A 138,400-nucleotide genomic window follows, 5' to 3' on the forward strand; every position below is an offset into this window, starting at 1 on the left:
TTATTGCCTGGAGAATCCCATGGATGGAGGAACCTGGTAAGCTATAGTCCACGGGGTCACAGAGTCGGACACGACTGAGCAACTTTACTTTCACTTTCCCTGGTGTTGGTGGTGCTGGTGGAGGGTTTGTTGCTAAACCATGTCCGACTCTTGCGACTCCATGGACTGTAGCCTGCCAGGCTCCTCTGTCCACGGTATTTTCCATGGTATTGTCCACGGCAACCCAAGGAGGGGGTTGCCATTTCCTTCTGCAGAAGATCTTCCTTACTGGTAAAGAATCAACCTACTAACCTAGGAGGCACACATCAGATCCCTGATCCAGGAAGATCCCACATGCCATGCAGCAACTAAGCCTGTGTGCTGCAACTATTAAGTCTGTGCTCCAGAGCCTGGGAGCTGCAACTACTGAGCCCATATGCTGGAACTGCTGAAACCCATACCCACTAGAGACCATGCTCTGCAATAAGAGAAGCCACCGTGATGAAAAGCCTGCATACCACAACTAGAGAAAAGCCCAAGCACAGTAACCAAGATTTAGTGCACCCAAAAATAAATAAATAAAATAATCTAAAAAAAGAAATTAAAGGGGGAGCAGATGGAGCACTCTTCAGCACACATTGTCTTAAATGTGAAAATAGGCCGAGATTGATAAAAAGATCTTGCAATATCCTCCTGTGAGCTGCAGGGACATGGATTCGTGTGTAGACGCCTCCATGAGGCTGTGCCCCTGCTTTGTGATCTCCCCACCTTCCTCCCTCCAACACCAGAGGCTGATGGACAGGTGCTTCTCCCTTAGTTCTGAGAATGCAGAAGTAACACTTAACTACCAATCCCCTAGTGATCACTGCCATGCCCTTCCCCAGCACCACTTTGCCCACACCTCATTTTTCTATATTCTTTTAAAGGACATGAATTTCAGGAGGCAGTCCACTGTCCACTTACCAAAGACAGAAACTGACAGCTCTCTCCCCAAATTCACTCTGGCCATAGTCCTACATAGTCACCTGTAGGAACAGACTAAGAAGTGCCAACTGGGCCGCTTCTCTGTTTCCTTCTCAAACAAGCCAAAGGAAATTATTCTGATGCCTGTTCAAATGGTAAAGAAGACTTTTTTTTTTTTCATGACAATTGCAATAAGGAGCAAGAGATCAGGCCAGACTCTGAATAGAGCAAAGACAGCTGGGGGTTTACAGCCGATGAGAAGACTGTGAGGTTGGTGGACGTGAAACCACTAGGATGAAACATCCAGGATGGGGGAATTCTTGATGAAGGTATCAAGAATGAGCCATCCAGGGTAAGGGAGATGAAGAGTTTGGTTAGATATAAAGGGTGGGTGAATCTGGCTAAAGTGACACAGCAGGATCTTTTGCTAAGATAATTTTCCACAAGCCAAGGATGAGGAGCTTGTCTAAAGCCGGTCAAGCAGAAAGTCTTTGTGAACCAGCTGACTTAAATTGGGGTAGCTGGTAGACCAAGATGACTGTAAGATTCATTGCCTTCATCAAGAATGCCTGGCCCGAGGACCTGGCAGGTGGTGTCCTTCACCATCTGGGGTCTGGTTATAACTCTGCCCACAGTCAGCCCCTACACCAAGTATGCCACCATGATCAGCCAGGCTGCACCCTACACCTCCCCATTGCTCCTCCTAGGTGCTGAGAACCTAATCACAGGTTCAGCCAACCCGAAGACCCCCATGGCCCAATCTTGGAATGACTGAAGATAGTGTCAGCACCTACATTGGCAGGGAGAGGCCCCCTTCTCTGTATCCCTCAATAAATATATGAAAACTGGGGGAAAAAATGTGTAGGTACTTGTGTTTAATTATTGAACTAGGAGAGGTAGAAACAAGTACTATTTTCAGATGAGACAAGCCATGCCCTTAGTCCTAGTTACTCCAGGCTACTGGGGGATCAATTTCCCACCTCTGCCCAGAGGTTTGAAGCAGTAAAGTTTTGCTCCATCTGTTTTTTTGAGATATAACTATAATCCCAAGTGAAACCATCTGCCTCAGATTGGGACTCAAACCCATATCCTGGTACTCAAACCCAGCCAAAATGCACAGTACCTGGTTTGGGGACCTAATGAAGCACAGGTTCTTGATGTCTCATCACAGAAAGAATACGGTGAGAGACAAAGTGATAGGTAAGAAGTGAATGTATTCAGATTCAGAGAGGAACACACTCCACACACAGTGTAGGCCATCTCAGAGGGTGAGTATGGCCTAGTTTTTATAGGCTGGGTAATTTCATACCCCAATGAATGGGAGGATTATTCCAACTATTTTTGGGAAAGGGTGGGGATGCCCAGGAATTGGCCAATGCCCACTCCTTGGTCTTTTGACAGTGCCTTAGAACTGTCAAAGCACCTCTGGGTGTGTCATTTAGCTTGCTGATTGAGTATCAAGGTCTAATCAAAGTTGACTTGTCTGCCATCTTGGACCCATTTGATTCTAATTGGTTTATGTTATGTCCTTGGGCCATGTCATTCTTTCAAAAGTTGTGCCCTTCCCCTGTCTCTCCTGTTATAGAGGGACAAAAAACTATTTGTCTCAGGGACAATCCAGCCAGGGAAATTTCAAAGAAATGAGACAAGAGTTGTGGGCAATGGCCCACAGCACTGTCCCACTCATACTGCAGAATGTGTCTGACTGCCTGCACCCCCAAAATGTCTGTGCAGTCTGCATACTAAAATCTAGGGTGAGAAATCTGCCTTTAGTCCCCAAACATTTACTGAACACCTAACAGAGCTGGGCCCTGAGAAGGTGCTGAGAATCTGGTCCCTACACCTGAGAAGCTGGCAGTCTGGAAGGGGAAGTGAAGATACAAATGCTCTCGGGACACTGAGAAAAGAGTGTGGGGTACAAGGAAGATGGGGTACAGAATAAGAAGGAAGAAAGAACGAAAGGAAAGTAGAATAAGTCTGAGAAGCTTCCTTCTCTCCCTCCCTTGGTTTCTCTGTATATCATTGCCAAATCAAATCTTGGAAACAGAGTTTTGGGTAAAGTAGAAAAAGATCAAATTCTAAAAGATGATGCTGTTAACGTGTTGTACTCAATATGACAGCAAATTTGGAAAACTCAGCGGTGGCCACAGGACTGGAAAAGGTCAGTTTTCAATCCAATCCAAAACTAAGGCAATGCCAAATAATGTTTAAACTACCGCATAATTGCACTCATCTCACCTGCTAGCAAAGTAATTCTCAAAATTCTCCAAGCTAGGCTTCAACCGTATATGAACTGTGAACATCCAAATGTTCAAACTGGATTCAGAAAAGGCAGAGGAACCAGAGATCAAATTGCCAACATCTGATGGATCATAGAAAAAGCAAGAGGTTTCCAGAAAAACATCTACTTCTATTTCACTGACTATGCTAAAACCTTTGACTGTGTGTATTACAACAAACTGGAAAATTCTTCAAGAAATGGGAATACCAGACCCTTATCTGCCTCCTGAGAAATCCGTATGTTGGTCAAGAAGAATAGAACCAGGCATGGAAAAATGTACTAGTTCAAAATAGGGAAAGGGGTATATCATGGCTATATATTGTCACCCTGATTATGTAACTTTTATGCAGAGTACATCATGCTGGGCTAGATGAAGCACAAGCTGGAATCAAGATTGCCAGGAGAAATATCAATAACCTCAGATATGAAGACACCACCCTTATGGTAGAAACCAAGGAGGAACTGAAAAGTTTCTTGATGAAAGAGAAAGAGGAGAGTGGAAAAGTTGGCTTAAAACTCAACATTCAAAAAACTAAGATCATGGCATCTGAATCCATCACTTCTAGGCCAATAGACAAGGAAACAATGGAAACACTGACAGGCTTTATTTTTTTGGACTCCAAAATCACTGAAGATGGTGACTGCAGCCATGAAATTAAAAGACGCTTACTCCTTGGAAGAAAACTTTGACCAACCTAGACAGCATATTAAAAAGCAGAGACATTACTTTGCCAACAAAGGTCCATCTAGTCAAAGCTATGGTTTTTCCAGTAGTCATGTATGGATGTGAGAGTTGGGCTGTGAAGAAAGCTGAGCTCCGAAGAATTGATGGTTTTGAACTGTGGTGTTGGAGAAGAGTCTTGAGAGTCTGTTGGACAGCAAGGAGATCCAACCAGTCCATCCTAGAGGAAATCAGTCCTGAATATTCATTGGAAGGACTGATGCTGAAGCTGAAACTCCAATACTGGCCACCTGATGTGAAGAACTGACACATTTGAAAAGACCCTAATGCTGGAAAAGATTGAAGGCGGGAGGAAAAGGGGTCCACAGAGGATGAAATGGCTGAATGACATCACCAACTCAATGGACATGAGTTTGAGCAAGCTCAGGGGGTTGGTGATGGACAGGGAAGCCTGGCATGCTGCCATCCATGGGGTCACATAGAGTCAGAAAAACCAAAGGAACTGACTGAGGAAAAGATAGCTTTAGTACTTTGCCAGGCAAAGGGAGACACACTGGGTTTCTGCCTTGAAACCCTGTATGTCCAATCCAGGAGGATCTGATGAACAGTTTTATAACAATAATTCAAAGGTGGGGTCTCTGACAAGATTAAGGTGTGAGCTGGGCTGGCATACCTTTAATGTCATCTCAGGTGACCTCCTAATCTAGATTAGCTTCTTTAATCCCTTTAATCTTTAATTCTTAATCTTGCCTCAGGTACTTTCTTGGCTGCTCCTCCCTTGATTCAGTTCAGTTTACTCTGCTCAGTTGTGTCTGATTTTTAATACCTGTCTAGGTTGGTGATAACTTTTCTTCCAAGCAGCAAGTGTCTTTTAATTTCATGGCTGCAGTCACCATCTGCAGTGATTTGGAGCCCCCCCAAAATGAAGCCTCTCACTGTTTCCATTGTTTCCCTGTCTATTTGTCATGAAGACATGGGACTGCATGCCATGATCTTAGTTTCCTGAATGTTGAGTTCTAAGCCTTTTTCACTCTCTTCTTTCACTTTCATCAAGAGGCTCTTTAGTTCTTTGTTTTCTGCCATAAGGGTGGTGTCATCATCATATCTGAGGTTATTGATATTCCTCCCAGCAATCTTGATTACAGCTGTGCTTCATCCAGTCCAGCTTTTCTCATGATGTACTCTGCACAGAAGTTAAATAAGCAGGGTGACAATATACAGCCTTGATGTACTCCTTTTCCTATTTGGAACCAGTCTGTTGTTCCATGTCCAGTTCTAACTGTTGCTTCCTGACCTGCATACAGATTTTTCAAGAGGCAGGTCAGGTGGTCTGGTATTCCCATCTCTTAAAGAATTTTCCACAGTTTGTTGTGATCCACACAGTCAAAGGCTTTGGCATAGTCAATAAAGCAGAAATAGATGTTTTTCTGGAACTCTCTTGCTTTTTCAGTGATCCAGCGGACGTGGCAATTTGATCTCTGGTTCCTCTGCCTTTTCTAAAACCAGCTTGAACATCTGGAAGTTCACAGTTCACGTATTGTTGAAGCCTGGCTTGCAGAATTTTGAGCATTTCTTTGCTAGCATGTGGTAAGAGAGCAATTGTGCGGTAGTTTGAGCATTCTTTGGCATTGCCTTTCTTTGGGATTGGAATGAAACCTGACCTTTTCCAGTCCTGCGGCTACTACTGAGTTTTCCAAATTTGTTGGTGTATTGAGTGCCATATGTTAACAGCATCATCTTTTAGGATTTGAAAGAGCTCAACTGGAATGCCATCACCCATACTAGCTTTGTTTGTAGTGATGCTTCCTAAGGCCCACTTGACTTCACATTCCAGGATGTCTGGCTCTAGGTGAGTGATCACACCATCGTGATTATCTGGTCATGAAGATGTTTCTTGTAACGTTCTTCTGTGTATTCTTGCCACTTCTTCTTAATATCTTCTGCTTCTGTTATGCCTATACCATTTCTGCCCTTTATAGGGCCCATCTTTGCATGAAATGTTCCATTGATATCTCTAATTTTCTTGAAGAGATCTCCAGTCTATCCCATTCTATTGTTTTCCTCTATTTCTTTGCACTGATCACTGAGGAAGGCTTTCTTATCTCTCCTTGCTATTCTTTGGAACTCTGCATTCAAATGGGTATATCTTTCCTTTTCTCCTTTGCTTTTGGCTTCTCATCCTTTCACAGCTATTTGTAAGGCCTCCTCAGACAGCCATTTTGCCTTTTTGCATTTCCTTTCCTTGGGGATGGTCTTGATCCCTGCATCGTGTACAATGTCACAAACCTCCTTCCATAGTTCATCAGGCACTCTGTCTATCAGATCTAGTCCCTTAAATCTATTTCTCACTTCCACTGTATGGTCATTAGGGATATGATTTAGGTCATACCTGAATGGTCTAGTGGTTTTCCCCACTTTCTTTAAGTCTGAATTTGGCAATAAGGAGTTCATGATCTGATTGTTTTTGCTGACTGTATAGAGCTTCTCCATCTTTTGCTGCAAGGAATATGATCATTCTGATTTCAGTGTTGGCCATCTGGTGATGTCCATGTGTAGAGTCTTCTCTTGTGTTGCTGGAAGAGGGTATTTGTAATGACCAGTGTGTTCTTTTGGCAAAACTCTGTTACACATTCCCCTGCTTCATTCTGTACTCCAAGGCCAAATTTGCCTGTTACTCCATGTGTTTCTTGACTTCCTACTTTTGCATTCCAGTCCCCTATAATGAAAAGGACATCTTTTTGGGGTGTTAGTTCTAGAAGGTCATGTAGGTCTTCACAGAACTGTTCAACTTCAGCTTCTTCAGCATTACTGGTCAGGGCAAAGACTTGGATTACTGTGATAGTGAATGGTTTGCCTTGGAAAGAACAGAGATCTTGCTGTCATTTTTGAGATTGCATCCATGTGATCAGATTGTTTAGTTTTCTGTGATTGTAGTTTTCATTCTGTCTGCCCTCTGATGGAGAAGGCTAAGAGGCTCATGGAAGCTTCCTGATGGGAGAGATTGACTGAGGGGGAAACTGGGTCTTGTTCTGATGGGCAGGGCTAGGCTCAGTAAATCCTTAATCCAATTTTCTTTGATGGGTGGGACTGTGTTCCCTCCCTGTTATTTGATCTGAGGCCAAACTATGGTGGAGGTAATGAAGATAATCATGACCTCCCTCAAAAGGTCCCACACAGGCACTCAATGCCCCCAACCCTGCAGCAGGCCACTGGCAACCCACGCCTGTACTGGAGACTCCTGGACACTCACGGGCAAGTCTGGTTGGTCTCGTGTGGGGTCACTGCTCCTCTCTCCCAGGCCCTGGTATGCACAAGGCTTTGCTTCTGCCCTCCAAGACTCTGTTTCCCAGTCCTGTTAGAATCTGAATCTGCCCTTTGGAACTCAGGGGGAAAGTCATGGAGGCTGGAATCTCGCCTACAAGCAATAGGGGACAGAAAGGCCTCTGTGCCTGGGCACCATACAGGGTTCTGCTTGGTTTCAACTATAGGAGAACTCACTTTCCTGTTTTATTTAATCCCAGTACTTTCCTCGAGTCTAGCTGACTGCTGGCACATAATGCTCAAAAAAAAAAAAGGTTTAATTCAATGGTTGCACAAACTCCATTATTCCTCTCTGAATAGAAAAGGAAGGTGTGGAGCCCTGTGCCAAGGTCACAAGGATGGAGCCCTGTACCAAGGTCACAGGATAAAAATCTGTGGAACTCACCAAGCCCCACAGTAACTGTTGCCATGAGCCTCTGGATATAAACCAGCCAGTTCCCCAACCCCATATTAGGTAAAATACCCACCCTATTATACACCCTATTGCATCCAATGGAGCATGAACTGTAGTAGTACCTGCCTGGGATCTTTTGAGGGAGGTCACCATTATCCTCATTACCTCCAGTTTGGCCTGGAGGTAAAACTAGCAAATCTGATCACATGGACCACAGCCTTGTCTAACTCTGTGAAACTAAGGAATGCCATGTGGAGCAACCCAAGATGGATGGGTCATGTTGTACAGGTCTGACAGAATGTGGTCCACTGGAGAAGGGAATGGCAAACCATATCAGTATTCTTGCCTTGAGAACCCCATGAACAGTATGAAAAGGCAAAAAGATAGGATACTGAAAGATGAACTCCCCTGGTCGGTAGGTGCCCAATATGCTACTGGAGATCAGTGGAGAAGTAACTCCAGAAAGAATGAAGGGATGGAGCCAACGCAAAAACAACACCCAGTTGTGGATGGGACTGGTGATAGAAGCAATGTTCGATGCTGTAAAGAGCAATATTGCATTGGAACCTGGATGTTAGGTCCAAGAATCAAGGAAAATTGGAAGTGGTCAAACAAGAGATGACAAGAGTAAACATTGACATTCTAGGAATCAGTGAACTAAGATGGACTGGAATGGATGACTTTAACTCAGATGACCATTATATCTACTACTGTGGGCAAGAATCCCTTAAAAGAAATGGAGTAGCCATCATAGTCAACAAAAGAGTCTGAAATGCAGTACTTTGATACAATCTCAAAAACGACAGAATGATCTCTGTTAGTTTCCAAGGCAAACCATTCAATATGATGGTAATCCAAGCCTATGCCCCAACTAGTAATGCTGAAGAAGCTGAAGTTAAATGGTTCTATGAAGACCTACAAGACCTTCTAGAACTAACACCCAAGAAAGATGTCCTTTTCATTATAGGGGACTGGAAGGCAAAAGTAGAAAGTCAAGAAACACCTGGAGTAACAGGCAAATTTGACCTTGGAGTACGGGATGAAGCAGGGTAAAGGCTAATAGAGTTCTGCCAAGAGAATGCACTGGTCATAGCAAACACTCTCTTCCAACAACACAAGAGAAGACTCTACACAAGGACATCACCAGATGGTCGACACCAAAATCAGATTGATTATATTCTTTGCAGCCAAAGATGGAGAAGCTCTATACAGTCAGCAAAAACAAGACCAGGAGCTGACTGTGGCTCAGATCATGAACTCCTTATTGCCAAATTCAGACTGAAATTGAAGAAAGTGGGGAAAACCACTAGACCATTCAGGTATGACCTAAATCAAATCCCTTATGAATATACAGTGGAAGTGAGAAATAGATTTAAGGGACTAGATCTGATAGACAGAGTGCCTGATGAACTATGGAAGGAGGTTCGTTTCATTGTACCGGAGGCAGGGATCAAGACCATCCCCAAGGAAAAGAAATGTAAAAAAGCAAACTGATTGTCTGAGGAGGCCTTACAAGTAGCTTTGAAAAGAAGAGAAGTGAAAAGCAAAGGAGAAAAGGAAAGATATACCCATTTGAATGCAGAGTTCCAAAGAATAGCAAGGAGAGATAAGAAAGCCTTCCTCAGTGATCAGTGCAAAGAAATAGAGGAAAACAATAGAATGGGATAGACTGGAGATCTCTTCAAGAAAATTAGAGATATCAATGGAACATTTCATGCAAAGATGGGCCCTATAAAGGGCAGAAATGGTATAGGCATAACAGAAGCAGAAGATATTAAGAAGAAGTGGCAAGAATACACAGAAGAACGTTACAAGAAACATCTTCATGACCCAGATAATCATGATGGTGTGATCACTCACCTAGAGCCAGACATCCTGGAATGTGAAGTCAAGTGGGCCTTAGGAAGCATCACTACAAACAAAGCTAGTATGGGTGATGGCATTCCAGTTGAGCTCTTTCAAATCCTAAAAGATGATGCTGTTAACATATGGCACTCAATACACCAGCAAATTTGGAAAACTCAGCAGTGGCCACAGGACTGGAAAAGGTCAGGTTTCATTCCAATCCCTAAGAAACGAAATGCCAAAGAATGCTCAAACTACCACACAATTGCACTCATCTCACATGCTAGTAAAGTAATGCTCAAAATTCTGCAAGCCAGGTTTCAACAATACGTGAACTGTGAACTTCCAGATGTTCAAGCTGGTTTTAGAAAAGGCAGAGGAACCAGAGATCAAATTGCCAACATTTGCTGGATCATTGAAAAAGCAAGAGAGTTCCAGAAAAACATCTATTTCTGCTTTATTGACTATGCCAAAGCCTTTGACTGTGTGGATCACGAGAATCTGTGGAAAATTCTTTAAGAGATGGGAATACCAGACCATCTGACCTGCCTCTTGAAAAATCTGTATGCAGGTCAGGAGGCAACAGTTAGAACTGGACATGGAACAACAGACTGGTTCCAAATAGGAAAAGGAGTACATCAAGGCTGTATATTGTCACCCTGCTTATTTAACTTCTGTGCAGAGTACATCATGAGAAACGCTGTGCTGAAGGAAGCACAAGCTGGAATCAAAATTGCCAGGAGAAATATCAATAACCTCAGACATGCAGATGACACCACCCTTATGGCAGAAAGTGAAGAAGAACTAAAGAGCCTCTTGATGAAAGTGAAAGAGGAGAGTGAAAAAGTTGCCTTAAAGCTCAACATTCAGAAAACAATGGTCATGGCATCTGAATCCATCACTTTATGGCAAATAGATGGAAAAACAATGGAAACAGTGGCAGACCTCTTTTTTTGGCGCTCCAAAACTGCTGCAGGTTGTGACTGTAGCCATGAAATTAAAAGACACTTACTCCTTGGAAGGAAAGTTATGACCAACCTAGACAGCATATTAAAACGCAAAGACATTACTTTGCCAACAAAGGTCCATCTAGTCAAAACTATGGTTTTTCCAGTAGTCATGTATGGATGTGAGAGTTAGACTATAAAGAAAGTTGAGTGCCGAAGAACTGATGCTTTTGGACTGTGATGTTGGAGAAGACTCTTCAGAGTTCCTTGGACTGCATGGAGATCCAACCAGGCCATCCTAAAGGAAACCAGTCCTGAATGTTCATTGGAAGGACTGATGCTGAAGCTGAAACTCCAATACTTTGGCCACCAGATGTGAAGAAGTGACTCATTTGAAAAACCCTGAATGCTGGGAAAGATTTAAAGCAAGAGGAGAAGGGGACGACAGAGGATGAGATGGTTTGATGGTATCACCGACTCAAAGGACATAAGTTTGAGTAAATTCCAGGAGTTGGTGATGGACAGGTAAGCCTAGTGTGCTGCAGTCCATGGGGTTGCAAACAGTCAGACATGACTGAGCGACTAAATTGAGCTGAACTGATTGCATTCAAACCAATCACTTAATGCTACCATTCAAGTGGGAATCTTCTGTGACTTGAGACTATAAAAATTGGCTGTTAACCTGCGCAAGTGTTCGGCTCTACCTTTAACCATCCCGCTGTTCTAACTGTACCTCCCACTCTAATAAACTTTCTTCTCCTCTCATTCTGCCTCATGTGTGGAAATTCTTTTCCAACCCCTGCGTGGACCATGACACTTTTAGAGGCCTGTACGTACCAAGAACAGACATATGCATGAACAGATGACTCGTTGGAAAACTCCCGGATGCTGGGATAGATGGAAGGCAGAAGGGGAAGAGGCCATCAGAGGATAGGGCAGCTGTACTGCATCACTGGTGCAATGAACATGAACTTGGGCAAACTTCAGGAGATGGTGAGGGACAGGGAGGCCTGGCCTGCTATACTCCGTGGAGTTGCAAAGAGCAGAACATGACTGGGCAACTGAACAACAACAACGTACAGACCACGACAGAAGGCACCAGTTCGTATCTGTCAGGAAGCCAGACTCCCCCCTCCCCACCACCACTGAAAACTTTCCCTCTACTCTTTCTAGGTTCCCCAGCTGGTCCAGGAATCACACTGACATAAGACAAGTTAACAAGAGAAAATGAAATTTAATTACATACTGCATACATATGGGGCCTCCATAAGAATATAGACATGATACTTTGGGGCTTCCCTTGTGGCTTAGTTGATAAAGACTCCACCTGCAATGCAGGAGACCTGGGTTCAATCCCTGGGTTGGGAAGATCCCCTGAAGAAGGAAATGGCAACCCACTCCAGTATTCTTGCCTGTAGAATTCCATGGACAGAGGAGCCTGGTGGGCTACAGGAGGGGCAAGAGTTGAACACAACTTAGCACCTAAAGCACCACCACCAAAGTATGTCTCTTTGGAATGAGGATTATCTTAGACTGATTATCTGGAAGAAATAGAAGACTCAGAAAGTCTTTCCTTTTACCTCCTCAACTGCCTAAAGACTATGCTTTTTTTTTTTTTTTTTTAATATTCATTCTATTTATTTGGCTACACCAGTTCTTAGTTGTGGCATGCAGAATCTTTAGTTGCAACATGTTGTATGTGGGATCTAGTTCCCTGACCAGGGATTGAACCCGCGCAGTGTGCACTGGGAGTGCAGAGTCAGCCACTGGACCACTAGGGAAGTGTCCTATCTAAAGAATCTAGATAAACGCCCTGACACAGGAAGAGTACCATCACCAGCAATACCTACAAAGAATAGTGGCTGGATGTGGTTAGGTAACAATGAGGTGGGGGAACTCGGCAGGGCCTGAAGACCTTCTGTGCATGGCATACCAAACATCTGTTGACCAAACATTTGTTTTTCCACTTCCAAGCAAATCACCTTTCTCCCCTTTGAAATCCCAAATCCCGACTATCCTGTTCTCCTTCTCTCAGATGGCATATAGATTTCAATTGCCTAACTCATTCTTTTTCTTTGTTGTTGTTGTTTTAATGAATTCACCTTTTTTTGGCTTTTGTTTTAATGAACTCATTTTTTAATGACTCCACTTTTTTTGTTTGTTTAAATGAATCCACTTTTTAAAAAATGAATCCACCCCTTTTTTTGGTTTTAATGATTAGCACATTCTTATGGAGGCCCCACATGTATGTAGTATGTAATTAAATTTTATTTTCTCTTGTTGGCTTGTCTTATGTCAGTGTGATTCTTAGACCAGCTAGAGGAAACTAGAAAGAGTAGTGGGAAATTTTTCCTTCCCCAGCATGGCACCATGCGCTTCTTTCTGGCTGGCATGGCAATGCCTTGTTCACTTTGCTGCTGGTTTTCAGTATTCTGGAAAAACCAGCAGGTCCCCAAGGCATATAAGGGTGTCCAACCCCTCTATGAGGAAAAGTATTGGCTCTGTAGGGGAGGAAAAATCTCTCTCCCTCTCCCTTCCTAGGTTCTCCAGCTGGGGCCCTGCAAAATAGACTGATAAGAGAGACAGACTAAGAAGAGAAACTTGAGAGTTTCCCAGTGGTCCAATGGTTAAGACTCCACACAGCCAGTGCAAGGGGCCCAGGTTCAATCCCTAGTCAGGGAACTAGATCCTGCATGCTGCAACTAAGGCCTGGTGCAGTCAAATAAAAAAAAGAGAAAGAAACTCAGAGTTTGTTAATGTGGGCAGCACATAGAGACCTAGTGGAAACTCAGCGATGTGGGCGTTTAACAAAACAATACTCTAGCGAAGTGACCAGACTCAGAAAGAGACGTTCAGGATTTAAAGGCAGCAAACTTTGGAAGATAAATATATGGGGAGAACTCATGGAAAAGAAGAGTTGTTTTAATCGGCTCATCACCTAGATTCCTCTCCTGCTATTTTAGGGGCTGAGAAGAGACTCAGATCCATCCTCCTCTTCCTGGTACAGGACAGGGAAAAAGCTTTACAAATGGGAGTTTATGTCATGCTTTTAGGCAGATGAGGGAGGTGTTTGGCACCTGCTGTTTCTCAATTGTCTTCAGCTCAAAATAATCTTTATGGCCATATGGCATATTTTTGGGGTGGCCTGTTTTGACCCCCTACAGCCCTTAATAATCTAAAATCTTGATTGGTGGCCAAATACGCTGCTCACATTTGAGGACAATCAAGGTGATGCACAATTTATGTACCGATAGTACGGTAGAGTTTAAGACACCCTGGAGGGAGATGGGGCAGACTTGTCACCTTGTTCCAGAAATTTTAGGCAAACCTACCTAATGTAATGGATTGTATGTCCTTGACTCTGTCGAAGAGTTAGATTTCTTTCTGCAAGTCTTCTAGAGAGTTGCATTGAATCCCTGTGATGTGCATCGAATTCTGGTTTAACGCTTTTATTCAATCATAATAATATATATTTTCCTTTCTACTTCTGCGGAGCAGTTTTTTGGGGTGGGAAAGAATTTTGCAATTGTATTTCTGCCACACTGGTTGAGAACAAGCCTCAGCACACCTGGCCCAGAGCTCCTGCACATGGTTGCAGACAGCCCCCTGACCCAGTGAGTGCTCCTCTCCTTGCCAAACCTAAAGCACTAGGGTGCTCTGAAAAAGACCAAGGCCCTGTGGGAGTCCAGGCCTATTATCACTGATCAAAATTTCTGGGGTAAAGCTTCCCTGATGTCTAGGTGGTAAGGAACCGCCTGCCAATGCAGGAGACACCGGTTCAACCCCTGATCCAGTAAGATCTTCACGCTACAGGACAAGTAAGCCTGTGTACCACACTGCTGAGCCTGTGCTCCAGAGCCCGAGAACCGCAACGACTATGCTCACTGAACTACTGAAGCTGCAACTACCCCGCACATCAGGAGCCTATACTCTGCAACAAGAGAAGCCACTGCAATGAGACACTTTTGTACCGGATCTACGGAAAAGCCCAAGGGGCAACAAAGACCCAGCACAGCCGAAACTAAACAAGGTAACAAAAAATTTAAAAAGTAAAAATTCTGGACTGGAGCTGGGAAATCAGTTGTTGTTGTTCAGTCACTAAGTTGTGTCAAATTCTTTGAGACCACATGGACTACAGCACAGGCTCCCCTCTCCTTCACTATGACTCACTATTGAGTCGGTGATGCTATCTAACAAATCTCATCCTCTGCCACCTGCTTCTTTTGTCTTCAATCTTTCCCAGAATCAGGGTCTTTTCCAATGAGTTGGCTCTTTGTATCTGGTGACCAAGGTATTGGAGCTTCAGCATCAGTCCTTCCAAGGAGTATTCGGGGTTGATTTCCTTTAGGATTGACTGATTTGATCTTGCTGTCCAAGGGACTCTCGAGAGTCTTCTCTAGCACCACAGTTCAAAAGTATCAATTCTTCAGTGCTCAGCTTTTTTTCTGGGCCAGCTCTCAAATATATACATGACTACTAGTAAAACCATAGCTTTTAATAGATGGACCTTTGTCTCTGCTTTTTAATATGTTGTCTACATTTGTCATAGCTTTTCTTCATTTGATTTCATGCCTGCAGTCACCATCCACAGTGATTTTGGAGCCCAAGGAAATAAAGTCTGTCACTGATTCTTTTTCCCTACTATTTAATTCCAAAAAAATATCTACTTTGCTTCAATGACTATGCTAAAGCCTTTGACTGTCTGCATCACAAGAAACGAGAAAATTCTTAAAGATGTAGGAATACCAGGTCAATTTATTTGCTTCCTGAGAAACCCGTATGCAGGTTAAAAAGCAAGTTAGAACTGGTCATGGAACAACAAACTGGTTCAAAATTGGGAAAGGAGTATGTCAAGGCAGAGTATTGTCACCTTGATTATTTAACTTATATACAGAATACAACATGCAAAATGCCAGGCTGGATGAAGCTTAAGCTGGAATCAAGATTGCTGGGAGAAATATCAATAACCTCAGATATGCAGAAGACATCACCCTTATGGCAGAAAGTGAAGAGGAACAGAAGAACCTCTTGATGAGGTCAAAGAAGAGAGTGAAAAAACTGGCTTAAAATCAACATTCAAAAAACTAAGATCATGGCATTCAATCCTATCATTTCATGGCAAATAGATGGGGAAAAAAGGGAAACAGTGACATATTAAATGCAGCACTTTAACAGCATTGTCTTTTAGGATTGTAAATAGCTCAGCTGGCATTCCATCACCTCTACTAGCTTTGCTCGTAGAGATGCTTCCTAAGGCCCACTTGACTTCACACTCCAGGATGTCTGGACCTAGGTGAGTGGTCACACCATCATGGTTATCTGAGTCATTAAAACCTTTTTTGTACAGTTCTTCTCTGTATTCTTGTCACCTTTTCTTAATCTCTTTTGCTTTTGTTAGGTCCTTACTGTTTTTGTCCTTTATCATGCCCATCCTTGCATGAAGTCTTGATATCTCCAATTTTCTTGAAGAGATCTCTAGTCTTTTCCATTCTATTGTTTTCCTCTATTTTTTTGCATTGTTCATTTAAGAAAGTCTCCTTATCTCTCCTTGCTATTTACAAATATTACTACATTTAGAAAATGAATGAATGAATCATTACAATAGATACATAGTGACTTCCAAGCATTTATGTCCTGATTTGCCTTGATATTATTTTGAATTTATTAATAACATGCTTTGAGAGATGAGAGCTTTGTCTACCTACCTACATTAAAAAAAAAAGTAAACTGCCATTAGAATCTGTCGAAATAAATCTTCTATCCTACTTTTTCATTTCTAATTAATTTTATTTTCGGTTGTGCTGGGTCTTCATTGTGGCATGTGGGCTTGTCTAGAGGAAGCCCAGTAAAGAAACTAGAGGGGGCTTCTCTCCAGCTGCTGTGCTTGGCCTTCTCATTTCAGTGGCTTCACTTACTGCAGAGCATGGGCTCCAGAGTGCATGGGATTCAGTAGTTGCAGCTCCCAGGCTCTAGGGCACAGGCTCAGTAGTTCTGGCGTGGGTGCTTAGCCGCCAGGAGGCATGGGGTTTTCCTGGACCAGGGATGGAACCCATGTCCCTTGCATTGGCAGGTGAATTCTTAACCAATGGGTCACCCGGGAAGTCCTTTTCTATCCTATTTTATACCTTGGTTGGCTTGACAGCCAGATGTGAGAAACCAGGTAATGTAAAATTTTTTCTACCAAAAATGAATTGTCCTTTGGTTCAGTTAAAATTCCAAATGATTAACTTATACATGCGTCATATGTTTTCCTTTCCTGACTGTGAAGTGGGCTCCCTGGCTTCCACACTGTCTACTGAAGCTGAAATGAAAAGACATTCAAAGCTCAGTGTTTGAACACTCTAGGATTAAAAAAGCTTTACAAGTAAGCTATACAAGTAAGCATTAATATAGCTTTATATTAAAACCAAAATGAGACCCAAAAAGAGGGAGACGTTTTGCTAAATTGTATGAAAATAATATGTGATCAAGGATTCCTCTGGTAATAACTTTGTAGCAATGGTTCTAGACCAAAGGCAAGCTAAAGAATGCAGCGTTTTTCATGCCATGCATACATGGGATTGCTATTTAACTTGCATTCCATTTTTCTCGTGTTAAGCTAGCTAAACTAGAATGTGAATTTTATTGTTCTTGAGTTTGTTTCCTGAGATGGCACATAACATGTGTATGAAGTAATGGGCGAGATGGTTAAAAGGAAGAATGTGACTGAGCAGAGCTTGTGGATCTCCCAGGGGCTACTGCTGGCCAGTGATCCCCTCATTCAATAAACATGAAGGTCCTAAGGACTGACCATTCACAGCTCACAAAGGGAGGGGTTCTCCTTCCAGTAAGAGTGGAGGAAAGGAGACAGAAATTATCTTCTACCTTGCCCAACTGAGAAACAGACCAAATATAGGAAAAAACTACAGATTACTACCTCGATGGTTTGCTATCCATGGAGCATAATGGGGTTCCCAGATGTAGCTCAGCAGTGGCAAGACCCCTGGGTTAAGGAGACACAGCTCAGAGATGGAGGTGGCCAAGGCAGCTACGCTTCGCAGGTGAATGTGTCCAAAAAGAGAGATCTCCACAGAGCACTCCCCAAATCTCTTTGCAGACATGTGAAAGAGTTCTAAAAACTGTGAGTATGTGAATAGACGGCCAGAGAAACATCACCAGAGAGGAGCAGGGGCACAATCCCCACTCACACAGTCCAGGAATAATTCATGTTCCACCAGCCAGACTGGAAAGACTCCCAATAAACAGGGTATTGAAAAAAGTAGGCAATAGTGTATTGTCTTAGAAGCAAGGACAAATTAGCACTAGAGTAAAAATCAAGGCTCAGAAATACCAAACTATTTTCGAGTACTTATAGTACATATCAGAATAAAGGCTAGTAACATTTAAAGGAATGATAAAAAAAAATTCCTACACTCAAGAATATATTTAACATATCTATCATACAATTAAAAATTTACCAAATAGGCAAAGATCTAGGAAACTCATGATTAGTAGAAAAATAAATCAATACAGTTCCAGAAATGTCACCAATGATAGAATTAGTAGAAAAGAATGTTAAAATAGCTACCCTATGAATGTTTTTCAAAAGTTCAAGAAAGCAGAGAAAATTATATGTATAGAAGAGTTATTGGAACATATGAAGAAAAAAATAGACCCATATAATAGAAAGAACCTCAGGAAATGAAATATATGATGCCTGAGATGAGGGGACATCTGTATACCTATGGCTGTTTCATGTTGAAATTTGACAGAAAACAACAAAATTCTGTAAAGCAATTATCCTTCAATTAAAAAGTAAATGAATTTTTTAAATAAGAAAATTACACTGGATGGAATTAATAGCATTTTAGACAACGTCCAAGAAAGGATAAGTGAACTTGAAGACCTAGTAGTAGAAATCATCTGAAATGAAAGACTTATCAGTGAACTGTGAGACAATATAAAAGACAGGATTTTTGGAACTTGAGTCCTAGGGAGGGGATTTGATGAAAACCATAAACCCACAGCTTAAACAAACAAGAACAAAAATAAAACTCAACAACCCCAAACAGAAGGATCCTGAAGAAAATTACTCCAAGCTATATCATAATAAAACTGCTTAAAGTGATTGAGGAAGAAAAATCTCCCGGCGTCTGGAAAACAAAGGGCACTTTAACAACAGAGAGATGAGGATGGCAGGGGGGTGGGGGGGGGGGTGGCCAGTGAGCCTAGGATTCTCTGCCTGTAGTGTTGGTTTGTCCCTCATTTGTCCTCCTGGGCCCAGATCACAGGCCAGCTCCTGTGAGGAACAAGAAGGGACCCTGCAACTCTTGAGTTTTAGGGTCTGTTTTACTGATGTGGCAGGTGAGGGAAGATACCCCTCTCCACTCACTATGTATCTGTCTCTCCAAACTGTCTTTGTGTTTAGAAGGGGTAGAGGAGTAAAGACTTGCCCTGGCTGGATCGATGAAACACACTGACAACAGACACAGTAACCAGAACAAAAAGTATGTAAATTAATTTATTGTTTTTAAAAAATATTTATTTATTTGGCTGTGCCAGGTCCTAGTTGCAGGACTCGGGGTCTTTAATTTTCATGAGGTATGCAGGACTTTTAGGTCCTGCATGCCAATTCTTAGTTGTATCATGTATCTGGTTCCCTGACCCAAGATCAAACCTGGGCTCCCTGCATTGGGAACATGGAGTCTTAGCCACTGGGGCACCAAGGAAGTCCCCCAAATAATTTATTTTTAACATCACAAGATTCGAGGAGTCACAGGGGAAAAAAAAGTGAATACCCAAATGGTGATGAGATTTGAGATCTTATTACTATCTTCATGTGGAAAGGGAAGAAGGGATATGAATGTTTTAGGGGAGAGTAAATGATTTTAAAACAACAACAAATACAAAAAAAAAAAAAAAAAGAATCAAACAGATGGAAGTTATGGTCATTTGTCTGAGTGTGGTGGTGACTTCCAGCCCCTTCTCCTATGATAAGAATGAATCTTCCCTGCTGGGTGAAAAACTTCTGGGAGGGAATTAATGGCAATTGAGTTCTTTTTGGAGGATTTGTCTTTAGGCAGATAAGCACTTGCTTTGTTCAAGTGTCTTCAGATCAAAATAATCAATATACCAAAGAGGCATATTTTGGGGTGCTGTTCCTGAATTCCTTCAAAGGACCTGGGAATTTATGGGTACGGTGTTATACAGACTCCTCCAAGTAATATCACTTAAATATCTAAAGAGTCACAAAAGACAAAGATCAAGAAAAAAAAAAAAGAAAAACCTCAAAAGGATGTTAAGAACCATCTTAAGGGGGAGGCTGCCAATCTTCAGATAGGAGAATTAGATAATGTACAACTTGAGTGATCAAAACATGGGCTGGGAGATCCTTTGGCACAGAAATATGTCCCTCATTTTGAGAAGGATCATCGGGATTTTCTGGAGCTGAGAGAATAATCTTGCTTGGAATGGTTACCTCATGCCATTCAGGTGGGATCACATTCTTGTGTCTTTACTGTGTCAATGTGTGTTAGTCCAAGGGCTTCCCTGGTCGCTCAGATGGTAAAGAATCTGCCTGCAATGCAGGAGACCTCAGTTCAGTCCCTGTGTTGGGAAGGTCCCCTGGAGAAAGGAATGGCTACCCAACCCAATATTCTTCCTTGGAGAATTCCATGGACAGAGGAGCCTAGTGGGCTATACAGTCCATGGAGTTGCAAAGAGTCTGACACAGTTGAGGAAGATTTAAAAATACTACAATTTAAAATACTACATATAAAGTAAAAATAAAGTAAAATACTATATATAAAATAGATAAATAATAAGGGCATACTATTTAGCACAGGGAATTCTACTCAGTACTCTGTAATGACCCATATAGGAAAAGAATCTAATAAAGAGTGGATATATGTATATGTATAACTGACTCACTCTGCTGTACAGTAGAAAACATAACATTGTAAATCAACTATACTCTAATAAAAATCAATTTTAAAAAATGTTAATAAAAAATAAAAAAATAATAATAATTAAAAAAAAAGTTAAAAACAAATGTTAAAAGTAGGTGTAGACCTGATTCATAAATCAAGGATATAGTGTTAATATTTTTGTGCATACTTAATATTCTATGTATTTTTGAAGTTTAAGAGGTTTAGGGCCCAGCAATCTTGCAATTTCAGTTTAAAATGTGTAATTAAATAACTGATTAGACTATTTTTAATTTTCAAAGAAAACCCTCAACTTTGTAAACATTATTACCATGTAAAAGAACTTATAATTTATGAATCTATGAAGATTGATGACTACTTGGGAAAATTTTGTTAATCAAACAACTTAAGTACTTATAAAGGAAATCAAATTTTTGCTTTTCTTAAATTGATGTATAGTTGATGGAAATCAAGTATATTGTTAAATGCTTAAGGAGACTTAGGTTATATAAAAGTAGATCATTAAAAGTTATTTAAAGATTGGCTAGATTTTGGAATAAAATAATATGAATTATGTTTATTTAAAGAAGAACTAGGTTTTTACAACTGTAAAATTCACTAATATTAAATTTATAATTTTGATAAACCAAGTCAGTTCAGTTGCTCAGTCACGTCCAACTCTTTGTGACTCCATGCACTGTAGCATGCCAGCCTTCCAGCCTTCCACGGCCATCACCAACTCCCAGAGCTTGCTCAAACTCATGTCCATCAAGTTGGTGATGCCATCCAACAATCTCATCCTCTATCATCCCTTCTCTTCCTGCCCTCAATCTTTCCCAGCATCAGGGTCTTTTCCAATGACTCAATTCTTCTCATCAGGTGGCCAAAGTATTGGAACTTCAGCTTCAGCATCAGTTCTTCCAATGAATATTCAGGACTGATTTCCTTTAGGATTGACTGGTTTGTAGTCCAAGAGTCTTCTCCAACACCACCATTCAAAAGCATTAATTCTTCGGTCCTCAGCTTTCTTTATGGTCCAACTCTCACATCTATACATGACTACTGGAAAAACCAAAGCTTTGACTAGATGGATCTTTGTCAGCAAAGTAACGCCTCTCTTTTTTAATATGCTGTCTAGGTTTGTCATAGCTTTTCTTCCAAGGAGAAAACACTTTTTAATTTCATTGCTGCAGCCACCATCTACAGTGATTTTGGAGCCCAAGAAAATAAAGTCTGTCACTGTTTCCATTGTTTTCCCATCTATTTGCCATGAAGTGATGGGACCAGATTCCATGATCTTAGTTTTCTGAATGTTGAGTTTTAAGCCAGCTTTTTCACTCTCTTCTTTCACTTTCATCAAGAGGCTCTTTAGTTCCTATGTTATAGCCACGCTTTCCAGGAAACAAACTCACTCAGAAGGACAATGCAGATAGTGGAGTGCAGTTTATTACACCGGCGGGCCCAAGGCAGAGTCTCCTCTTAGCCAAGGACCCAGACCAGTATTTGTGAAAATCTTTTATACCCCATGTGTACGTGTCCAAACCCACCACCCCAATCCCTGAGGCTTACAAAGGAAGGGTAAATACAATCACAATAATCCCATCATTCACGTGTTATGTGTTCAAACAGTTAATAATCAATAAGCCCGCGGTTACATTCCAATCAGTTAATAACCGATAAACCTGTGCTTACATTCTGATAGATACTGTCCGGAGGCAGGGGTGATTAGCGTCTGTTTTCTCTTAGGCGGTGAGTAACCTGGATACGATCTTCAAGGTTCCCCTGTCCGGAGGGGGGTCTTATCCTTCCATTGTCTTCCCACAGGCACTAAGCAGAGAGTTCAGAGTCCACTGGAGAGGTGGCCGAGCACGATCAGCACGGACAGGCCTCAGATGGAGTCCAGGCCCTGTGAATTCCTTCTTCACCTAATCATTTTCTGCCATAAGTGTGGTGTCATCTGCATATCTGAGGTATTAATATTTCTCCTGGCAATCTTGATTCCAGCTTGAGCTTCAACCAGCCTGGCATTTCTCATGATGTACACTAAATAAAAGCTAAATAAGCAGGGTGACAAGATACAGCCTTGAAGTATGCCTTTCCCAATTTTGAACCAGTCCACTGTTTCATGTCCAGTTCTAACTGTCGCTTCTTGACCTGCATACAGATTTCTCAGGAGGCAGATCAGGTGGTCTGGTATTCTTATCTCTCGAAGAATTTTCCACAGTTTGTTGTGATCCACACAGTGAAAGGCTTTAGCATAGTCAATGAAGCAGAAGTGTTTCTGGGATTCTCTTACTTTCTCTATGATCCAATGAATGGTGGCAATTTGATTTCTGGTTCCTCTGCCTTTTCTAAATCCAGCTTGAACATCTGGAAGTTCTTGGTTCATGTGCTAATGAAGCCTGCCTTGGAGAATTTTGAGCATTACTTTGCTAGTGTATGAGATGAGTGCAATTGTGCAGTAGTTTGAACATTCTTTGGCATTGCCCTTTTTGGGGATTGGAATGAAAACTGACCTTTTCCAGTCCTGTGACCACTGCTGAGGTTTCCAAATTTGCTGGCATGTTGAGTGCAACACTTTCACAGCATCATCTTTTAGGATTTGCAATAGCTCAACTGGAATTCCATCACCTCCACTAGCTTTGTTCGTAGTGATGCTTCCTAAGGCCAACTTGACTTCGCATTACAGGATGTCTGGCTCAGGTGAGTGGTCACAGCATCATGGTTATCTGGTCATTAAGATATTTTCTGTATAGTTCTTCTGTGTATTCTTGCCACCTCTTCTTAATATCTTCTGCTTCTGCTAGGTTCATACCACTTCTGTCCTTTATTGTGCCCATCTTTGCATGAAATGTTCCCTTGGTAGCTATAATTTTCTTGAAGAGATCTCTAGTCTTTCCCATTCTACTGTTTTCCTCTATTTCTCTGCACTGATCACTGAGGAAAGCTTTTTTATCTCTCAGTGCTATTCTTTGGAACTCTGCATTCCAATGGGTATATCTTTCTTTCTCTCCTTTGCCTTTTGTTTCTCTTCTTTCCTCAGCTATTTGTAAGGCCTCCTCAGACAAACTTTTGGCCTTTTTGCGTTTCTTTTTCTTGGGGATGGTTTTGATCACTGCCTCCTGTACAATGTGCCGGTTTTCTCCTGGCCACAGGCAACACCTCCTGGATGTTTGTTATCTACTAGGATGCTGAAACAATGGAAACAGTGACAGACTTTATTTTCTTGGGTTCCAAAATCATTGTGGATTTCAGTTGATCATCTGGTGATGTCCATGTGTAGAGTCTTCTCTTGTGTTGTTGGAAGAGGGTGTTTGCTATGACCAGTGCATTCTTTGGGCAAAACTGTCAGCCTTTGCCCTGCTTCATTTTGTACTCCAAGGCCAAACTTGCCTGTTACTCCAGGTATCTCTTGACTTCTTACTGTTGTATTCTAGTCACTATGATGAAAAGGATATCTTTTTTTTTTTTTGGTGTTAATTTCAGATGGTCTCGTAGGTCTTCATAGAACTGCTCAACTTCAGCTTCTTTGGCATTAGTGGTTGGGACTTAAACTCGGAGTACTGTGATACAGAATGGTTTGCCTTGGAAACCAACAGAGATCATCCTGTCATTTTTGAGACTGCACCCAAGTACTGCATTTTGGACTGTTTTTGTTGACTATGAGGGTTACTCCATTTCTTCTAAGGTATTCTTGCCCACAGTAGTAGATATAATGGTCATCTGAATTAAATTCACCCATTCCTGTCCATTTTAATTCACTGATTCCTAAAATGTCGATGTTCACTCTTGCCGTCTCCTGTTTGACCACTTCTAATTTACCTTGATTCATGGACCTAACATTCCAGGTTCCTATGCAATATTGCTCTATACAGCATTGAACTTTACTTCCATCACCAGTCACATCCACAACTGGGCGTTGTTTTTGCTTTGGCTCCATCTCTTCATTCTTTTTGGAGTTATTTCTCCACTGATCTCCAGTAGCATATTGGGCACCTACCAACCTGGGGAGCGCATCTTTCAGGGTCATCTTTTTGCCTTTTCATACTGATAAAGCAAATATTGACTTAAAAAACAAAGTTTGCTACACAAAGTAGGTGAAATGTGTATGAAGAGCTATTCTCAAGGATATCTAAAAGGGGCTTTGAAAAGAAAGAACTTTTCCAGTAAGAGAGGTGCTCTGTAGGTCAGTAAGTACCTTCCCTGAACAGTAGAGGGGCAGGAGGAGCTCATTTTATACATTTCAGGCATTCTTTGTATCTTTTACAACCTGTATGCATCAACTTTCTGATAAGAAAGTGTTTCAACTAGAAAAAACATTCTTTATCTTTCCTTTGTGCCCAAGGATGACCTATATCACTCATGTTGACTAACAAAAATCACATACAATGTGAGATCTGTGAGTTGAGTATATTCAGGGTCTTACTGAAGATTATAGCCTGGAGACAGCCTCTCAGCTTTGAGAAACTGTTCCGAAGCAGTAGGGAGAAGCCAGGATATAGATGAACTTTTTGCTGGAAAACAAAACCAAGCCAAAAATGAATAATCATGGAGTTGAACATCAGATTACTGCTAATCCTGAAGAAGAAACATCTCAAGTTAATGATTTTAGTGCTTTTCTGTATATGAAAAGAAGCAAGAATCTGGGGTCATTGAAAGTTTTCCTTAGATATGCATCTTAGCTATTTAGGGATGGGTACCCAAAGCACAGAATGCTTCCAGTTTTTCTCCATTCTGAATTCCCCTCAGGTGCACTGTCATTGAGTAGCTGCAGTGACTAATGGCTTGATCTTTGTAGAACTGGAATAGCAGGTAACATTTTATTTTCTTTACACTCAGAAGTCTAACTCTTCATCTGCAGTGATGGAGGAGAGGTCTGGAGCCTGATGAGGAGCCTGCTCACTGCTTGGAACATAAGAGATGAACAAGGGTAATAATGGAGTGATTTGTCGGTTACTACTCCAAGAAGAGCTTCCAGGGGCCAGTTGACATTTTTCCTTGAGAACCAGAAATCATCTCTCCTGGAATTAAAAATTCTTCACCTCCTATTAGCACAAGCAGGCAGATTCTTTACTGTCTGAGCCTTCAGGGAAGCCCACCTATTATTTCAGCATTATCATTAGCACAGAGTCACTGCAAGTACTCTAGCTGGGTGAACTTATACTGAATTTAATTGACATCCAAGACAGAGAAGAAAAAGCTATGCTTTGCCAATTTTTTGTATATAGATTAGCAGTAGTATATATGGACACACATTAAGAGCACATTCACTCATGGGGTACTTGCTCAAAAGGTTTTCAACTTTGAGATCAAACATGTTTGGCATTCATGTATTTAGAACTTTCCAACTATCCTGCTTCACAGGAGAGCTGATTGTGAAAAGACTGGAGATAACAAAATTATTGGCTTTTGATTTACAAAGTAGGATTCTGAGGTCTCAAGTCAGACATTCTAGTTTGAGACAAAAAACTTGAAAAGTATGCAAACTGGGTTTGAGACTCAAATGCCAAATCACTAGGGACTCACAGATTTGGGGGATAACAAAAGAATAGATGAAAACAGTTTTTCCCCATCCTCCTGAAATGAAGACACCCTTTTCCTTCCAGAAAGCTGGTGTTGCTATGAAAGATAGAGGGCATTGGGGTCAGGGCTTGGGAGAAATTTTTCCTGGTGGGAGCCTCTCTGCCTCGGGGCTGTCAAGGCCTGGAAGCTAATGTTTTAGCTACTTTCTCCATTGTGTTGGTTTCCTCCTGGCCAGGGGCAGCACCTCCTGGATATTTATTATCTGCTAGGATGCCAAAGCAATGGAAACAGTGACAGACTTTATTTTCTTGGGTTCCAAAATCACTGTGGATGGTGACTGCAGCCATGAAATTAAAAGATGCAATGACAAACCTAGACAGTGTATAAAAAAGCAGAGACATTACTTTGCCTGCAAAGGTCTGTATAGTCAAAGCTATGCTTTTTCCAGTAGTCATGCATGGATATGAGAGGTGGACAATAAAAGGGTGAGCACCGAAGAACTGATGCCTTCAAACTGTGGTGCTGGGGAAGACTCTTGAGAATCCCTTGGACTACAAGGAGATCAAGCCAGTCAATCTTAAAGGAAATCAACCCTGAATATTCATTGGTTGGACTGATGCTGAAGCTGAAGCTCCAATACTTTGGCCACCTGATGGGAAGAGATGACTCATTGGAAAAGACCTTGATGCTGGGAAAGACTGAAGGCAGGAGTGAAGATGAAAAGTTAAAATTTTACATAACCTCCTGCTCCTTCTGCCTCTGTAGCTCAACTTGCTCCTTACAAAGTCTGGATCACGTAGCTCACATAGTCTCAGAAAGTGGGGACTCACAATACTAGGAACTGGAGCTTATCTCCCTCACCCTTGTCCTGCTCTTTGCAATTGCCCAGTCCCTGCAAACCTGCTTAATCATGCCTGTCCATGTATAAAAACTCTGCAACCCCTTTGTTCAGGGCTCAGAGCTTAGAGCGTTAACTCCTCTGGGCCTGCTGGCGTAATAAACCTGAGTTCTCCAACTCTCCAAGTGTGGTACTTGGTTTCTCAAGTACTGGTTTCTGCAACATTTCTGGAGGCCTCAGAGAGATTCCAACCAGGCTGGTCCCTTGAGCCAACAGACTGGTGGCTCGGCCAGGCTGGAGTGAAGGAACCCCGAGACGAATGAGGAGGTGTGCCACCTGATGGTATTACAGGTTCTCTTTTGGACTGGTGTTCCGACTCTCCTAATGGCCGAGCCCCAACCATACCCATTGGAGGGAGGGACCACCTCACCAGGATTGGCCACAGGATCAGGTAAGGCCCTGGGGCCAGTCCCCAGTTAGGTCTTATCCCAATGGGTAGAAGAGGAGAGTGATCATCTTCTTGGAGCTCCCAGGACAGGAGCAACAGTTAAGGAAACTGGGGACTTGGAAGAAGGGAGGCATTGTGATAGCCTCTGAATGATTGTGAGTGTGTGATTGCTGATTGAATGGAGTGAAAGAAATTTTTCTTTTGGAAACTGCAAAACCAATTCTTTTTGCATATGCAATTAAAAACAACTAGCTTGTTAAAAATCCTGCCTAGGGAAAAGCTTGAAGTTAACCCTTTCCATGTCCTTGAAATACACAGACCACTTTGCCTGAGACCTCAGCCTTGGGCAAATTAGAACTTCAAGCAAAGAAAAAACAAGGGGATCAAAGAGATATTTTAAATCTCAAACAGAAAACTATAAGATCTCTCTCTGTCTGTCTGGATTTATGTATGTCTCAGTGTATGTCTTTTTTTCTGATAATATTGTTAAAGTTGTAAATGAGTTCTAATTTAATTGGCCCAAAAATGTAAGCACTTAGAAAGCAAACAATTTTAAATACAAGAAAAGTTAACCTAAATGAATTTCAGATTCACATGAACTGGGAAATATTCAATATTAAATATCTAGTCTTAAAGTTTGTTTGCTAATCTAATAAGGAAAATAGGATGTATGTTTTTAATAAAAAAAGGTATAAAAAATAAAATTACATTTTATGAAGGGAAAAGAAAGTAGGTCTGACTTACAGGTGGCTGTTACAAAAAGTGATTAGAAGGTTTGCGGAAAGTGAACCCTGAAAAAAAAGTATTGTGTATGGTTAAGATTGACTAAGTTTAAAATATGTTTAATTAAGTTTACCTAAATGAGTTTAAAGTAAGCTGGTGCAAAAACTTGAATTTGGCCTTTCTCTCTGTTAAGAGGACATACTTTCTTCAGATGCTGAACTGCTTTTAATAATAGATTTAAGTTTCTTTACCTGTTAATTAATCTGTTCTATATTTACCTTTGAAATCTTTGTTAACTTTGGCTAAGTGAATAACTATTATTTCACAGTAACTTATATGATCCTACCTGACTGAGTGTTATAAACCTTTTTGACATTTATTGACAAAACTTCCTAAATAGCTTGACTTCTAGCTAACTTTGGGATGCTTCAGAGAGCCCCAGAGACGTTCCAAAAAGCTATTAAGCTACCTTGGTTCATTGGACATATTAAATTACATGAGAATTACTCTTAAAGGGGTGATAAATCTTGATGTTATTAATACAGATATCCTAAAATTATGTAAAATTCATATAGATCTGATATGCCCAGATAAAATATGGTTAATTATAATTCTAGTTATCATATTAAAGTATTACATATCACAACAATGACCAGGTTTCTTTGTCAGTTGCAATAGAATCAGATTTTAAACATGCCTTCTATGGTTTTACTCTCATGCCTTTAGAAGAATATTGCTAGTTCAAGCTTTATGGAAAAGACTTTCTAAGATTAAACAGATAAACAAATTTTGTTATTAACAGTAAACTGGCACCAGACTGGAATTTGGTCTTCTCTCTGTTTAGAGAACAAAGTTTTCTTAGAATGCAGCTTTCAATAACAGATTATGAATTTCTTTGCCTTTAAGCAATTTATATTTGTTTTTAAAATCTTTTTGCTACTTTGGTAAAGTAAATAAACATTATTTAAGATTATGGTACATGTAGATAAAGCTCATTCTGCTTCTACAAAAAATAACCCCTCATGGTTAGACTTTTGCTATCCTGATGTCCTTTTAAAACATGCCAATAGTCTGCTCCTAAATCAGGAAATTAAAAATGGATAAACAACAGCTAAAAATCAAAGAGCCAGGGCTATGGGAAATCCAAGACGGCTGCTTGGCTTTTCCCGGCTCCCTGACAGACCTCATTTTTATTTGATAGGTTAAAGCCTCCCCTGGCTACAGTGTTAATACCCTCACAGTGAGTTTTCCAAAAAAGAAAAAATTATGTTTCATTGAATATTAAGTACTAGTTTTGTTAATTAAGGTCTGTGCTTACTAAGACTCACTTCTGAGAAAATTCCTTGTTATGTTATATTACTAAAAGATTTAATTAAGTTATTAAAAGGATACTCTAAGATTGTTTCTAAAGCTTATTGCAGTAGCCAATCTTTGGATAAGGGTCAGATGCTCCATGATGTACAACCAGGAGATGAACATTTAGCTATAATCATTCAACTGAGTCAGATGACCTGGGGTATACCAGGCTATACCCGATGAAAGTTCTTGACTTAAATTCTTGCTCGTGAGCTTACTAATATCTGCTGGCTATATTATTTTCTATGTAGTGCCAGGGTCCAGCCCCAGCAGGATCCAGGGGAACCCTCAGGATGAACGGCGTCGGCAAGAGAAGACAGACACACACACACACAGACGATGAGTAGAAGAGGTAGCTTCTTTTTTTATTTTTAGGATAGCTCAGTTTTTATAGAATGAATGTTACCTCCCCCTTAAGTCACCACATATTACATCAGATATTGGTTTATGTTTCCGTCAATATTTTTTTCCCCATGTTTTTCCCCTAAGCATTCATCTAGAACGTTTCTGATTACAGGTTTTGTACTTAAATATCCTGTACATAATCTTCTTGCCTCAATGGCCTAACATTCTCACTCTAACAAAAACAATGTTTCATAAATCTCAGGTACAGTGTAAATTCTTTGGACAATAAAACAATACATGGGAAGGGTTACAGTAACATGTTTGACATTTCTGAAAATAGTACCATGAGAAAAACCTGATATTTTTCTTTACCTGGAACCACAAAATCTCAATTTACAACGATTAACTATTAAACAGCAAAAACACCTCTAAAGCAGCAAAACACCTCTGTTAATAGTAAAATAATGGCAGTAAAGCTGGTTAATATAAATCTTCTATTAAAATCTTATATACCCCATTTTCTAATTTTACAGAAATACCCATAATGTCCCATATTGTTTAAAGAAAGGGAAACAATGAACAAATAGCAGCAAGGAAATAGCAATAGTGAAAACCCTTTCAACCAAGGAGAAAGTAAATTAAAGCAGTATATCTACTTCTAAATCTAAACACCTCTACTCTTTTCTATTCTAGAACATTATAATCTTTTAAGCAAGCAGCCAGACTATACCTGTGGCCTTTTCTTTTATGACTTGATGTTTATGGTCGTGTCCTGAGCCAGAGCAATCTTAAGCATTTCCAAAAAGACTTGGAATTTTCCAGCGAGGCTTTATTACTATATATTATAATTTCCAAAAATTAATAGAAAGCCCAACAACAGTAAGACAGAAGGAAGAAAGGGACATACCAGGCCCCTGGGACAACCTCGAGGGGAAGAGCTGCCTTGCAGGTTCCTTTCTTATCCCGGCGGCTCCCAACAGTGTAACTTGCTTTGGAAGATTATTTCTTACGTTACCAAATGTGTGACTAAGCCTGTAATAAAATGCTAATATGCAGTTTCTTTTGAGATCAATAATTGTAATAATGTAACACTAGATATGAAAAGAAGGAACAAGAGGAAATATTTTCCTGGACCAAGAGGCTAGTAAGACAGGTATGCTCCAGAGACGTTTGCTACTTACAAGGCCTGGTCTAGTGACAACACATTGAGTGGCCTGTCAATGGAATCTTTGTTAGACCTGGGAATGAGCCTTCCCAACACCGTGGGACACAATGACCGTGAAATACCCCCAAAACATGGTCAAATATGTGGCTATGAAGGAGCCCTACTGTCTGGAATTTGGCCCTTGCCAGGTGCCTCTACAAAGATTAAATCAAGATCACTACAACATGCTGACTTTCAACACCCTCTTGAAAGGAGTTCAGGGTGGAGACAAAAAAATAAGGCACTCTGTGCTCTAGGAAAAACCTGGAAAAACAAACCTTCGGATAGTCAGAAGTTTTCAGGTAAAGATTTTATAAGTCCAAATTCTTGCATCTTCTCATACTTAGAGAAACACTAATGTCATGAACCAATGTCTGGACCTGGTTTTCCTGGCTAGCTCCACAACAGCTTTCCTACTTCTATTAATCTATCTTTAACTTTCTGGTTAAGTTTTTTTCTCCAAGTAGTAGTACGACAAGAATATCCCCCAGCCCACACCCAGACAGTGCTGAAACAAGCTGCCTCATCATTCTGTGGACTGTCATCTCCTCCATAAATGTACGCCGAGGTCCTCAGGCTATTCTCCTTTAGAGATCCTATAAGGGAGACCTTTCCCAGTGATAGAAAAGCTCAAGGGAGACCACCAACAACTAGCTGACCTGGAAATGTCCCAACACCTCCAGGCCCTGGAAAAAGTCTTCTGTCATAGCACCCAATAAACCTTAGAAAGGACATCCATTCCTTTGGGAAATTAGGTTCATCCCTATCAGCCAGGAGATGTAGTATGGGTTAAAGATTAGGGGAAAAAAACCAAAACCACTTCAGCTAGTTTGGACAAGCCCTCACACAGTTGTCCTGGCAATCCCTACTGCTATTAAGAGTTATGGGTGTCATCCCTTGTATCCACCACTCCAGAGTCAAGAAGGCAGCATCTTCCTGTGATGAGGACACCTGGAAAGCAGTTTGGGACCCCAAAAACCTCCTCAAGGTCCAGTTCCAAAGACAACGGCCCTCACCCACAAAGGATGCTGAGCCCTGCTGTAGTCACTCCAGAAGCTGACTAGTCAATGCACAGCAGAAGCTTGAGGATTCTTCAGCTTTACTGCAGACAGACTCCGGCAGCTGGCTGGTCAACGTACGGCAGAAGCTTGAGGATCTGGCTATCAAAATGTCCATGGATTTTCACTGTCAAGCCTGGCCTCTATCCCTAATTGATATTACTGCTATACTCTTCATTACAGGATCAGCTAGAGTCCCTGGCTGAGGTGGTTTTACAGAATAGGAGAGGGCTAGACCTAGTGACAGCTGAAAAGGGAGAACTCTGCCTCTTCTTTAATGGAGATTGCTGCTTTTATGTAAACCAATCAGCAATAGCCAGAGACATAGCCCAACAGCTAAGGGAACAAATCATAAAAAAGAGAGAGAAACTAGCTAATTCCTGGGTAACTGGAACAGTATCTGGAGCTGGGCATCATGGCTTCTCCCTTTAACTGGTCCTCTCTTCATTTTCTTTGGGGCGCTCTTGTTTGGCCATTGTATTCTCAATGCTATTATCCAGTTCATAACCTCTCGAATTGAATCCATAATATTACAAATGATAACAGCTCCGTATAGCCCCCTAAATGACAGGGAGCTCTGAATGTCCTACCAAAACATGAGACGATGCTTTCTACAATGAGTGATAAAAGCATCAAGATGGGGGAATGAAGAGGAAAAGTTAAAATTTTACATAACCTCCTGCTCCTTCTGCCTCTGTAACTCAGCTTGCTCCTTGCAAAGTCTGGATCACATAGGTCACATAGTGTCAGAAAGTGGGGACTCACAATACTAGGAACTGGAGCTTATCTCCCTCACCCTTGTCCTGATCTTTGCAATTGCCCAGCCCCTGCAAACCCACTTAATCATGCCTGTCCATGTATAAAAGCTCTGCAAGCCCTTTGCTCAGGGCTCAGAGATTAGGGTGTTAACTCCTCTGGGCCCGCTGGCATAATAAACCTGAGTTCTCCAACTCTCCGAGTATGGTGCTTGGTCTCTCGAGTACTGGTTTCTGCAACAGGAAGAGAAGTGGACAACAGAGGATGAGATGGTTGGATGGCATCACCAACTCATGGACATGAGTTTTGGCAAACTCTGGGGGATGATGAAGGACAGGGAAGCCTGCCATGGTGTAGTCCATGGGGTCACAAAGAGTCAGACACAGCTGAGCATCTGAAAACAGGGTGCCAATGCCCACTGTATGTGCTCCAGACTTTGCTCAGTCCTCTGAATCATCCTCACACCCAGAAGAGGTGCGGAGGGACCCAGCACTTATACCAAGGCTGAAGTTGGTAGAAGACTCAGTCCTGAAGGGAAATTGTGAAAAGTCCTCAGGGTCATTGTTCACAAGCATGGTGGCTTCACAGATTAAATTGCTTCCATTTTATGCTTTTTTTTTTTTTTTTTTGTAATTTACAAAGCAAAGAAGTGAGCTTTTATGCTTTTAAGGCAAATTTGGACCGGGGAAGAGGGGGTTGGGCTCTTTATTATAGCCTCCTAAGCAAGAACATCCGGTCCCATTACTTCATAGCAAATAGAGGGAGAAAAGGTGGAAGTGGTGACAGATTTCCTATTCTTGAGCTCTAAAATCACTGAGGGTGGTGATGGCAACCATGAAATCAGAAGACGTTTGTTTCTTGGCAGGAAAGCTATGACAAACGTAGATAGTGTGTTGAAAAGCAGAGACATCACTCTGCTGACAAATGTCTGTATAGTCAAGGCTATGGCCTTCCCAGTGGCCACGTATAGCTGTGAGAGCCGGACAGTAAAGAAGGGGAGTGCTGAAGAATTAAGGCCTTCAAACTGGTGTTGGAGAAGAGTCCTGAGAATCCCTTGCTGTCCTGAGACAGCAAGGAGATCTAACCTGTCGATCTTAAGGGAAATCAACTCTGAATACTCATGGGAAGGACTGATGCTGAAGCTGAAACTCCAGTATTCGGGTCATCTGATGCAAACAGTTGACCCATTGGAAAAGTCCCTGATGCTGGGAAAGTTTGAGGGCAGAAGGAGAAGAGGGTGTCAGAGGATGAGAGGGTTGGATGGCATCACCAATGCAATGGACATGAACTTGGGCAAACTTCGGGAGATGGTGAGGGACAGAGAGGGCTGGCATACTGCAGTCCATGGGGTCTCAAAGAGTCAGACACGACTGAAATGACTTATCATGCATGCACACAAGCAAGGTGTGCACCCTCGGAACAAGGAAAACCACACACAACACACACACAGCCGAAAGTGGACATTCATAAACACATTTAGACCCAGAACAAGTGACCCCCGGGAAAGTTCATCTTTGATTTCTAGGGAAGTCATCTGTGGAGAATAGAATATTTAAACATGATAGAGGATGAAAGTGGAAGATTTTGACTATTTGACAATATCAGCCACTTCAAAAATATAGAAAAATGTTTAAAGACAAAATAAAAATTTTCTTTTCCAGTGCTTAAAGTTATATCAATAATTTTAAGTTTTTAAAGAACAAAAAATGTTTCTGAACATGAAAGGGGAAAGAATGCATTGTTTCAGTATAGGGAAGACCTTTCTAAACACGTTAAAATAAAGAAGCAATATAAGAAAAGAGTGATAAATTCATTTACATAATTTTTTTTTTTTTTTTTTTGGTCGTACCCTATGGCATGTGGGATAATTGTTCCTGGATTAGAAGTTCTAACTACTGAACTGCCAGAGAAGTCCTCTACATAACATTTTTAAACTATGAAAAATTTTTTGACTGAAAAAATGTACAACCTAAAAGTTAACAATTGCATTGTATTTGGTGACTTCCTGAGGACTTATCCTGGGAAGCAGCCTCTCAGATAGCTCTGAAGTATTGTTTGAAAGATGTAAGGCAGCAGCGAGGATACATAGGAGTTTTTGCAACAAAAACCAGGTAGTAGAAATAAAGAAAACTAATTAAAGAAAACCAGACATCTCAAGTTAGTAATTTTCTATGTACGTGAATATGCAAGAGTCTAGGCTCATTGAAAGTATTCCTTTTATGCACACCTTAATTTCTAGCACTGGTATCCTGCTTTTCTCCATCCTGAATTTCTTCATGGTGAACAATCCTGGGCAGCTGCAGCGGCTGAGGCCTTGACGGCTACAACATCCATCATTTACTGATATATTCTTCATTCCCTTAATGAAGGGTTGTTGTTCAGTCACTAAGTTGTGTCTGACTTTGCATCCCCATGGACTGCAGCATGCCAGGCTTCCCTGTCCTTTACTATCTCTCAGAGTTTGCTCAAATGCATGTTCATTGAGTCGGTGATGCCATCCAATCATTTCATCCTCTGTTGCCCCCTTCTCCTCTTGCCCTCAATCTTTCCCAGCATCAGGGTCTTTTCCTGTAAGTCAGCTCTTGGCATCAGGTGGCCAAAGTATTGGAGTTTAGCTTCAGCATCAGTCCTTTCAATGAATATTCAGGATTGATTTTCTTTAGGATTGATTTGTTTGATCTCCTTTCTGTCCAAGGGACTCTCTGTCCAAGAGTCTTCTGCAGCACCACAGTTCAAAAGCATCAATTTTTCAGCACTTTCTTTAAGGTCCAACTCTCACATTCCTGTGTAACTACTGGAAAAACCATATCTTTACTTATATGGACCTCTGGGCTTCCCTGGTAGCTTAGACGGTAAAGCGTCTGCCTACAATGTGGGAGACCTGGGTTCGATCCCTGGGTCGGGAAGATCCCCTGGAGAAGAAAATGGCAACCCACTCCAGTATTCTTGCTTGGAAAATCCCATGGACTGAGGATCCTGGTAGTCTACAGTCCATGGGGTCGCAAAGAGTCAGACACGACTGAGCGAATTCACTTTGTCAGCGAAGTAGTGTCTCTGCTTTTTAATGAAGGGAAAACTTACTAAAATAGAATTGGGAAGGCAGAAAGGGGAGCTCTCATACATGTACCCTTTGAAGTCCCACTGGAAGAGAAGTACTTTCCATCTCCTACAGGAGTGACCCTACTTTATTGCCACCAGCAGGAGGAAGAGAGATTTTCTTTTTGCCTGGCCATAGCTCAGACAATGAGAGCCTGTTGCAACTTAGCCAATGAAAAGTTACTATACTTTGAACTCCCAATTTCCTCTAGTGGACTTTTTATTTACAACAGCCCCTCCAAACTTTTCCTTCTCCTCAACAAAAACTTTCCTTTCTTTGCTGGACTTGCATGTGGTTTGTCATAGTTGTATGTCTCAAATTGCACTTGTTTTCTAGTCCCAGATAGATTTGCTTCACTGGTAAAATAACTGGCTGTTTTATTGCCTTGGGCTAACAAAGCCTTTGCAGAAAACAAAAAACAAAAAACAAAAAAACTACACACAAAATAAAAACCCAAATAAAAAATTAGGTAAAATTAAAAAAAAATTGGGTAAAATTTTTGCTACACATATGACAAAAGACTAATATTCTTCAATGTGCAGAGTTCCTACAAATAAGGAGAAAAATAAAACAAAAATCCAGTTAGAAGAATTCACCAAGGATATAGACAATTCACAAGAAATAAATATTAAATGATCTTTTTTTTCATTTTTGAACACCTTTTCCTGAAATTAAATCCATTTACCAGATAATTCGATCATATCAAGTGTAAAATTTCATAGTTTTTTAGTATATTCCCAAAGTTATGATTCTATTATCATAATTAATTTTAGAACATTTTCATTACCCCCAAAAGAAACTCTGCACCCCTTAGTCATCACCCCTCAATCTTCCTATCCCCCAGCTCCAGGCAATAACTAATCTACTTTCTGTCTTTACAGATTTGCCTCTTTGGGACATTTCATATGTAGCACTGCTGCTAATTGCTTTAGTCATGTCCAACTCTTCGTTACCCTATGTACTGTAGCCCACCAGGCTCCTGTCAATGAGAAGCTTGCACATTTCAATTAGAGAGTAGCGTCTGTTCACTGTTACTAGAAAAGGTTTGTACTGCTCACTGCTACCTACAACAATGAAGACCCAGTGCAGAGAGAAAAAAAAAAAAATTGAGAGAGATAGTTCCTCAAGCTTTATTCTTCTTTTTCAGTATTGTCTTGGCTATTTTGGATCCCTTCAATTTGTAGGCAAATTTTATTTTATTATTTTTTTCCCCCCGAATTTTTGGGAAGATTTCTTGTGAACAGAGGGGAAGGGCTCAGTCCTTCTTGGCTGCTGCGTTCCTCATGGCGGCCAAGACGTTGCTCAGCTCCTCTCTCTTCCTCTTCGCGCGGATGTGTGTTCCCACCCTTTTCTTGATGAGCTTAGGGTCCGCTTGTCCTTGGAGACCTTGAGCAGCTCCATGGCTCGCCGCTGGTAAGGGGCGAAGCCACACACCTCCCGGATCATGTCCCGCACGAACTTGCTGTGTCTGGGGAGACGCCGGCGGCGGCGGCTGTGCCTCGGCTTGTTCTTGGTCACCTTGTGACCCTTGTTGAGGCCCACCGCCATGGGGTAGCGCAGAGCCATGGCTATTCTACAATGGCTGCCGCGGGGGAAGCTGTACGCAAATTTTAGAATCAGCTTGTCAAATTATGCAAAAAAAGTCATCGGGATTTTGATAAGGGTTGCATTGAATCTGTATATCAATTTGGAGAGTACTGTCGTCTGTTGACTCATTGGAAAAGACCCTGATGCTTGGAGGGATTGGGGGCAGGAAGAGAAGGGGACGACAGAGGATGAGATGGCTGGATGGCATCACCGACTCGATGGGCATGAGTTTGAGTAAACTCGGGGAGTTTGTGATGGACAGAGAGGTCTGGCGTGCTGCGATTCATGGGGTCGCAAAGAGTCTGACACGACTGAACTGAACTGAACTGAACTGCCCTCTGTAAATAGTCTTCCAGTTTGTGAACATGAGATACTTGCAAACTTATCTAGTTCTTTAATTTCTTTCATTGTTGTTTGGTAATTTTCGGAGTATAAATTTTGTGCTTCTGTTAAATTTATTCTTAACTTATTCTTTTGAAATCTATATAAAAGGGAATTGTTTTCTAAATTCCACTTTTGGTTTGCCCACTGTTATTGTATAGAAATGGGCTTCCCTGGTGGCTCAGAGGTTAAAGCATCTGCCTCCAATACGAGAGACCTGGGTTCGATCCCTGGGTCGGGAAGATCCCCTGGAGAAGGAAATGGCAACCCACTCCAGTATTCTTGCCTGGAGAATCCCATGGACGGAGAAGCCTAGTAGGCTACAATCCATGGGGTCACTAAGAGTTGGACACGACCGAGCGACTTCACTTCATTGTATAGAATTACGATTGACTTTTGCATAGTGATTTTATATCCTACAACCTTGCGGAACTCGTTTATTACTTCCAATAGTTTTTAGTGCATTTCATAGGCTCAAATGACTTTTAAATATATGAAAAGCGAACTATCTCTCTTAAAATGAGATAAATGCAAACAAAAACTATCATGGGATATGGTTTTGTTCACCTACTGCACTGGTAAAGATCTAAGGTGTTCACATCATTGTATGAATGTGGTACCTACTAATATTCATATTCTTTATTCAGCAATTTCTCTTCTAGGAGTATATCTGTTGTAGCCACGCGTTCTGGGAAACAAACTCACTCAGAAGGACAATGCAGATAGTGGAGTGCAGTTTATTACACCTGCGGGCCCAAGGCAGAGTCTCCTCCTAGCCAAGGACTCCGACCAGCATTTGTGAAAAATCTTTTATACCCCATGTGTACATGTCCGAACCCACCACCCCAAATTCTTTGAGATTTACATAAACAAAGGAAGGGTAAATACAATCCCAATAACCCCATCATTCATGTGCCAGGTGCTTAGACAGTTAAACAATTAGCCAACAATCAATAAGCCCAAGGTTACACTCTGATAGGTACAGAAAACATATGGCCTGTCTGGAGGAAGGGGTGGTTAGTGTATGTGTTCTCTTAGGCGAGGAGTAACCTGGATATGATCTTCAAGGTTCCCCTGTCTGGAGGGGGTCTTATCCTTCTGTTGTCGTTTCCATAGGCACTAAACACAGAATTCAGAGTCCATTGGAGAGGTGGCCGAGCATGATCAGCATGAACAGGCCTAAGATGGAGTCCAGGCCCTGTGAATTCCTTCTTCATATCCAAGAGCAACTATCTTCCAATTCACGTGCAGTATCCCTAGGGATGCAAAAACAGTATTCAAGTATCATGTGATATGTAGGTATGTCACTGTTTGATTCAATTTATATAAAGTTCAAAACCAGGCAAAACTAATCTGTTGAGAGAAATCAGCATGACTATATCATCATATCATTTAATTAAAACTTTTCAGGATATTTCTTTAAATCATAAGGAGTTCTTCCTTCTCAGCCTAACCAAAATGCCACCATCATCCCCCTCTTCAGTAAAATAACTCCCCTCTATCATGGAGTTGAATGCTTGCTCTTTAAAAGTTATTATATTATCCTTTTCATAAGCACTTTATCCAGTTCAAATTCTGTCCCCCAAAGTTATTACAGTAGCCTCCTACATAGTCTCCTTTATGTCATAACTCCCACTGTAAATTCTCTTCTACATAGCACCTGATTGATTTCAAAAAGTCACCCCCCCAAAAAAAAATGTCACCCCATAAACCTAACTGAACATCTTCAATTGTTTCCCATGGGATGGAGAAACTCCCTCACATGTGCATAGGTCTATATAGCGTTTCTGTTGAACCTTGATATAACTCTATGAGTAGGTAAGAAGAGTTTAAATTCCCCGGTATCTTGTCACTTGAGGCTCTTCCTAAACCCTATGTTAACAAAACCACATGACCCAGTATTCAGACAAGTCATCTATTCATTTCCCTGGCAGTAAAATAGTAGTAGTAAAGCATCAGATAGTAAAGCATCTGCGTACAATGTGGGAGACCCGGGTTCAATCCCTGGGTTGGGAAGATCCCCTGGAGAAGGAAATGGCAACCCACTCCAGTATTCTTGCCTGGAAAATCCCATGGACTGAGGCTCTTGGTAGGCTACAGTCCATGGGGTCGCAGAGTCAGACACAGCTGAGCGACTTCACGTCACTTCTACAGTCCTCTGCAAGGTATAAAGGAAAACAGATATTGTCTCTGGCCTTTGGACTTTATAATGGGGTGGGTGGTGACTTAACAATTCTGTGCTGTATGTAATTACAAAAGAGAATCAGTGCTACAAAGAAAAATAAACAAGGATGACAGTTAAAGAGAATAGAGGGCAATCTACTTGTGCAGGTGGTCAGAAGAGGCTTCTCTGAGAAGGTATCATTTAGAAGCATATATTTGGCTGCTGTGTAGAGAATGACCTGGAAAAAGGTGGGAATGAGCCAGGGGAGGAAGCTGTATAGTTGATCAGATGGCTGAACTCTGCTCCTGCTGTTTCTTTCTTGGAGTCATCCATTCAGCACCGTGTGATGTTCCCTTCATGAAGTGTAAACATTCTTGTGTGTGTAGACATAGTGTCCCCTCCAGAGGCAAATGCAGTGCCCTGTGCCTGGTAGGGTCCAGCTGATATATGTTGAGCCAGGGAGTGTGAAAGACTCTTCTGGTTCTCTTTTTCATCCAGCAGTGCTGTGATGGTGATAGTTTCAAACTTTTGGGAGAGAAGCCTGGAAGGGGCATAGTACTCCAACTGATGATTTTCCTGTGGTTTCAGGAGCAAGTTAAGCCAAGAATGAGCATGGAAAGAGAGTACCTTTTGAGAAACAGGATTCTTGAGACGAAAGTGGTCCTCTTTGGTTCTTCAAGTCCCACTTCCAAAGAAAGAGTATTGCAACAATCCGGCTCCCTCCCCACTAATAGGAAGACACTTTAGTGTGGGGTCTACTGAAGCTTCCTGAGAAGCAAGAAGGCCAGACCTCTCCATTCAGAATGGGCAAGGAAGGGACTCACAGCCTTCTGGTTGAGGTTGTTGGGGCACCCAGTGGACTGCCTCCAAATGTGCCTCAACAGAACATTAATTATATTGTATTAAAGTTACTTACAGGCTTCCCAGGTGGCATGAGTGGTAAAGAACCCACCTGACAATGAAGGAGACATAAGAGACTGTGGTTTTATCTCTGGGTTGGGAAGATCCCTTGGAGGAGGGCACAGCAACCCAGACCAGTATTCTTGGCTGGAGAATCCCATGGACAGAGGAGCCTAGCAGGCTACAGTCCATAGGGTCACAAAGAGTCAGACCTGACTGAAGTGACTTAGCATGCATGCACAGTTACTTAAGAAAGGGTCAATGCAAGAGGGACACTCTGACCTTCCCCTCTGTCTCCTTAAAAATGAAAAAATCTCCCATGTGAAAATCGCTGAAACCATGCAACTCAGATTGGGACTTGAAATCAGTTTTAACTGAGATCACACACATGGTCTCAGGACTTAATGAAACTCAGGTTCTTGATGTCTCATCACAGAAAGAATTTAAGTGAGAGACAAAGTGATGGGTAGGAAGTTGATTTATTTAGAGAGAAACATTCCACTGACTTGTCAATTTTTACAGGGGTGGGTAATTTCATAAGCTAATGAGTGGGAGGAGTATTTTAGCTATTTTGGGGAAGGAGTGGGGATTTCCAGGAATTGGACCACCACCCACTTTTTGACCTTTATGGTTCGCCCTTGAACTGTCATGGCACCTGTGGGTGTGTCATTTAGCTTGCTGACATGTTACAGTGAGCATATACTGAGGCTCAAGGTCTAGTGGAAGTCAACTCATCTGCCATCTTGGACCTATTAGGTTGTGTCCTCGGGCTATGTCATTCCTTCGAAGGTTTTGATACCTTTCTCAGGGTGGCTCAGCAGTAAAGAATTTGCCTCTGGAGAAGGAAATGGCAACCCATTCCAGTATTCTTGCTTGGGACATCCCTTGGACAGAGGAGTCTGGGGAGCAACAGTCCATGGAAAATCGAAAAAGAGTCAGGCAGGACTGAGCCACTGAACAACAAATACCTTTCTTGTACCAGAGGGTACAGAGATCCTTATCACCAGAAACAGGGAAATCAGGCTGAAAAGCCTGTATAAACAAACCTTGTTAATTTTAAACTTACTATCCCAAGCCCAAATTCTGTTTAGATTCTTCACTAATTGAGCATCCCAACCCGATCTTGTCAACTCCTCACAAATTTAGTTTTTGTCTAAAAAGTATAAAATCTGCCCGCTTTGGCCACCTCATAGATCCAATTTCTATGAGACCTTTATGTGCATGCATTCAAATTTGTTTTTCTCCTGCTATTCTGTCTGGTGTCAATTTTGTCATTAGAACTCGAGGGAAATTTCTCCCTCTCCACTACTGTCTGGGTCATAAACATTGAACATTATGGAAAGTTAATTTCCCAACGCTTTCTCATTGGTAAGTACAGTGACACATTTTTGTGTATCTGTATCTAAATTGGTCCTCTAGTTGGCCTGTGAACTTGCAATTCTTGCCAAGTGTGTCATCTGAGATGAGCACTTTGTTTCAACAGGCACGTATCAATCTTACTTGGAAGAAAAAGGTGCCAGCAAAATCCCACAGAGCAATGCTAAGCGACAATTGGGCTGCAGGTTACGGTGAACAGAGCGCTTTCCAATAATACGTCTGTCATTTGACCCGCCAACATTCGGGCAGAAGGTTTATTAGGAAGCTTTTCGCATTCTAGGAATCACGTCCGCTCAGTGACTCTCTGGAGGACGCCAGGTGGTCGTGGGGTTGGGGGAGGGGAGGGCACCGGGCAAGTGGGGGAGGGAAGTGTTGGGTGAGAGTTGAGGGGGTATGAGGACGAAGGGAGAGGAGAGCGCCAGTCTTGGGATTGAATCAGGTAGAGCTCCAGGCTGGGGTGCGGGGTAGGGAGTCAGACCCCGGGTACAGCCTGCGGGCATTGCACTCCGAAGGAGTCAAACCTGTTCCGGACTCGTCCTTCCTCTCCCCCTCTTCCTGCAAACAACCAATCTGACACTCAAAGGGCGTCTTGGGTGAAACAGAAGGCAAACAAGTTCGCGAGTGACCGTGAGAATGCCTAGGTCCTGACTTCTGCGGAAAGCCAGAGCCGAGCGAATTGGCCAGTTTGTGGGGGAGGCGGAGTACGGACAAGGAGGGAGTGCGTTGTCAAGCGCTGCAAAACTCGTCCTACCCCCTCCAGGTAGGGCAGGTGAGTGGGCGAGACCCGAATTTCGGCCGCGGTGGCGCAGTGCGGCGGTGGGGCCCGATCGGGAAGCCCTCTGCACTGGGTGCTGCATTTCCTCGGCCACCACAGCTCTGTCAGCGGATAGCTTTGTCACTGTATTCCGTTTCTTCCGAAGGGGCGGCGTGTGCGACGCAGGTCGACTTGCTGCTTAAATTCCAGGACAGGGAGGATCAGTCTGTCGGTAAAAGCCCTCCCACCGCGCGAAAACGAAACTTCTAAGGATGTCAGACTTCCGGTGCGATCGGCGCCGTCCCCGGCCCCCCGGCCTCTGGGCCATTAATGCCGCCTCTCTGCGCGCAGCTGGGACCCGGCCAGGCCCCGCCCCCAGGTGAGAGCCGCGCCCGGCCCCTCCCCGCTGCCAGGCCCCACCCCGGCGCCAGGCCCTGGTCCGCTGTGCTTGGCTGCCAGGTGAGTGGCGCCAGGCCCCGCCCTGCTGCAGCATCAGGCCCCGCCCCACCTCCAGGCCTTCCTTTATTCGGTCCCGCCCCGCCGCCAGGTGAGCATCCTCAAGCCGAGTCCTGCCGCCAGGCCCCGCCCTCTGTCCTCTCGGCCCCGCCCTCCAGCTGGAGCGCCTGCGTAATGCGGCCCGTCGGGCCGGGGCCGGGCGGCGCTGCCGGTGCAGTCGGTGGCCGCAGTGCGCGTGCGCCGTGCGGTCGGGGGCGGGCGGCGGCGGCCGCGGAGCGGAGCGGGGGCGGGGCGGCGCCGTCTGGCTCGGTCGGGCCGGGGCGGGAGCGCGGCGCGGGACGGCAGGGCCCAAGGGCTGCAGACGGCGGCCTAAGAGGCCAGCAGGTGAGGCCTGTGCACCGCCGGGGAGCGGGCGCCGCAGCGGTGCCGCGGGCGGGGCGCGTTGAGGGGCGGTGGCGCCCGGGGAGCAGCGGGCCGCGGCGCATTGTCCGGGCGGCGGGCGGCGCCTGTACAGCGCCCCCTGCCGGCCGGGCTTCGGGCGGGGGCCTCGGGCTCGGGCCGCGCGCCTTTGTTCGCCGCCCCCGCCAACATGGCCGCCGCCCCCGGCCCGGCCGGCCAGCCCCGCGCGCTTTGTTCGGGAGGCCTCGGCACTCGAGCGGGCGGGGGGCGCGGGGTGGCTGGGCCCGGGGAGGGGGGGGCAATGCGGCGGGCGCTGGCGGGGGGGCGGGGCGGATGAGTGTTGCATAACCCGGGTTGGGCGGGGGAGGAAGGAATGAGACCCTCGGGGCCTGAGGGGGCGGTGTAGGAGTCCCCTAGGGCGGGGGTGGGGGCTGGACCCCCGGGTGGTGGGAGGGGATGTAAGGGGGGAGGGGAACAGGCCCTCGCGGCGTGGGGAGGGGCTGGGGTGGAGGGTGGAAGGAGGTGGGGGTGGGAAGGAGGACTGGTCTCCGTAGCTAGAGGGGCGCTGGAACCGGACCACAGAAAGGGGAGGGGGTTCTCCGAGATCGGGACCCTCCGGAGGCCTGGCGTTGCTCTCCTACCCAGGGCTGCGTACCTACGACGGCGTAATCTCCCGGGTGGCTGCCCGGGGTTCTGCAGCAGTGGGCTTGGCGGAGAAGGTGGTTTTTCGGGTCTCTCGGTAACCCCCCCCTTGTTTCCCCCGCCCCCTTGGCTGCCTGTCCACGCGCCATGGGCAGCTCTGCGCGGGACTGGCCGACGGCGGGCGTTTCTGCACACGCACACTCACACATACACACACACACACTTTTCTTTTTCATCACGAGTGACCTTGAGCGCATTCCGCAAGCATTTGCTGAGATTAATCGCACGGCGCGGAAACTGCGCAGTGCCTACGGTTTGGCTCTGTTCATCTTTACTGTTGGGGATGCGTTGTCGACTTTATCCGGATTGAATTTTAGTGATGGCCTCAACCATAAATGCCACGAAATAGGCACCCCAAATCTGTTTACGCAGTTGCTTCACGCTTATCTGCTTTTTATGATTTGTGGGTTGGGATTCCTGGTTTTGGAGAGGGTTTTCCATGCATGTTGAAGTAGCAAATACAGATCTGTACGTCAGAAAGCAACCCTCAATACATTTAAGTGTTAAGGGATTGCGCTGTATAACATGACTTCTGCCAAAGACGACATACCTCCCCAAATGCAAATTCCTATATAACTTCTGTTGGAATTTTCTGGAAGGACCTCTGCGGTCTGAAGGGATTGATGGAGAGTACAGTAATTGCTTTCTACATAGCTTTTGTTAGGAAATGAAAACTAAACCTGTACTTGAGGGTGTATATACCAGGACAGATTGAGTCTGTTAACGTTCTTAGAGGTGAACTTTTAAGAGGCTGTGAAATTTCAGATGAGGGGCAAGTGAGATGAGGAACCTTCTGCCCTTCCCCCAATCCTTGGGTAAGAGGCGAATACCAAAAAATTGTAGCTAGCAATTTACAGAACCTTTATTATCAGACTTGATTTGTTGTTCAGTAGCTAAGTCGTGTCCGACTCTTGTGACCTCATGGACTAACCTACCAGGCCCCTGTGTTCATGGGATTTAACTTGATAATTACATGTAAAGGTCGTTAAATGTTTGTCAGAATCGTCGATAGTAGGTGTGTGTTTCTTGTGAGAGAATAGAATTTCTTTGAGTAGCAAAATGGTTACTTCAGAATGCTGTGAAATGAGTTAAGGAAAGAGACCTTCAGTTATCTCTATGATTAACTTAGAATTTTTTTTTTTAAGATTTTCGATGATCCCCAGAGTTTTGATAGTACTGTTTCTTTATTTACTAGTGCAGAATCCAGTAGTAATATTTACTTTGTTTCGGGTGTATATATGAAGCAGCGTTTAAGGGGGTATCCTTTGTGACACTCATGCTAAGAAATGCTGCAGGAAAATCAAAGGAGTCCTCGGTCACCTTAGTTTGGGAAACTGTGCTGTGTTCTGTTCCTTTTCCCCCAGGGTCACAGTTCACAGTATCCGATTAATGGTGCTGAGAAATAGTACCAGCATTGTTTTCCATATTGACCTTAGATACTTTCTTGTTTTTGGTGTAATATTTAGTAGCACTCATGAAATCTAGGTAACGGTGAAATGTTGGTCATTGGTGTCCTTACAGGTAATGGTACCACTCTCGTAAATCGTGGAGTGGAAGGTTGATGTGACTTTTGCTTGCCTGTGCATCCTGTGGGAAAGAGTACCTCAGATTTGACTCTTACGTGTTGATATGATACAATTATGAGCCATTAATTTGAAGTCTTAACTAGAAGAAATCTAATTATGCAGTGTTCTCGCTTCCCAATGACTTACCTGATTGTATACAGTTAAACTCCATTGGCTGTACTCCTTGTTAGCATTTTTTTCCTCTGGTATGTTAGAAACATGTAAAAAGGATACTGCTGTTCCGAAAGAATTATGGTGGATTATTGCAGAGATTAAAAATAACAGTGTTGTTGGATATTTCTTTTGAATTAGCAGAATTCTAATTTGTTAAAAATATATATCATGGAAATACTTCCTTATAATTATTAGATGCTTAATTATGTTTTCTTTCTTTCCTTTGAACAAAAAGAAATTGGAAATGGGGAATCCATTGTGAAAAAGATGTGAGCTCTGGAGTTGGACGTGGAGATCGAATGGCCTTCAACTCTGAAGAGTCTGGGTTGAAATCCAACCCCACTCCTTACTGGTCCAAAGCCACATACCTGATTCATCACATAGCCCTTCTAAGCGCTATTCCTCAACTGTAAACTGGGATGAAACCTATCATGTAAGGCTATTACAATAGTTAAATGAAATGGATGTGTAGAGTTCCCAGTACAGTTCCTGAAATGCAGCAGCTGGTGCCAATCATTGTTGATTCAATCATTGTTGATTTCCTTCTTCTCCATGCTTTTAAACTTTGCTATAGTTGTTAGCATTTTTTTTTTTCAGCAATAGGTTGCTTAGTTGTGCTTGTGTTCTATTAAATTTTTAATTAAATTTTTATTGGGTGCTTATTTTTTGGCTTTTAAATTGCCATAAGTCAGCTATGGGCATGGTACATGAAGATACGCCCTTAGAGACCTTACAGGTTAGTAGGGAAGATACCCAGGCATATGGTGAGACATCTGGGGAGAGAAGGTGATGTTCGAGCAGGGTTAAGACTATAGGTTAGAGGAAAGCAGTTTAGATGAAGGAACAACAGGAGCGGAGTCATGATGAGTGTTAGACCATTCTGGATTTGAATTACAATCAAAGGTTTTGCTGTGTTATCTGTTACTCCCATGTGAGTGATTCCTAGGGCTTCTGGGTATCATAAGTTCCCTGTGGTTATTGATCTATAGCTGCTGACACCACTTAAGTTTGACATGATCAGTCTGTCTAGGAATGAATTTGGGGCCAGATTTTAAATAATTGAACATATGACATTAAGGTGGTTGCTGTTTTATCCGAAGGGTGGTGGTGGTAGTTGGCGGGGGGTGGGGGGGCGGTGCAGGGAGCCATTCATTGAAGGGCATTAAACCTCTGAAAGATGGATTGAAGGAATCTACCAGTGTTCCAGCTCAAGTTTACAAGAGTCTAGCCTGTTGAATACGGAGAAGGCAATGGCAACCCACTCCAGTACTCTTGCCTGGAAAATCCCATGGGTGGAGGAGCCTGGTAGGCTGCAGTCCATGGGGTCCTGAAGAGTTGGACACGACTGAGCGACTTCACTTTCACTTTTCACTTTCATGCATTGGAGAAGGAAATGGCAACCCATTCCAGTGTTCTTGCCTGGAGAATCCCAGGGATGGCGGAGCCTGGTGGGCTGTCGTCTATGGGGTCGCACAGAGTCAGACACGACTGAAGTGACTTAGCAGCAGCAGCAGCCTGTTGAATAAGGATAAAGTAATTTGAAGCAAAGGCAATTTGTCTGGAGACATTAAAATGTTAAATGTGTTGACTTTTTTGGGGGTGGGGTGGGTGATAGAGAAAGGATCAATTCATCATGGATATTGTTTTATCCAAATGTTGAGAGAGTAAATAAAGAGACTAATGAAGTATTTAAATACCACTTGAAATGTTTTTAGATTGTAGTAATAAAAGGCAGGACAACTTTCAAACTTAGATTATATTTGTTTGCTTATGTCTGTTGTTCAGCTTGCTTACAGTTACATCCTTATAACTTAGGTTTAATAGTTGGACTTGTCTGCAAATGATCTACATATTTATTTATAGATGGTCTATATAGTTATAGGCATGTATGTCTATATGACCTACTTAACCATATATTAACTAATCATATCTAAATTAATATTCCTAGCATGAGTTTTAGGTCTTGACACAAGGGTAAGAATGTTATTTTCCCTGTGTACAGGGTTGATTTGTTACTGTGTATTCCCTCTTGCTTTCTCTTGTTTAGGATCACTGTGGACCTGTGGAATTTTATGTATTTGCAGTGTGTCTTAATCAAGTAGTCATAATTTTTTTCCCTCAACTTGTCCTAGTTTGGTCATGGCTTGGTCATTTCAAACTAGTTTTCTTCCCTTGGATGTGGCCCTGTTAACCTTTGAATTGTTTCTTGCTCATGTTACAAGATGTCTGAGACTCACTTTGTGCTTTTTCTTCCCAATATCTATCAACCAGTTCTTTTAGCTCTTTTTATCAGGCAGTGGAGTTTAGATACCAAAATCTGGTGCTGTGTGTCCTTATTGCCGCTGAGATGCCCTTGCTGTCATTGGACAGACTTGGGAAATACTAGTTTTGATTTTGTGCTGCTAGTTCCAGTTCACATTTAACTTCATAGGGTTTTTACTTTGAATTTATCTTCTTTAATGTTAAAAATTTGCATTCTTATCAACTTTAATTACTTTTCCTTTATCCTAGAATATAAACATGGTAGTTCAAAAACGTTTTAACATTAGAATGATTGTAGGTTTCTATTCCCTTTGTTTTAAAAATGTTTACATTCTGAATTATAGAATTATTTGAAATAACATTTTGTCTGATTTTTATAATCAATTTGATTATTAGTTTGGCTTATTTGAATGAAATCCCTAACATTTAAGGATTGCTTCAATGATTTTCTAAACGTATTTTGTTTCAGTGTGTGAAACATTTATATAGTTCCAGAGTCAAAGCTGCATTGTAAAGGTGTGTTCACATTCTCCTTTCTTTTCCTATCTCTAAACTGTTTTCCTCCTGCTCCACTTTTATTTCTGGTTTATTTTTCTACTTATTTTTGCAACATAAGGAAACATTTTTTTACCTGCTTTTCTTAAAAAGAAGTTTGTGTCTGCTTTTGTTTCCAAAAAGCTTGTATCCACAGTTGTTTCTTCCTTTTTACTTAATATATTCTGGAGATTACTTCATATACACTTCTGTATTCTTGGTATGTACTCTTTTGTGCTGGTAGTTCATTTCCTAAGTAGATATATAGTGTTTATATTCTGCTGCTGTTAAAAAATTATTGCAATGAATAACCTTGTTCGATACATTGTTTTGTATTTGATCAGATACAGTTTCAAGATAGTGAGATTGTTGGGTAAGAGGTAAATATGTCTGTATTATAATTTGTTAGTGTCAGAAATTACCTGTTTTTTTTTTTAGAAATTACCTTTTTTTTTTTTTTTTTTTAAAGGCAAATCTAAGTGTATCACCGTTTACATAAAACTCTAAGTGGCTTCCCCTTTAAGGACAGAGCTCCATAGCAGGCCTTAGGGTGTGCATGATTTTTATCCTCTGGGGCCTTGTGCTCACCTGCGCTGTCTCTCCCTTTGCTGCAGACATGCAGGTGCTTCTCCTATCTCCAGTGCCCATCATCATCTCCGCCACTAGGAAGCATGGCACTTGTTCTTTCCCACTTCCTGGAATGCTTTTCTGTCCAAATTTCAGTTCTTAGTCTGCCTTTCTTGTCTCAAGCATCACTTTTTGATGAAAGCTGTTTTGATGAAAGTGTTTGTAAAGTTTCTAATAAAGGTAGAGTAGAGAATCTCCATATAGCCATCACTCAGCTTACAGTAACCATCAATTTTCTGAAGGTTTTGAAGTTTTTTCTTGATTTTCTTCAAGTCAAGTCCTTATATTAGAGACATTGCTGTCCTTCCAAGTGCTTATCAAAATTACAGGGTTACTTTTATTCACATGATTTAAGGAGTTTTTGTTTTCTCAAAAAGGCACTTCATGAGAGCAGAGATTCTTAATTGTTTTTGTCCATAAATACTTTTCTGGTCCTTAGCTCAGTTCTTGGATTCTGAGGGCTCACATCCCCTGGGCCCTAGCTAGCATGATCCAAAGGCAGATTGAGGCTGTGTGGTTAAATGTGTGGTTTTCTGTCCAGGGGTCTGTCAGACAGTCGTATTCAGAGATCTCAGTTAACACAGTGTGGAGCTGGCAATGCAGCTTGTTGACAAGGCTGCCTGTGTGCCTCATGCTAGAGTTGTAGTCAGTAGGACGGGAATTTGAGAAAGAAAGGTGGAAGTGCCTTGGGGGAGAAAACAGACTGGAAGCCACAGCGAGACAGGTGGAGAGCTGTCTCAGTGGTGTTGCCTCTGACCTTGGTTGAGTGGGCATCCAGAAAGAGCTGGGCCTTTGTCTTGGAGCTGACCGCACACACTTGGCCCAGGAGACAGAGACTCAGGGAGCCTGGGGGAAGGTAGAGTAGCTGTTGCAGCCTCGCACCAGTGAGGCAGATGGGGAGTTAGCGACCGCAGGTGTCCCGCCAGATGTGCCCTCCGCCTGCCGCACGGTAGTCTCTCTGTGGCCCGCCCAGTCCTGAAAGAAATACAAGGGAAATCCTGGGAGTGCAGTTTAGCCTAGCCAAGTTAAAACGTTACACAGCAAAATGATGAGCTCAAGGTTTTAAATTTCCAGCGAGGGTTCCACATAAGGGACCTGAAAGTTTCTGTGCCTGCCCTAAAACTGCAAATTGAATTCCCTGTTAGTAGGTGAGAACTTTGGTTAGGAGTGGCATCCTGAAAATTGGATTAGAGACATATGGTCAGTTTCTGATTTAGCTGGAGATCTTGAACACCTAAATTCTGTTGGGCTACCTTTGCCAGTAGAAACAGCCTTTCCATCCTCTGTCTGAACTTAATCTTTGTTTGCCTGAAAAACCTGCATTTGGCTTCCCCTAGGATCCTCCCAGAAGGCCCCAAAGGATGAGGTGCAGAGTGTGATTCATGAAGAGGTAGACTACCCTCCAAAAGAGTTTGCCTCGGGAGTAATTGTGGGAATGGATGTTAAGGGTGTGAGATGATGATGGAGGGAATATAAACTTGGGTTAGGCCAAGTTTATTGATGTGGACAGGACACTGAACTGGGATCTGTAAATGCTGTGGTGACAGTTGCATCCTGGGCTGGAAGGTCTGTTAAATGGTTTTTTTTTTAATTTAGAATTAATCATTGAGTTATAATTGGTAATTTTTGGTTACTCTGGTATTTCTATATAATCTTAAGAAGTTTTTCTTTAAATGGACTCAGTTCAATTCTGTTGCTCAGTTGTGTCTGACTCTTTGCGACTTCATGGACTGCAGCATGCCAGGTCTCCTTGTCCATCACTAACTCCCGGAGTTTACTCAAAACTCATGTCCATTGAGTTGGTGATGCCATCCAGCCATCTCACCCTCTGTCGTCCCCTTCTCTCGCCTTCAAGCTTTCCCAGCATCAGGGTCTTTTCAAATGAGTCAGTTCTTCACATCAGGTGGCCAAAGTATCGGAGTTTCAGCTTCAACATCAGTCCTTCCAGTGAGCACCCAGGACTGATCTCCTTTAGGATGGACTGGTTGGATCTCCTTGCAGTCCAAGGGATTCTCAAGAGTCTTCTCCAACACCACAGTTTAAAAGCATCAATTCTTCGGCACTTAGCTTTCTTTATAGTCCAACTCTCACATCCATACATGACTACTGGAAAAAACCATAGCTTTGACTAGATGGACCTTTGTTGGTAAAGTAATGTCTCTGCTTTTTAATATGCTATCTAGGTTGGTCATAACTTTTCTTCCAAGGAGTAAGCGTCTTTTAATTTCATGGCTGCAATCACCAACTGCAGTGATTTTGGAGCCCAGAAAAATAAACTCTGACACTGTTTCTCTATCCGTTGGCCATGAAGTGATGGGCCTGGATGCCATGATCTTTGTTTTCTCAATGTTGAGCTTTAAGCCAACTTTTTCACTCTCTTCTTTCACTTTCATCAAGAGGCTCTTTAGTTCTTCTTCACTTTCTGCCATAAGGGTGGTGTCATCTGCATATCTGAGGTTATTGTTACTTCTTCCGGCAATCTTGATTCCAGCTTGTGCTTCCTCCAGCCCAGCGTTTCTCATGATGTACTCTGCATAGAAGTTAAATAAGCAGGGTGACAATATACAGCCTTGATGTACTCCTTTTCCTATGTGGAACCAGTCTGTTGTTCCATGTCCAGTTCTAACTGTTGCTTCCTGACCTGCATACAGATTTTTCAAGAGGCAGGTCAGGTGGTCTGGTATTTCCATCTCTTTAAGAATTTTCCAGTTTGTTGTGATCCACACAGTCAAAGGCTTTGGCATAGTCAGTAAAGCAGAAATAGATGTTTTTCTGGAACTCTCTTGCTTTTTCGATGATCCGGCGGATGTTGGCATTTGATCTCTGGTTCCTCTGCCTTTTTTAAAACCAGCTTGAACATCTGGAAGTTCACGGTTCACGCCCTACTGTTGAAGTCTGGCTTGGAGAATTTTGAGCATTACTTTACTCGTGTGTGAGATGAGTGCAATTGTGTGGTAGTTTGAGCATTCCTTGGGATTGCCTTTGTTAAGGATTGGAATGAAAACTGACCTTTTCCAGTCCTGTGACCACTGCTGAGTTTTCCAAATTTGCTGGCATGTTGAGTGCAGCACTTTAACTACATCATTTTTTAGGATTTGAAATAGGTCAACTGGAATTCCATCACCTACACTAGCTTTGTTTGTAGTGATGCTTTCTAAGGCCCACTTGACTTCACATTCCAGGATGTCTGTCTCTAGGTGAGTGATCACACACACCATCCTGATTATCTGGGTCGTGAAGATCTTTTTTGTATAGTTCTTCTGTGTATTCTTGCCACCTCTTAATATCTTCTGCCTCTGTCAGGTCCATACCATTTCTGTCCTTTATTGAGTCCATCTTTGCATGAAATGTTCCCTTGGTATCTCTAATTTTCTTGAAGAGATCTCTAGTCTTTCCCATTCTATTGTTTTCCTCTATTTCTTTGCACTGATCAGTGAGGAAGGCTTTCTTATATCTCCTTGCTATTCTTTGGAACTCTGCATTCAAATGGATGTATCTTTCCTTTTCTTCTTTGGTTTTTACTTCTCTTCTTTTCACAGCTACTTGTAAGCCCTCCTGAGACAACCATTTTGCTTTTTTGCATTTCTGTTTCTTGGGGATGGTCTTGATCCCTGCCTCCTGTACAATGTCACAAATCTCGGTCCATAGTTCATCAGGCACTCTATCAGATCTAATATCTTGAATCTGTTAAATGGACTCAGTAAAAGATAAAAGCAATCTTATGTGCTTTCTCTTCATAATTACTCTTCACCACAAGTTTTAGTCCATAAAATAGTGTTCACCTAAAATGCATAGCCTTTAAATAAATAATTTACATAACTGTGGGACGATAATTTGGTAGAATCTTTTTGGAAAGTGGCTTCACTGAAGAAATATAAATTGCCTATACTCTGTGTTTATTTTATTTTTTAATTGGAGTATAGTTGCTTTACAATTGTGTTTCTGCTATACAAAAGCACGCATCAGCTGTAAGTATGCATATATCCCCTCTCTCTCGAGCCTCCCTCCCATCCCCTGTGTCCCACGCCTAGGTCCTCCCAGGGCACCAAGCTTCCTGTGCTCTCCGCCAGCCTCTCAGTAGCTAGCTGTTTCACAGATGGCAGTGTGTACACGCCAGCGCTGCTCTCTCAGTTCGCCCCCCGGCCCGAAGGCCATCCTCCACATCTGCATCCTTGTTCCTGTTGTGCAGTTTGGTTCCTCAGTACCGTTTTTCTAGATTCCATATATTCCATGTATACACGGTATTTGTTTTTCTCTTTCTGACTTCCCTCTACTGTATGACAGATTCTAGGTTCATCCACGTCATTACAAATGACCTAATTTTGTTCCTTTTTATGGCTGCTGAGCAATATTCCATTGTATATATGCACCACATCTTTGTCCATTCATCTGTCAACGGACATCTCAATTGCTCCCATATCCTGGCTGTTGTAAATATCGCTGCTCTGAGCACTGGGGTACATGTGTCCTTTTGAATTAGGGTTTTCTCAGGGGGTGTGCCCAGTAGGGGGCTTGCTGAGTCACATATGGTAGTTTTGAGAGTAGCATTGATGTCTTTGCTCAAATGAATGCTAAGGTGAAGGTAAGAAGAGGGAGAGAGGGAGGGAGAAAAAGAGGAAGAAGTTATTTTTTCCTTTGACTCTCATCACCCTCAGCATCACCTTTGGGCTTCCCAGGTGGCTCTGTGATAAAAGAATCTGCCTACTAATGTGGGAGACTCAGGAAAAACTGGTTCGATCCCTGGGTCAGGAAGATCCTCTGGAGGAGGAAATGGCAACCCCTTCTCTGATACTCTTGCCTGGAAAATTTCATGGACAGAGGAGCCTGGTGGACTGCATGCAGTCCATGGGGTCGCAAGGAGGCGGACGTGACTGAGCACACACGGATGGTACTTTTATTCTTAGTTATTTAAGGAACCTCCACACTGTTCTCCGTAGTGGTTGTATCTGATTGATGGTAAGTAGCCAATTCCCCTTTTGGTTTAAGGACAGTTGACTCCTCAGAGTCTTGCTTTTCTTTTTCTTTTTCAGTGAAATATATGGAAAGTACAGAAGTCATTACAAATCTGTGGTTTGTGACACTACCTGGGCAACTGCTACTCATTTTTGTCATTCATTTCATTCACAAGGTCGCGTATAGTTGTACTTTGTTTATGCATGTAATGATTTACTCATGTATTATCCATGGCTGTTCATTCTCCTGCTGATAAATATTAGGTTGTTCCCACTTTGAGACTGTTCAGTTCCCTCCAAGGACAAGACAAGGATTAGGTTTTGCAGTATTGGGAGAAATACTGGGGAGAGAGTGAACAGCCCCTTGCAGGTCTGATGCATGTGGAGGAGGAAGAAATTGAAGAGAATGTCTGGTAACTTAGGACTTAAGTGATGTTCTAAGAAAGTTTTGGAAGGCCAGTGACATGTCCTCTAGCCAAAGTTGGGACCAGAGGATTCCCTTGTCCTGCTGAAATGGGCCTCCTTTAGCATCCTGCCTATGGCCAGTCATTGGCTAGAACAACCTGTGGGAAGTACTGGTCTGGGGGAAGGGCCATGATGGATTTAGACCTGAGCAGCTCCCCATATGAGGTGATCCAGGAGGCTTATTTCACGAGTGTCACGGGGCTTGTGTAACATTCAGGTTCATGTTTCTTGGTTGCTTTTCTGTTGGGTAGACTGAGGAGTAGAATTGTTGGGTCTTTCATGCCTATGTTCAGTATTAGATAATGCCACATCCAGTATGGGTATACCTATCAGTTTCTTTTCTGGTGAGTGCATTCTTCTGACTCCACATCCTCACCAGTATTAAGTTTAAATCATTTCCGAGAGCGTGTGGCAGTGTTTTTGCTTTTAGTTTCTGCCTCCACAGTTAAGTAGTCATGTGATTTGTCTTGGCCAGTGAAGTGTGAGCTGAAGAGACTTGTCACACGGGCTTTAAGAGCAGTGGTGAGATTTGCCATATTCCCTTCCTGTTGCCAGTGCTCATGTTTACAGGTGGAGCGTCTTGCGGTTCAGGTCTTCATGTGTCTAGAGCAAATGGAGAGCTGAGGGTGGGGTGGGGAGGGCAAGAGTGGAGAAAAGAGGGGGAAGGCAGGAAGTGGGAATATCTTTGGTCTTAAGCAACTAAGATTTTGAGAGTTGTTTGTAATCATAGCATACTCATTAACCTAGTCTGCCAGATAAACTTTTTTTTTCTTATTTCCAAATACACCTTTATTTTTAAGGGCAGCTTTATGTTCACAGCAATACTGAGTAGAAAGTACAGAGTTCCCTGTGCCCCCTGATCACACACAAGCTCAGCCTCTTCTATTAGCAACATCCTGTACCAGATTGTACATTTGTAAGAGTGGATGAACCTATGTTGACATCATTGTCATCCAAGGTCACATAGGGTTCACTCTTCTTTTTAAAAAAATATTTGTTTATGGGGCTGTACGAGGTTTTAGTTGTGGCATGCAGGATCTTCCATTTTCAGTGATGCGTGCGTGATCTTTAGTTGTGTCATGGTAACTCTTAGTTGTGGCCTGTGGGATCTATTACTAGTTCCCTGACTAGGAACCAAACCTGGGCCGCGTGTGTTGGGAATATGGAGTCACTGGCCCACCAGGGTTCACTCTTTTATATAGTCTGTGAGCCTTTACATTTGTAATGTGTATCCACCATTATAGTTACATACAGAATAGTTTCTTTGGTCTAAGAATCTTCTGTATCCTATGTGCTTTTCTCTGGTTTCTGTTTTGATTCCTTTGTGGTCAGAATACTATATAATTAAAAGCTTATGACATTTTTTGGAGCTTGCTTTATGGCCTAACAGACAATCTGATCAGGTTCTTTTTTTTTTTTTTTTCCATATGATTGGGCTAAGTGGCTTTATTAGAGAAAGCCAAGATTACAGAGGACTTGAGAGTCAGCATTGGGGCCCTTCTTGCCCAGCGTGGGCACAGCACTGACAAAGTGCTGGTTCCGCTGCATAGGCTTCTTGGCCCAGTCTGTCTTCTTTTTCTCTTGTTCGGCCACCTTGGGAGTCTGACCCTTCCTTTCCCAGCAGGGGCCAGGAAACCATGGACCAAGGGTGAGGCTGGCTGCTTCCAGAGTGCTCAGAACCTCTAACCCACACTGGCCCAGGGTAGCCTCATCCTCTCGGGGTGTGCCTGCCAGGAGCAGGACTTGATCCTTTGGAGCAGTGCTCTCCAGCGAGACTACAGGAGCCTTGATCTCGGCGACTGTCTCCTGGCTGCTCACCTGGAGTGTGTAGCTCCTGCACGCTGACAAAGAGCTGCTTGTTGGTGACTAGATCGTGGACACTGCTGCTGCCACAAATACAGAGTAGAGAAAGAGGAAGGAGGAGTGAGGGCAAGCACGCCCTCTCTGCCTGCTGTGTGCCACGTCACTGCTCTGATCAGTGTTTGTAAATGACCTTTGTGTGCTTGGAAAGAATGTGCTTGTACATTTGTTGGATGAAGTGTTTTATATTTGTTAGTTCAGCTTTGCTAATTGTGTTAAATTCTTGTTGTCCTTTTTTCCCTTCGGTTTGCTGGTTGTATTGGTTACCAAGAGAAATGTATTGGTATGCTTATTTTGCATTTGTCTGTTTCTCCTTAATGATAATTTTTGCTTTATCTATTTTGTGGTTATGTTACTAGGTGCAGACAGGTTTAGCATTTTATATTTTCCTCACCATTGAGTCTTAAAATAATGTGTCCTTTAAGGCAAAAGTAGTATTAGAAGTAAAGTTCGATTAGCTTAATATTAATGTAACTGCGTTATCTTTTCTCTGATTAGTAGGTATAGTGTGTGCCTTTTAATTTTTTTAACTTGTTTTTGCAGTCTTTCTGCATACTTTCTATGGATTTTTTCTGTTGTCAGCATTACATAGCTGGGATTTAAAAAATCTCGTCTGACAGTATTTCATGTAACTGGAGTGTGTGGTCTATTGATATTTAACAAAATGACTGACATAGTTGGGTTTAAATATGTTCTTGTGTTTTCTGCTTTTTGTATCTGTTTTATGTGTCTTTTCCTCATTTCTTTGGTTGTCTTTTTTTTTTTTTTTTAACTCTGCTAACCTCAAGGTTACTTAAAACATGCATCTTTGACTTGTCAAAATCTAACATTTGGTTATTTTCCCCTCTTTGTGGGTGCCTAAACTCCTCTTATTTTCACTTAATGTAGCTCAGTTGGTGCTATTTTAACTCTGTATATTTTATCTTATACATTATTATTATTTTTAAAGCATGCTTACTTGACCATGTCAGATCTCGGTTGCGGCACATGGGTCTGCTGTAGCAGGTGGGCTCTTGGTATCTGCGTGTGGACTTTCCTCCCGTTGTGGCGTGCAGCCTCACTAGTTTCAGCGAGTGGTCTTTCTTGTCCCATGGCACGTGGGATCTTAGTTCAGTGACCAGGGATCAACACATGTCCCCTGCGTTGGAGGGCAAAGTCCTAACCGCTGGACCTCCAGGGAGTCCCCTGCTGCTGCTGCTAAGTCACGTCAGTCGTGTCCAACTCTGTGTGACCCCATAGATGGCAGCCCACCAGGCTCCAGTCCCTGGGATTCTCCAGGCAAGAACACTGGAGTGGGTTGCCATTTCCGTCTCCACTGCATGAAAGTGAAAAGTGAAAGTGAAGTTGCTCAGTCCTGTCCGACTCTTCGCGACCCCATGGACTGCAGCCTACCAGGCTCCTCCGTCCATGGGATTTTCCAGGCAAGAGTACTGGAGTGGGGTGCCACTGCCTTCTCTGAGGGAGTCCCCTCGTACTAGCCATTTAACTTCACCCTTTTCATTGCTCTTCATTCCTTGCTGTAGTTCCAGTCAGTCCAGTTCCAGTTTCATTTTCCTTCTGCCTGAAGAACACTCTGTTTCTCCCCTGTTGTATGACTCCTAATAGTGAATTCTGAGAGTTTGTGTTAGTCTAAAAATATCTGAAATTGATTTTTCCTTTTGAAGGATATTTTTTATGTGTAGAGTTTTAACTTGTCGGTTTTCTTCTAAGGTGTTGAAAGAAGTTACTGAATTACATATCCAGCTTTCATTTTTTTTCTTGAGTAAACTGTCAGTTTCGTATTTGCTCTCATGGATAGAATCTTTTTTATTTCATGCTTTTTATCTATTTGGTCTTTCGTTTTGAACAGTTTTTATGATTTTTTAATTTATATTTTGTGTGTTTATATTTTGTATTTTTTATATTTATATTTTGTATTTTATATATTTTTTAATTTATATTTTGTGTTTACAGGTCTTAATCTACGGTAATGCTTTTTATTATTTTGCTAAGTTTGCAGTCATTGTCTTTTTTTTTTTTTTTTTTAGTCATTGTCTTTTAATGTATTTCTGTTGCCCTGTCTCCCAACCCTCCACGCCATTAAAACACTTGTGAGAATTTCCTGGTGTTTTACCCTTTGCATGCTTCATTCTTGGTACTTCTTCTGATCTCCCTTTGTTCACTAATCTTTAACAAGACTAGCTTACTGATAATCTGTCCATTGAGTTTATCGTGTTTTTTCACTTCTGGAAAATCTGGTTCTGTGGTAGTTTTCTACCAGAGTTTTATATCTTATTTTTAATAACTTTGAATGTGATAGTTGCAGATGTTTTTTCATTTAGTTATTTATTCCTGTAGCCTTCTTCCCATAACCCCAACTTTAAAGGATAATTTTGTAACTGCAATAGCCAGCAGCCCGGTGGGTCTTGCTCTTTTTGGTTGTTGTTATTTGATGTTTCTGCTGGTTTTTATTTTGTCTCTTTGTGGGCTAACTTACATGGTTGCACATGTAGTAGATTATATTTTTTAAACTGTTTGAGATAATTTGGGCTCTGGGATGGTATTCCTGGAGAGGATCTATGCTTGCTCTGACAGACATATGAGGGATCAGGTGGCTTAGGAGCATCTCAGCTAAGTGTTAAGGTAGAAATGAGTTGCAGCTGGGTCTCTTACCGGTCCCTCAGACCCCTAGAGCAATCAGGATTCCATCTGACCAGGAGATGGATTTACTAGCCCCTCCTTCTTTAGGTGGTCCCTGGATTCTGGCCTTTGGCCCCTCACCTTGCACAGTTGTTAGCCTTTAGCTGCCCCAAACACTTGGCCGTTACCCTCAGGGATAAAAGTGGTTGCAAATTTGGGGTTTACCTTTCAAGGCCCTACCTCTGGAAGCATCATCTTCGAATTCTTTGAGACCTGCAAGCATGTGATTCGGGTATGTGTCTGTGTGTGTTCAAGTTTTGGTCGGTGGACATTTTCAGTCATACACAGTTCCTCATTATCTGCGGGGGATTGGTTCTAGTATCCCCTGAAGAAAGCCATGGATGCTCAAGTCTCTTCCATAAAATGACATAGTTTTTCCATGTAACCAATGCACATCCTCCCATATACTTTGTCATTTCTAAATTATTTACAGTACCTAATGCAACATAAGTACTGCATAACTGGTTGCAAATGCACCATAAATGCTGTGTAAGTGGTTACCAGTGCTATGGGGGAACTTTCTGGAATTTTTTTCCCCTTGAATATTTTTGATCTAAGGTAGGTTGAATCTGTGGATGTGGAACTTACAGATACAGAGGGTGAACGGTATAACAGTCAAGAAAATAGTGTAAAAGAATCCCCTTTGTCTGTGTGACACCACTCCAGTGATACCTTCTTAAGTTGGATAACTTCTTGGCTTCTGGTATGCACAAGATGTTCCAGGCTTTTCATGTATTTCTTCCTCCTTACCTGGAATTAACCATTCCTATAGGAAACCCTGGTTCCCAATAGTTTTTGTTAAGGTTGTTCTTTCAGATTTTATCTTATTCTAGCTTTCAGGTGAGTGGTCTAAATTACTAGTCCATCACCAGTGATGGTAGTCCATCATTACCAGGATTGTCTGTTCTTTATAGTGATTGCTGTGTGTATCCTTCTAAAGACACACCAAAGATTTGGAGTTGTTTTCTTGCCAGTGGTTTTAGGCAGGAATGGTTTTGTCATGGGTCTTTTGGCAGTCTGGCGAAACCTATGGATGTCTTCTCAGAATGTTTCTGAATACAGTAAGTTATACAAGGGAGCAAAGGAGAAATAAGTTATATTTAAATAGTTAACTAAAATATGAAAACTTTAGTAATAGTGCTTTTTTGTTAATATATTATGTGGCAGATAAGACCTACAGATAAACAATGTTTATATTTTAAGGTACTGCAATGGTAGTTCTTTTTTTTTTATTATTTTTTATTTTTTATTGGTTGGAGGCTAATTACTTCACAGCATTTCAGTGGGTTTTGTCATACATTGATATGAATCAGCCATAGATTTACATGTATTCCCCATCCCGATCCCCCCTCCCACCTCCCTCTCCACCCGATTCCTCTGGGTCTTCCCAGTGCACCAGGCCCGAGCACTTGTCTCATGCATCCCACCTGGGCTGGTGATCTGTTTCACCATAGATAATATACATGCTGTTCTTTCAAAATATCCCACCCTCACCTTCTCCCACAGAGTTCAAAAGTCTGTTCTGTATTTCTGTGTCTCTTTTTCTGCTTTGCATATAGGGTTATCGTTACCATCTTTCTAAATTCCATATATATGTGTTAGTATGCTGTAATGTTCTTTATCTTTCTGGCTTACTTCACTCTGTATAAGGGGCTCCAGTTTCATCCATCTCATTAGGACTGATTCAAATGAATTCTTTTTAATGGCTGAGTAATATTCCATGGTGTATATGTACCACAGCTTCCTTATCCATTCATCTGCTGATGGGCATCTAGGTTGCTTCCATGTCCTGGCTATTATAAACAGTGCCACGATGAACACTGGGGTGCACATGTCTCTTTCAGATCTGGTTTCCTCAGTGTGTATGCCCAGAAGTGGGATTGCTGGGTCATATGGCAGTTCTAGTTCCAGTTTTTTAAGGAATCTCCACACTGTTCTCCATAGCGGCTGTACTAGTTTGCATTCCCACCAACAGTGTAAGAGGGTTCCCTTTTCTCCACACCCTCTCCAGCATTTATTGCTTGTAGACTTTTGGATAGCAGCCATCCTGACTGGCGTGTAATGGTACCTCATTGTGGTTTTGATTGCAATGGTAGTTCTTGATGTTTATCAGAGAGTGAATTGAGGTGGTCTTTGACCTTTCACATTTATTGTTGGTTGTTCAGTCATTCAGTCGTGTCTGACTCTGCGACCCCATGGACTGTAGCATGTTGATCCATAAATAATTGATGATAGGGAATACAGGAGAGCATTATAGATCTGTGGATCAGTGCATATAATCCTAACACGCTCGCTACTCCGAGTAAGGCTAAACTTTACAGGCTGAAGCATTGTCGTCCATAAAACTGGCCTCACTGCAGACACCAGCAATAAACTTGGGGTCCACAAGCCATCCACATTTCTGACCACCTGGCTACAAATTCAGGGGTTCCCATAACCACCTCAGATTTGAGAATTTACTAGAAGAACTCATAGAACTCAGGAAAATGCTATCCTTATGATACAGTTTCATTATAGCAGAAAAAGATCCAAATCCATGACCATCCAAAAGAAGAAACATGCAGGACGAGGTCTGTAATAATCTGAGTGGGAATCATCCAGTTTTCTTTGGTGGAGTCAGGAGTATCACTGTCCTGCACATGGATATGTAACGATGTGTAGAGCTGGAGTATTGTTGACCAGGGAAGCTTGGCTGTCCAGAGTGTTTATTGGGGCTTTGTTGTGTAAGCGTGGCTGATTGAATCATTTACCGTAAGGTTGAGCTCAGTCTTCAGCTTCTCTCCTTGAGAACTGACTGCTGTCAGCGGACTCAGAATCCCAGTTCTGTAATCCCCTGGGTGATCTTCTTGGTGGGTCATCTGTTAGCACAGACTATCTAGGGGAGCATAACTCAAAAGCACTCCTGTTCCTAAGTACATTCCCAGGGTTTAGAAGGTACTTCCTAGGAACTGGGATGAAGGCCAGCCAAACTCTTTGTTTTACAACAGTCACCGATTCTGTTTTCATAGTTTGGTGACTAACACCCTGATGGCTCTGGTCATGTCTGTTCTGTGGCAGGCCATGTAACTTAATTTAGAGGTAGTAGATGAGCTTTAAAGCTATTTTGAGATCTGTAACACATGCAGTGGGGGTTGGAAAGATCTGTGATTTCTATTGTTTGAGAAAGTCAGGGATACTCATAATATTGTGGTTTCGTACACATGATGGAAGTAAAAGGAAAATGAAGATAGAATTTTTCCCTTGTCCAAGTTCATGGTACTTGTGAATTTTGCCCACGCTTAAGAGCTCCTATATTAGAACTTGGTGTTTAGATGTCTGGTGATTTAGACTGTTTAATGGTTTTGTTTATATTGATAGTTTGGGGCTCTGAAGGCCTTCCAAGTGAACTCTTGGTATATACTGTAGCCAAACACTGAGTAGTTAATGCTGTTGTGTTCAAATTGAGCCCTTCATTTTATGTATTTATTCTTTTTTTTTCTTTTTAATTTTGAGCCCTTCATTTTAATCTTAAAGTTATGGCCAAAGGGATATCAGCACCGGAGACCTAGAGTGCTGGTTTTACCTGCCATCCATTGAAACATTTGTGACTGGACTTTCTAGTAAATTCTTTTAGGTGCTTGGGAAGGTTCTAAGTTGTAAACCAGTGCTTTTTCTTTCCAGATTTATAAAATCTGAAACCACTGATTCTCACCATTTTATTGTGAAAAATTTCAAACATATAGAAAAGTTGAAACAGGCATTTGAACATCTGATATTTGCCATCCAGATTCAGGAGTTGCAAATATTTTGCTGCCTTTTCTTAATTTTTTAAAAAAATTCTCATTTTAGGAAATAAGCTACAGACTGTTGAGTACGTGTAGTAAATCTGTGCTGTTGCCACTAGTTCCAAACTTTGCTATTCTCCTCTCTCTGCTGTTCCCCACCCCACAAGCGTTTAAAATGAAATTTCTTCTACATTGAAAGGTTAAAACTATAGCTTAGTTATACCTGTATGTTCTCCATTGAGATTTCATTTGCTAACATTTTGCTCTACTAACATTTTTTGTTGAGCCATTTGAAAGTTGCAGTAAATTGCAGGCATCATAACACTTAAGATTTGGGTGCTTTTCTTTGTATCTACAATATCTTAATTAAAATTATTTCTTGTTTAATGTTTAGGTCCTATTCTGATTTTAGCCATATGTCATTTTTCATATAAATATTTGTGTTAACATAAATCCCCCCCCCCCCGCCCCACACACACACTCTGAACCTTCTATGATGACAACTTTAAGACCATTGTTGGCAGCCCAAACTTCAGCTTACACGTGATGTGTTTGGCCTTTAGTGTTCCTGTGTACTTTTGCATTGGTGTTGAGACTTCTTTGGAACATGGCACTTCTGCTTAAGCAGCTTTAGGAATTTATAAATAGCACTGTTTGGTGATAGCAGCTGGCAGCAAATATTTTGATATGTAACTTCTGCTTTGTGTTTATTACTTAATTTTACATCTGAAAATTTGAATCATTCATTTCTTAACCTTTTTGGAGACAGCAGCACTGTGTCACTGATTTTTTTTGTGGTGTCCTTTTTCTTTATGGGCACAATCTATGTTTTTAATTTTTGTTTGGTTGGGGGGGGGCACACGCCTTGTGGCATGTGGGATGTTAGTTCACCTACCAGAGATTGAACTCGTGCCCCCTGCAGTGGAAGTGCAGAATTTTAACCACTGGACCACCAGGGAAGTCCCTGTGTTTATTTTTAAAATAAGAACTATATCTCAGTAGTACTTCTTGCAGCCTCCTTGCGAGCTGTTTTAATTTCAGCGCCGTAGGTTTTTAATTTCCAAAATGGGACAGCTCTAGTGTGTGCCTCATGGTGGCGGTGTAGAGTCTGAGTCGTTACATGTATACAGTGTGTGAGACACAGCATGTGCTTGGGGCAAACAACCTTTGAGATGGTTATAGAATTTTGAGTTTCAAAACTAAATTCATGACATTTTAAAAGTTATCTAGCAAAATTGCATACCTGGATAGCTAGCTATATTTAATACAGATGGATTTAGCAAAGGGAAATCCAAGATCATTTTTTCTCCAAATTTTATTATGAAAAATTTTATTTTTTAAAAAATTTAAATTGAAGTAGGAATTTGGAGAATAACATTAATATGTTCTTTGTTTAGATTGAGAAATTAATATTTTGTCATTTTCACTTGATTGACTGTTGTATGTGTTGCTTTCTTCCCCTGAACTGTTTGAAATTCACTTGGAGACATTATGTCATCCTACCTGTAGAAATTTGTGTATCCTAAAAATAAGTGTATTCTTACGCATAACTATAATGTCATTGTGCTTTTAAAGTTTAATGGTAATGTCATAATGTGTTATCTATTATATAGTTCCTATTTAGATTTCCCCGTTTGTCTTCAGTGTCTTCTACAGCTTTTCCCTCCAAACCATTCGTTTAGGATTTACTTGTCTGCTTTTAGTCTCTTAATCTAGATCAGTGTCTACCTTTTTTTCTTATGACATTGCACCTGTATAGAATATGACCCGTTTGTCTTGTAGAAGCTTCTTACCTGCTCTTGTGTGTGGTGTGCTTTGCATTACATCATGTCTGGAAGACTCCAGAGCGTGGTTGGCTCATAATTAGTGCTGTTGGATGGTTTGGTCCCTCCAGTGTCAAGCACCGTTGGTAATCAGTGGGTCATTTGGGGGTGATTCTTTGGTACTATGCAACATTATTCTCTGGAAGCTTTTCGCCTCATGGGGTTAGCAGTCTGCTGGGCTTAATCCTAAATAGAGGGCTATCTTTTTTATGGCCATCAAATTAAGCTTCACTTTTTCTGTGATATTTGAAAAAAAATTGTGATTCCTGATATCTTAGAAATGAGATTTTGCTGTATCATTTCTAAGATAAAATCAGGCAGTTCGGAATAGTAATTGCAACTGAAAAATGGGGAAGGACTTTTGTGTTCTTAGAAAAGCTCCTGTATCCTTTCCTGCTGCAACTCTTCAATCTGTGTGTTATACTTTCTGTGAAAGTATTATAACAAGATTAACCTGAAAATTTTAATGCAGTGATAAGCAATAGAAAATCATACAAAGACAATCTTATATCTGCTAGTGACAAGGGTGCCTTTAGATCATCAGTAAGCCAAATTTTTTATGTTATAGAACCAAGTTGATTTATTAAGTTAGGGAACATTGATACTTGTGTGGGTTAAAATATTCTTCAGTCTTTGAAGTAGCTTTGTAAAGAATGTCAGAAAAGGAACAGAATCGTGAGATGTCTTTAAAATTGGAAAATACTACATCCTTTGTTAGGTGCCGATGAGAATATGTTAGTGGTAAGGGAAATTGATACAGAAGATGGGATTTGCAAAACGTATGAAAGGGTTGAATTGAAACAGTTCATCTGTTACTATAGTAGGAAAAGGTACCAGTCAACTAATAAATTTGGTAGTGGGAAAATGAGTAGTTCTTTTTTGTTTGCTCCCATCTGACTAGCAAAAAGGAAGCTTACCTGTTGAGGGTGGGCATGGAATTGTCAAAAGCCCACTTGAGATGTAAGATTCTAAGTTTGAAGTTTTTCAGCCATGCTTCATGGCTCAGATTGTGGCTGTAGTAAGCAAGAAGTTGGTTTTGGCAGAAAGTGCTAGAGACAAGCAAGGGACTCACAATGTAGTTGACCATCTGTGGAATCTAAGCTGAGTAATGCGGGCGGTTAGTACCCAAGGAGATAAAAATCAAGCCGTAGTTTGGAGGTAGTGGTTGCATAAAGTAATGGTTGGGAGTAGGATGGCTGGTGTAAGAAAAGTGGAGTGACTAGAGGTTGTTTTGAGTGTGAGTTGCTTAAAGATTCCACAGGTATATTGGATTGATTGGTAATGAGAAGGTTGAGGTTGTGACTGTGAAGACAGTTGGCTAGATTTGGGTAGATTGAAGTAAAGATGTTTTAGAACCAAGGGGGCATGTTGTTCAAAGGATCTTTTGTTGCCAAAAATGTAATGGAAAACAAGCAAACCAGGAACCAAATTTTCAAAAATGTGTGCCGATGACTAGAGGGTTAATAGGTAGATAGAGGTCTGCAGCAAAAAGTTCCGTCTAGTCGCTGTTTTGTCTCCGACTCTTTGCGACCCCATGGACTGCAGCACACTAGGCTTCCCTGTCCATCGCTAACCCCTGGAACTTGTTCAGACTCATATACATCGAGATGGTGATGCCATCCAACCATCTCATTCTCTGTTGTCCCCTTCTCCTGCCTTCAATCTTTCCCAGCATCAGCGTCTTTTCTAATGAGTGGACCCTTGGCATCAGGTGGCAAAGTATTGGAGTTTTCAGCTTCAGCATCAGTCCTTCCAGTGAATATTCAGGACTGATTTCCTTTAGGATTGACTGGTTTGATCTCCTTGCAGTCCACAGGACTCTGAAGGGCCTTCTCCAGCACCGCAGTTCAAAAGCATCAGTTCTTTTGAAGAAAAAGGGAAGCCTGTTGCATTAGGGTGTGGGGGGAGGAGAGATCCTGTGAGTAAAGACAGTGGGGAACACAAACAGCCACTTTGGAGGGAGCTACTGGATGGAGGGGACTGCCTTTCAGAAGGCAGTGGAGAGGTTTGGATAGTTAGAGGATAAGGGCTGTAGGGTTCCAGTAGGGAAAGCTACAGCAGCATGAGAAGAGTTGAATGTGGAAGCTGAGATTTCTGATATGAAAGGTAGAGCTGTGCGAGGCTTGCACGGCTGTTGGGTGGACTCTTGGGAAAGGTGGATGTCGGTCTTTGTTGTCATGACACCTAGACTGATTTCCTCAGCTCAATGTGGGAGAGCCCTTAGGAACAGCTTGGGAACCTTGCGTGGGGGAAAAGTCAGCTTTACAGAAGGTGCTGCTGCTTCTACAGAGACCAACCAATTCTGACTCCATGTTGGACCTGTTTCTTCAACTTGCTGTTTGTTGCTGTTATTGTGATCTTACTTAATCAGTTCAGTTCAGTCTTCAGTTCAGTTCTGTCGCTCAGTTGTGTCCGACTCTTTGCAACCCTATGGACTACAGCACACCAGGCCTCCCTGTTCATCACCAACTCCCGGAGTCTACTCAGACTCATGTCCCATTGAGTCAGTGATGCCATCCAAGCATCTCATCCTCTGTAGTCCCCTTCTCCTCCTGCCTTCAGTCTTTCTCAGCATCAGGGTCTTTTCAAATGAGGCAGCTCTTTGCATCAGGTGGCCAAAGTATTAGAGTTTCAGCTTCAACATCAGTCCTTCCAATGAACACCCAGGACTGATCTCCAAGGATGGACTGGTTGGATCTCATTGCAGTCCAAGGGACTCTCAAGACATCATCTCCAACACCACATTTCAAGAGCATCAATTCTTTGGTGCTCAGCTTTCTTTTCTAGTCCAACTCTCACATCAATACATGACTACTGGGAAAACCATAGTTTTGACTAGACGGACCATTGTTGGCAAAGCAATGTCTCTGCCATTTAACATGCTGTCTAGGTTGGTTATAACTTATCTTCCAAGGAGCAAGCATCTTTTAATTTCATGGATGCAGTCATCATCTGCAGTGATTTTGGAGCCCCCCAAAATAAAGGCTTTCACTGTTTCCATTGTTTCCCCATCTATTTGCCATGAAGCGATGGGACCGGATCTTTGTTTTCTGAATGTTGAGCTTTAAGCCAACTTTCTCACTCCACTGTTTCACTTTCATCAAGAGGCTCTTTAGTTCTTCTTCACTTTCTGCCATAAGGGTGGTGTCATCTGCATATCTGAGGTTATTGATATTTCTCCCAGCAATCTTGATTCCAGCTTGTGCTTCATCCAGCCCAGATGAAGTCTGGATGAACTCTTTTCATGATGTACTCTGCATATAAGTTAATTAAGCTGGGTGACAAAATACAGCCTTGATGTACTCCTTTCCTGATTTGGAACCAGTCTGTTGTTCCATGTCCAGTTCTAACCATTGCTGCTTGGCCTGCATACAGATTTCTCAGGAGACAGGTCAGGTGGTTTGGTATTCCCATCTCTTGAAGAATTTTCCAGTTTGTTGTGATCCATACAGTCAAAGGCTTTGGCATAGTCAATTAGGCAGAAATAGATGTTTTTCTGGAACTCTCTTGCTCTTTCGATGACCCAACGGATGTTGGCAGTTTGATCTCTGGTTCCTCTGCCTTTTCTAAATCCAACTTGAACATCTGGAAGTTCACGGTTCACGTACTATTGAAGCCTGACTTGGAGAATTTTGAGCATTACTTTGCTACTGTGTGAGATGAGTGCAATTGTGCGGTAGTTTGAGCATTCTTTGGCATTGCCTTTCTTTGGGATTGGAATGAAACCTGACCTTTCCCAGTCCTGTGACCACTGCTGAGTTTTCCAAATTTGCTAGTATATTGAGTGCAGTACTTTCACAGCATCATCTTTTAGGATTTAAAATAGCTCAACTGAAGTTCCTTCACCTCCACTAGCTTTGTTCATAGTGATGCTTACTAAGGCCCACTTGACTTCATTTTCCAGGATGTATGGCTCTAGGTGAGTGAGTGATCACACCATAGTGATTATCTTGGTCATGAAGATCTTTTTTGTACAGTTCTTCTGTATATTCTTGCTACCTCTTCTTAATATCTTCTGCTTCTGTTAGGTCCATGCCATTTCTGTCCTTTATTGAGTCCATCTTTGCATGAAATGTTCCCTTGGTATCTCTAATATTCTTGAAGAGATCTCTAGTCTTTCCCATTCTATTGTTTTCCTCTATTTCTTTGCACTGATCACTGCTGAAGGCTTTCTTATCTCTCCTTGCTGTTCTTTGGAACTCTGCATTCAAATGGGTATATCTTTCCTTTTCTCCTTTGCTTTTGGCTTCTCTTCTCTTCACAGCTATTTGTAAGGCCTTCTCAGACAACCATTTTGCCTTTCAAATCTTATTTAATGGCCTGCCTCAAAGGACCCTGCCTCTCTGCCTTTGTTCAGTCGCCAAGTACTCTTCGTGACCCCACGGACTGCAGCACACCAGGCTTCCCTGTTTCTCATCATCTCCCAGAGTTTGCCAAAGTTCATGCCCATTGAATCGGTGATGCCGTCCAGCCATCTTATCCTTTGTTTCCCTCTTCTCCTCCTTCCTTCAATCTTTCCCAGCGTGAGGGTCTTTGCCAATGAGTTAGCTGTTTGCATTGTGTGTGCGTGTGCAAAGTCGCTTCATTTGTGTCCAACTCTGTGACCCCATGGACTGTAGCCTGCCAGGCTCCTCTGTCCATGGGTTCTCCAGCAAGAATACTGGAGTGGGTTGCCATGCCCTCCTCCAGGGGATCATCCCAACCCAGTGATTGAACCCATGTCACCTGTAGTCCTTGTATTGCAGGCAGAATCTTTATCACCGAGCCACCCGGGAAGAAGCCCAGCTCTTCACATTAGGTGGCCAAAGTATTGGAGCTTCAGCTTCATTCCTTCCAAGGAGTATTCAGAGTTGATTTTTTTTAAGACTGACTGGTTTGATCTTGCTTTCCAAGATACTCTCAAGGGTCTCCTTCAGCATCACATTTCAAAAGCATCAGTTCTTCCTTGCTCTGCTTCTTCAATGTCCAGCTCTAACATCCATACATGACTACTGGAAAGACCATAGCCTTGATTATATAGACCTCTGTTGGCAAAATGAAGTCCTTGCTTAAGTTTGTCATAGCTTTCCTGCTTAGAAGCAGTGGTCTTCTAATTTCATGGCTGCAGTCACCATCTGTGATTTTAGAGCTGAAGAAGAAGAAATCTGTCCCTGTTTACACCTTTTCCGCTTCTATTTGCCATGAAGTGATGGGACCGAATGCATGATCTTAGTTCTTTTAATACTGAGTTTTAAGCTGACTTTTTTACTCTCCTGCCTTCACCCTCATCAAGAATCTCTTTAGTTTCTCTTCACTTTCTCTCATTAGAGTGGGATCGTCTGCATATCTGAAGTTTTGATATTTCTCCTGGCAATCTTCTAGTGTTTGAGTCATCCAGCCCAGCATTTCTCATCATGTGCTTTGCGTATAAGTTAAATAAACAGAGTGACAATAACAGCCTTGTACTCCTTTCTCAATCCTGAACCAGTCAGTTGTTCCATACAGGGTTCTAACTGTTGCTTCTTGACCTGCATACAGATTTCTCGGGAGACAGGTAATAGTCTGGTATTCCCATCTCTTAAGAGTTTTCCGCAGATTGTTGTGATCTACACAGTCAAAGGCTTTAGTGTAGTCAGTGAAACAGAGGCAGATTTTTTTGGAATTCCCTTGCTTTCTCTATGATCCAGCAAATGTTGGCAATTTGATCTCTGGTTCCTCTTCTTTTTCTAAACCCAGGTTGAACATCTGGAAGTTCTTGGGTTCACATAATGCTGAAGCTTAGCTTGGAGGATTTGAACATAACCTTGCTAGAATGGGAGATGAGTGCAATTGTCTAGTTTAACCATTCTTTAGAACTGCCCTTCTTGGTAATTTGGGTGGGGATTGACCTTTTCCAGTCCTGTGGCCACTGCTGGGTTTTCCAGATTTGCTGACATATTGAGTGCAGCACTTCACTAGCATCATCTTTTAGGATTTTAAATAGCTCTGCTGGAATTCCATCATTTCCACAAACTGTATTGTTTGCCTGTTAAACTAAAATGCCTTGTTCATCTCATAGATAATCTGACCCTGCCCACCTGTGAATGGCTGCAAAAAAAAGATTTACACATTCTTTCCAGAGGCTGGCTCTTCCTGGAGATATTTGCAAGACTGAAAACTCTTTTTACTTTACTTCCTCACTGCCTCCCTCTCTATTCTGCCTTTTGACTATGGATCCTCATTGCTTCTTTCTTGGGTTGTATAAAAGAACCTGGCATCCAGACCCAGACAGGATGGTTATTTTGAGACGTTAGTCTGCCATCTCCTTGGTCAGCCAGCTTGCCTCTACACCTTGTATCTTGGCTTCATTGCCCTGTTGTGCGGCAAGCAGGATGAGCATGGGCTTGGTAATACTGCTTCCATTTTTTTTTTCATTACAAGCATACCTCATTTTATTGAAGGCTTGTGGCAACCTGGCATTGGCAGATGATAGCTTTTTTAGCAATAGAATCTTTTAAAATCAAGATATGTGCATAGTTTTCTTTCTTTCTTTTTTTTTATGTACGTAGTTTTCTTCGGGTATAATGCTACTGCATACTTACTAGACAGCAGTATAATGTGAACGTAACTTTTATATGCATTGGAAACCAAAAAATTCATGTGACTCACTTTATTGTGTCGACTTAAAAACAACATGAGAGCTGTGAGTTAAGTTTTATTTGGGACAAAATGAGGACTGCAGCCAGGGAGACAGCACCTCCTATAGCTCTGAGAGACTGCTCCAAAGAGGTAGTGAGGGAAAGGGAATATAAAGATTGTGGTGAAGGGGGAGTTCACCGTGCAATCAAGCTCTTAACCTAGTAAGAGGTTTTCTGCTAGTCATGAGGAGCTGAAGTCTTCATGAAGGGATTTAGTGCTTTTCTAGATATGAGGAGATGCAAAGATTGGGGTCATGAAATCAGTTCGTGAACATATCCAACTATCTAAAGACCCGTTCCACCAGATTCTGTGGCGCACAGAGAGCCTTATTCTCGACACTGAGCTCCCTCGGGGTGTTGAAGGTCAACAGCTGCAGCCGCAGCGTTCGGTCTGCACAGAGGCAGATGGCAAACGCCCTTGGCAAGCACCAGTTTATAGTTGACAATTGACAATAATTGCTTTATTGTGGTGGTCTGGAACTGAACCCGCCATATCTCTGAGGGATGCCCTATAACTTACTGCCACTTGAGATAGTATCGCCTTTGCTTGCTTACTTTTGTAGTGTCTCTCCCCTCCTACCTTAGCTTCAAACAATAGTCGTTCTGAATATTCATCGAATAAAGTCCATTTGATTTTAAATTTCCCTTGAGGTTTTTATAAAGTCTTATTTATGTAGTTAAGGTTTTTTTCACCAGTAAAAATAATTCCTTTTTCCCTTGTTATTTAGAGACTTTTTAAATTATTTTAACTATTTTGTTACATGTTAGTCTCTAGAAAATGCATCCCCTTTAGTTTTTAAACCTGTGAACACATGGCTGTACGTTGTAGATATGGTAACTAATACATGAGAACTGAATGTAGTCAGGTGGTTCAGTTTGTGAACTGAAATTTGTGGTAGATATTTTTGTGGTTTATGAGAATATGTTTTCATAGATGTTTTACTACATGGACTGTAAACTGGACCCAAATTTGGTTTAAAGGATAAATCATTTTTATAAGATGATTTAACTTTATGCATGGGAATGAATGTAAATTTCTTTAAGGGTCCTCCAGAATTACTGGATCTTTCCCTCTGGTTTCTGGAATCTTGGGAGCAGAAAGGGAACTGCTAAGTCTTATTGACTGTAATCCCTTATCTTACCCAAGTCTTCTGGTTTACCGACCTTCCACCTAGAGTGGCTCAGGCTTGAAGTGCTTTCCAGTGTTGAGTCATCCTCCAGCAGTTGTTCCACCGCGTACCTGCTGCACCTGTTTCTCTCTCCTGTGTCTTGCTGGGTCTTTTTGTGTCCTGTCAAGAAGATGGGCTATGCCAGTCTAAATCTTTGTTGACTCACCAGTGTCTACCCTTTTCTGACTTCTGCCAGCAAAATGGATTGGGATACAGCGTGGGAAGCCCAAGGCTGTATTATGTTCAATTGACTGCCAAGGAACTGCCCTTTTCTTTGTTGAAGGGTCTAGTACTTCCTTTTCTCTTGTTTCTCTGTGCAGTCCTTGGCATTGAAAACTGAGGAATTAAAGTTAATTGCTTCTGGGCAAAGTGCGTTTTCACTGATGTTACATTTAAAATAATGTCACGTTTGATGGCTTACTTGGAGAAGTTTGCTCTTGTGTGATGCTCTAGTAATGAACTGTTATTTCACTGTTTTACAGAGTACTTAAGATTTCACGTATTTTTGCTGAACTTGTTTAAAAAAAAAAAGCGCTTGGGATGATGGATTAACAAGAACATTGAAATTCTGAAAAGTTTCAAATTGGAGCATATTGAATTTTCACCCTAGTCCAGCAGCTGTGCTGCTCACTTAAATACAGATGAATGAAGACCCCATTCGGAAAGACACCTGGCCAGCGGTCCAGAGCTGATGCAGGTAGGCAGTGCAGTTCTACACTTACTTTAGTACAATAAATTTGAAACAGTTGTAAAAATGGGGAGTGCTCTCATGTAATTCCCAGTGGTTTGCTATTCTTAAAGCTTTGTGATTTCTAGTATTTTATACATGTGAAAAACACAGGTTTAGGTTTTTGAAACATAGGGATCATATTTATTTTTTCTGTGGTCTTTTGCAGTGAGTTATGGATGTCCAGTAAATTTAGCAAGTGAATTGTAAACACATAAGAGGTTTATAGTAAGTAAAAGTTTTATCATTGGTTTTTGAAAGAAGTGAAAGTGAGATGACTAGATGAGTTATTAGATTTAGTGAGGTTTAGAGTATTTAATAGGAAAAAAGGTAAACTTAGTTTTTTGTATAATTACTTGAAAGAACTTTACTGGAATGTACTGTATGGAAATGAATATTTAATAGAAATTCTTATTTTTGTGGCATACAGCTGATACTAGAAGTTTAGATTTTGCATGGTTTTTGTCTACCCTAGAAAACTAAAAGGTAAAAATCTTATAGGCTACAAAATAAAATAGGTAAGTAATATATTCTTTTGTTGTTGTTTAGTCACTAAGTTGTGTCTGATTCCTTTTCAACCCCATGGACTGTAGCCCCCCAGGCTTCTCTGTCCATGGGATTTCCCAGGCAAGAATACTGGAGTGGGTTGCCATTTTTTTTCTCTAGGGATCTTCACTGAGTCATCAGGGAAGCCCAGTATTCTCTTTTGGACTTAGATTTTTCTCCATTCCAGAAATACATTTGAATATTGAAAACGTCTGTCAAATACAAGTGAATCTGAGAATTCAGCTAGCAGAATTACTATTAATCTTACAAATAGTTGCTGTGTGGTTTAGAATTTATTTATTCACTATGGTGTTTGTAATTCCTTTGTAGAGGAGCCACAGGGATTAAGATTTTAAATTCCTTTTGTCTCTTTGATTTTAGTTCCTCTTGTACACATTGATTCAACTGTTACATTTGTCCGTAAGATTAACTTGCAGTCCTGGTGGCAGACTGGAGTGTAAGTCAGCTGAGAGTTTACTATTCTGATGCCAACTCTCATCAGTTCTATCCTGCTCTTTATTTCGTTACTTCTTAAAACTTTTTAGATAATTTATTTATTTTTGTTTACACTAGGTCTCTGTTGCTGCGTTCAGTTTCTCTAGTTTCTACTAGCAGGGGCTGCTCTTTGCGGTGCATTGCCGTGACTTCTTGATGCAGAGCACAAGCTCTAGACACACTGGCTTCAGTAGTTGCCGCATGCTGGCTCTTGAGCACAGGTTCAGTTGCCACATGCGGGCTCTAGAGCACAGGTTCAAGTTGCACACAGGCTTAAATTGCTCTGCAACATGTGGAATCTTCTCAGACCAGGGGTCAAGCTTGTGTCCCCTGCATTGGCAGGCGGATTCTTAATCACTGCACCACCAGGGAAGTCCTGTCCTGCTCTTTTACTAGCTGTGTAAACATTTGTACATTTTGTATCTTCTTAAGCCTTGTTTTTCCTCATCTAAACAATAGTTTAGTGTGTATCTGTTATGTGTCTGTTATGTATCTACTGGAGTTATTATGAAGAAATAAATGTGTTTTTGTGTGTTAGGTAGGTGTTACATGCCTACCACATTGTAGCTGCAATGTTTTAAAAAAACAGTTTTGTTGATCATACTATTTTAACAAAATGTTTATTTCATCTCATTTGTTGCAAAAATTGCCGTCAGCAAAGGTTTTTGTTGATCAGTGAACCCCCCATGTTTCTGTAGCTTGAAATAGTAATTGTACCCCAAGTTTTTTTATGCACACCATTCTGAATTCATCACTCCTGTTTTCTTCATTGATTTAAAGTCATATTCTTAGTTAGAAGAGAGAATTGATTAAAGGGATGTGTAGTATGGTATAAGTAGTTGAAGGAGCTAAACCAGGAGATGTTACTGCTAAGGGAGAGATTGTCTAATCCTAGCCAGTACTTTGATCTTATATTTTCTTATCCTTTGATAATTTCTTAGAGCACATGGCGTAGCACTAAAGACAGAGTAGATACTCTGTAAATTCCAGTTGGCCTGTTGTTTAATATTTTAACGTGTAAGACCCTGGGGTCATTTATTTTTCACTGTTATGTATTATACTCTTAGATTACTGATCCCTTGATCAGTATTATTTATAAAATTATCTTAATCATTTTTCCTGTTAACGTAAATGGAGGCTCTGTTACTTTTAAATCCTTATACCAGTAACAAATGTGCCCATTAAGAAATAAAATTCACCTAGAAAGGGGGTTTCTTATTTTCATGCATCAAGAAACCTAGATAGACATTCCAGAGTTGCTCTGGTGGCTCAGATATGCCCTTAGTCTGGTACCATCTTGAAACTGAAGCGGGGAGCCTTCAGTGTGTAGGGCTCCTAGGGTATTTCTCTTCCACTGTGGGCCATTGGATATCTGGACTTATTACTTAAGGCTCCCAGAGCAGGTCCCTGAAGAGAAGCAGGCACAGATGCATGGTGTTTTCTGTTGGGAGTCTTGAAAGTTATATGGGTTCACTTTTGTTGCATTCTGTTCATTGATGTAGTCTCAAAGGTCTGCTCAGGTTCAAGGGAGTGGGCATGTACTCCACTCTGTGGGAGAAGTGTCAGAGAATTGTGGTCATGTTTTAAAACCACCACAGTGGGCAAATCCTAATACCTGACAGTGTTTGTCATTAGGGCATGTGTGATCAATAAAAATTTGAAAATTGAATATTTGCATTATCTCTATATACATAGTTCACTATAATAGCGATTTCTATTTTTTAAATAATTTAGATTTATTTATATAATTATGTTGGAATTTAATTGGTTCTAAAGTGGTAGTTTATATATACCTACTGATGTTGAACTGCAAGTCCTTTTACCTGATAAAACTTTTTTTCATGTTTTCCTCCCATAGAGTTAGCCTCCATTTTTACCTAGTTTATGAAATATAAATTTTCTCCCTTTATGACATATTTTAATCATACTGATAAGTACAGGGAATGGTAATAATAATGGATGTGCCTAATACTCAGATTAACAACTATTTTTACTGTATTCAGATGTTTTTAAAACCTCGATTTTTATATTTATCAATCAATAGAAATTCATGAGTGAAGTGTCAAATAGTGCCAAAGACTTTCATCAAAAAGTAGGCATTCTCTTTATTTTGATTTTTTGCCTGCAGTATTTGTAAATAATGAGTATACAAATTTCTCTTTATTAGATATTGAAATCTGTTGAGGATTCTTTTTCACATAACATCTTTTTCTCTCATTAGCCTTTTTGTTTTTTAAAAAAAATGAGGTCTATTTAATTTTTTAATTGAAATAATAGCTGATTTGCAATGTTGAGTTAGTTTCAGGTATACAGTGAAGTGACTCAGTTGAATATGTGCTGCTGCTGCTGCGAAGTTGCTTGTCGTGTCCGACTCTTTGCAGCTCTATAGACTGTAGCCCACCAGGTTCCTCTGTCCGTGGGATTTTCCAGGCAAGAGTACTGGAGCGGGTTGCCATTTTCTTCTCTAAGGGATTTTCCTGACCCAGAGATTGAACCTGTGTCTCTGATGTCTCCTGCATTGGCAGGCAGGTTCTTTACCACTAGCGCCACCTGCATATACATATCTGTTTTTCAGATTCTTTTCCATGATAGGTTATTACAAGATATTGTGTATTGTTTTCTCCGCTGTATGGTCAGTCCTTGTTTACCTGTTCTATATGTGATGGTGTGTTTATGTTAATCAGAAACTCCTAATCTGTCCCCTCCCCTGATTATATCTCCTTTGGTAACCATAAGTTTGTCTTCTATGTCTGTGAGTCTGTTTCCGTTTTGTAAATAAGTTCATTTGTATTATTTTTTAAATTTCGCATGTAGGTGATAGCATGTGATATTTTTCCTTGACTTCAGTTAATATGATAATCTTTTAGGTCTATACATGTAGCTGCAATGCCATTATTTCATCTATTTTTATGGCTGAGTAATAGTCTATTGTATATGTGTACACATCTTTATCCATTAATCTGTTGACGGTTACTTCTAGGTCTTGGCTGTTGTAATTGGTGCTGTTATGATCATTGAGATGCATGGATTGCAGTATCACATGGTAGCTCTGTTTTTAGTTTTTTTAAGGTACTGTTCTCCATAATAACCATACCAATTTACGTTCTCCAACCGTGTAGAAGAGTACCACACTCTGTAGCATTTATTGTTTGTTGACTTTTTAAAGACAGCCATTCTGACTGGTGTCTATCAGTCAGATATCTCATTGTTTGTACTTTTGATTTGCATTTCTTTAATAATTAGCAGTGTTGAGCTTATTTTCATATGCCTTTTAGCCATCTTTATGTCATCTTTGGAGAAATGTTTGTTTAGATCTTCTGTCCTTTTTTGATTGGGCTGTTTTTGATACTAAGCTGTATGAAGTTTGTATATTTTGAAAATTAATCCCTGTTGGTAGCATCATTTGCAGATATTTTCTCCCAGTCTGTAGATTGACTTTTTGCTTTGTTATGGTTTTCTTTGCTGTACAAAAACTTTTTAAGTTTAATTAGATCCCATTTGTAAAATTTTTGCTTTTATTTCCATTACCGTAAGAGACAGAGCCACCTGCCCCCCCCCCCCCCCCCCCGCCTGCTTCCCCCACCTCCCCAAATATTGCTTCGATTTATGTCAGAGTGTTCTGTTTTCCTCTAGGATTTTTATAGTACCCAGTCTTACATTTAGGTCTAATTCCTTTTGAGTTTATTTTTGTATATGGTGTTAAGGGAATGTTCTAATTTCATCCTCTTACATGTAGCTGTCCAGTTTTCCCAGCACTACTAACTGAAGAGACTGTCTTTTCTCTATTGTTTGTTCTTGCCTCCTCACAAACCCTCAGCTGTATATTCTTGCCACTCACAAACTCAAAAGTGTGTGAGTTTATTTCTAGGCTTTCTTTCCTGTCCATTGATCTCTGTGTCTGTTTTTGTGCCAGTATCATATTGTTTGATTACTGGATCTTTGTAGTATAATCTGAAGTTAGGGAGCATGATTCCTCAGGTGTGTTCTTCTTTCTCAAGATTGTTCTGGCTATTTGGATTCTTTTGTGCTTCCATACAAATAAAATTTTTTGTTCTAGTTCTATGAAAAATACCATTGGTAATTTGAAAGGATTGCTTTGGGTTAGTGTGGCCATTTTAACATTATTGGTTCTTCCATTCCAAGAACACAGTATATCTTCAATTTCCTTTCATCAGTGTTTTATAGTTTTTGAAGTACTGGTATTTTCCTTCTTTAGGCTTTATTTCTAGATAAATTCTCTTTTTAATGTCTTATTATTTTTTTATATTTATTTATTTATTTGGCTCCTGTTAATGGATCACAGCCTTGTCGTGGTGAAGAGGCTTGTGTAACTAGAGATCTCTTCAAGAAAACTGGAGATATCAAGGGAATATTTCATGTAAGGAGGGGCATGATAAAGGACAGAAATGGTAAGGACCTATCAGAACCAGATTAAGAAGGGTGGCAAGAATACACAGAAGAACTACACAGAGAAGGTCTTAATGACTTGAATAACGACGATTTTGTGGTCACTCACCTAGAGTCGGAAATCCTGGAGTGTGAAGTCAAGTGGGCCTTAGCATTTACTACCAACAAAGCTAGTGGAGAGGTGGTAGAATTCCAGCTGAGCTATTTACAATCCTAGAAGATGATGCTGTTAAAGTGCTGCACTTAATACATCAGCAAATTTGAAAAACTCAGCAATGGTCACAGTACTGGAAAAGGTCAGTTTTCATTCCAATTTCAAAGAAAGGCAATGCCAAAGAGTGTTCAAATTAATGTAGAATTGTACTCATTTCACTTGCTAGCAAGGTTATGCCCCAAATCCTTCAAGTGAGACTTTAGGAGTTTGTGAACCAAGAACTTATGGATGTACAGACTGGTTTAAAAAAAGGCAGAGGAACTAGAGATCAGATTGCCAACATTTGTTGGATCATAGAGAAAACCAGGGAATTCCAGAAAATCGTTTACTTCTGCTTCAATGACTATGCTAAAGCCTTTGACTTTGTGGATCACAACAAACTGTGGAAAATTCTTAAAGAGATAAGAATACCAGACCACCTTACTTGTCTCCTGAGAAACGTGTATGCAGGTCAAGAAGCAACAATTAGAGTGGGACGTGGAACAACTGACTGGTTCCAAATTGGGAAAGGAATATGACAAGCTGTATATTGTCACCCTGTTTATTTAACTTCTATGCAGAGTACATCATGTGAAATGCTGGGCTGGATGACTCAAGCTGGAGTCAAGATTGCTGAGAGAAATATCAACAACCTCAGGTATGTAGATGATACCACTCTAAAGGCAGAAAGTGAAGAGCAATTAAAGAGCTTCTTCGTGAGGGTGAAAGAGAAGAGTGACAAAGCTGGCTTAGAACTCAGTATTCAAGAAACTAAGGTGGCATCCGGTCCCCTCACTTCATGGCAGATAGATGGGGGAAAGTGGAAGCAGTGACAAACTTTATTTTCTTGGGTTCCAAAATCAATGCGGACAGTGACTGCAGCCACAAAATTAAGACACTTACTCCTTGGAAGAAAAGCTATGATAACCCTAGACAATGTATTAAAAAGCAGACTGACAAAGGTCTGTCTAGTTAAGCTACGGTTTTTCAAGTAGTTACATATGGATGTGAGAGTTGGACCATAAAGAAGGCTGAGTGACGAAGAATTGATGTTTTTTAATTATGGTGCTGGAGAAGACTCTTGAGAGTCCTTTGGGCTGCACGGAAGTGAAAGTGGTCTATCCTAAAGGAAATCAACCCTGAATATTCATTGGAAGGCTTGATGCTGAAGCTCTAGTACTTCGCCTACCTGTTGTGAAGAACAGACTCATTGGAAAAGACCCTGATGCTGGGGAAGGTTGAGGGCGAGAGGAGAAAGGGGCGACAGAGGTGAGATGGTTAGATAGCGTCACCAACTCAGCAGACATAAATCTGAGCAAACTCCAGGAGACGGTGAACGATTGGGGAGCCTGGTGTGCTGCCGTCCATGGGGTCACAAAGAGTCGGACACGACTTAGCGACTGAACAGAAACAACAATACATTTATTTGGCCTCACCAGGTCTTAGATGTGGCCCACAGGATCTTCGATCTTCATTGCAGCATAGCAGATTTTTTTTTTTTTTATAGCAGATCTTTTAATTGTGGCATGTGATCCCTTATTTGCAGCATATGGATCTAGTTCCATGAGCAGGGATTGAATGCAGGCCCTCTGCATTGGGAGCATGGAATCTTAACCACTGAACCCCAGTAAAGTCCTTAGAGTCTTTTTGGATGCAGTGGTAAATGAACTTGTTTCCTTAATCTCTCTTTCTGATACTTCATTGTTAGTATACAGAAATACAAATGATTTCTGTATATTAATTTTGTATCCAGCAACTTTATCAAATTCAGTTGATGAGCTTTAGGAGTTTTCTGATAGCATCTTTTAGGATTTTCTATGCATAGCATTAAAAGTGACAGTTTTACTACTTCTTTAAACTTCTAAAAAAGCTTTGGCTAAAAATGTATTCATTGTTTCTGTTATGATTACTACATAATATTGAACATTTGAGCCAACTAATGCAGTATGGTTACCTTTTTTTGGTACATTATGTTTTTCTTGGAGTTCTGTGATTGCTTTATTTTTTTTTCTATTTGTTTAAGTTTCTTTGCAAGTTGAAGTATCCTAGAACCTCTAGCAGCTTTGTGAAACTCTCAATATAATTTCCTGCCTGCCGAATGTAATAGATAATCCATCTGTCCTTGTTTTTCTTAAGAGAGTTTTTTCTAGCACCTTCTGTCATTTTCTATTCTGTTGATTATTCTCTTGATCTGATACAACATTGTCATCCTTGGAGTTTCTTTTTCCTCTTTTATATGTTAGATTCTCCTTGGTTGCTGTGCGTTTGTTTCTTAGTGTATACTCTTGCCTAGCTAAAGCGTGTACATCTTTAAAAGTTTCATGAATAGGCAGTCGATGAGTTGGTTGTTAGAAAGCTACAGGTGTAATGTATAGTGATTCATTCATATTCTTTACTTTTCAGTTCTCAGATTTACTGAAATTGTCTCTAAAAACAGTTTTCAAAAATGCATATAAAAAGGGCTTCCTTGGTGGCTCAGTGACAAAGACTCCCGCCTGCCAATGCAGGAGACAAGGGAAGATCCCACATGCTAAGGGGCGATCAAACCTGTGCTCCACCACTGTTGGGCCTGTGCTTCACAACAAGAAAAGCCGCTGCAGTGAGAAGTCTGCACTGCAGCTAGAGAAAGCCTGCGCGGCCAAAAATAAATAAATAATAAATTAAAAGTAAATTTTAAAAAAATGCTGATTATTTTGGAACTTGTGTCTGGATGAGCTTGTTAAAACAGTTTGAGTGTATATAGTTTTTCTTGCCTGTCATTGTTTAGGACAGTTCAAGTGACTACTGTTAGGTGAATCATAGAACAGTTTATTTTGTAAATTACGCTAGTGTTTCCTCACTTCAATCAACAAATAGATGTAGCGGAGGCTACCTAGTGAAGGGTCTTGTTCTGTTTTCCGCTGGAAAATCTGTGATCCTCAAATGGGTGATGTGAAGCCACTGTTGATAACAAACTAATCTTGGTGCCCAGTTAATATATACATACCTACCTATTCTTCTGTTACTTGCCTTTTCCACTGAACAGTATGTAGTGGTGACTTTTTCTTAGCAATATATAGAGAAATGGCTCATGGTTCTTTACAATTGAATAGTATTCCATTGTGTAGAAGTACGAAGTTAGTTTGTAGAGTAATCATTTATTTGCACATTTGTGTTGTTTCTACTCTCCTGCTATTGGAAATAATAACTGCAATGAATAGCCTTGCCCATTTGTCTTACTGCTGTCATTGGGATAGATTTCTTGAGGTAGCACTGAGTCAGATCTTAAATGTATATGTAATTCTGCAAGATACCATCACCTTCCCCTGTATGGGCTTTGTACCACTTTGCATTCCCACCAGCAAGTAATTTGCCAGTGCTTCTTACACAGTCTTGCCAGTGATGGATGTCATCAGCAGTGTAGATTTTTTTCCATCTAATGGTCAAGGGATGGTATCACTGTAGTTTCAAAGGCCTCTTTGGCCTTTTTCTGTTCTTGTCTCACCCATTTTTTCTTCTCTGCTTTCTGAAAGTCTTTAATGTCAGGGATAGTAACTTTTGTCTGCATTATGACTAATCTATCTTAAACGCCGTTGTGTGGCTTCAGCCTCTTAGGGAAAACCTTTCTGAGCCCCTTGTCTCGCTCCCATCTGTGTAGGCCTCTTAGCCAACTTCTCAGGAGTGGTGCTGGACTTCGGACGTGGTTTCTTGAGCCCTGTGTGTCTGCAGTGCTTTTCTCTCAATTTCTGGACTATGTTCCAATAATTTTGAGAGATTTGTTTAAGCTGTAAATTTTTGAGCCCATACGTGAATGTAAATGCCAGTTGGTAGTTTATCTGATGACAGAATTCAGGCTTTGAAGTAATTTTACCTCAGTTTTGAAGGCATCCCTTACCTCTTGTTAATCTAGCCCAGTGTTGATGGTCAAAGAATAAGTCTAGTGCCTCTTTATTTTTTGTAAAGAATTTTAAAGAATAGACTGTTTTGTAGCAGTTTCAAGTCACAGCAAAACTGAGCCACAGGTACAGTGGTTCCTCATGCATCCCCTGTCTCTTCAGTGTTTCCCGGCAACAGCGTCCCACACCCAACTGTGCTTCTGTTAAATAAATGCATTTGTTACAACGGTACATTGTCATCCTAAGTGTTTAATTCACTGTAAACCAGTGTTCACTTGGTGATGTATGCTCTGTGGGTCTTGACAAATAAGTAATGGCACAAATCCACCCTTAGAGTATCATAAAGAGTGGCTTCACAGCCCTAAAATTCCTCTTTGCTGCAGCTATTCATCCTTGCCTCCCCTTTAACCTTTTATTGTCTGACATTTCATTGTCTCCATAGTTTTTGACTTTTCCAGAATATCACAATAGTTGGAGTCATAAAATATGTAAACTTATCAGGTTAGTATTACGGATTTAAGTTTCTTCCATGTCTTTTCATGGCTTGATGGCTCTTTTTTCTTTCAGTACTGAATAATCTGTTGTCTGGATATAGTACCAAGTGTTTATCCATTCACCTACTGAAGGATGTCTTGTTGATTGCTTCCAAGGTTTGGCAGTTATGAATAAAACTCCTGTGAACATCCATGTGTAGGCTTTTATATGGATATAAATTTTCACCTCCTTTGGGTAAGTGTCAGGGAGCATAATTTCTGGATCATATGGTAAAGAGTTTTGTTAGAAACTGCCAAATTTGCATTTCTATCAGCTTTAAATGAGAATTCCAGTTGCTTCACATCCTCTCCAGCATTTGGTGTTGTCAGTTTCACCATTCTAATGGGTATATTAGTGGTGTCTCATTGTTTTGAGCCTGTATTTCTCATATAACCTATGGTATAAAAGCATCTTTTCATATGTTTATTTGCCATCTCTGTCTTCTTTGATGAGGTGTATATTAAGGTTTTTGGTTCATTTTTTAAAGGTTGTTATAATCAGTTTGTTTTCTTGTTGCTGAATTTTAAAAGTTCTGTGTGTATTATAGATAACAGTACTTTATCAGATATGTCTTTCACAAATGTTTTCTTAGCATCTTGACATTGTCTTTCATAGAGCAGAAGTTTTAAATTTTAATTAAGTCCGACTTATCAGTTATTTCTTCCATGGATTGTGCCTTTGGCATTGTATTGGGTTGGTCAAAATGTTCCTTTGGTTTTAAAGTAAAAATAAAAGACACTTTTTTCATTTTTGCCAAGAACTTCATTGGATGACATATTCATTGTTTTTTGTTCCACTACCTTCTGCGACTTTTTTAGGCAACTTTGTAATTCCTTCTTTCCAAAACTTTGTATCTTCTTGAGCAAAGAACTGTTCCAGGTGCTTTTTACGTCTTCCAGGGATTTGAAATTGTTTCCATTAAGAGAATTTTGTAAAGACTGAAATAAATGGAATTTTGAAGGTGCAGTGTCTGGTGAAACAGTAGATGAACCAGAAGTTCCCAGCCAAGCTGTTACAGTTTTTGCCTGATTATCAAAGAAACATGTTATCGTGATGAAAGATTATGTGTTTTCTGTTGACTGATTCTGGATATTTTTTGTCAAGTGGTCTAATTGGGAGCAGTACTTGTTGGAATTGTTTGATTTTCCAGAAGGAGCTCATAATAGAGGACTCCCTTCCAAATCCCATCATATATACTATATAATCTTTGGATGAAGACCAGCCTTTGGTGTGGTGGTTCCTTTTGCTTGCCCCACAGTCTCTTCCAATTATTATTCAGTGTCTATTTTTCATCGCCCGTCACAGTTTGTTTTAAAAATGGAATGTTTTCATTACGTTTAAGTAGACTTGCTTGCAGAAATACCATTTCTTCATGTGGCTTCCCTGCTGGTCCAGTGATCAGGAATCCACCTGCTGTAGCAGTGAACACGGGTGTGGTCCCTGGTTTGGAAAGATCCCACACGTTGTAGGACACCTAAGCCCGTTGTGCTGCGACTACTGAAGCCCACCCGCCTAGAGCCTGTGCTCTGCATTAAGAGAAGCCGCCACAATGAGAAGCCCTTACACTCAACTAGAGAGTAGCCTCCATTTTTTGCAACTAGAGAAAGCCGACGTGCAACAGCAAAATACAACCCGCCACAGCCAAAAATACATTTTTTTTTAATAAAAGAAGGTTTTTCCCACTTAACTTATGTGAAACCCAAATACCAAAGTGATTAACATAACCAAGCTGGTGCAAATGATTTTCAGCACTTGATTTGGATGTTTTGAGTATGTTGGCTGTCTCCCACATTGTGTAACATTGATCTTTCTCGGTTAATGTCTAGGTTTAATGTCTGTCAACTTCAACTGGTCTACCTGATAAGTCACAGCAACCTCCTCCATACACTGCACAAATCAGTTGTGTTTTCTTGAAATAATAAAGTTTTCTTCTGTCTTCAGTATTAAAATGACTGGAAATGGCTACACAAAATTTCACCAATTTTGATAAGCTTGTTTTTTTTTTTTTCTTAAATGCACACTGAGATGACAACTGTCACAATACAGTCTACCAGAATTGTTTCAAATGAAGTTAAAGACAGCTCAGCACTACTACAGCCATCTTACAGGAAAACTGAATGAACTCTTTGGCAGACTCAGTATCTAAAATGTGTTCAACATAACCGGGGTTATCTAGATTTTCTCCTATTACTACCTTTTAGGGATTTTATATTTTATTTTTAATTTTTTAATTTAGTTTTTAATTTTACATTTAGGTATATGGTCTGTTACGAGTTCATTTTTGTGATGGATATAAGGTCTGTGTCTAGATTCACTTCTGCATGTAGAAGTCCAGTTGTTCCAGCACCATTTGTTGAAAACACTGTCTTCATTTGTATTACCTTTGTTCATTTGTCAAAGGACAGTTGACTGTATTTATTGAGGATCTCTTACGGGCTCTCTATTCTGTTTTTTTGGGGGGATCTATTTGTTCATTCTTTCACACTGTCATGATTTATGTAGCTATATAACGGGTCATGAAGTCCGGTAATGTCCTCGTTTTGTTTTTCAACTTCAATATCCTGTTGGCTATTGTGTCTTTTTGCCTCTCCATATAAACTCTAGAATCAGTTTGTTGATATCCTCAAAGTAACATGCTAGGAATTTGATTGCGATTGCATTTAAAATCTATGGATCAAGTGGGGAAGAGCTGACATCTTGATGATATTGAGTCTTCCTGTCCATGAACATGGAATATTTATCCATTTAAATGGTTCTTTAATTTCTTTGATCACAGTTTTGTAGTTTACCTCATGTATATATTTTGTATGTAGTGATGTCTTCTTTCATACTAGTGATTTGTATCTTTTATTCTTAGCTAGCACAGCTAGAGATTTATCAGTTTGGATCTTTTTGAAGAACCAGGTTTTGATTTTGTTGATTATTCTCTGTTGACTTGCGAATTTAAATTTTGTTGATTTCTAAGTTTTATAATATCTGCTTACTTTGCATTTAATTTGCTCTTCTTTTTCTGGTTTCCTAAATTGGAAGAGTAGATTTTTGGTTTTAAATCTTTCCTCTTTTCTGATATATGCATTTAGTCCTATAAATTTTCCTTTAATTAATATCAGTCGCTCAGTCATGTCCAACTCTTTGCAACCTCATGAACTGTAACCCGCCAGGCTCCTCTGTCTATGGAATTCTCCAGGCAAGAATACTGTAGTGGATTGCCATTCCCTTTTCCAGGGGATCATCCCAACCCAGGGATCATCTTCTGCATTGCAGCCAGATATTTTACCATCTGAGCCACCTGGGAAGCCCAAATACCCCTTTAAGCACTGCTTTATCTGATGATACAGATTTTAGTAAATTTTACTTTCATTTTCATTTAGTTGAAAATATTTTTATGTTAAAATTTCATCTTCAAACCATGTATTTAGAAGTGTGTTATTTAATCTCCGAGTATTTGGGGATTTTCCAGCTGTCTTTCTGAGTGTAGATCTCATGGTGATCTGAGGATATTTCTTTTATCATCTTTTAAATTTGTTAAAGTGTGTTTGATGGTTCACAATATAGGCCCTCTTGATGAATACTGCAAGGGATCTTGAGAAGAAGGTATATTCTTCTGTTGTTGGGTAAAGTGCTATATATATGTCAGTTTTATCCATGTGGTTAATGGTAGTACTGGGTTTAGCTATGTCTTTTTCCGATTTTCTTAAGGCTGAAGCTGTCCATTCCTGATATAGTGAAGTGTTTTTAACTGTGATAGTGAATCCGTGTTTCTCCTTGTAGTTCCTATCGGTCTTTGCTTCAACTAGTTTGATGCTCTTTTGTTAGGTACATACACATTAAGGATTGTTATGTTTTCTTGGAGAATTGAGACCATAATCATTATGTAATGCTTTTCTGTATCTCCAGTGAATTTCTTTGCTCTTAAATCTCTGAGATTGGCAGCTCAGCTGGTAAAGAATCCACCTGCAATGCAGGAAACCTGGGTTCGATCCCTGGGTTGGGAAGATTCCCTGGAGAAGGGAAAGGCTACCCACTACAGTATCCTGGGCTGGAGATTCCATGGACTCCGTATAGTCCATGGGATCACAGAGAGTCGGATATGACTGAGTGACTTTCACTTTTACTGGGAAGCCCAAATACCCCTTTACGGGCTTTCTTTTGATCTTCATTACCTTGGTACCTCTTTCTCCATCTGTTTACTTTCACTCTGAATATATCTTTGTTTTTAAAGTGAATTTCTTATAGAAAATCTACAGTATGGTATTGCTTTTTCATTCAGTATGACAATCTCTTTATTGGAGTGCCTACGTAGACCATTGGCATTTAAAGAGATTATTGGATTAACATCTGCTGTAATTATTGCTGTTTTCTATTCATTGCCCTTGTCCTTTGTTCATATTTGTGTCTTCTACTCTTTTTTCTGCCTTTTAAGGTTTTTTCTTGCTTATTTGCTTATGGCTGCACTGTGTTGTCATTACTGCGCACAGCCGTCCTTCTAGTTTCTGTGAGTGGGTACTATCTAGCTGCAGTCCTCAGGCTTCTCATCGTGGTGACTTCTAGTTTCTGTGAGTGGGTACTGCTTTCTAGCTGCAGTCCTCAGGCTTCTCATCGTGGGGACTTCTCTTGTTGCAGAGCACAGGCTCTCACGGCTTCAGTAGTTGCTGTGGGCTTCAGTAGTTGTGGCACCTGGGCTCTGGAGCAAGCAGGCTTCAGTGGTTTTGGTAGGTTGGCTCAGTAGTTGTGGCTCACAGGCTTAGTTGCCCTATGGTACATGTGATCTTCCCAGACAAGGGATAGAACCCATGTCCCCTCTGTTGGTAAGGCAGATTCTTAACCACTGGACTACAAGACAAGTCCCCTTTTATGGTTTTAATTGAGCATTGTGCTTGATTCCCTTTACTCTCTTACCTTGTCAATTATACTTTATTTTAAAAAGACTTTTTTAGCTCTAGAGTTTGCAATATACAACTAATTCTGGTACACTGTCAAATAATGTGATAGAGCTTCCCTGGTAGTGAGAATATCTTGTAGCAGCAAAGTATTCTAATTCTTCCACTCCAGTCCTTTGTGTTATTGTCTTTCACTTACATATAAGCTCCATAATCATCTAGTACATTGTTGCTAATATTACTATAAACAAAATGTTATCAGTTCAATTAAAAATCAGAAAAATAAAAGTTTTTATATTACTTTCACATATTCTATTTCTAATGTTCTTTTTTTATGTAGATCTGAGTTTCAGAGCTATCTTGTTTTTCTTCTCTTTGAGTAATTTCTTCTAACATTTTTTGGAGGGCAGATCTGCTGGCAACAGATCCCCTCATCTGTGTTTGAGCAAGTCTGTTTCTCTCACTTTTGATGGATACTTTTGCAAAATACAAAATTTTAGGTTTTTTCTTAATTTTCACTATAAATATTTCACTCCAGCCTCTCTTTGCTTCCATGCTTTCTGAGGAGAAGTAGGATCTGATTCTTAATTTTGCTTTTTTTTTTCTTTATTCTGGCTTCTTAAGAGGTTTTTTTCTTTATCTTTGATTTTTTTCCCTCACATTTGAATATGAAAAGCCTATTTAGGTTTTGTTTTTGTTTCCTTGGCACTTTTCCTGGTTGGTGTTCTCTGCGCTTCCTTGTCTGTGCTTTGGTATCTGACATTAATTTGGGGCAAATTGTTACTACTTTACATATTTTTTTCCTGTTTCTTTCTTGTCTTTCTGATATTCTCATTATGCACATATTATACTTATGTTGTTGTTTAACAGTTCTTGGATATTCTGTTTTTCCCTGCATTTTTATCTTCTTTTTCTCTTTACTTTTCAGTATTGGAAGTTTCTGTTGACATATCTTCAAGCTCAGAAGTTGTTTCCTTAGCTGAGTGTACTCAGTCTACTAATGAGTCTATCAAAGTATTCTTCATTTCTGTTTTGGTGTTTTTGATTTCTGCTGTGTCTTTTTTTAAAATCTCTTTGATTTTTAAAAAATATTATTTTGGTTATGCTGGATCTTCTTTAGGACTTCCCTGGTGGCTCAGACGGTAAAGCGTCTGCCTACAATGCGGGAGACCCAGGTTCAATCCCTGGGTTGGGAGGATCCTCTGGAGAAGGAAATGGCAACCCACTCCAGTACTCTTGCCTGGAAAATCCCATGGACGGAGGAGCCTACCAGGCTCCTCCGTCCATGGGGTTGCAAAGGGTCTTCTTTGCTGTGCAGGCTTTTCATTGCAGTGGCTTCTCTTGTTGTGGAGCGCTGGCTGTAGGCCAGCGGGCTCAGTAGTTGCTCTTCCTGGGGTCTATCTAGAACACAGGCTCAATAGTAGTGACATAGGGGCTTAGTTCTGCGGTATGTAGGATCTTCCCCGACCAGGGATCAAACCCACATTTCCTGCATTGGCAGCGGATTCTTTACCACTGAACCATCAGGGGAGCCCATCTGCCATGTCCTTCTGTTTTTTTCTTAGACATTCCATTTTTCTGCTTATATTACTCATTTGTTCTTGTTTATTGTCTGCTTTTTTCACTACAGCCTCTTTGAGGGTGGAGATATTGATTAATATCCTCTGTACTAAGGAGGAACTTTGAGACCAAAAGTGAAGTGGGCATAAAGTGGATTATGGAATTTAGTGTGGGTTGACAGGATCAAGTGGACGACCATCCATAGGTGTTTGCAGCTGCACCTCATACTGCTGAGAGGGCTCTTGTAGAGATGCTTTGGGCAGATTTGATCTCTTTTCAGTCTGTGTCTTCATGTATGACCTGCCCACTTCATTCAGTGTATGTAAACATGCCAGGTGAAATTAAGGGGGAATGGCTCGCTTAGCATTTGGGATCATGTTTGGCAGTTTTTATCTGTGAAGTAGAATGGACAGTCTTGCACAGACCAGCTGACCATATGTATCCTTTTTCATTTATCTTTTTAGAATTGTTATGTAATTGCAGAAATTTATGTTTAAAAACCGCATGTCTTGATATAATGCCAAGGAGAGAACTTTGCAGATAACCCAGAAGCCTTCTTCCACCCAGGTGGATTATATTACTTAGTGTGAATTTTGATCAATATGGTATACACTGCTTTTGAAGCACTCTGTAGATATTGATAAGTTGTTGTTTTCTTATTCAAAATATTTGAATTTTCATTGTGACTTTGTGTTCGAAACATGAAGTTTTAGAAGATTGTTTAATTTTCAGATATTGGGGTATTTACAGATATTTATTTCTAATTCTGATGTAGTCAGAGGACATCCTTTGTTTGGCTTCACGTTAAGTGCATTGAGAGTTTGTATTCTGAGTAGTAGCATATGGTGTATCTGGGTTAATGTCCCATGTGAACTTGGAAAAAAGGTTTATTTTGGCATTACTGGATTGACATTCTGTAAATGTCATCTAAGCCTAGTTGGCTGTTGGTGATGTTTAGGTCTTCTATATCCTTTTCTTACATTCTTACCCACTTGTTATATCAATTACTGAGAAGTGTTTATATTTTTAAATATGAGTATGTCAATTTTTCTTATATCAGTTTTTGCTTTATATATTTCCGTATACTATAATTAGGTTTATATACTTTTTTTTTTTAGGTTTATATACTTTTAAGATTGTTATAGCTTCCTTTTTTTTGTTTAGTTTGTTTATTTTTGACTGTGCTACATGACTGTGGGATCTCAGTTCCCTGACCAGATACTGAACTCAGGCCCTCAGTAATGAGAACTGGAAGCCCTAACCACAGGACCACCAGCCCTGTTGTGGCTTCTTTTTTTTTTTTGTCTTTTAAAAATATTTTATTAAAGATCTTTATAGAGCAACATCCAGGCTCCAGACCCAGGGCCAAGGAAATCTGTCTTGCCTTGGTTACCGGCTAGGGCATGGCAGGCAGCTCTGGCTTCCCACTTCTCGGTTCATGGGGTCGGTAGGCAGCATTTTCATCTCTGGGTTCCACAGTGTTCCCGTGATCAAGCAAAGGCTTCTTAGGGCCAGTCTTACCGGTTGGGTCCCAAGGCAGCGTGATCTTTACCTTGATGCCCAGCACACCCTGTCTGTGCAGCGCGTGGCGTGTGGAGGTGTCAGCATAGTAGTTAACAGGGTCCCCGCTGTGGATCATGAGGCCATCCACAAACATGGATTTTGTCCTCTATCCTTGGAGTTTTCCAGACACCATGACCTCACAGCCTTTGGCCCCGTGATGAACCTCAGCACACCATAGTAGGCCCTTCGCGCAGCAAGGCCTCCTAGGAGTCTGTAATGCAGAGACTCTGCCTGGACAGTGGCACACAGACTTCTGTGGCTGCCTTTTCAGCACACAGCCCTACACTGTCCTCAGGGAAGCCACATCTTTTCTGAACCACAACAGTCAATTCCCAGATCTGCTAGCCCTCCTCACCAAGAGCGTTCTCTGTCCTTGTGACCATGATAATGATTTCTCTCCTGGTCGGTGTAACTCGGGCCTCAACTCCAGAGTACCCATCTTCAGCCATCTCCTGAGTGAGAAACTTCTTCAGTTCAGCTTTGAAGATGCCATCTTCTTCAAAGACAAACTTTCTCTTCTTGGAAATCTGCACTGCCATCTTGCCTCCCACACCCTGGAAAGGAAAGAGTGTTGCGGCTTCTTAATTGACCCTGTTATCATTTTGGAATATCCTTTTTGATGCCTGATACCTTTGATTTTAATAATTGTTTCTTCTTTCTATGGTCTCTTAATTGATGTATTTAAACTATATTTAGTGAAATAATATTGTTGGGGTTGGAAAGATTTTTGCTGTATATAGTACTCACAAGTAGATTGTTTTCTTTATCTGAGCAGCACCTTAAAGATTTATTGCACTGTTTTTTCTGGCCAACATTGTTTCTGACAACAAATCTGGAGCCACTATTTTGTTTCCCTAAATTTAAGATGTCTTTTATTGTTTGGCTGTGTATTTTCTGTGTCACTGGTTTTCAGAAATTGGTTAGGATGTGCCTTATTGTTTTTCCCTTTGTTTTTATCTTATTTTGACTTCATTGACCTTGTTGGATCTGTGTTTATGTACTTATCACATCTGAAAAACTTTCTGCCATTATTTTTGTCAGACTTTTTCTTCACCCCTCTGTCCTCTTTTGTGGAGTCCATTTCATTTATGCTGGGCCAGTTGATCTTGTCCTAGAAGTCACTGAGGCTGTTTGTGTTCTATTTTGGATATGTTGTGTTACAATGTCTCACATTCACTGCTTTTTTTATTTGTGAGGTCTGATCTGCTACTAACCACATCCAGTGGATTTTTTTTTTCTTCTTCATTTTGGATCATGTATTTTTCATCAGTTTTATTTCTTTCTTCTCCTTCCCCCATTCATCTGTTTTAAGTGTTTATGTTTTCCTTTAACTGTTTGAGCATAGTTGTTAATCGTTCTTTTAGCATCTTTGCCTGCTAATTACATTGTTTTGGTTATAACCTGTTTGCTTATGGGGTTACAGTCTGCTGCTTTCCCACAGACCTAGTACATGTAGTTGGGATGTTGGACGTCTGAAGTATCCAACCCAATTGTGGAGCATTGGGTTTTACTGGTGTCCTTTACTGAATATTGGAGTTTTGTTTTGGCAAGCATGTTCTGGGATGTGTCTGTAGCAGCTTTTCTTCTTAGGGCTGCTTCATCCTCCTGCCAAGGGATTATCTTTATGGTTTCTCCTGATTGTCCTGTGTGTTCAGAGAGGTGGCGAGATGGAGTCTGAACAGCTCTCATGCCTTTGCAAGTTAGTATCTCGCCACAGACTGAAGACCACCATGCCTTTTCCAGATGTTTGGAGCCCCGTGAGACCTCTCCCCTTGCCGGCACTCTGACCCACGACTCCCAGCCCCCCGCTTCCTTAGCTTCCGTCTGGCTGTCCGTGTGGCTCAACCTCCGTGTTCTTGGTTACTCTTCGTGCACCACTGTCCTCAGGTGGTTCTTGGGGTGCACTTGGTTGGTGTAGGGGTCCTTGTGTGGGTTTTCTGCTCCCTGGTTCCGTAGCCCTGTGCTGCCTATTGTCCTGATGTCTGGATCCAGCTGTTTCACGTTTCTTGTTCTATTTTCTAGTTGTTTGTGGCAGGAAGACGAGTTCTATACCTTTTAGTACTTTGACTAGGATTGTCACTTTTTTTGGCTGTAGTTTTTATCCATGTGATTTTGCTTTTTTTGTGTTTCATGGCCAATTTAGGCCGATAAGCTGGTCTTCCTGTCATTTTATCTTCCCAGAACCCCTTATATCTTCCGTTTAAAAGATAAGTAAGCAAATGGTTCTCTTACATTTTGCCGTTTTGGGTTTTTTTTGTTTTTTGGCCGTGTCTTGTGGCTCGTGGGATTCTGCAGAGTCCCCTAACCAGGAATGGAACCTGGACCTTTGGCAGTGAAAGCACAGAGCAGTGCAGAGTCCTGACCACGGGGCTGCCAGGGAATTCCCTTGTGGTTTATTTTAATTTCATACTTTATATGGCAGTTTTTCGTAAGTTAACTTTTTCCTGAGTTTGAACTATTTTTTAATCCAGTTTTCATTGACGTATACTCACTTCTCTTTTAGGCCATGCTGGTGTATCTGCAAGCATGATGAAGAAAAGGACATCCCACAAGTAAGCGGTTCTGAAACTTGCCTTTTTATTTATTTATTTTCTAATTAATTAATTTTAATTGGAGGATAATTACTTTACAACATTATGATAGTTTTTGCTGTACACTGACATGAATTGGCCACGGGTGCACATGTGTCCCCCATCCTGAAGCCCACTCCCTCGTCCCTTCCCACCCCATCCCTCTGGGTTGTCCCAGAGCACTGGCTTTGAGTGCCCTGCTTCATGCATTGAACTTGCACTGGTTATGTATTTTACAGAAGCCTGCCTTTTCAGAGAGCGCGTTGTGGCCTTTGGTTCCACGGGCCGTGAGGTCACCTCTGTGAGGCCCGCTCTTGAACCCTCAGAGCAGCCAGCCTCACGTGGAGCCTCGCCGCATGCTGAGCTGCGTCCCTGTCCCTCGGGACCTGGCTAGCACTCTGCCAGGCACACGCACCTCTTCGTAACATTTTCAAGTGAATGAGGACATTGTAATGTACAGAAAGCATATTCATGTTGAAAGATCATTTTAAGTGACAAATGTGGTATGAATCTTAAATTCTGTAGGTACTAGAGAGTAAAAGCAACTTCCTTCCTGCAGTTTTTTTTTTTTTTTTTTGGTGTGTGTATAGTTATGTCCAAAAAGAAAATTGAGTTACTATCTTAAACAACAATATCCACTGGTACTGTGGTTCTAAACATCCACCAGTGCTAGTGATGGCTGCTGCACCATGAAATCCTCCTTAATAAATCAACTACGATTGTATGAGTGTTCATCATAAGATTGTTAAATATGGGAGACCCTCATTGACCCTAGCACCTCCCAAGACTGATGATACAATTATTTTCAAATTATTCATATTGAAATCTTGTGCCTCTTGGTCACCACTCTGTAATAATCGAAGAGTGTGAGAGTCCTCTGGGCTGTTATAGAGGGTCTGGATGAATAAAGGTGCCTTTCATTAATTGTTGGTAGTTAAACCAAAACATGTCTCTATTTGAAGGAAAACTTGGAAATGTAATGTAAGTATATCTGATACTCAGTTTAAGAAATGACTTGAAAATAAAAATATGAAGATAGAGCAAGTTCTGAGGTTTGATAAAACGTTTCTCAAATTTCACTTATTTGCCCATCATCTTCACAGTTCTGTCATATCTAGTGATCTAATAATTTATGTAATGTATCTCCCTCCACTCATTATCTTTACCATAAGTAGTAAACCATCTCTTGGCGTAAATAGAAGATATTGAAAAAAAAACTTAGATACAATGGGAGATGAAAGCAAATTACACATTAACTTTGCAAAACTAGCATTGTTCATCTTTTTTCCCCTAAAAAGGAATAAATACCTATGCATTTGATTCTTGAAGTTTATATGTGTACAGCTAAAGAATCTCTCATTCTATCTGTTACATGATGCAGGAAATGTGATCTAGGGCTTTAATATGAGGTGTGCTTGTCTCACTTAAAAGAGTAGCAAAAAGGAGAAGTTGAAAAGTCATCAGTCATTTTCCTATTTTTTTTTTTGATGTCAGTGCAAATTTGAGGATGGGTGGGGTGGAAAAACACTGAAACAGAAGTTTCCACATATGACAAATGAAAGCTGTTAACTGTTGTCCTTGAATGGGTAAGTGGGGATGATGGGTGGTGGAGAGACTGGCCTTGGAGTGGGAAGCCCCACTGGCCCAGCTGTGGGCTTTACCAAATCCCTCGTATGCCTAACGCTCAGCTTAACTTGTATTAAGTCATGGTGTTGGACTGGAATAGTGAGGTTTTCGGGTTTTCATTACGGATGAAGTGTTTATAGCAAACAAGTACAGGAAAGCAGAGCTTGGAGCCTTGCTCTCCTTGCCTGCCCCCACTGTGGCCCTCCAGAGAGTAAGGCAGTCAGACTCGCTGTGTGCAGCCAGTGACCGGTGGTCACGCCTCCTCCTGCTTTCCATGTTGGTACAGGGGGACTGTGCAATAATGACTCCATGTGCAGATGCCTCTGCTTGCTTGCGAGAGTCACAGGAACACCCAGGAGACAAGGGCTGGCGGAGCCCATGTCCTGCAGATGGCACCTCCTCTCTCCGTGGGTGTGAGGGGATTCTGGTAATCAGGTCCAAAGTGCTTGGAGCAGTGTTTCTGCGCCCAGAAATGTTGCATAGGTGAGCCTTTTTCTCATTTTTTGAAGTAAATAGAAACAAACTTTTGTATTTCTTGTGAGCCAGGGTACTTGGTGTCTTTTGGGGACAAGCTGGTGGACGTTTCTTTTCTGGCTTCCCACGAAGTTGTTTGGGAATTATGTCTTCACTGAAGGTACATCTTGAAGGCAAGTGTAGTTGGGGGACAAATAAGGTGCATGTAGCTGTAGTGATTCTTTGTTTTAGTTTTCGAATGTGGGTCTGGGGGTCTGGCTTCCTTAATTTGGACAATCGATTTACATCTCAGGGAGGTGTGACTGGGCTTTGGTATCTTTTCCACTAATGTACATTTGGAAAATGAATCAGAAGCTCTTAACACACTGAATTGAGGATTTCCAGGGAATGTTTTCCTTTTTCTAAGACACCAGTACTAGTCACTGACCAAGGCTGTCACTGTGCTCCTTCCCCTCCTCTCATTCATGACATCCCTTGTCAAGTAGGGACCTTGAACCCTTCTGTGCGAAGAGAGTTTGAGTCTGTAGTCATCACATCTGAGAAATAGCTAGGATTCAGAAACAGGACAGTATGATTCTGGAACTTATAGTAACTGTTGATACCACATCCTGTTTCCTGAACTGTATGTTTTGTTGTCTCATATATGAAGAATATTTCTGTCACAAGCACACAGACCTAGATCACAGTTGGAGCAAGCGTCTAGATGAACCATGGTATTGACAATCTTAAATTGGTCAAATGTGGAATGCTTTTTAATCAATTTGCCAGTAGCTCTGTTATTCACACCAGTGAAAGTGAATAGTGCTTTGGAAAACCCTTGAGGCATTTGGATGCTTGCCGTGGACATCTCTGAATACACTCAGTGTGCGCAGTGTGTAGACAGAGTAATAAAAAAACCAGAGTGATTTGGATAGAAAACTTGACTTTCTCCATCCTGTTTTTTATTGTTGGTTTAAGCTGGGAATGCCAGTTTCAGCTGTAGAACTCTTAACAAGCAACAAGTACTAGAGAAGCAGTTTGTTTTTTTTCTCTATTTGCTGCTGTGCATCTTGCAAAAAGACCGTTATTTTGACTTAGTTTCTTTGGAAATCTGCTGGAACACAGTAAGGAAGCTGCTTTTATCTCACAATATTAAAAACACTAAAAAAATAAGGAAAGAGGTCAGTTAATTCATACACCAAAGTATGTAGTATGTGGCAGTCATTACTGGTTTATTATAGGAGAATTATAATAGTTGAAAGAAGTACGGTGCCTTTAAATATTGACTATAAAAGTAAGATATTTACTGATGAGAAATGGTAGTCAACTTAAGTCATTAAGGGAGTCTAGCTAAAGGGTGAAAGGTCTTTCAGCACAGATTTTATTTCTTAAATCGACATATAATTGAGTTATACAGTGTTCTAGGTGTACAAGATAGTGTTTCACAATTTTTAAAGATTATACTCCATTTACAGTTATTATAAAATATTGGCTAGATTCCTTATATTGTACAGTATATCCTTGTTTGTTTTATACACAGGAGTTTATACTTTCCTGTTTCTGTTTTGCCCCTCCACCTTCCCTTTCCTTCCTGGTAACCACTAGTTTGTTCTCAGGAATTCTTTTCTTGATGACAGAATAATTGGAGTGGTACTTTCGGTACCATTATTTAAAGTATTGAGCAAAGTACAGAAATGTTTTCTACAGTCTTGGTTTTCCTTTTTGGGAACATGGATGTATAGAAGTAACTGTTTATTCTGGATCAGTTCTACTACCAAAGGTGTGGTACCTAGGTCAGCAGCGCACTTGGAAGCTTGTTAGAAAGTATTTGGTTCTTCTTCAGACCTGCAGAATAGAATGGAACCCAGAGTTTATGGAACAGGGCTTGGGTGACTGTTTTCAGAAGCTGTAGGTGATTTGATGCATGCCTAAGTTTGAGAAGCACTGACCTAAACAGTTATCAGAACTGATATTTTAAAGCACATCAGATAACAAAGTCAAGTTGTTTGGAAATGAATATACACAATTACAGCAATGAAAGGTGACTGGATGCTGTATACTTGGTCACCATTTACTCCCATTGAAACTACAGGAAAAGCTGTTTATAGCTTATGGAGATGACAAGGAAAGTGATTATAGATATTTAATTCTGGTTTCTCTACTTTTATCCTTGAATTGTGTGGATCCTGACATAGTACAGCCTTTTATTTCCCCTTGGCTCTATAATTCCATATGTCCTCAGTTGAAAGAGATGTTTTCGTATTTGTTTATAATGTTGCTGTTTATTGACTACCTGGTAAGTGATAGTTAAGAACACTTTAGACTTTTTTCCCCAAGAAAATGCAAGACACTAAGGGTATTAAAAATAACATATCCAAGGGAAACATATAAAGCAAAATCACCATATTCCAGAAACTCATTTTAAATTAGAAAAAGTTAGTTGCCTTAAATTGTTAATCTTACATCCCTTTTTGTACTGGCTTGTGGGATCTTAGTTCTCCAACCAGAGATTGAAACTTGGTCTTCAGTTGTGAAAGTTTGAAGTCCTAACCACTGGACCACCAGGGAACTCCGTGTACTGTTCTTTTTTAAAATGTTTATTTTCTGTTCTGTTTTGTTTATTTTTGGCTGCACTGGATCTTTGTTGCTGCAAAATGAACTTTCTCTAGCAGAGAGCGGGGGCTACTCTCTAGTTGTGGTACACAGGCTTCTCATTGCAGTGGCTTCTCTTGTAGATCATGGACTCTAGAGCACGAAGGGTTCAGTAGTTGCAGCACATGGGCTCAGTAGTTACAACTTCCAGGCTCTAGAGTGGGGGGCTCAGTAGTTGTGATGCATGGACATAATTGCTTCTTGGCATGTGGGATCTTCCCAGACCAGGGATCAAGCCAGTGTCCCCTGAATTAAAAGGCAGGTTCTTAACCACAGTGGGACCATCATGAGAGCCCTATACTGCTGTTAGATTGAACTACCTAGAGGTATGACCATCTAAGTGTGTTTTTTGATCTTTTTGTATCTTCTGCCAGTTATCTGACATGTTCTTACTGTTTACTTTTATATATACTATTTCAACTCATGTAAGTAAGCTTTAATTTTTATTATAATCTTTCTTACTGATTTTTGAATCTGAATTAGTTATTAGAATTTAAAAAACATAAAAATTTGTTTACTATGTAGTTTTTAATTTCTCTAGTTTGGAAAATTTCAAATACACACAAAAATAAAGTAGTATATATTTCTTCACTTTAACATTAAATAATAATTACTATTTTAACATATTTAAAAATATTTTAAAGCAATCCTTGTAAACTTTGGCTGTAAGGGTATTTGAACAGTTTGGACATTCAAGGAGCAGTCATTGGAAAGCTTGGCTTACGATTTTTAAAAGTATTGTATTATTCTAATTATTGTTTTTGTCTTTAGTATTCATTGAGACATCCATTCATTCCGTTCTTTTTTCTTTTTCTTTTTTTGGGGGCTGCACTTTGCTGTGTAGCTCCTAGTTCCTCAAACCCGTGCCCCCTGCAGTGGAAGCTCAGAGTCCCGACCCCTGGACCTCCAGGAAGTCCCGTCTGTTCATTCTTTCCTGCCTCTACCTTTTCGATCAAATTAGATTGTTCATTAAATAAATTTGGCAAAAATGGTATCTACATTAGACCTTTAATTCTTAATTTAGAATTAGTGAAATGGTATTCTAAAAGTGGAATTACTCTTGACTAAAAAGACAAAAGAAATAAAATTTGGAATTTATAATGCTAATATGTATAAATCTATTTTTATATGTAGTTTCTTGCAGAATTAGGAATCCATTGCATTAATTTAAGCATAATTACAAATTGTATTTTATCTGCCTATAAAAGTAAAGTATTTAAGTCATAGAAAAATTTGAAAATAACAGGTGAATGCAGAGAAATGCAACTTAATTATTTTTGATCCACTGTCATCCAGAGATTATGCCTGTTAATAGTTTAATGTATGTTTTAAAAGTTTTTTCCTACATACCTGTTTGGATGATTGTGTATATTTTAAAAATGTCTTTATATTTTTTCTGTGATTTTAATAGCTATGTAGTTATTCATCATATGGATATAGTATTACTTACTAAATCAGTGAGACCTACTGAACTTTATATCCAGTTTCCCGTGGTACAGACACTGCTCAGAACATACTGTTTGCTGTGGTTTTCTGCTTGTCCATTGTTTTCTTTTGATCAATTCCTAGACATGAAATCACTGAGGCAATGAATGCCAGATTGTTTGTTCATTAGGAGGGTTGTATTTATTCTATAAGCAGATAGAAAATAGTACTTCACTGTAATTTGCATTAAGTTTGCAGTTTTTGTTATTGATATAGAAAGATCATCCCACCAACAGATCAGAACACTGAGAAATCTCTGCAAGATACACAGCAGACAGGAATAGATTTATATCAATATAAAAACCAAGCTAAGCTAAGGAACTCTCAACAACTTTGAGCTGAAAAAGAAGACCTCCAAAAAGTTGACTGTTAAAACTAGACCCCTAGCAGCTCTTCAGGTCAGGGACAGCACAGGCTGGCTGCAGTTACTTTTGTCATCACGGGTGAGAAACCAGCTGCATTAGGCAGTAGGTGTTCGCCTTACCTCCCCTGGCTTGACGTTGCCACACAGTCTCAGCTGCTCTGAAATTACCTGGGTCCTGGCTGCTTTATCAGGGCCTATATATCATACTCAGACATCAGAGACCCTGACTTGGCTTGAAGAAATACATCTCAGCTACTGATACCACTTTATATCTTTGCTTGCATCTGAAAATATGGACACCAAGAATCATCAGGCACGTGAGGAACTCTGACAGCACCAAAGAAAGTCATATAGAACAGGAGAGTTAACCTTGCTCTCCTGCAGGTGTGAAGAATGCTGCCACTCAGATGGCGGCAGATGCAACAAAGACAAGGCTGAACCCAGAAGCTCATAAGGAATCCAGAAAAGTGAAAATTATCCTCATATCAGGTGTTGCACTCATTACAAAGAAAAATCACTTAAGATAAAGAAATGATCAGTTCATAGAAATAAAAAATTTTAGGTAAGATATTCAATAGATAGGCTGAAATTCAAGCCTATTTTACCTAATTCAAGAAATTGACCGAGTCCTAGTGAGGGATGCTTTGAAACATGTCACGAATCCTTGTGACATTTCAGAATCTAGTAACAAACAAAATTCTAAAAGCAGCTTGAAGAGGAAGATGGGATACCCTCAAAGGAGCAAGGATCAGATTGGCATCTGGTATCTGTGACTCTGGAAGAGAAAAGACAATGAAAACTTTTTTGCAGTAAAGGTACTGAGGGCAAAGGGCATTCGAGCCTGCCTTGCATACCTAGGCAAGTCAAGGATGAGAACAAAATAACGGTATTTTGAGGCTTGCAAGAATTTGTAGTTTGCATTTGTGAACCCTGTCTGACTACCAGAGAATATATCTATAGAGACCAAATATACATGAGAAAAAAATAAATGCTGCAAAAATTTGTTGCAAAAAGCAACAAAAATCCTATTTTTTTTTTTTTTTAACTACTAAACAAGGGAATGTTTTTAAAAAATTATTTTTAAGATAGTATTAACCTGTAGGCAGGTCGGGAAGCAACAGTTAGAACTGGACAGGGAAAAACAGACTGGTTCCAAATAGGAAAAGGAGTATGTCAAGGCTGTATATTGTCACCCTGCTTATTTAACTTCTATGCAGAGTACATCATGAGAAACGCTGGGCTGGAAGAAGCACAAGCTGTAATCAAGATTGCCAGGAGAAATATCAATAACCTCAGATATGCAGATGACACCACCCTTATGGCAGAAAGCGAAGAGGAACTAAAGAGCCTCTTGATGAAAGTGAAAGAGGAGAGTGAAAAGGTTGGCTCTTAAAGCTCAACATTCAGAAAATGAAGATTATGGCATCCGGTCCCATCACTTCATGGCAAATAGATGGGGAAACAGCGGCTGACTTTGGTTTTTTTTGGACTCCAAAATCACTGCAGATGGTGATTGCAGCCATGAAATTAAAAGACTCTTACTCCTTGGAAGGAAAGTTATGACCAACCTAGACAGCATATTGAAAAGCAGAGACATCACTTTGACAACAAAGGTCCGTCTAGTCAAGGCTATGGTTTTTCCAGTAGTCATGTATGCATGTGAGACTTGGACTATAAAGAAAGCTGAGCACTGAAGAATAGATGCTTTTGAACTGTGGTGTTGGAGAAGAGTCTTGAGAATCCCTTGGACTGCTAGGAGATCCAACCAGTCCATCCTAAAGGAGATCAGTCCTGGGTGTTCTTTGGAAGGACTGATGTTGAAGCTGAAACTCCAATACTTTGGCCATCTGATGCGAAGGGCTGACTCATTTGAAAAGACCCTGATACTGGGAAAGATTGAGGGCAGGAGGAGAAGGGGACGACAAAGGATGAGATGATTGGATGGCGTCACTGACTCAATGGACATGGGTTTGGGTGGACTCCGGGAGGTGGTGATGGAAAGGGAGGCCTGGCATGCTGCGGTTCATGGGGTCGCAAAGAGTCGGATACGACTGAGCCACTGAACTGAATTGAGCAAGATTAATAATAGTTTGGAACAAAAGACTAAATTTCTGGTGGTGTGGTGAACGTGGCCAGGAAAGGGTTACTAAGGTGTTCGTTTTTTAATTTTTTTCCTTTTTTTTTTTCCTGTTTTTTTTTTGGTTATTTTTTGTCTTGCTTGGATTTTAATTGTGTACCTTAGTAGAAAATTGTAAGCTTAATAAGAAGATTATTTGTATTTTTTTGACCGTGCCATACGGCTTTCAGGAAGTTCCACTAACCAGGGAGTAACCCAGGCATATTATTACCACATATTATGTAACAAAAGCTGATTAAAATTCCCTTAAAGAAATTGAGAAAATAAAATCCATGCAAAAAAGGAAGGGTCATGTTTCTTCAGAACTAAAGGATATAGCAACCACTCTGAATAGTGCTGCTTGCTAGCTAGATTTGAGTCCCTCGTGTTGTTCCGAAGAGGGAAGAGAGTCTTGTGTACTTCCACTGGAGGTGACCAGGATGAAAACTGCTTGTTCTGAAATGTGAGTAAAAAGAGCCTCATGCAGCTCCCTCTTCAGAAGCAACTGCACGTTACAGAAGAATGCCACTCGTGAGTGAGGAAGGATGAATGACTGAACTGCTCTGAGTCTTCCGGTTGCCCTTTTCTGCTATCAGTTGCTAAGTGTATATTGGTTTTTTTTTTTGCGAATCATGGTAGTAGAAAATTTCATGCCTCTGAATCTAGGATAGACTCTTCTGTTTGTAGTCAGTGTTTTCCAAAGAAACAGCACCAATGGTGTGTGCACAGAGAGATTGGAGATCCAGGGAAGAGCTGATACTAATACCTTCAGCTCATTGGATGAGACTCACCTATGTTATGGATGGCAGTCTATCTGCTGATTTACATGTTAGTTTCATGTAGAAAAATACCTTCACAGAAAACATTTAGAGTAATGTTTGACTAGGTGTCTTAGTACTGTGGCCCAGACAACTTGACACATTAAGATTAATCATCACACTGGTGAAGATGCTACATTTGCTTATAATTTTGGTAGTAATAATAGAATGTCTATGAATTATAAAATGGTGCATATGACTGAATTCTTTCTTCAGTGAGTTCTGGGGACCAACCTCTGCCTTTGCTTTGAAGAAAACCTGATCTTGTACACAGGATGAATCACAAGGACTTTTTCCTAAAGATCAAAAGAAGATAGGTAATTGTCTATTTGAAGAAAAATGTAATGCTTGAAAAGATACCTGTATTCTAAAGAAGAAATATAGTCTTCACAGCCATATATCCCTACAGAGGGCCAGTTGGATGTAGTGGCCCATTTTCAGGGATTATGAAGAGGTCTTGAGTTCATTTTTAGCTTTGAGTATTAGTAGTAGTTACAAGTTACTGACTGATAGTATGTTAGTAAGGCTTTTCTCTCCACTAAGTTTTATACTGCAGTCTTTTAAAGTTAACCAGTCTTTACTTATTTTAGGTTATATAGATCGGTTCCTTACCATGAACAGTATTGAATTTAGCTCCCGCTTCTCTGCTTCCTCTCCCTTTAATATAAGGTGCTCTGTTCCAAGTCACACTCTTTTGTTTAGCGAACTCCTCTTTACAGGTATTCTTCTTCCCTTCCCCTTGGCAGAGTGGTGTTAACTCTATTGTCAAAGCAGACAATAGTTACATATTGCTGTATTTCTCTTTTCCCTGTGTTTGTTCTGCAGTAAGAGATGCTCACTGCTTACTGTCAGCTCTGTGCTGAAAGCTTTCTTAGCATTCTTGATTATCTGAAACTGTCCTATACAGTGGTCCCTTGGTATCTGGGGTGGATTGATTCTAGGACCCTTGACACCATACCAAAATCCACGGATGCTCAAGTCCATTATATAAAATGGCCTAGTATTTGCACATAACATCCACACACATCCTCCTGTATACTTCAAATCATCTCTAGATTACTCATAATACCTAATACAGAGTAAATACTGTGTAAATGGTTGTAAATACAATGTAGATGATATGTAAATTGTTGCCTGCATGTGGCAAATTCAAGCTTCGCTTTTTGGAACTTTGTTTTTCTGTCCACATTTGGTTGAATCTGAGGATGTGGAACCCATGGATAATGGATAGCCAACTGTTAACTTCTTCAGGAAGCATCTGTAAGAACAATATTTCTCAAGTTCTTATTTGTTCACAGTTTTATCTGTATACTTTTACTTGGATGATAGTATAGAATTCTTGGCTGACTTGGAAATCATCGCCTCACATTTTCTTTCCTGAGAACTTGAAAGTTCATCACTCTGTTACCTGGTGGCACACAGGGTCACTGTCATATTGTGATTTGCTTTTCCTTACAAGTGATGCAGTTCTTTTGCTTGGATGCCCAGGAGGTATTATTTTCCTTAAAGTTTGTTTTACTGGATGTCTTAGCATCAGTAGTTCTGTGTCAGTTTCACCAGGGATGTGTTTGTACATTTCAGTCTTTCATTTCAGGATATTTTTCTTGAATTATTTAGCATTTTTTTCTGCTCCTTTGATTTTAGCTATTTGGTGATTCTGTTATATAGAAGTTGGAATTTCATATCTGTTCCCATCTGTCTCTTTTTTTTTTATTATCTATTTTCCTTAAATGGACATGAATTTGATCAAACTCTGGGAGATAGTGGAGGACAGAGGAGTCTGATGTGCTGCAGTCTGTGGGATTGCAGAGTTGGACACGACTTAATGACCGAAAGACAACAGTTTTCCTTAAATGCCCCTTGGTGTCAATTTCTTCCATGTTGCTCTAGTCTAGTCTTCATTTCTGAAAAGATTTCAAATTGCTGCTTGTTTCTTGACTGTGTCTGATTTTTCTTGCATCTTCTCTCGTGTGGCTGCCTCTCATCTGGGCTCTTCTGTTTCTGATGTAAGTTCCTCTTTCATGGCCTTTGTGTGTGCACAATGTTAGGTGATAGTTTCCCTCTACCCTGTGGACATACTCTTGGGTTTGCTTCCATTGTCCGTTGTTGCCACCATGGTCCTCTCCTGAGACTTGTCCGTGGGAAGGGGTGACACTGTACCAGGAGAGCTGTCCGTGCTGCAGAGCGCTTCAGTATTCCCACAGCACACTAGTACACTTCTGTGTGGTCCTCTCTGTGTTACCTGTTGAGGTCTGCCCAGCACCTGAACCTCCTCTTTCCTCTATCCCTGGGCCTCGTCCTATTCAGGGTGTTATTCTCAGCTTGTGACCTCAGTGCCTGGTTCTGCCTTTCCTGGAAGGCCTTTTGGCTGGCTGTGTGCAAAGCCTTAAGTGCTGGGGCAGACACAGTGTCTTCTGGTCTCATGGTCTCGTAATCCTGTGAATCCTTTTACAGTCCAACTGGAGAAGTTTTCCTTCTGAGATGTTCCCCAAATGGTGTTCCCTGTCTTGCTTAGGTAAAGGATTGTGTCAACTGATTATAGACCTCATTAAGGCAGTTTTAATGGTTTGCTGTAACCTGTTTTCTCTGTTTCACAAACCCAGTAAGTTTACCAAGCTGGTCTACTTCAAATATATACAACTGTAATTTTAAATATTACATCCTATAATAAATTGCTTGTTTTTTTAAGGTACGTTTGTATCTATGCCATTTAGCAGAAAAGCAATTCTCATCTGCTCTCTAAATTTTTTTCATTCTTGGCATATAGCAGCATCCATGTGCCAGCATGGCTTCGGCCTTCAGCTTACATTCAAGCCAAGTCTTGTCCCTTGTCTTTGGATTGCTCCGTGAAATGAAGGTTTTTTTTTCCCCTGACATCAAGAGCCAGGTGTATTATTTGTAAACATTGTATGTGGGTTTTTCAGTTGCTTGTAACCGATGAATGTCACTTGAATAATTTTCAGTATTACATTATTTGCTGCAGATTTAAGGGTTGAAGGTTGTGTGCTTTCTAGAGAAGTAATGATGGTAAAAATGCATGAACATAAGCCAGCCTGGACGTAGTTTAAGAAAAAGCTAAATGTCTAGTTTATTCCTATTGTTTAAGCCAGTGGGAATAAAGTTGTGTGGGCATAAGAATGGGTGAAATTGAATAGTTATTTCATTTTGACAAGAAATGGATTTCTGTTTCATAAAGCCATATGCACATGCAGTTATATCATGTAGTCAGCCCTTGTCTTTCTTTGACTAATTTGGATAACTGTACATTGATTGAATTAAAAGAAACTCAGAAAGCTGAAAACTGATGCTTAATTTTAGGGCTAGTCCTGTGTTTTTCTGCCTCCACACTCAAGGCGCACAGGAAGCTCCTATTGCCTGAAGTGGGCCCCTGTGAGGCGCCGCTGCACGGCTGCGGGACTGGGGCATGGCTGGCTGGAGCCACCTGAGCCCTGGGTGTGGCAGCGTTAGCCTGCACAGGCCCGGGACCATTTCTGATGAGAGCATGCTGGCTAGCAGTAGTTGTGTTGGTAGGAGTGCATACTTTGAGAAGATACCTTACGTGTGTGTATGTGTGAATACAGAAAACATCGGAGCAGTGTGGGACCAAGCAAGCCTGTTTCCCAGCCTCGGCGGAACATCGTAGGCTGCAGGATTCAGCATGGGTGGAAGGAGGGGAATGGCCCTGTCACCCAGTGGAAAGGAACCGTTCTGGACCAGGTGCCTGTAAACCCTTCTTTGTATCTTATAAAATACGATGGATTTGACTGTGTTTATGGACTAGAACTTAATAAAGATGAAAGAGTTTCTGCGCTTGAAGTCCTCCCTGATAGAGTTGGTAAGTTCTCTTTACTATTTGTGCATTATATGCTTTAAAAAGGATTTCTGAAATGGATGCTTTTTGATTATTTGCATTACTGATATTTGTCTTTTTATTGGCGTATAAGCACTTCTGATACATATTTAAATCAGTCACCTAAGACCATAAAAACTGCTGAGCAGATGTCCTGAGACCACAGTTCAAAGGAACTATGAGGGATATAAAGATGTATAAAATTGTTCCCTAAGAAGTTGACAATCTAATAATTTCTAATATGATTATTTCCCACGTTTTGCTCACAGTTTATCTGGACTCTGATGGGTAAGAGTATTTCTCATTAGCTCAAATATTCAGTGTACTTATTTCATCATATAATAGCTAAGAAAAATTTCATGTGTTTATTTTAGAATCTTTTAGGTGAAGTGTATCTTTCATTGTGTATTTTTACAAAAGTGATCATTGTAAAATTTAAGCAACCAATGCATGTGAATTTTATTATATTTTTAAGGGTTTGTTTTGCAAGGTTTGTGGGAAATGAATGGCTTTTTTTCTTTTTTTTAAATGACAGCCTCAGTTTATTTTTTATATATACAAATGGTCATAGGAGCTATGAATGACTTTAAATGTCATATGAATCAGTTTTGCCTTGCATACCTTAAGCATAATGACTGGTTTTATTTTTAAGAATAAAATAAACTAGGTTTTATTTTTAAGATCAATAGAATACTCCCAAATTAATGTTCCTTTCTTCGGAGTATTTGCATTTTCACAGTGATGCTGCCTGAATCTGGTTTATGTTTTTGTAACTGTCCTTTGAAAGCCTGTATTTTTACAAATATAGCTTCAGCAGCTCTGTACTTGGAGGATAGAATTTTGGAATCAGATTGTCAAGCGAAGACGCTTACCAGTCCCCGTCCCTTTGTTTTTACCCTTGTGTTCCTGGAACAGTGCTTCCCCATCAGGTTAAGTTTGGCAGAGCAGCAAGTTACTTTTTAATCTTCACTTTAGATAGCATATATTGTCTTTACTCATCCTGTATAAATACAGTTCAGCTTTCACAGAAGTCTTTCTTAAAATTTGTGTTTTTAACTATAAGTAACTAATTGTGCAATAGTAAATCTTTGGCATTTTAAACTTTATCTCTTTTCAGTGTGACTGAACACACTGTTCCTTATGAGGCATGTCCTCTTTCCTCTTGATCTTGAGAGCAGTCCATTTCCCACATTAGAAACTAACATAGAAGAATCTTCCCTTCAGGGCTTAAAAAGTATCCTCACCTTTATATCAATTATTTTTGCTCATTAATTATCATAATTCTTTTTCTGACTCCTTCAAGGGCAAGACTGCTAGCTTATTTGAGATTTTACTGTATTCTGCCACATGACCTGTATTAGTTCTTTAGTCATCATAGAGCAGAAAAAACTTAGCTTGTTTTACCAAACCAAGATACCCAGAAATATATGAGTGTCTCTGGTGATGAGATTTAGGGTCTCTTAATGTTTTTCTTTCTAGTTATGGGCCATTTCAGTTTCCATCAATAGACATGGATTGCTTTTGTAAGCAGAAAAAGGAAATCCAAAGGCCTATGTGCAAAACCAGCAGTATGTTATATGAGTAACATAATTATCAGTTAATTATAGTATTCCCTGTGATACTTAATTCTGAAAAGTTATTTGGACTTCATCTATATTCCCTGTAGAAAGAAAATGGTTTTTCCTAATTTGCTTTAGGCAGTACATGTAAGTTAGTTTTGTTTTCCTTAACCTTAAGCTAAAGGTGAGAGAAAGTGACATCACAGAGTACTGATTCCCAAAGCATGGTCTGGGGACTGTTAAGGTTCCCTGAAGCATATTCATGTGCCTTATGAGATCAAAATTCATAATAATATTAAGGTATAATTTGCCTTTATCACTCTCATCCTTTCACAGTTATTTACTGAGGTTTCCCACTATTTGGAAGATCTGCATAGCTCAGTGAATATATTTTTGATACGAACAGTGTATGATGTTACCAAATCATGTATTGATGAAAGATCCATTCAAAGACAACAGGGTTTTTTTTTGTTGTGGTAAAAACACAAAACATTAAATTTACTACCATAACTGTTTTCAAGTGTACAGTTCGGAGGTGTTAAGTATATTCACACTGTTATGGAATAGATTTCCAAATTCTTTTATTTTGCAATTCTTTCCCCATTAAGCAACTCATTTTCCCCCTCCCACCAGCCCCCCTGTACCCACCATCCTGTTTCTGTGAATTTGATAACTTTAGGTACATCATAAGTAGAATCATGTGGTATTGCTTTTTGTGACTAGATTCTTTCCCTTAGCATAGCATCCTCAAGGTTCGTTCATGTTGTGGTATGTGACAGGATTTCCTTCCTTTCTAAGGCTGAGTAATATTCCATTGTATGTGTATACCATATTTTTCCCCATTCGTCCCTGATTGGACTCTTGGTGGGTTCCTTCTACCGTGGCTATTGTGGATAGTGCTGCTATGACATGCGTGTACAAATATCTCTTCAAGCCCTGCTTTCAGTTCTTTTGGGCATTTACCCTGAAGTGGAATCATATGGTAATTTTGTTTAAATTTTTGAGGTGCTTGTATACATGCTGTTTTTCCATAGTGTTCATTAACATTTTACAGTCCCACCAACAGTGCATAAGGATTTCAGTTTCTTCACCAACATTTGTTATTTTCTGTTGGTTTTGATTTGAATTTTTTTTTTTGATGATTAGTGATGCTAAGCATCTTTTTATATGCTTTTTGACCATTCATATGTCGTCTTTGCAGAAATACCTATTCCTTTGCCCACATTTTTGATTAGGTTATTTCAATTTGTTTTGTTCATTGCAGAGTTATAGGAATTCTTTATGTATTATGCAGATGAATTTTAATTTAATAGTTTGACAGAAGTTTATTGATGATTTCAGGTTCTACAGTGCAATTAACCTTTAAGGAAAGCCAAGACTTGATGAGTTTTGATGTGATATCAGAGAAGAATATCTAGAATTATTTGAAAGACTAATAAAATACTTTTTCAACAGCATATCTTTGTGATTTTACACGTCAACTAAAAGTACATGCAAAAAAGATTGAATATTGAAACAGATACGAGTCTAGCTGCCTGTTTCTAAAGCTAGATATGTATTAAAATTTTGTTAGAAAATAGTTATTTTTCCTTAAAAATGTATTTCTGTGGGTATCTTAAAATATCTTAAATGCATCATTTATAATTTTTAAAATATTTATCATCCATATAAACAAATACTCAGAAATTTTAGGATTCCTGAGATCAGAAAGTTAGATACCTTCTGATTTGAAGAAATTGGTGGGATTTTGCTTTAGTGTTGTGCAGCAGAGAATCTGTTACTTTTGGTAATTATTGCACATGTAAATGAAACTACCATTTGTGTTTAGAGTGTCTTTCTGATAAAATTAAATAGTGCAATATCTTTAAACAAAAATAGCCCTCATGAATGAGATAGAAGTGCCTTTTTTTTCTTAAAGAATTATCTGAAATATGAAGAACGGAGAAATCTTAACATCAATAGGCTCCTTCATAATTTTCCCAGTACTAAAAAAGAAAAGCTTGTTATTTTTCACCTGTGTTCCTAATGTCAATCTAGAACAACCTACTTTTCCTCTGAAATAATTAATTCACACAGCAGTGTTGAACCCCTGTGATCACATTATTGAAAATAAGGTGGGAAAGGTCTTTGCTGTCATCACTGTGTAGTGTAAAAGCAAGTAAACAAACGTGTAAAACAAGATGATTATAGATAGTGGTGAATGTCTTTAAGAAATAAAACTCAGGTGCTGGAGCAGTGAGGCGCTTTTCATAACATGGTCCTGGGGAGCCTCAGGGTGGACACCTGCTCAGGAAGAGCCATCCCCTGAGGATGTGAGTGCCATGGTCAGCCCAAGGGCATCCCAGAAAAAGATGCCCATGCTGCTGAGGTATAGGTAGTAGGAGGAAGGTGACAGAGTAGGACGGCAGAGGACCAGCAGGGAATGATGGCTTTGGAATGATGGGTGGAATGAGGGGCTTTGGCTCTGGAGAAACAGTTTGTTATTCAGATTATTAAAGGAAAATGCTGGAGTATTTTAAGCAAATGATTGACATAATCTGGTATAACTGCCACAAATACCACTCTGATTACTGTAAAAAATAGATTGTAGGGGCAAGAGTGAAAACCTATGCCTTGAAGGTTAATATCTTGATTTTAATAAATGATCATTTTGTAAATGTAAAGGGAAGGTGGGTAAAAGTTATATAGGGACAATACTAATTTTGGAACTCTTCTGTAAGTCTATAATTATTAATAATTTTAAAATAATTATTAAATTGTAACCAAAATACTTTATACCTTGAAATAAACAACTAAAATTTTTAATTAAATACAGTACCAAGAGCAGATGAATTCAGAGAAAGAAAAACAGATGCTCTCAGTAACATGACTTTGGGGCATAGTAATTCCATGGAATCCATCCTAGGCTGCATCAGTAATGTGAATTTGGTGATTGTCCTTCGTACAGCCCTCCACGTGATTCTGAAGCCTGATGGTGTATTTCAGAATCACTTCTTTGAATAAGTTCAGTCTTGACAGTGCATACTTTGTAAACCGTTGTTTGCTTTTTTTGTCCCTAGCAACATCTCGAATCAGTGATGCGCACCTAGCTGACACAATGATTGGCAAAGCAGTGGAGCACATGTTTGAGACAGAGGACGGCTCTAAAGACGAGTGGAGGGGAATGGTCTTAGCACGCGCCCCTATCATGAACACATGGTTTTACATCACTTATGAAAAAGATCCTGTCTTATACATGTACCAGCTCTTAGATGATTATAAAGAAGGCGACCTTCGCATTATGCCCGATTCTAGTAAGTATAAATTGACAGCTTTTACTTTTGATACTTCAGAAGGAATTTGAATTTCAAAACAAGGTCTTTGATTAATTTTTATGGAGATACATTTAAAATTTTTAATTATTAGGGATAAGTGATCATTTTAGTTAGGCTGTAAAATTATTCACACTCTTGCCAAGAATATTTTCCTTTCTCTGTTCTGAACTTTGGATTTTTATATGAACAGAATATATAATATGGGGTCCTTTGTGACTGGCTTCTCTCACTCAGCTTAGAGTTTTTAAGACTCATCCATGTTGTAGTGTGTGTCCATACTTCATTTCTTTTAATGCCCAAGTACAACTCCATTGAATAGATACACTATATTTTGTTTGTTCATTCATCTCTGGACTTGCCTTTTTGAATCTAGCCATCCTGGTGGTAGTAAAATGATACCTCATTGTGGTTTTGGTTTTCATTTTTTTGATGACTAAAGTTGTCAAGTATCTTTTCATGTGTTACTGGGCTTTTGTGTGTCTTGTTTGGAGAAATCTATTCATGGCCTTGGCCTGTAGTTTCAGTTATGCTGTCTTTCTGTTACTGAGTTAAGAGTCAGTAGTCTAGGTACAAGTCTCTTGTCAGATACATGATTTGCAGATACTTTATTTTATTCTCAGAGTTGTCTTTTTACTTTCTTGATAGCCTTCTTTGAAGTACAAAAGTTTTAAATTTTATGACATCCAATTTGTCTATTTTCCTTACTGTTGCTTATGCTTTTGGAGTCATATCTAATAATCCCTTGCCAAGTCCAGGGTTATAAAGATTTACTTCATGTCTTTTAGAAGCCTTGTATATGTTGGTCTTTAATTCTTACTTGGATCTTTGATACATTTTGAGTTACTTTTTGTTTATGATGTGATGTCAGGTCCAACTTCATTCTTTAAGTTTTAAAATCAAGAAGTGAGAATGTTCCTCCCTTTCTTTCAGAATTTTTTTGGCTGTTCTTTGCAATTTCATACAAATTTTAGAATCAGCTTGTTGGTTTCTGCAAAGAAGTCAGCCGACTTTGTGTCAGGTATCTCCTGGTCAGTTTGGCATGAGGGTATTGCCATCTTAACAATGTTAAGCTATTGACCCATGAGCGTGGGATGTTTTTTCATTCATTGAGGGATTTTTTTTTTTCCTGTGAATAATGTTTTGTAGTTTTCTAAATTTTGCACTTTTTAAATGTATTTCTAAGTATTTCATTCTTTTTGATGCTGTTGTGACTAGACTTATTTTCTTAATTTCACTTTTAGGTGAGTCTTTTTTTTAACTACTCAATAGCTTTTCCTCAAACACATGAAGTCTTGGCCTTAGACATATGTGGCTGATAGACAGTGGGTATATTAGCAGTGTGATATCTTCTCTTCGTTTTTGTGTCTTTTTTTTTTTTTTGAGCTCTCCCTGTGAACATGCTGCTCAGTGAACCCACTCATGGTCATCTGGCCCTGATTTCAGCCTTCTTAGAGTTTTTCTTTTTAGTTTTTGTGTATTTGTTATAAATGTATAATGCAAAGTGTTTATATAGGCAAGAATTTACTAATGAGAGCATTCCTTAAAAGCTTTTCTCCAACCTATATGAAATTTTTAACATTTTTGTAGAGAAATGTCTAAAGCAGGTACTATTGACTTGATAATAGAAAGTATGGGGTCGTTTGCACTTTACCCATTGCCTGTACCGACCATGTCTTTATCCTCTCACTCCTTTCTTTTGAGTGGTATGAAAGTTTATTTGCTGTTAGAATCCGTGATGATGTTCTGATACAAAGAGCTCTATGGTGGTCTTTGTTTGAGTCTCTTGCTTCTTCATCATGTTTACTATAAAACGTATAGCAGTCATGTATATGGGATTTCTTCATCCACATGAGGTGCCATGAAAGTGTGGTGTGGTATGATGCTGCTACTTGATGGAAGAGCGCTATTAAAGAAGAATTCAGTTTAGATTTCCTCTTTATTCCTCCAGGACTGATAACATGCTCATGTGGATTATTTGTATTATGTGAGATCAGAATTGCAGGTTTCGGATTATATCATTCAGTGAGAGAATTTATTATAATCAAAGAGCAAACTGCTGTTAATGTAAATAAAAGATATGGTCCAGACCAAGATACATGTGGAAGTTAAAAGGCACACTGCTAACTAGTGTGTCAAGATGACTGGCATAAGCATGGACAACCAGGATACCTGGTCTTACTACTTGAAGGCTCTCTGTTGCTCCGAAGGAAAGAGTTTGAGTTACTTGGGACCTGTAAGGGGTTTCTTAAAATAGAAAAATATATCTACCTAAAGAAACAAAAGACCTATATATAGAAAACTGTAAAACACTGGTGAAAGAAATCAAAGAGGACACAAATAGATGGAGAAATATACCGTGTTCATGGATCGGAAGAATCAATATAGTGAAAATGAGTATACTACCCAAAACAATATATAGATTCAATGCAATCCCTATCAGGCGACCAACGGTATTTTTCAGAGAACTAGAACAAATAATTTCACAATTTGTATGGAAATACAAAAAACCTTGAATAGCCAAAGCAACTTGAGAAAGAAGAATGGAACTAGAGGAATCAACCTGCCTGACTTCAGACTCTACTACAAAGCCATAGTCATCAAGACAGTATGGTACTGGCACAAAGACAGAAATATAGATCAGTGGAACAAAATAGAAAGCCCAGAGATAAATCCACGCACCTGGGGACACCTTATCTTTGACAAAGGAGGCAAGAATATACAATGGAGAAGAGACAATCTCTTTAACAAGTGGTGCTGGGAAAACTGGTCAACCACTTGGTGCTGGGAAAACTGGTCAACCACTTGTAAAAGAATGAAACTAGAATACTTTCTAACACCATACACAAAAATAAACTCAAAATGGATTAAAGATCTAAATGTAAGACCAGAAGTTCTTTAAACTCCTAGAGGAGAACATAGGCAAAACACTCTCTGACGTAAACCACAGCAGGATCCTCTATGACCCACCTCCCAGAATATTGGAAATAAAAGCAAAAATAAACAAATGGGACCTAATGAAACTTAAAAGCTTTTGCACAACAAAGGAAACTATAAGCAAGGTGAAAAGACAGCCTTCAGAATGGGAGAAAATAATAGCAAATGAAGCAACAAAGAATTAATCTCAGAAATATACGAGCAACTCCTGCAGCTCAATTCCAGAAAAATAAAAGACCAAATCAAAGAGTAGGCCAAAGAACTAAACAGACATTTCTTCAAAGAAGACATACAGATGGCTAACAAACACATCTAAAGATGCTCAACATCACTCATTATTAGAGAAATGCAAATCAAAACAACAATGAGGTACCACTTCACGCCAGTCAGGATGGCTGCTATCCAAAAGTCTACAAGCAATAAATGCTGGAGAGGGTGTGGAGAAAAGGGAACCCTCTTACACTGTTGGTGGGAATGCAAACTAGTACAGCCACTATGGAAAACAGTGTGGAGATTCCTTAAAAAACTGGAAATAGAACTACCATATGACCCAGCAATCCCACTCCTGGGCATACACACCGAGGAAACCAGATCTGAAAGAGACACGTGTACCCCGGTGTTCATTGCAGCACGGTTCATAATAGCCTGGACATGGAAGCAACCTAGATGTCCATCAGCAGATGAATGGATAAGAAAGCTGTGGTACATATACACCATGGAATATTACTCAGCCATTAAAAAGAATACATTTGAATCAGTTCTAATGAGGTGGATGAAACTAGAGCCTATCATACAGAGTGAAGTAAGCCAGAAAGAAAAACACCAATACAGTATACTAACGCATATATATGGAATTTAGAAAGATGGTAACAGTAATGCTATATGCAAGACAGAAAAAGAGACACAGATGTATTGAACAGTCTTTTGGACTCTGGGAGAGGGTGAGGGTGGGATAATATGGGAGAATGGCATTGAAACTTGTATATTATCATATGTGAAACGAATCGCCAGTCCAGGTTTGATGCATGACACAGGGTGCTTGGGGCTGGGGCACTGGGATGACCCAGAGGGATGGGATGGGGAGGAAAGTGGGAGGGGGGAACACATGTACACCTCTGGTGGATTCATGTCAGTGTATGGTAAAGCCAACAAAATATTGTAAAGTAAAATAAATAAATAAATTAAAAAAAAAAGAAATGTAACTGCCTAGCACCATCCATCCTCTTGCCAATCTCTTCTCCCCTTTGTACATTATTTCTTCGTTGTTGACAGTGATAATATGCTCTGATTTTTACATGTTTTCCTAGAATTTACAGAGTTATTGTTAGGTCATAGGGTGAGCAATGTTTTCCAACACTCAGATTTTCTTAGGGACTTTTAAAAAAAGTTCAGGTGCCCCATCTATCCTCCGAGATTCAGTTGAGTTCACCTAGCACCTATTTTTATAGCATGAGAAATCTCTTATTTTGAAACTGGGTTAGGAGGACCATGTGTAATGAGATGAAGTTGAGGGAAAAAAGCTTTAAGGAATCTCAAGATAAGGTAGGGATTCTTAGGCATTTTAAGTGTGTAGTACATTCTCAGTAATCCCAATAGGCATTGTCTCCTTTAAAATCATTTCAAAGTAAAGCAAGGCTTTTCTTTTACTGAAAAGAATTAGATTTATTATTTATTTTTGGCTGCATCAGGCCTTAGTTGTGGCATGCGAGATATTCCTTGTGAAATGTGCAGGCCTCTCTCTGGTTGTGGTGTGCAAGCTCCAGAGCCCATGTCTCTAGTTGCAGCACCCATGGGCTTTAGTTGTCTTCTGACTTGTGGATCTTTGTTGCCTGACCAGAGATCAAACCCACATCCCCTGCATTGGAAGATGGATTCTCAACCACTAGACCACGAGGGAAATCACCAATGCAGACTTATTTTTTAAGAAGTTATAAAATACAACATTATAAATCAACTATATGTCAATACATTTTTTTTTTTTTTTAAAGAAAGGTGTTATTATAGTTGGCAACTAAACAACTTGGGAGTTGAGGCGGGGAACTGATCCCTCTGAGCAGTTGAAAATTTGCATATAACTTATGGGCAGCCCTTCCATTTCTGTGGTTCCTCTGTATCCATGGATTGAACCAATTGCAGATCTCTTTACTGTTGGAAAAAATCCCGGTATAAGTAAACCCATACCAAACTCCTGTTGTTCAAGGGTGAACTGTATTTCGTTTTTTCTTGACCTTTTCCTTCTTTTAGTCCTTATTACTTCATTAGGTAATTATAGCTATAATTAAATATGAGCCAGAGGAATTTCTATTTATGATTTTTGGAATTGTTTACATATCTAGATTTTTGTAAATGAAGTTTTATTGGCATGTAGTCACACCATTCATTTATGTATCATCTGTGGTTATTTTCACACAGAGAGATACAGCTGAGTAGTTGGTACAGAGACCATATGGCTTCAAGCCTGAAATATTTATTGTTTGGCCATTGAAGAAAAAGTTTGCTGACTCTTGGTCTAGAAAATCAGATGAATGCAGGATATTAAAAACATTTTTAAAAAATATTAAAATATGTGAGTTGGTGTGTATCTAAAAACTAACTTTAAATTCTTTTTTTTTCTCCCCCCTTTTAATATAGATGATTCACCTCCAGCAGAAAGGGAACCGGGAGAAGTTGTGGACAGCCTGGTGGGCAAACAAGTGGAATATGCCAAAGAAGATGGCTCTAAAAGGACTGGCATGGTCATTCATCAAGTAGAAGCCAAACCGTCTGTCTATTTCATCAAGTTTGATGATGATTTCCATATTTATGTCTACGATTTGGTGAAAACATCCTAGATGTCATCACGAACTTTACCAAATTTGTGGAACTATTAAATGTATAATTTGTAGACATAAAGACTTGATTGCTTTCCAGTTTAATGAAAGCTTAAATGTCCCTGCGAACCCACAATCTCTGCCAGCAGAACTGGTTTTGTTCTGAATCGTACAGATTTATGTGAACACAAAGCATTTTGTGTAAGGAACTCCTTCCTCTTAAAAGAAGTCTGTCTGTTTGGAAGGGAGTTACAGGCAAGTCTGGTAAAAGTTAAGCTAGTATCATAGTCATTTAAAACTGTAATAGATCTTATCCATTTTCCCCTTCACTCTTAACACACTCTGCTGCCACAATGCAAGCATAGTTTGGTTGCATTTTTGTTACTGCCTTTTTTTTTTTTTTTTAAGATATATATGTATGTATATCTATCTACCTATCTATATCTGTGTGTATACATATATAATATATATATACACACACACAGATCTGTGTACACACACACACACACACATACACACACTTCATTGGCAGTTCTTTCTTTGTGGATTGAGGTAGGAGTTAAATAATTGTCTCCAGTTTAACAGGAGTGCTTGACTTTATATCACTGCTGTTTATTTAAAAATTAAAACTGGGCACAGGAAGAACATGGGGACATTCAGCTTGTGTTGAAAGTCAGAAGTTCAGAGCACCATTTCAATCCAGAGGCTTTAAATTGTAAATTCAAACATGAATCACTTGTGGATGTTTAATGACCCACATTAGAATTTACAAAGCAATTAGAAATCTAGGTAAAAGGCTGCCTTTAATTTTAAGCTTTGTACATTTTTTGTTTACATATTTTTTTTTTTTAATCTTAAATACTTTTTTAAAGCAAAGCCCAGGTACTTGGTCCACATTGTGTAATACAGGTGTATTTTGGATGATGCATTTGGTCCACTATTTGTACAAATTAGTAGTCTGGGTTTTAGTACATGGATTTAAAAGGCAACAGTATATCAGTGGTTTATGTGTATTTGGTAAGTTCCTGGAAGAACATAGTACTTTTATATTAGAAATGTAAGACTGGCATTATTGTCTTTTACCAAGTTCTCTCGGATCCCTTTGTTATTATTACCATTATTACTGGTGTATGATTATGGTCAGAAGTCTTCTCCCCCTTGACTTTCCCTCTCAAAGAATGTCTAGACAATTAACAGCTTAAATTCCTGACACCTTTTTTGGTGCTGTATGTTCTTGCTCATGGTGTGCTGATACTGTGGATTCATTCCGTTTGGTGGGTCCTGCCGCATCAGGGTCGGTCGCCTGCACTGGCTTGTGGGTGTGACTGATCGCAGCCCTTAGCCGTTGAAACCTTCCCTGCAAGGCTGTTTGAACTAAAATAGAACCACAAAAGTGGTTCGTTTAGCAGCAAAACGTCAGCCTCTCACTTTGTTTTGGATGATCCCTGGCAGTTTGAAAGCTGACGGGGAGAAAGATGGTTTGTGAAACCAGTCTTGTAGAAGTTGAAAATCTTACCCAAGATTTGGGCAGAAAGCTTAAATACATAGACTGGCAATCAGACACCAGGTCTGTGGGACCCCTCTCATAGCTGCTCTTGATGATAAAGAGGTTATTTAGTTTCAAGGCCCCACTGTACGTGGTTTGACGCCCGTTCTCGCTTTCAGGAAGGCTTTGCCTTGTTGTGCTGGTGTACGGTAACCTTGTGCGCCATGTAAATCCAGCACCCTGCTTCTCTGCAGTGTGCCCTCACCCTGGGTGGTCGGGGGTGAGCTTCTCCATGCAGTGAGTACCTAGGTCTTAGGTGTTCCTTCTGTGGTTGAAACAAGCGTCACGCTACAGATCTGTTGTCTGTTCTGCTGGTGGCTCTTGTAAGAGTTTTCCTGCATGTGAATCTCAAGGCTGAGCGCAGCTCCCCGAGTCCAAGTGGAACCGAATGGCCAAGAGAGGGAGTTGTCCAGTGTGCACTGCAGGAACAGGACACAGTGACTGTAGGCTGAAAAATGAAGTCCTTTGGTGGGATCCTGAGGGTTGGGTCAGTTGAAACATTCTTTGCATTACTTAATGACTTGCATTGTGGTTTTTCTGCAAGTACCTTTAGCAACTTTTAATATACCACATGATCTGCCACTCTCTAGATAAATGTGACATGTGATTTGTTTTCATTATTATTTTAATCATTGTTCCATTTATTGCCTTTAGGGTTGAAGGAAGGGGAAGGGGTTTTATGTTGATGTTTTCCCTTTTTTTTTTTTTTTTCATTCTTTTTCTTTTGGTGGCTTAAACCACACTTCCTGATGCCGTGACTAACTCTGCTTCCCAGCTGAGTATTTCAGGCTTCATTTAGGCTCATGTTTCAGATCTGCATGCATTGCTTGCATTTTCCTGGTATCGGAATGTTGGTTCCTTGTTCTAGGAATACAACATTAATTTCCAAAATTATCATGGGACTTGTGACAACACAAGACATGAATCTCTGTATAAAATGTATTGGCCTTTCTCATTGACCTGCTATAGTATTATTGTGTCGTGTGTGTGCGTGTGTGATGTCTGGCTGCCACGTAAAGCTTCAAAGGAAGACCTTAAAAGCAGACCATCCTTTTTTGCATGCTCTATTCTAAGTAGAATGTTCAATGTAACTAACTAAAATTGCATGTTAAATATATTTAGGTTTTTTGTTTTCTTTGTTTTTATTTGTTTTCAGTTTCTGTATATTTGCTTAACTGTGCTGTTTTAGTGGTTGTAGGATATAAATGCACTGGTGAAGCAAATGTAGTGCCAACAGAAGGTGATTTTCCTGTTGTGTATGTCTTGCAGCATTTGAAGGGACTGTGCATTCTTAAAACAATCACAGTTGCTTCTAAACCAGATTTCATTTCTATTATTGTTTTACGTGCCAAACCCCGAAGTGCATTGGGCTTGAATCTCTGAACGCCGTGGACCCATTAGAAGACTGTTTTGATTGTCACAAATTGTAGTGCCTGAAAACATTATTAAGCTGATTGTCTTAAAAAAAGAAAGTTCTCCAAAGACAAAACAGGAATAATTATTATAACAGAAAACAATTATGGTTGAAATGTCTGTGGTTCCTTGGAAATGCTGCGCTTTTTGTATTTTCCATCATTAGTGCAGTTGAACGAATGTGTATAGTTCAGAGGTCTTCGTGTTCGCATTTTAAAATTAGGTAAATGACCTCATCTTTCAAGCTTGAATTCATTTTTAATTTTAATTTTATTTTATACAATGTGTAGACAGTTCCCTGTTCTCTGCATTTAGAAGTATAAACAATATAAAGCTGTTAATTCTGTAAGTAATTTTTATAATTATGATGTAACTCTATCCTATCCTTAAAACATTTAAAATAAACCCTTTATGTGCAACTTTTGACTGTAAATTTTGTGCTTATGAGCAGACTGTGATGTGTTAAACCTGCTTCTGTGAAAAGATTTTTTGAAGTTTTACTTGAAGATTTTAACTAACCTTTTCCCCTCTTTTCCCCAATGTAAATGTCAGGTATACATATAGGAACAAAAAGAAGTAGAATTTTTATTTGAATGATAATTAATACTACCTGAAAAGAAAAGGGGCAATAATAATCAGTAGCCCCAATATATTATATAATCCAAAGTATTAAACTTTGTGATTAGCAATTAATATGAAATTTCAATTTATCATAAAATTTTAACTTAAAAAGAATTGTTTTAAATAGGATTAAATAATGTGTTTTATATTTTCATATCTTTTCTTGCTGTAATTGCATATTGCTTTTATTAATACTTAAGTACCAATTAGATTCTGCAGTGAAAAGTCTTCATTTTAAGCACCAAGGCATATAAGTAATACTGAAACTGGATGTACTCTGTTTTATCTTCCTGGATAATTTTATCAGAGGAAAAAGTAGAATTTATGGTATTTCTACACTTAATTAGATTTATTTATTTACTTAATGTTACCCATTTGGCCCAAGGATCTCTGGTTAAAGCTGGGACGGGACAGGTCACCTTTCCTGCTGGCAGAGCGGCTGGGGCGGCTTGGCGTGGCAGCCACAGTGGCCACTGCCAAGGCCATGGACAGGGGGAGGCAGGATCACCTCTGAGGCTCTGGTGGGAGGAGCCACAGACAGATGCAGGGAGGAGATGGACCAGGAAGCACAGGTGTTCACCCTGAGTGAGAGCTTACAGTCATCTTCCTGAAGGTAAATCACTCATTGCAATAACTGAAGGTACACCTCCGGAAATATTTTTTCCCCAAAATAACAAGGCAGGCTTAGCCTAAAGGTGGGCGCTTGCTGACTGCTGCTTGTAAACTGAAGAACTGAGTCTAAAGCAGTCACCACTGGAGGAGAATTGCAGGGTGGGCTTACTTTCCATTGTTTCTTCATTTGGTACTGTCAGCTCTGTGATAATAAAAGCGTTTGACACTAATAAGGCACTAGCAAAAGTGCTTAATAAGTACCTTACCAAGCGCTTTCCACCCATTTCATTTAATTCTTTCTGTTTTGGTTGTATATTTTGTTTTGCTGTTGGCTTTTGTGTGTGTGTGGTGGTGTTTTTTTTGCCATGCCACACAGCAGGTGGGATCTTAGTTTCCCAGCTAGAGACTGAACCTATGCCCCCTGAAATGGAAGCACTGAGTCTGAATTGCTCAACTGCCAGGGAATTCTCTTCATTTCATTCTTAATCCTGTGAAGAAGGCATGATGTTTTTTCATGTTGTGCTGATGTGAGAGGAGAGTGGGGTCCCTTGTCCAGGATTACAGAAGCGAACGAAACTCAGACCCCCAATGCTGTGCCAAGGCTGCAAGCTGCTGCATTCTGCATCAGAATTAAATTACTTCAGTGGAGTGTTTGTCACTAGAAGGTAGAAAGCTATGTCTCTTTGTAGTGAGAATTATAACCCAAAATGATAGCTAATAAAAGATACAAAAATATCTATTATTTGGAGAGAAATTATACTGGAAATATTTTTAAAATCTCTAGTACAAGAACGTAGGTACTATTTTATATTTTAAAGACAACTTCAAACATCATTAAATTAATACTCCTGTTAAACCTGGACTTGTATCTAATTAGAGTAATTAGTTTGTCATTCATATATATATATAGTTCTTAGGTTGCTGAATTTATATGTAGTTCTCAAGTTCTTAAGCTGCTGAATAAGTGAGTCTGTAAACTGCTTCTCCAGACGTTCTTAGATGGTCTCTGTCCTTACATTGGCCATAAAGCTCCTAGGTTCAGGTAACTCAGTGGCAGATGGTTTTGGGATACTGCCTTGGCACATTATTTTGCTTAAAATGATGCTGCATTCTTTCTGCTAAATTTTTATGTGAAGGGCACTGGACCAGGCGGTGTGTTGACAGCAGTCAGCTCTGGTGATAGCGGCCCGGAAGTTTGGGTCCTTGCCATGTATTTCTTTTTTACGTTGGCTGTCAACAGTAGGTGAGTAGGCTGCTATGTGTACTGTAGGCACGTTCCTGCTTCTGTTTTTATCTCCATCCTCCTCCGTTACTTTGAGCTTACGCCTTGAAAAATTCATCCTCTGGGAAAACATAAGAGCTTGAAGTACCATGTGAACTACCTGGAAATCCTTTATAGGGTTGGCATATTACGTAGAGCTTTTGAATTCTGTGTCTTCATGTTGGAACCATGATGTGAAAAGTAGAGGAGGAAGACCGTTTAAAACCATTGACATTAACGTAAAGAGTTAACAACTCAAGATTGAAATTCAGCATTCTAAATTATCTTCACATATTGATGGTGAAAGGAGCTTTAAAGCTTTTGCCTTGAATTTGTCTCCTAAAGGATCTATCTGTAAGAAATCTGGACATGACTGCGTGTGCCCTGCACTTTCCCACTAGAAAAACAAGGAAAGTAGTCCCTGGTGACCCTGGCTTTCCCCACAAGAGTTAGACTTTGTGGTGGACTCTCTGTGTGTCTTAATTTATGGGGGACCTATTCTGAGCAAAGTACTGCTTCACGTCCTGTAGTACCATGGCCAAGTAGTTTTAACCACTGATTTTGTCTTTATTCCAAATCTGATCTGTCACACTAGAAGGACAAAGTTGTGGTCCTTTTCAGACCAGTCCAGCAGAGGAGAGCAGTGAAAAACATGTCTGAAGGGATGGAGTCCACGGTCTGCATTGTCTTAGAACCAGAATCACTGCTTCTGAGCAGTTTGTAAGGGGGAGATCACACAGAGCATAGGAATCTTAACACCCATTGCCGGATGTCTCTAATTCACAGGCATTTGTTTTTTTTTTTTTTAAAAAGCTGTTGTCACTGGCTCTTTTTAAAAATTTGATAATTGCAGTTTTTTAAAAACGGCCATGCTCTGATCAAATTACATGTGGTAGACCAGTGGAGGATTTTTTTTCTCCTGCTCTGCATATTATATGTATCAGCTCAGGCTGCTGTAACAAACACAGACCCAGGGGCTTAATAAACAATAGACTTTTTTGTTCTCTCTCAGTTCTGGAAGCTGAAAGTCCACGGTTGAGACGTCAGCAGGCTGGTTTCTCCTGAGGCCTTTCTTTTTGGGTTGCAGACGTGTTCTCTCCCTCCATCTCCATCTTCACATGGTGTTCCTTGTGTCCCTGTCCTGATCTCTTCTGGTAAAAACATCAGTCACATTGGGTTAGGGTCCACTGTAACCACCTCATTTAACCCTAACTGCTTATTTAAAGGGTTTCCCTGGTGACTCAGACTGTAAAGAATCTGCCTGTAATGCAGGAGACCCAGGTTTGATCCCTGGGTCAGAAAGTTCCCCTGAGAGGGCAGTGGCAACCTACTCCAGTATTCTTGCCTGGAAAATTCCATGGCCTGTTTAAAGGCCCTGTCTCCAAATACAGTCACATTTTGAGGGAATGCAGTTCAATCCGTAGCACCATGCTGGATTTTCTTATTGTGAAGCTTACAATGGAAAAGAAATCTTATTGGGAGGGCATTATTTTTGACAGTCTTAATTATTTAAAAATTAATACTAGTTCTGGTTTTATATAATAGAGGTGGATAAATTTAGTGTACTAAAAAGAGCATTAAAAAAAGAACCAAATCTCTTAGTTCTAGTCTCTCACTTTCTACTGGTATGAACTTAGGCAGATTACTTAACCTTTGTACCTTCTTCTCATCTCATTAGGGAGAATCCTGCCCTCCACACTGAAGATGCCTGTAAGTTTCCAATGATGCAAACCTGAGCCTGATGCAGGAAGGACGAGTCCCTTTTGTGCTGGGAGTTCATTGAGTGGCGGAGCCTTACACAGGCAGTGGCTCTGTCATTTCAGGCATTACCATGTTTTGCTTTGATTTTATAATCTTTGAGATCCTAAGTTTAGTTTCACTTATATAACATCAGTCGGGAAGATTTCCGTTTTTATGTTTTTTCAGAACACTGGCATCTCCCAGCATATGTAAAAATTGTTATAAAAAGCACTGCTGAAGGGTTAGTGGCTGTTCCACGTTTTTCATTTAACTGTGACTGAGAAGTAGACTAAAGGTAATCTTGATGGATAGAGCTTTGCTTATGTTCTCACATTGTCATAGGGTTCATGAACAATGAACTGCCTCCTCAGTGCTTTTGTTAAACGTGGTGCTAGAGGTTTGTGGTGTCAGTCGGGAGCCCGATTCAAGAGTAATTTAAACAGCGCCCACTTTCAGAATGATTTGCCGCCTATGAGGAGATATGTATCTTTAAACCAGCATAGTAATGCCCCTTGAAATGTAACTGTTACGTACAATAGAGTAACGACCACTGTCCTCCCTCCCACCCCAGGCGAGGCCTTGGTTCACCGTGTCTTTTAATCACCACCGTTGCTTTTTCTCTAATATGGTCTGAAGTCAGTCCCTCTTTGGAGAGGTTTTAAAAGTTAATTATGTTTCTGCATGGTCACGGGGGTGGTGTGGAAATTTATGGGTATTAAAATTCACCTTAGTATTTGACATCCCCTCATTAATTTCTGGTATGGATATTTAACATTGGGTCCTACACTCTTAAGTAATGCCAACAGCGTTATTTAAACTGCAACAGAATTTCATTTTATTTTCATGGGTGCTAAAAAAAATAACCCTCAAGATTGTGAGAGAATGGTAGCTGGCAGCTGGTACGTAACTGTGCCGCTGCTTGTGTTCTTCTGTGGGGCGCCTGGGAAGTGGCTGAGGGTGTTTTGTCCTTCTGAGAAAGTGAAGACAGCAGGCTGCCTTCCTTTAAAGGGTTAACGTTTAGGGACCATTGTAGACCTTTGGTCTAGAAGTTATAACTGGAGGTGAGGGTTTATACAGACTTCTTAAGAGTGAAATTTCAAATGTTGCTATATTGTAAATGTTTATTATAACCTGTACATAAGTCAGTTCTAACCTAATTCAGCTTTAATACTCTTCAGATAGTAGTAGAAATGTACATTTGCCTGTAGTATATTTTGTAAATATGGATAATATACAAATAGTTTTATAAGATACCTAAAATACTGTATAGGACAAAACAGGTATACATTGTTACTTTGCCCTTGAAAATTCTCCACCCTTCAGTGAATTTTTAAGTCTCCTGTGGAAGATTGCTCTTTCTTTTTTTAAAAAGAATTGTTATTTTTTAAATTAATTGATTTTGATTGGAGGATAATTGCTTTACAATATTGTGATGGTTTTCGCCATACATCAGCATGCATCGGCCACAGGAGTACGTGTTTCCACCCCCCCACCCCCGTCCTGAACCTACCTCTTTTCCCACCCTATCCCTCTGGGTTGTCTTCTCTTCAGATGATATAAATCGATACAGTGTACTGCCACCTCAGAGAGACACTTCATTGAGATGGCTCCCAAAACTTGTGGTCACTGTTCTGTGGTTAAACTCAGCAGTCCATGAGTTTTATGGTGGTTATAAGTGGAGATATTGGGGAACACTGTGGTTCAGCAGCTGGACATTACAGGGTAACTTCGCAAGGCCTAGCAGAATTAGCCTTGGGCAGATAGCCTGCACTCTGCTCTCTGCTCTCTATTTGAAAATATCTCTGTGCTCAGGTTCTTTCTTTGCATGATTTTTTTTTTTTTTTTTTTTTAACATCTGTGAACTCATTTGTTTATCCAGAATGTTATGATTTCCTGTTCATTAGGAAAGGGTAACTTTTTTTTTTTTTGCAAAACTTCCTCAGAATAAGTGACCTTATTTAAACCAGGACATTTAAACTAGTAGCAGAGTAATTTGGATAGCAGTTAGCTTGTATCTGTTCTAAGTATTACTATATCTCAGGCCTCCCACTGCTCACCTGCTTCAGCAAGTTGCCTTATGTCAACAATTACTTTGGCCGATGAACATGGAAGTTTATGAAGGTGTTTGTTCCTAACCAGTGTCATCCCTAATAGGCTGTGCCCCATGGAGTAGATTCCAACTGCCATATAAGCATTTTAGTTCTCTGTGACACTGAAGAAGGGTGTGGTGTAACTTTTAGAATGAGAAAACAAAATGTAAATTGCAGCATGTTCTCAGTCAAAATTCTCCCAGCCAACCACCATTGACCAACAGACTGCTAATACATGGGAATCCACTAGGGCTGTCACTGCCCATCCTCCTCCAGCCAAGGGCTTTCTTTGAGGCAGCAGGACAAACTCGTGTTCCTTGTTCTAGCAGGATTTGCTGGGCTGCGGTCAGGACTTGCCTGGTTGGGTTGTCATACCTGTGCTTCTCAGGTTTTACGCACACTTTATGGTTTTATCATGAGGTGCGAAGTTACATTTCAAGTTACTTACCATTACTATCAGAAAAATCCAAAATCTTTTCCTCAGTTTCTGTGTCTTTATAATTTAAAATACTCTAAAATCGTTTGTCATTTGTTTCCAAAGTGCTTAAAACCATTCTGATTTCACACAGAATAAGGGTGAAAGGCATGATTTTTGTCTAGATGCCATTTTACTACAGTAGCTCTGTTTTCTTATCTCTATCTCCTTTGGAGAAAAGACCAACTTTACTTGCTTTATCTTTCTGATATGGGAGAATTTACTGGATTTCAAAATATTTTAAATATTTTGAGAAGAGGAACTGTTAAAATGGGACCTTTGTGTACCAGCTTTTAAAAATACTTTCATCATACTGTGGAAAGCATCCTAGGTTTGGCGTGGTAGTTTTTATGCTCCTTCAGCACTAAACTGAATTAGAAATTTTTCAAAATTTATTTGAGGCTTTTACTCTGAGGCTGATTGTTAGTTTTTCCAAGAAAATTAAGTTTGTTTTGTAGCTAACCGTACTAACAAAATTCCTTTGCACTTTGTTGAAACCATAATTTCCATAAATTAGACTTCCTTTTTTTTTTTCAGGGTCATGTTAATCTAATTTTGTGCTTGATTTATTTCCTTTTTATGATCTTTAAAGGCGAAATTTTAAGATTCTTGTGCCACAGATTTTTTGAGATAGTAAAGTCCTATCTAGTCCCCTGGGAAGTACTACCCAGAGTATCCTTTTGAAAGAGTTCTGGTGTGAGTTATTTTGAGCAGAAAATCCCCCCACAAGGGAAGTATATGAAAGTATGTTACTGAAAGAAGGAGTAAGCTAATACAGTGCCTACCGTGTGTTAGAAGAAACACTCTGAGCAGATCCATCTCAGATTCACCCGAGAGTCCCATCTTTAAATGGCTCTCCATCTCAGGCTGTCTGCCAGCTCCCGAGTGCCTGACAGATGTGTGTGAAGCTGAGTGCTTGGGCAGAGGCCCACAGTGGAGTCAGGAGGGCCTCAGTTAGGGCCTCTCACTGCCTGCAGAGCATGTCCGTAACATTGTGACTGGTGTCACTAAGAGCTGGCGCTGTCATCCCTCACGGCATCTGTAAAGTCGAGGGAGCAGCCCAGGCCTCAAGGGCCAGTGGTGAGTGTAGTCCCTGGTAAAGAGATTGTGTCCTGTCTGCAGGACATTGAGATGGCACTCAAATCTCAGGTCACCATATCCACCTACCCCCAACTTCTTCCTGGAAGGAGGAGTAGTGAGATAACTGCTCTCTTTGCACAAAGATCAGTTGTGTAACCACTGTCTCAGTTACACTCCTATTGTGAATGGTCAGGAGGCCTCAGAAGAAAATGGTAATACATAAGAAGTGTCAAGTGCAAATCCCAAGTGACCATAGTGGATTTACAGCTTTGAGAGATGGTCCTCCCTGACTGTTAATAGAGAATGTGTTTGATGGTGGGTTTGCTGTGGCAGCTAGGCACACTTCTCATTTTTCAACGTGGGAATTCTTTCTCTGAGTGGTGCCTGTGAAGGCCAGTGAGGATCTAATAGCTCCCTTTCAACTTAGTACCACACATTGGTGACCAGGATTGCAGAGAAAAGAGCAGCTACCCAGCCCCAGGTTGCCTGTTGGAGCTGATAGCTAAGCAGGTGCATTTACTATGGTGAAATGTTGGCTGATGCGACCATTTTCTCTCACACAAATTGGTCCCAAGTCTCTTAGTGCTTTTATTTCCCTAGCCCTAGAGTGAAAACCACAATCACAGAAAACTAACCAAAATGATCACATGGATCACAGCCTCGTAAAACTCAATGAAACTATGAGCCATTCCGTGTAGAGCTACCCAAGATAGATGGGTCATGTTGCAGAGATCTGACAAAATGTGGTCCACTGGAGAACGGAATGGCAAACTGCTTCAGCCCTGAAAAGCCCATGAACAGTTGGAAGAGGTGAAAAGATATGACACTGAGAGATGAACCCCCCCAGCTAGGTAGGTGTGCACTATGCTACTGGGAAAGAGTGGAGAAATAGCTTCAGAAGAAACGAAGAGGCTAAGCCAAAACAGAAACGATGCAGTTGTGGATGTGTCTGGTGGTGGAAGTAAAGTCCAATGCTGTGAAGAATAATATTGCATGGAAACCTGGAATGTCAGGTCCATGAATTAAGGTAAATTGGAAATGGTCGAACAGGAGATGGGAAGAGGGAGCATCAACATTTTAGAAATCAGTGAACTAAAAAGGACAGGGATGGGTGAGTTTAATTCAAATGACCATTATATATACAGCTGTGGGCAAGAATCCCTTGGAAGGAATGGAATAGCCCTCATAGTCCACAAAAGACTATGAAATGCAGTACTTCCATGCAATCTCAAGAATGACAAAATGATCTCGATTCTTTCCAAGGCAAAACCAACATCACAGTTACCCAAGTGTATGCCCCAACCACTCATGCTGAAAAAGCTGAAGTTGAACAGTTCTGTGAAGACCTACAAGACCTTCTAGAACTAACACAAAAAAAGATGTCCTTTTTATCATAGGGGACTTCACTGCAAAAGTAGAAAGTCAAGAGACCTGGAGTAATAGGCAAGTTTGGCCTTGGAGTACAAAATGAAGCTGGGCAAAGACTAATAGTTTTGCCAAGAGAATGCACTGGTCATAGGACACACTCTCTCCCAACAATAGAAGGGACGACTCTACACATGGAAATCACCAGATGGTTCATACCAAAATCAGATTGATTATATTCTTTGTAGCTAAAGATGGAGAAGCTCTATACAATAGGCAAAATCAAGACTGGGAGCTGACTGTATTTCAGATCATGAGCTCCTTATTGCAAAATTCAGACTTCAAGTAGAGATAATCACTCGGCAATTCAAGTGTGACTTAAATCAAATCCCTTATGATTACACAGTGGAGGTGATGAATAGATTCAAGGGATTAGATCTGATAGAGTGCCTGAAGAACTATGGATGAGGTTCGTGACATTGTATAAGAAGTGTTGACCAAAACCATCCCCAAGCAGGAGAAATGCAAAAAGGCCAAATGGTTGTCTGAGGAGGCCTTGCAAATGGCTGAGAAAAGAACAGAAGTGAAAGGCAAAGGAGAAAAAGATATACCCATCTGAATGCAGAGTTCCAAAGAATAGCAAGGAGAGATAAGAAAGCCTTCCTCATTAATCAATGCAAAGAAATAGAGGAAAACAATAGAATGGGACAGACTAGAGATCTCTTAAATTAGAGATACCAAGGGAACATTTCATGCAAAAATGGGCACAATAAAGGACAGAAGCAATGTGGACCTAATAGCAGAAGATACTAAGAAGAGGTGGCAAGAATACACAGAGGAACTATATAAAGTCTTAAGGACCCAGATAACCACGATGGTGTGATCACTCACCTAAGAACTCTCAGACATCCTGGAATGCGAAGTCAAGTGGGCCTAGGGAAGCATTAGTAGGAACAAAACTAGTGGAAGTGATGGAATTTCAGCAGAGCTATTTCAAATCCTAAAAGATGATGCTGTTAAAGTGTTGCACTCAATATGCCAGCAAATTTGGAAACTTAGCAGTGGCCACAGGACAGGAAACGGGCGGTTTTCATTCCAATCCTAAAGAAGGGCTATGTCAAAGAATGTTAAAACCACACAGTTGCACTCATTTCACATGTTAGCAAGGTAATGATCAAAATCGTTCAAGCTAGGCTTCAACAGTACGAGAACTGAGAACTTCTAGATGCACAAGCTAGGTTTAGAAAAGGCAGAGGAACTAGAGATCAAATTGCTAACATTTGTTAGATAACAGAAAAAGCAAGGGAATTCCAGAAAAACACCTATTTCTGCTTCATTGACTATGCTAAATTCTTTGTGTGGATCATTCTTCAAGAGATAGGAATAGCAGACCTCCTTACCTGTCTCCTGAGAAACCTATATATAGCAGGTCAAGAAGCAACAGTTAGAACTGGACATGGAACAACGGACTGGTTCCAAATTGGGAAAGGAGTGCAACAAGGCTGTATATTGTCATCCCGTTTAATTTCTATGTTGAGTACATCTTGCAAAATGCCAGGCTGGATGAAGCACAAGCTGGAATCAAGATAACTGGGAGAAATATCAACAACCTCAGATATGCAGATGACACCACCCCTATGACAGAAAGCAAAGAGGAACTAAAGATCCTCTTAAAGGTGAAAGAGGAGAGTGAAAAGGATGGCTTAATACCCAACATTAAAAAAACTAAGATCATGGCATCCAGTCACATCATTTCATCGCAAATAAGAGGGAAAAAAGTGGAAACAGTGGCAGACTTATTTTCTTGGGGTCCAAAATCACTGTGGATGGTGACTGCAGCCATGACATAAAAAGACACTTGCACCTTGGAAGGAAAGCTATGACAAACCTAGTCAGCGTTTTAAAAAGCAGACAAAACTTTGCTGAGAAAGGTCCATCTAACCAAAGCAATGGTTTTTCCAGTAGTCATGTATGGATGTGAGAGTTGGACCATAATTCAAAGTCCAGGAGTTGGTGAAGGCTCAGGGGATCCTGGCATGCTGCAGTCCATAGGGTTTCAGAGTTGGATATGTTAGCAACTGAACAACAACAACGATTTCTTCGGCTGAGCGCTGAAGAACTGATGCTTTCGAATTGTGGTGCTGGAGAAGATTCTTCAGAGTCCCTTCAAAAGCAAGGAGATCAAACCAGTCATTGCTAATGGAAATCAACTTTGAATCATTCCAATCATCCGTCATTGGAAGGACTGATGCTGAAGCTGAATCTCCTATACTTTGGTCACCAGATGTGACGAACTGAGTCTTTGGAAAAGATCCTGATGCTGGGAAAGATTGAGGGCAAGAGGAAAAGGTGGCAGCCGAGGATGAGGTGGTTGGATGGCATCATCGGCTCAGTGGACATGAGTTTGAGCAAGCTCTGGGAGATAGGGACGGACAGGGGAGGCTGCTGTGGTGCAGTTCATGGGGTTGCAAAGAGCCCGACATGACAGCGACTGAACAGTTTCTGCATGTGCTACTTTAGGAGGTTTCTCCGTATCAGTTTCCAGTTGCTGTCATTGCAAGGGAATTCCTTCTCCACAGTTATAGCTGGGAACACGTTGCTATTCCTCGTGGGCATTTTGCACGTCCTTTGCAGTCTTCCCCTGCCGTCCTGGTGTTTCCATGGCCTGGGTGTTTTACTCAATAAGTTAGTGGTTGGCTAATGCCACCCACAGCCTTGACCTCAAGGGCAGTGACCACCAGTTCCTCATTTCTTCTCAGGTTTGGGTGTGCTTCCTCCTTCAAGATCCAGACAAGAAAGACAGCTGCATCCAGATGCAAAGGTAAGAGAGCCACCTTCCACGTTCCAGTGGGACTTACTCTCCATTCTTTGTGGTTACTGTTACTTGGTCCCTAAGTCGTGTCTGACTCCTTGTGACCCCATGAACTTGCAGCATGCCACATTTATGGGAGATCATCTCTAGGTTCTGCTGACTACACTTTTCCGTGAGAGCTTTGTTTCCCCTAGTGTGCACCATGTGTTACAAAATGTGTAGTGTTTCATGAAAACTGAAGCCCTAAAAAGAATGCCCACACTCTAATGAGGACAAATGTTCATGCTTAGGAACTGGTTGCCATCTTTCACAGCATAGGAACATAAGATTTTGAGTCCGGAGGGAAAGGCAGCCAGGTGATGCCCACCTCTGTTCTTGTGGCAGCCTTGGCCTTGACCTGTTCTTTGTTTTATGACCCATGTCGCAGAAGCCTCTGATGCTAGTCGTTTCAAAACTGCTTTATTTCATGTCTGTGTAGATGTATTCGTCTCTCTGAATATCAGTGATATTCTTGTCTAAATTATGTACAAAAGAGTAAAACCTAATATCAGTCCTAGGTTATAATGTATTTTTTTTTTTAAATAATAATGTATTTTGGAGAGGTTGGTCACCACAACAGTGAATTAATGGTTAATGGGTGAATCACACTGCCTCCATCCTTCTCTCTGTCTGGGACCCACAGCCGTATGGATTGGAAGGCCTCCTCCAAGGGTGTGTCCTGACTTCACAATAAGTTGAAATTGTGTTTTAAAATCCACAAATCCACAATTGATCATTTCTAAGGAAGTCCTTAGAAATACGGTTGCCTGGTGGTTGCTATTAAGAAATGGGATTTACTGGTACATCTTTGAATGAGACATGAAAGCCTCTCAAGAATAAAAGGTGTTTTTTTCCAAGGGGCACACCACACAGCTTGCGGGGTCTAGTTTCCGAACCAGAGATTGAACCTGTGCCCTCTGTGGTTTAAGTGCAGAGTCTTAGCTGCTGGACTACTGGGGAATTCCCTAAAAGGTGGTTTGGATTTGTGGATTAAGGACCTAGAAAGAGAAGCTTGCACCCTGTGGCTTGCAGAGGATTCTGCTGGAGAGATGTTATGGACCCTTAGTTATCACTTACCCCTCATCCGCTGATGGCTACCAACACAACGGTGAGCAATAAACCCTTTCCAAGGGAGTAACAAGCAACTCAGACCTAACCAGCGTAAAGCAGCTGAAATCAGGGTAAAGTATTCTGAAATGACCTTGCATTTCAGAAGAACATCTTGGAAGAATCCAAGATGGGGAGAAATGCTGGGTAGAACAGGAATATTGCAAGCATTTCAGAGTCAGATTTCCTCAGGCCTTTAAGGGATCAGAGATACTGCTGTTCAGTCTCTCAGACGTGTCATACTCTTTGCGACCCTATGGACTGCAGCACACCAGGCTTCTCTGCCCTTCACTGTCTCCCAGAGTTTGCTCAGTCATGTCCATCGAGTCAGTAATGCCATCCAACCATCTCGTCCTCTGTCGTCCCTTTCTCCTCCCACCTTCAATCTTTCCCAGCATCAGGGTGTTTTCCTATGAGTCAGCTCTCCGCATCAGGTTGCCAAAGTATTGAAGTTTCAGCTTCAGCGTCAGTCCTTCAAATGAATATTCAGAGTTGATTTCCTTTAAGATTTACTGGTTTGATCTCCTTGGTGTCCAGGGGACTCTCAAAAGTCTTCTCCAACACCACATTTCAAAAGCATCAATTCTTCAGCACTCAGCCTTCTTTATAGTCCAGCTCTAAAATCTGTACGTGACTACTGGAAAAACCGTAGCTTTGACTATGTGGGACCTTTGTCAGGAAAGTAATGTCTCTGCTTTTTAATATGCTGTCTAGGTTTGTCATAGCTTTTCTTCCAAGGAGCAAGCATCTTTTAATTTCATGGCTCTCCCGCAGTGATTTTGGAACCCAAGAAAATTTAAGTCTGTCACTGTTTCCATTGTTTCCCCATCTCTGCCATGAAGTGACGGGACCAAAGCCATGATCTTAATTTTTTGAATGTTGGGTTTTAAGTCAGCTTTTTTATTCTCCTCTTTCACTTTCATCAAGAGACTCTTTAGTTCCTCTTAGCTTTCTGAAACAAGGGTGGTATCATCTGCATATCTGAGGTTGTTGATCTTTCTCCCAGTAATCTTGATTCCAGCTTGTGCTTCATCTAGCCTGGCATTTTGCATGATGTACTCTGCATATTAATTAAATAAGCAGGATGACGATATGCCTCCTTGATGTACTTCTTTCCAAATTTTGAACCAGTTTGTTGTTCATGTCCAGTTCTAACTGTTGCTTCTTGACCAGTATACAGGTTTCTATATCTCATATCAGAGATATTAACATCTGACAAAATAAGGACTCCAAGGAGAAGCATGTGTGTCTGCATGAAGACACTTGATAGAAACTTGAGCCCATGGTACTGTAGGCTGTGTCTCCTCCAAATTCCTGTGTTAAATCCTGATGCTCCATGTGATGGTATTAGGTGGACCTTTCAGAGGTGACTGGGGCATGAGGGTAGAGCCCCTGATGGGATTGGTGACCTTACAAAAGAGACCCTCGAGATCTCCCTTGCCCCTTCCTGTGTGTGATGGTGGACAGCGGTAAGTCAGCCGTCTATAAACCAGGAAGTCAGTCCTGCTGCTGGTGCCTGGATCTTGGACTTATAGCCTCCAGAACTGTGAGCAGTTCTTGTCTATAAGCCACCCAGTATTTGGTTTTCTGTCACAGCAGCCCAAGTGGACCAAGACATAGCAGTTACTCAGATTTATCAGGCAGCAAAACACCATGTGTGTACGTGCTGGGACACTGGTTGCTCTGTGTGTATGTTTCATATATGAGATATAAAAATCTTAGAATGACTTCTTGAAGGTTAGGCACTATCATCATTTTACGATGGGGCCACTTGAGTGTCTGAGCAGTAAGTCTCAGACCTGTGCTTGCACTGAGCAGCTTAGACAACGCTGTCCAGTAGAATCTTGGGGATGAGGGACATATTCTGTCTGTGCTGCCCAATGTGGTAGCTGCATGTGGTTTCTAAGCACCCAGAATGGTCCTTGGGGCTGAGAAACTGAATTTTTAATTTTATTTCATTATAAGATAAATAGCTACATGTGGCCTATAGCTGCTGTGGCAGATAGTGCAGATAAGGCCTTAGCATAACCTAACCCGGGTGATTGTGTCTCATTGCTGTTCTGTAAACTGTACAGGTAAGTCTTGATACTATGTATTTGTCATTAGATAGGGTGCATTCCATGCATTTCAGTGGTGGCCATCTGCCTCCTTCCTGTTTCTCCCTGTAAGTTCAGTGTGACTTTTCGGGAGCTTCAGTTCAGGAGCAAAGGGTCTTCGAACAGTGGACTGTGAGAGCCTCAGTTTCTGCCCTGGAGCCAGCAGGGGTGATGTGCACAAGACTGAAATAGGGTGGGTGGTCGCATCTTAAAGAGGGCAGGCAGACCTGAAGGTCCAGGATCCATCCAGTTGTGGGCACCTGCCTGTTGGAGGGCAACGCAGAGTGGGTGGTTCCTGTCCTTCCATGAACTCACACCTGCCAGTGTGATCAGGACCTGACCATGTCAGTCAGCCTCCATGCAGCTGATCTTCATTCATCCAGACCTCTGACTTCCTCAGTATATTTCACTTTTTCTCAATATATACAGATTTACAAAACAGGCTCTCAAAGGACAGGCTGAAAAATCCTGACCTTTCTCAGGAGAGAGGTTTGTGTGTTTTACCCACAGGTTTTATAGAGAGTCTGCCTGTGTGTTAGAATCAATCTTACTTTTCCCTTTCTCTGCTGGTCCCAGAGATTGAGAACAGGGTTGCATGTGTACTCACAAGTGTGTAAGTGTGCACACGTGAGGATGCTTGTGTGTCTGTGTTCAAGTGGGTATACAAACGTGTTTAAATATGCATACATGTGTGTACACACCCATGTATAAAGTATATGCATGTGTAACATGTGAACACATGGACATGTGTTAGCATATGCATGTGCTGCTTACCAGGTGGTACTAGTGTAAAGAACCTGACTACCAATGCAGGAGACATATGAGATGCGGGTTTGACCCCTGGGTCAGGAAGATCCCCTGGAGGAGGGCACAGCAACCCACTTCAGTATTCTTTGCTGGAGAATCCCATGGACAGAGGAGCCTGGTGGGCTACAGTCCATAGGGTCACAAAGAGTTGGGCACGACCAAAGTGACTCAGCACGCACATGCATATGCAGGTGAGTGTGAACAGGTGAGTGTGCATGTGCACGGGAAGCAGACACCTGTCTCTGGGGGCTGGGGGTGACAACACAGATGGAGGGATGAGTAAAGCAGCTGTGGAGGCCAGTGAGGAGAGGGGAGGGCTGAGGCCTGCAGAGAACAGAATGTTCCTGACTAAGGGCCTCTGAGCAGAGCGGCTGCCCAAGGCGTTGCTCTAAGACTGGTCGGTTGGTTCAAGACTAGTGGGTTGAGAGCATGATTCTCCTGCGTGAGATGCAGAGTCTGACTCAGTGGGCATGGGGTGAGGCCTGAGAGTCTGCCTTTCTAACCAGCTCCAGGTCGGAGCTGCCTCCAGAGTAGCCTGGTGTGTAGAGGACGGGGCTGCACAGAGAAACTCAGAGACTTGGGCTATCCGAGCTGCCTCAGGGCCCTGGAGAGGTCTCCTAGCCTCTTGGAGCTGTAGTCAGGCAAGGTGAAAGAGGCCCACACAGGCCCCTGTGGTGTAAGACAAGATGGCGAGGTATATGGAGCCTCTGCTCTGCTCTGCGGGTCAAAGGCCCCATGAGCTTGTGGCAGCATGTCACCCCGCGGGCTGGCTGTGGAGGAAACTGCAGGGGTCACCAAGGCAGCTGCTTTATAGCCACAAGAGGGTCTGTGCGGTTAGGACTGGAGAGAAAGGTCACCAGGCCTGGAACGGGTAAGAAACCTCCAGAGATGAGGTGATGAATCGGCCTTGAGGAAGGAGGAATTGGAGACTGAAAACTGAAAGGGCTTTAGAAAGTCTAGCTTGCCTGCAGTGTGTTTTCTGGACGGCCCTGCAGGTCAATCTTGGGAACCTCAGGAAAGAGGTTACCGAGAGCTACGACAAACCACTAGGAGTGCAGTTGTGTGAGCTGTTACCTTTGGGCTTCATCCT

The 138,400-nt window shown here is 40.7% G+C and overlaps 1 protein-coding gene and 2 pseudogenes across 4 annotated transcripts; 1 reads left to right on the forward strand and 2 right to left on the reverse strand.

Annotated features, from left to right (window-relative positions):
• Positions 1-36,883: 36,883 nt before the first annotated feature.
• Positions 36,884-37,247, reverse strand: LOC122672997 (annotated as a pseudogene).
• A 6,149-nt stretch (positions 37,248-43,396) lies between these two features.
• Positions 43,397-121,624, forward strand: SPIN1 (spindlin 1). 4 transcript variants are annotated; one of them, XM_043927338.1, is made up of 7 exons: positions 43,556-43,668; positions 46,360-46,557; positions 73,398-73,612; positions 94,199-94,247; positions 107,361-107,614; positions 112,248-112,481; positions 118,068-121,624. In XM_043927338.1, exons 3-7 carry the CDS (start codon positions 73,561-73,563, stop codon positions 118,265-118,267), a joined length of 789 nt encoding a protein of 262 aa, XP_043783273.1. In that variant the 5' UTR covers positions 43,556-43,668; positions 46,360-46,557; positions 73,398-73,560; the 3' UTR covers positions 118,268-121,624. The 4 variants fall into 4 exon arrangements, with proteins under 4 accessions (XP_043783275.1, XP_043783272.1, XP_043783273.1 ...); XM_043927337.1 differs by lacking the exon at positions 46,360-46,557 and having other exon boundaries at positions 43,526-43,668; XM_043927340.1 differs by lacking the exons at positions 46,360-46,557; positions 73,398-73,612 and having other exon boundaries at positions 43,397-43,668.
• Positions 91,529-92,234, reverse strand: LOC122709865 (annotated as a pseudogene).
• Positions 121,625-138,400: the final 16,776 nt, after the last annotated feature.

Source organism: Cervus elaphus, chromosome 16 (genome assembly GCF_910594005.1).
Source record: "Cervus elaphus chromosome 16, mCerEla1.1, whole genome shotgun sequence".
Classification (NCBI taxonomy): domain Eukaryota; kingdom Metazoa; phylum Chordata; class Mammalia; order Artiodactyla; family Cervidae; genus Cervus; species Cervus elaphus.

Excerpts from the sequence above, each read along its gene's own strand:
- SPIN1 (XM_043927337.1), top strand. The coding sequence starts at position 73,561 with ATGAAGACCCCATTCGGAAAGACACCTGGCCAGCGGTCCAGAGCTGAT. Across the intron at positions 73,613-94,198 it reads GCGGTCCAGAGCTGATGCAG|GCCATGCTGGTGTATCTGCA; the intron begins GTAGGCAGTGCA and ends CTTCTCTTTTAG. Across the intron at positions 107,615-112,247 it reads AGTCCTCCCTGATAGAGTTG|CAACATCTCGAATCAGTGAT; the intron begins GTAAGTTCTCTT and ends TTTTGTCCCTAG.